Raw genomic sequence first — 139,783 nt, 5'->3', positions numbered from 1 at the left:
TATCGGGTCCTCAAAGCAGAAAACGAAAAGGATAATAAACAAATTAAAAGGAAAAAAGATGAATAAAATAGAAGAGAATAATTTTATGAAAGAGAAAATAAAGGAGAAAGAATAATAAACAAGTCAAATCATTCCCCTTTATTTTATTTTTCAAGGAAATAAAAAACACGTAAAATATTCGGAAACCGAGTGCTTTATTTTGATTACTTCTTCGTCCTAGTGAGAGAAAGGAAGAACAGCCATCTCTCTGTCTCTGCAAAACCCTCATTGCGTAGTCTGCAATCGACCTTCGAATGGCGAACAGTAATCTTCCCCGACGAATCATCAAGGTTCGCCCTTCAATCTTCTTGGCGATCCCTCTTTTAATTTACCTCCGACCGCTCTGTATGCGTCTACCGAAACGAAAATTTAGGAAGTTTGAATTGTTTTTTTTTTTTTTTTTTTTGTGTGTGGTAATTTCATCCAATATTTTTACTGTGATATGTGCCTCAAAAGATTCGATCTTTATCATTTTTTTCATAGAATTTCGTAGCAACCAAATGGGGATTTAGGGTTTTGTTGTTTTGATTTTTGGGTAATTTTTTAACAATTTTTGCTTTTGGGTTTCTGATCCAACAGGAAACTCAACGTCTCCTCAGTGAACCTGGTAAGTGATTCATTCTTTCCCACTAATTATTTGGAGCTGGAGTTTGAAATTGTGGTTAAAGTTATTTTCAATTGTCTTGTAAAGCAATTCAAATGTGAGCTTGATAGTTTTTTTTAGGCTTTAGATGTAATATAAATGTGCTAGTTTTGTTGGGGTTTTATTTCTAAAGGGTTATTTGCGGTTTCCTTACTATGTGATGCCGTGAAATGTGATTACAGCTCCGGGAATTAGTGCTTCACCGTCAGAAGACAATATGCGATATTTCAATGTGATGATCCTTGGCCCGACACAATCTCCTTATGAAGGTATATATAACAGGACTGACTTATTTGTGGAATGCATTATCCACGAAATCCATACCTGGTTGGTTATTATTGTTTGAAATCTTTTACTTGTTTGAGTAAATTTCAGAAAAATGCATCTACAGAAGGTTTATTGTTTGAATTTTTTTTATATGCACATAAATTTATAAGTTTGAGCTCTACCTTAGGATTACAAGCGTGATGGAACTCTGATTGGGGGAATGATGACTATTTATTGTTTGGATGATTGTGTTGTTTTATGTGAAAGTGAGGTGGAACAAATTAAGGACCTTGTTGTATGTCAGAGTATTTTTGAGGAATGACTAGGAGGTTGGATCGTTTTGTTGAGCCACATAGTGGTTAGTGATCGCTGAAGGTTTTCTATCTTTGAGATTATCGTTACTCTTGTGTACGGAAAAGAGTCCATTTTCTAATGTAACAAGTGGGGTTCCCTGGGATTACATTGTGCTGAGGGGGCATAATCAATCTCCCTTACAGTTTCTTTAGGAAGTGTATATATATATAAAGTAAACAATCATCAAATGCATGCAGCTAGGCCCAGCTAGACAATGTCATGGAGCGACTAGTGATTTTTGCAATATTCCCAAGGACTAAGTACAGAAAAACAGGAATGCTTTGGATTTAGTTGCAATGGATGGCTAGGAGGAGATCATGCTACTAAGAAAGGCAGGCTAATTGAGGAGATGATGTAGTAATCATCCCTATAATTGGGGAGAGTTATATCTCACCTTGGCAAATTTGTATGTCGCTCATACTGTGGGAAAGTGTAGTCCATTTATGTACCGCCTGTCTATCTAATATGTGTTTGTTGGCCTGTTAGAGGGTTATAACATTGACGTCAAACAACTGTGTGTCAAGTACAATAAACCAAGCTAGATTATTGAAGATAGCCTTTCTAGCCAGTCACCACTCCGCTATTTTAAATATTAGCCAACCATCAATTTCAGTGTATACCACTGGAGAAAATTTCTCTTTACATTTGTGCCAAGTGACAGTATACTTTGATTTGTTTCAGCTTGAGAGAAATGATAGCCTTATTTATTCTTATATGCTGTTATATTTGCCACTTGGTTACTACAGTTTATACTCTTAGTCAGAAACATAACTATCAAATGTCAGTTTTAGGAATGTAATATGGGTTAACATGGCTCCTTTTTCTTGTTATTCCTATGGTTTCTTTTCCGTCACTTACCAACATAATTGGTAGATTTAACATCATATATTTTGTTTCTTTTCAGGAGGAGTTTTCAAGTTGGAACTGTTTTTGCCTGAAGAATATCCAATGGCTGCTCCAAAGGTACTTTGATTTGAAGTCATTTTTCAGTATTACAATCTCAAACAGCTAAAAGATTGAGGGACAGCATGAAATAAAACATTTCAATTGACAGAAGCACTTTTAATTCTTGCTTCGGATATCTGGAGTTATACCCTTATTTGATAAAATGGGTTTTATCTTCACAGTTTTTGTTCCTTGGTTGTGATGGATTTCATCATAGTTTTGTTTCATTCGTATGATTCTCTCATTGTGCAATCTGATGACACTTTATGAGGTTCCGTGCTTTTCTGTTATGTGCGGTTTTTGCCTACAGTAGCTGTATGTGTTTTGAGAACTTTTCTGAAACAGGGTAGTCTTTTAAAGCCAGGTATTCTATTTACTGATGACAAATTGTTGTTTGGTATGTGTATATATAATGCATTTGGGGTGGATCTTTAGGATCTCAGAGGCAATTCTTAATGTTGCAAAAGATAAAGAAGTTAAATAGCTGAAGTCATTTGGCTTTTATGAATAAATATTATTTTTCATTTGACGCTTTTTTGACAACTGTGAATCTTATTGTTAATGATTTATGGACTGGAATACTTTCAAATTTTATTGAATATATTGCGAGTATTGATGATGATAGAACATTAGTTAATAGTTTTGCATGGATGGTGTTTTAGATTAATAAAAAAAACATATTCTAAGAATAATTTGCATATTTTCATCTTTACTGGCAAATGTTGTCAATTGTGGCATGCTCACATAGGTGAAATTTGGTAGTGTGCGGTTGAATAGTTTGCTGGCCTTTCCCAACATGGTACCTGAAATTGTTAGACTTCCTAAGGCAACTCGTTGTCGTTGTTTATTGATTTTGCATATGTGTAAGGATGTGGATTCGGTCTTGCAGTGTAAGGCTCCAGTTTTTCTTCCTTAAGCATGCCCCTAGACGTCCGAACATTCTTTATTTTATGTTGATCAAGTAATCATTTTGTTTTTCCGTTGTATCAGGTTCGATTTCTCACCAAAATTTATCATCCTAACATTGACAAGGTAGGCTGTGCATATGGTTTTTCCCCCATTCCTCTCACTTTCAAAGGTTCCCCAAATAATTTCATGCCTTTTATGCACGGTTTTCTTAATCCAGCTGGGAAGGATATGCCTAGATATTTTGAAAGATAAGTGGAGTCCTGCTCTCCAGATTCGAACTGTACTTTTGAGGTATTATGCTTTGATATTGTCTTTGTCGTAAATCTATACCTGTTCCGTGATCAAAACAAAACCATACATCAGTTTTCAAAAAAACAAAACCATACATCAGTTTTCAAAAAAACAAAACCATACATCTGTGTGTATCACAGGGTAAAATATCACAATAACTTTTAGTGAAAGTTCATGCTCCTGTAATGTATGGTTAATTCTTTTCTTTTTCTTTTTCTTTTTTTTGTTTTTTTTTTGTTTTTTTTGGAGTCCATATCCTTTTTAAGTTAAAATTGAAACTGAATTATCGACAACATTGCTATCATTTTTTCCCTAGTATTCAGGCACTTTTAAGTGCCCCAAACCCCGATGATCCACTCTCAGAGAACATCGCAAAGCATTGGAAATCAAATGAGGCCGAAGCTGTTGAAACAGGTGTGTTGATCGCTCGCTTGTCTTACTACTGGTTTCCCCCAGCTTACCTATTATTTGAATGTCAATCAACAACGTTGAAGCTAATGCATTCTTCCTTGATCCGTGCAGCCAAGGAATGGACCCGTTTATATGCAAGCGGTGTGTAATGGCATGGTAAAGGTTCATCGTTCCTTAAAATAACATTACTGCAATGTACGCTGTTCACTGTCATTTTAAAATGGAAATTTGGATGAATTGATGTTTGGAATATTGGAAGTTTAATGTTCGCAAGCTACCGTTTGCTTCCTGATAATTGTTCCATTTCTTAAGGAAGCTTGTCTGTGAACCTGTATGATCAAGGATTATCACCGGTCTCAAACGACGACTGTGGGGTTTTTTTGAGACACTCAAGGTATGGATTTCTGTTTATCAATATTGTGAATATTTCTTTCAAATTTTCTCTCTCGTTTTCCTATGTTTGAAGTACTATTCCCTATCGGGTATGTCTGCAATTTATCGTTGTCTTTTCGGTTGCTTGGACGAGATTGGATTGGATAACTCATAAAACCTCATTGCACGTTTGATAAAATTTCACTTCTAAACCATAACGAGTAATTAGACGTGAAGGAAATTTGTCGGTCACGCGTAATCCATCTTCTAAAGTAATGTTTGTTTTCGTCATGTCTTTCTTTAACCTACTACATTTAGCAATCCAATTTAGGCGAATTCAAAGCACCAAGAGCCCGCGGATTCTAACCCTTAGAAGGAGATGAAGTTTACCATCTTTTGTATCCTTTGCCTCTCTCGTCTCATGATGTGTTATGCCAATCAAATTGGTGATTCAAATCAAATGATCGACTTTAGACATGATTCGTATTGGGCCTGGATGAAACGGACTTGATGGGCTTAAGCCAAGTGTACGTTTTGTGTTATTTGAGTTTGGGCCTCCAACATACCAAAAGGAGAAAACGAAAACAAAATTGAAAATTGTACCAAAAACCAATAAGACTAGGCGTGTACTATCCATGCACTATTTTTACTTCTTACCCATTCCTAGTAATTCTAGATCGTCGAATCGAATGAGTTGAAGAAGATTAAATGGTAAAATTTAAAATGGAGTGTGAGGGAAGTGAAAATGGGTGGATGGGTGGATAGCACCACCCCAAAACTAAGGGTTGTCCCTTGAAAATCTATCTCGTTAATATATTTGTATTTAACCGCGGTCGTTCATCATTCGTCATAAAGATTTTAATATATGCGCTCTTTTAGCAAAGTCAAAACTATTGTCACTAGATCGAGAAATTTTGTGAAAAAGGCGAGAAAGATAAAAGGGTGGCATTACAATAAATGAAACTATACAAACGAACGAAGAATGTAAGATAGATCGTACTTGGGTGTAAATGGTCAGATCGACTCTTTTATTTACTGGACGAACTCACATAGCAATCAAAACTTGAAAACATCCACAAAACGACATGGTTTTCAACCCGCAATTTTCTTGTGATTTTCCGTATTGAGTTCCACTGCGGCTGCTCATTTTACGGCCCTAATTTGTAGGGTAGGGACACGTCACAACCGTACCTCACACACAAAAGGCCAGACCGTGCACGTACCATCATCGATGCATCGTTCATTTCACTGTTTCACTTTGGATCCTTCTCCGGTCCCCTCCACTGTTCAGCCCCACGCGTGCGCCCATCTTCTCAACTTTGTTCTGGTTTTTGTTTTTCTTGTTTTGTTTCCAGCGATGTCGTTAGCACTTTAATAATAGAATACCATGTTTTTTCTTATATGACAACGTGATATTTTACTGTGTAGATATTGTAATTCCAATCGAGGATTCTCTTTATTATTTTTTAGCATCCATTTTTGAAAAAAATTTAGTCGATTTGGAGACTTTGTAGTCATCTATACGTAACAAATAGGTTCAAATTTGGGTTTAGTTTGGTATTACTTTGTTTCCACTAGAAACTGCTTCATCTTAACGTTAAGTAATAAAAAAATGTATAGTAAAACTAAAATATCTTCTTATTGCCTCTAGGCAAGAATTTTTAAAAGCTACTTCATAAAAAACGGAGTTGAGCCTTTAATGAATATTTTCAATTCATGTAATATCTTCATTGCAACTTAGTACTCCAATCTAGTGATATTTATTTTCAGTTATAAGTAAAAGTCCTAGGTTTATTTTTGTCAAAAGTGAATTCGAACCAAATTATTATGACTAGTCCATTGTGAGGTTTAGTCATCTCGCTCATTCCTTAGTTTAGATAACATTGATTGCATTTAAGAAATACCTTCACTAATTTTTTAGAAACAAAATTATTTATCTTTTTACACATGTTTTATCCATTAATTGGAGAACAAAGCGACCGTCATCACCCACCACCACCGCCATTGCCACCATCAATGTTGCTACCAACATTGCCACCGCCACTACATCCACCCTTACCACCATTGTAGTTCTACACCCCCAACCACCACACTCTACTATTGGCACTACCACCATTCCGCTATTATTCCCGCTACAATCACCACCACCACTACCTCACCACCATTACCTCCGCCACCATTGTCATCGCCACCATCCCACTACCATGTTGATTTTTATCATTATATGCAAACACCATGTCAATTGTACATTAAAATTTACCAAATGCTTTTACAATACTTTTCATACTCACAACACTTTTAAAAATACAATTTATCAAATGCTCATTTGTTTAATATAATAGCTGAAGCGTTTAGATTATGACATTTGTATAGTAAAATAATGTCATGTCTTATTAGAAAAAGAAGTAACTTCTCACACGTAAAGAGCTAAGTAATTCTAAGAATATTATCTTCACTCCCTTTATACATTCTCAATTTGTATCTGAGAAATGTTAATAGATTCTCTTAAAAGTGGAATTCTCACTTAACTTTCTGCCATCTCATTTTTTGACAGAATATTTTATGACGTTGACTCGGGATTGCTGTTAAACTGTGAGATGACAGAGTACAAGATGATCTTTTCGGAATGTGGATACACAAAAACATCCTTTGATTCTTCGTCTTTTTGTGAATTAGATTTCATTTTATTTACAAAAAAAAAATAATAATAGTAATAAATTTATGAGCACGTGAGCAAAGTGATTGGCCGGCCGTTTTGAGCGCTGGTGACGCACCGACCGGGGAGTTTGATAGTTGTGACGCACCACCGAACTGTCTCATCTACTCACTTGTCTTGTGTTATTAAACTCTTATAATTTACAACAATCATACGATATCACTGTACCAATACTGTCCCTACCACAGAAAATGGATCTTCGGATCTCTTCATCCTAATTCATCAAATCAGGAAATTTGTGCCGTTGAAAATTAATCTAACAGTTACAAACAAGAGCCCATTTTAAAAGTTATAATAACTTCAGCCGTTGGATCAATTTTCAACGGTACTAATTCCCTGATTTGATGGATTAGGAGGAAGAGATCCCGCCTACCACATTTGCCCCCTCTCACATTTCTTTTTTCTTTTTAATTTCTTCCAAAGTTTGAAATAATACTTTTTTTGTTTTAATTCTTAAGCTTTTTAATCAAAATAATCTATGAGGTTGGTGTAACTAATCACTTAATCTTAGTTAATTCTTAACTATAAAAATTGATAAAAATGGTACTAAGTTAGTCAATCGAAATTATTTTGATCATTCTGTGAAAATTTGTCAATATCCCTATTAAGTGGAAGAGTTGGTTTGACAAGATATACTTAAAAGGTGGTTACGTGGTTGGTAACATGACAATTTAACGAGAATATTGGCAAATTTTTCACAAAATGATCAAAATGATTTTCAGTGGACAAACTCAAGGATCACTTTTCTCGATTTTTATTGCAAAGTAAGGAGTTATACCAACCTTAAGGATCTTTTAATCAAAAACCTTTAAAATGCATCGCTTTCAAAACTAATTTTATCTATAATTTTTTAATTCAATGATTTTTGTTCATCTGACTTGAATTTAGAATTCTTTTGTCAACATAATTTAGGCCGAGTTCCACTAATCATCTTGCGTAACGCTTTTGTTAAAATACAGATACTTGTGCAATGTTTGATAAATGGTTGCACAAGTTTTTTCTATCCCTCACAAATCTACTTTTTCTATTTTCGTCTACCGGTTAAAAGCAATTTTAGTTATTAAAAACGCGTTTAGCATTGGCATAAGCATTCCCAAACATATCCTAAACAATTCGCTCTACAACACATTCATATTTCATATGTTTCCCTTCACCCAGAGACCTATCATGTTCCATTATTGTAATGTAACTTAATGGTCGGAAATATAACCATATTTCATTATAGTAATGTAATTTGATGGTCGAAACTGTACGTCTTTTTAAGTCATTTTAAAGACTAGCTCTTTAAAAAGAATGAATGAAATCGTCTATTATTCATTTTGAAACTGTTACAATAACTAATGAGATGAAAAGTTTCAAATTCAGAACGTATGAATAGAAACTTAATATCATATCCACTATGATATATGATCATATACTCTACTATACACTTATTTACAAGAAGGATCATCAAAAGCTGCCCTATGAACGTAGGGATGGTCCCTAATCAGAAAGGAAAAGGTTGTGTATAAAAGAAGAAATAAATTCAATTCATTGCGATTTGAGACGGCACGCAAAGACAGTCCCTAATCACAATCAGTGCCTTCCCAAACATAACAATCAATCAAAGATTGTTAGAAAGTAAAGTTGAGAAGGCAATAGGCCTACTTAGTGCGGTGGTCGCCGTCAGCGCCAGCCGCCCAACCGCCCTCGGACACACATTTGATATTAGCACCCACCACCTACCTTTTGGAATTTATAATCAGCCTGATAAGTTTAGTTGTGTATTGAGTAATTAATATGTTGCCTCTTTGGGAGGATGACTTACATATACAATGGTCCATCCTCACGTCACATTTTAGTTCAATAAACAAACTCGTTGTCATTGTAGTGTTCAGTTCTAACAATACAATAATACAATGTTGTTTACTTTTTCTTCATCTAACATTGCATTACTAAACCGGAATGTCACCTAACACTAAACAACTTGCAAATGTTCCTTAGATAAAGATAGCAGCGTCAATCCTCCACCGCAAACCTCTGCTACTCGCCCATCACGCGTATCTCTTGAGCAACGCACTTTGGTAATTGGTGGTTATTAAAGTGCATTTAGCACTATTTGATAGGATTACCATAAGGCTTTTTATGCAGGTGGCTTACTCACCCCCATTTTCCGTTCATCCAGTTTATTCGTGGGTTCTTTATCTTAGTGATAGTGGCCGATTGGCAATGGTGGCGCAACTGGCGTGGTGGAGTATGCATTCTTCCCGATCTAGGATTTTTGTTGTTATGAGCTTACTTTATTTTTTTTACTTTTCGGTGTATTTGCTTTTAGACTATACTTGTATTTGAACTATCTTTGAGCTTTTTATTTCTTGTATTAGTTTTTAATTAATGAAAGTTATCTTCGACAGAAAAAAAAAAATGATAAAGATAGCAGCAGCTGCCGACTTAAATACTCACATCCATGTCATGCAAAGCACTGTAGCACACCCCAAATATTATGTCATAATGCAAACAAATTGATATGATAATCAAATGATTAGCAACTAAGCAACCAATTAGTGGTTGGCTAAAAAGGAGGGACAAACAACAGAATCCAATAATGACAGAGCATATCTGTGTAGGCCAATTTGTTTGGCTAAACCATTGTAGTTTAAACTATTATTTTATCATAAAAAATTAATCAAAGGTCTTGCTGAATGAGAAAGAAGCATACATTTGGAGGTGTGGCGGTGAGTGTTACTAATTCACGTTTTATATTATAAGCAAATTGTAACATTAAAAAATTAATGCGCGTCGTATCAAAACTCAAGGGCATAAGATTTTGAATTAAGTCACAAATGAATCAGCTATAATAATTTAATATCAAACTTATCATTCGCGAAAATCAAATATAAAACCTTCAATTTACAAGTGAAAATATAAAAATATCACTTGACAACAGCGCTTGATGCCAATAAATATTATAATAACTTAAAACATAAACGAGAATGTTAACATCGCATGATAAAATGCAAACCGTAGCTAAAAGTTACCGTTAAGGATGGCATTTAGTCACTTTTGTGTTGCGAAAATTTCTCCACTAAAGGAGGGGAATCTGGTTGAAGAAGAAAAGGGCATTGAATTGAATAGTTTCAACGACCAAGTCCATCTAATTCTTAACAAGAAGTTAAGAACACCAACGTTCATGAAACCCCACACTTTATCCTTTCTGCAGCCAAGTCAACAATTCCCTTTAGGGAAAATCCCCCATAAACTAATCCTACAAAATCAGTTTCCTCCAACACTCAAAACATGGTTACCTAAGAACTGGTTTAGAATTGATGCGCTTTGAAAAAAAACTGCTTTTAAGAATAAGCTCATTTTTGCTGTTTCACGTTTTTAGCTTATTTTCACCCAAAACTGTAAAAATAAGCTATTTTTAAGTGTTTACCAAATATTTTTTTAAGCTTAGCTTTTTTTTATTCCTATTTTTTATAAAAACATCTCAGTACTAAAAACTTAGCCCACCTAAATTTGTACCGTACTCCAGAGTATTTTTATATCTGGAGGGTTTAGCCGTTAAATCTTTATTTAAAATACAATAATCAAAATTTAATGATTAAAAAATTTAGAATATTATATAATCCGAAACACCAATCTCACCTGAGAAGGTGCCAGGCAGTCGAGACTAGCATTAACGCTAATATGTTGATTAATACTCCCTAGAATTATTGAATTTTGTTAATTAAACTACCATGTGTCATACATCCCTAGATTGTTGAGAAACAAATGAGATAAGAGCCAGTTTGGGACTGCCTCTGAAAAAACTAAAATCGTTTTTCTACAGCTATAAGCACTTTTGACTAGGTCATAGAGGCACGTTTTGAAGAAGAGATTTTTTAGTATGGCCGATATATATAATGGTACACCACGTGTTACTATAGAAATGGTGGGATATGTATGCTAAAAAGTTAATAATTTAAAAAATAAAATTTCTCACCACTCCTATTAAAACACGTGATGTACTATTTGTATTCCCGTCACAACTAAAAATTTCTCCGTTTTGGAGAAGCACTTCCAAATGCTTCCGTCAAACACTCGGATTTTTCATAAGTTCAATGTTCTTCTATAACGAGCACTTCTAGCAGAAACGCTTGCGAGCAGAACACATACATTGACTTAACAACATGATTGGATTATTTTAGATGCAGATTCTAGGTGAGAGAGAAGATGATACAGAATAGAAACAATGTAGAGTGAGAAACAAGGAAAATATAAAATTTTTATTGTTGAATAATTGGTTTGAGAAAGAAACGACAATAATAACATATCCATCCTTCATTCACAAACTCAGTAAGCACCCACCACACATCCCAATCTCCCTCCTGATTTCCATTCTTTTTTTTGTATATATCATCACATATACATGTACAGATGATCCCCTTCTACACCCAGCAACCCTCATCTCTCTCTCTCTCTCTCTCTCTCTCTCTCTCTCTCTCTCTCTCCCCCTACCTATCTACTTCTCTCACTCTCTTTCGCTTGCTCGTTCGCTCTCTCTCTCTCTCTCTCTCTCTCTCTCTCTCTCAAATATAACTACAGGCAAATTAAACAATAGTACACAGTTTCATTTTTGTTTTCTTGGAAGTGGGGATCCAGGAACCAGGCCGGCCTACATCAGAATGAGAAATGAAAAGAGATTGAAGATACTGCAAAAGAAAATGGGAGGGAAAGAGGGGCATAGGAGAAAGGAGGAACAAAGTGGAGCCAGAGAGCAATGGGGAATGAATGAATAAATGAAAACTGAACAAGGAACACTAAGCTACCTCTCTGGGATCCACTGACACAGGCTGCTAATGACATTATTGGTGATTCCGATTATGTCACAGGTATCTGGTACCTTATATGGTGGGAGGCGGAATGGACTGGGAGTTCCTAACAAACTGGGGTGCGGGGTAGCAACAGGAAAAACTCAAAAATCTGGCTGAGGCAGAATTACAGTACAGTCATGAGTTCTAAAAGCTATAATGCCTGACCGAGTGTTCCAACATATCGCGACTGGGGCGCACCATTTCCTTCACTCGGCTACCATTTTTGTAAATCTTGAATGTTGGTAAAATCCTCACATTTTCGGTGTTCGCAACTGCTACGTTTTCTTCAATGTCAACCTATGATCCATGACCGTAATAAGTATAAAAACATTTATTCCCTTAATGTACTTTAGTAGCAATCACAGGAGCATGTAAACTTCAGTCAAACTAGTATATGATAAACATCAATCATCAATTTTACCTTGAGGAAATTTATGGACGGGTAGCGACCACAAAGCGTGTCCAGAAAAGGTGATATTTGCTTGCATTGCAAATCAGAGGCTGCTTTGAAATGGACCACAGAGACACCTGTAAATGCGATTTTTAGGCACTTGTGCACTGATGCAGGTGTACAAATTAAAAGGTGACATAAGTATAGATGGGAAGGCCTACCTGGTAAAGATATCGCAGCTCTGAACTGCTCAAGACCTAGTATTTCTTCCACTTCACGGCCAAACTTTATATTAGAAACTTCTTCCCCACGGGATTTTTTTAATGCAACTTGAGCATGAAACAATGATTCAGCAACTTCATTGTCGTCAGGAAGCAACCTCCTCAAGACCTCATAATCTTTTACAGCCTCTACCCATATTTCTAGCTGTAATACACAAAAATATAACAGACTAAATTGCATTTTTTTTAAAAGAAAATTATATGAACGGAAAAAAAAAAATGAACAGGTTTAGACATGCATTTACCTTGCTGTTTGAGGCAGCCCTTCGGAGAAGGGCTTTTGTATAATTGGGTATAATACTTAGGGCTTGGTTGCAGTCTTCAAGGGAACGCTCCCACATCCCAAGTTTAAACCAACAGGCAGCTCTATTGCAATAGAGAACAGAGTTTGAAGGATCGAGCCTCAGACCTTCTCCGTATGCTGCGCAAGCTTCTGTGAACCTTTCAGCATTGAAGAGATCATTGCCCCGGGCACGAGCTCTCATAACCAAGCGCACATTACTCAGCAGCACTGCAGCTTCAATGTTTCGGGGATCAATCTGTGCTGCTTTCTCAGCAGCAGTAACTGCATTCTCAAACCTGCAACACATCCATCATCTATTCTCACTCTCCACAAAACCCTTAACCATCTTATTTCAGATGAAGCCTAAAATCTTTAAACTCACCTTCCAAATGCCAATTCAATTTGGGCCAAGACAAAGTTAGTGTAAGCTTCAGAAAGCATCCCAAAGAACTTAGATTGTGAAAGGTTGGAATGAGTGTCTAATCTAGGTGTAGTCAATATGACTGATTCAGCATCATCAATTTGGTGGAGCTTCAAAAGTGCTTCCGCTCTACACATAGAGAGCTGTAAATTCAATTTGAACAAGTTCAGCATTTTGCTTATCTTTTCACTAAATCAAATAATACAATCCACATATACAGAACTTACAGAAACTCAGGAATCGACATTTACCTGAGGAGAAGAGTCAGCTCCAGAAGCAATGGTAGATTCGCATTCCCTCAATACACTTTTCCAATCTCCTACACGACGGGAATCTGTACATTTTTTTAGATACTTCTCTACTGCCTGCAATTTCTGTAACTCAGCTGGATCTGGCTGCAGCCCTGGAAAAGAAAGGTGCCTCCTGGAATTCTCGACCTGCCCTAACCTGCGATGGATAGGATTCTGTCAAGTAAATTTCCTGCTACATTAAGCTGGAGAGAAATATTAAAATTCAATCCACCTACAACTCCATAAAACAGCTAAAAGACTGGATCCTAAGAATGTAAAACAAAATGAGCCCAGAAAGTTTGAAACTACACCGAAAACCTCTAAGAAGCTTCCGATAAGCTTAGATGTCGAGTAATTAGCAAACTGCAATACAACTATTCACGCTTATCCAATTCAATCAATTACTAGGTTGAATCGCGGATATTGTATGCACACATTAACTCTTGTGAAAATCAACATACAACAAGGGCAAACCACAGCAGATCCAAACAACAAGCAAATAGAGCCATTCTCAACAATGTTGACCAACTATTTAACAAGATTAACACTAACCCAATTCACTAATCACATCAGTTTCAGAGAAAATAACTGAGCTTTACTGCTTTACATCCCAACAACTCACCTAAGAAACAAAGACCCCAAACGCTGGTGAGCTCTGCCATAATTGGGATCCAACCTCACGGCCTCCTCGCATTCCCTCACCGCCTCCGTCAGACGTCCTAAACCCGTCAATGCCGCCGCCCGGTTGCTCCGGTAGGCAGCATTGGCCGGAGACAATGCAATTGCCCGATCGTACAAGCTCAAAGCCTCTGCAAAATGGCCTCTTCTGTACTTCTCATTCCCAGCTCTCTTCAACTCCTCGGGATCCACACTCACCATTGTTCGCTTCAACAAGTCTCCGCCACCGCCGCTACCCCTCGAACTCACGGCGCTCGCCCTCGAACTCAGGGAACTCGCCGCTTCAGTGCCACCGCCTTTAGCAGCCTGACCGCCCCGCATTATGCTCCCATGACCGTAATTCCCCGTACCCGAACCCAAAACGTCGGTTCTGGGGCTCCGGTTAGGAACCATACCCGTTTTTAAGATTTTCCCAGATGGGCATATGTTCCCAGTGGGCAAAACACTGGGCGGCGGAGAGCTCACGGAGCTCTGACCCGAGTATATATGCGGGTGGGTGGAACACGAATCGGATCTTGTATTACCCGGTTTGAAACTGCGAGCGTTTCCGGCGGATCGGACGCTTTCGGCGGCGGTGGGACTGCTCTCGCTAGAGCCGGATAGCTCGCCGGAGTGGTTGTTAGGGGCTGAATCGGCCCTTCTGGCAACTTGGTTGGGCCCATTTCGGCCGGAAACCGATCCTGAGGAGCTGGAGCTACTACTTGTAGCAGTGGCGATGCCGCCGCTCTGGCGAGTCCGAAGAGGCGAAACGGGCGAACCCAGATCGAGTTCCCGGAAATCGGGCTTGTTGGCTTCGCAACTCAGCGAGTCACGGAATCGATCGTTGAGCGAGTCGAGGCCGAGCTGCTCCGACATGGGCTTCCCGGAATGCGACATTTCCGAAAACAAAAGTAAAGTTCGTATCTTTTTTCCGACTTCCTCTCTCTCAATCAGTAAATTTCGGTTCTTTCTCTCTGGGTCGTCGTCTTCCTCAGCAATGTGTGGGTGTGAAGCTGCTCCGAGAAGAAGAACAATGACTGCTAGCAGAAACAGACGCAGTAAACCCCACAAGCAGCAGAAGGAGAATAAGAGGTTCTGATGAAGACATTAAGGGGTAGAGAGAGACAGGCGAAGGGAAAGAGAAGCCGGGATGGGGATCTCGTGATATAAAAGAAGGAAGCAACGAATGAATGTGAAGTCCGTCCTCTGCGAGAGAGAGAGAGAGAGAGAGAGAGAGGTGAGAACTTTTTTATTGATTGTTTTTTCTCTCTTTCACCTGCTGCTTCACGAGACAAGTTTTGAGGCTTCTCTCCACTTCTCTTGTTTGTATTTTAACCCTAATTTTCCTCCTCCTTTTCTTCTCAATCTATAAATCTAAAATCTCCTCTCTTTTTTCTTTTAGCAAATATACAGTAAGAGAAAGAAGTGAGTTTAATCTTAAAATAAACTAATAATAATATGATTCAAATTTAATTTTGCGAGAAAATCGAACATAAAACTTCCCATTTACAAACAAAAAAGAATATTACTAATGATTTTTATGACACACATATACTGTTGTTCTAACGTCTTATATGAATAATAAAAAAATATTTAACTTTTTATTTAAATAAAATTATCATATTAATACCGAAACATTACAGTATTACAACGTACCATACAAACTCGTGGTTTATTTGTTTTTTTTTTTCTTTGGAAAAAGTAAAGTCGTGGCGTACTCTCTCTCCAGGGGATGTGAGGAACAAACACAAAGACTGGTGACACCTGAGCATGTTGGGGCTCACTCTTTTTCATTACCTTTACTTTCTTTTCCCTTTTGTGAATAAATTGATTGACTTCGCATCGGTTAAGGATTATTGTGTGCCATTTATAATCATCTGTAATTGCTTTAAGGCATTAGAATTGAAAGGTGACACCTTATACATAAATGCAATTTCCTTTGGATGGTTTACATAAACGAGTTTTATCCAATTATCTAGCTTTCAATCTACATATATTTTCTATTTTCTGTCTAACATTGAAACGGTGTAATAAACGAAACGAATATAGTAAGTGCAGAAAAAGGTGCACAAGAGGCTTGGACTAACTTCTATACATTACATCTACTATGTTGTTAAACTCAAGTTGGAAACAATATCAATTTTGTACCAATTAATAGTGGCAAGTCGCTGGTTTACCTCTACTAGATTTTGTCACGCATCAAAGCACGTTGATCGACATGTAGTGGACTGTTCATTTGTCTCTCTAAAATCTTAATGTGATATCAATCTATTTGAGCAGGCTAATTGTTTTATCTAACGGCCAACTCACTCAAATAGTTGGAAGAATGTTTGATGTTGGGTAGGTCAAAAGCCTAAACGTATTGAGCTAGCAAGTGATTAAGTGCAAGTTGAAAACATATAGTGTTAAGAACCAATTGGTTGTAGGTGGGGGTTAGTTATGGATTATAATTACATATACAAAACATGGTCAATCTTGATGTAATACCACAAAAGAAACAAGAAAATAAATAGAAACAAAACGGAAAACCAAACAAAAGAGAAGGCTCAATGGTCCCGTAACCACGTTGGAGCTCAACCCTTTGTCACTACTATTGACAATGACCACCAATGAAAGCAATGCAATGGTGTCCTACTTTACACCTAATTACAATTTACTTTTCACTTCCATAATCTCTCTCTAAAGAACCATTTATATGGAACAGATTTGTTACTGTCGTATTTAATAATATAATGTTATTTATAATTTTCTCTTTACATAGCATTGTATACTTAGAACGAGATATCATGTAACAAAATCCAATCCATGTATGTTGTTAACCATCATGGAGTGCCCTAGTGGTTGATGATAAATTATAGGTTCGTACTTCACACGCATATGTTGGATTCAATTTATGATGTTGGTAATTACCCGATGATAGCTAAAAAAAGATTAATATGCTTTTATAAATATTTTTAATCATTAAAATAATAGACTGTCGTGACAATTCACTTCTTTTTATAATAAAATAAAAAATCCATGCACGTCGTTCCTTCTCTGAGTCAACATATATGTCTTACATTCCTGCACTTTGCAGACTTTTTACTTTCTTACGCAAGCCAGAAGGCCAATCAATACATAGATTTAATGACTGATACCAAATTAAAAAAAAAAAATGATTCTCAACCCTTTTATTCTCTTTTTTTTTTCATCTTTTTTTCTCATATATTACTTTTTATCATATTATTTTTATAAAAAAATCAATATAAGATGTTGATGTAGTTTAACTATGATCGTTTAAATATGAGGGTATAGAATGGTAGAGAGATTAAGAGAGTAAAGAATCCTTCTTCATTTTCAAAATACCCCTCCTCCACTGTCCTTTATTTTACATTTTTACCCTTTAATGTTGGGCCGCCACCTGGCTCCCCCTTATTTTCCCCTCGGGAAGAGATCCCATCCAGACCTCTTCTACCAAATCTTAAGAATCCAAAAATCTAGACTTTTAAAATTTGATAGTTAAAACTAAAAAATCTTTTAAAAATTATAATAATTATAATCGTTAAATCAAATTTAAAAAATTCAAATCTCTGAATTTCTAGAACTTTGTGAGAGATCCGGATGGGATCTCTTCCCTTCCTCTTCGATGAGCCCGAGAGAAAAACACAGTTAAAAGTGAAAAAACGTCTGCCCAAAAAAATAGGGGATAACGGCGAATCAAGGGTATTATGGAGAATAACCGATGATTTAGGGGTTTTTAAGTAATTATGTGAGGGTCTCGACAGAAGTTAGCTGGCCATGTGCTGGAGAGAGTGGCGTGCCAGCTGGCCCATTCAGGGAAAACCTTGAGCCAAACAGTGACGTCCAGCTAAGCAACCAAACGGCGGGAGATGACGTCGTTTAGTGTGATACGGGCAGGGGGCGATGTCGTTTTGGTAAGGGGAGCAGTCGGATGGTGACAGCAGAGGAGCAGGCCAGCATCCGGAGTGACTCTGCAGAGAAGGCGGAGAATGATGACCGGGCGATCTATTTCATGCCAGGTAGGCAGCAGGCTATATGATAACATGACATGGATGCATTTTGTGTTCATCCCAAATCCAAAGATTTTTTTTATTTTTGTTTTTATATTTTTGATGGATATTGTAAATTTATAATCACTTAGATTGTAGTGTTAATTAATTAGTTTAATTCACGTCTGCAATATGTAATCTGTATATTTGCATGGACTTAATAATATTTATTTACTAATTAATTCAAAAAGATTTAAACTGTCAATAAAGGATAAGGGCTCTTAATCCATGACAATCACATTACATTTGTATTTTCGATTAAAAAAATATTGTTGCTGCCTTTTTCGACTATTAATGCTAATTTGGACTTATTAACTTCTCCTTTTTTTATTATAAATTTTGTTCTCCATTATCAAATTTAAACTATTTTTTATTTTCATAATTATAATAAATATTAAAAAATAATAATGATAACTAAAAATAGAAATGAACATTTGCTGTCAATCTCCATCATGTCATATAAGAATTGATATTTCGGTTGAAAAATATTAATGATGTCTTTATTTACTGTTATTGCTCATGAAGATTTTTGAACTCAAGTTTTAGAAATACTCTTATAATCTAAAAAGCCCGCAAATTATAATAATACTGCCATACTGAAAAATCCCACCAAATCTGAATCTACTGCTTGCCTGGGAGAGCCAAAATTATGGCACCACAAGGCACAAGCTCTGCTAAATTGTAGAATAAGAAATCATAAGAGTATTTTTGCATGTAATTTGTAAAACGTCTTAAAACAAACAAAGAAGTGACACACCCCGATCGTAATCAAGGTGTGACGGCCAGCACAGCACGTCTTGATTATGGTCGGGGTGTGTCAAAAGTGTTGAGAAGATTCGTTTAAAGTTTGACTCTTTATGGACGATCTTTTAATTCATAATTTAATATTAATTTTTGTGCAAACGACATATGCCAAAAGTATGAAGTAGCAGAGAATTTATAAAGTGTCATTTTTGAAAAAGTCTACTTACTATTATCAAACATAAAATACATTTTGTTTTGCGACTTTATCAAACCTATGTGAATTATATATAAACAAAATTGAAGACAACGAGGAAAATTTGTTAAAATATATAAATATGGTGTTTGACAATCCAAAACATATGTTCCAACTCCACAGTCATTTTCAAATGCAATTGTCATATGCTTGTTAACAATATATAGTTCTTTTCACACTCAAACTTCTAAATTTGACCAAACTACGTGTTCATTTTCAAACATTTTAAGTTTTGTAGATCGTAGTTAGAAAAATACGTGTGTAAAAAACTTTACTTTCAAATTTTTAGTAAGCAATTTTGTAATGTATACCTTCGCACGTGTAAAGCCAGGTAGGAAGTCTACACAAATGAGAAATCATTGCCTAAACGTTTTCGAGATGTCCCTAATAACCAACGAATGATAAGTGACTTTGAGTGCCGAATTAAAGGGGCTTATTAGACACATATGTATACCTTTGTCATGATTCATGGTTGAAGACTTGCCGAACTCCATTTTGTAATGTTGCACTCTTTGCTTTATTCCCAAGAAAACAAAACATACTATATCTATGTAGTGCAACATACCAAGATAACATGAAAACTTCCACCTAAAACAAGGAAATGTTGTGCTTTCTCCTTTTATAATTGAAGATTTTGATTGGTTTCCCGAAATGGAATGACAAAACTAAGAAATGGAATTGATAAAAGTAACAACGTAATTTTAAGGTCGAAAAGTAATAGAAAAATCAATCAAATCAGAAATCCTTTAATTGTTTAATTAAGTTGTCAAAGTTTAATTATTTAACTTAACATTAAGGGTGGGAAATTTTGCCATAAATTGATTTACCGACCGAACTATACCGGTTGGCTCATAATGTTATGATATAGTTTTGACATTTTTTTCATAATAGGTTGGCATTTTACTGAACCGACAATTAATGGCATGGCTTTGGTAATTGATTTTGTATGCTGGCGGTATGCCATACCTACTGTAACATCCCACATCGTCCAGGGGAGTGGATCTTGTAAGCCTTATATGTACATTCTCATCTCTACCTAGCACGAGGCCTTTTGGGAGCTCATTGGCTTCAGATTCCATCGGAACTCCGAAGTTAAGCGAGTTCGCGCGAGAGCAATCCCAAGATGGGTGACCTACTGGAAGTTCACGTGTAAGTTCCTAGAAACAAAATTGTGAGGGCATGGTAGGGGCCCAAAATGGACAATATCATGCTGCGGTGGAGTCGAGCCGGGGATGCGGTGGGGGCCCGAGTGGGGATATGACAATTTGGTATCAGAGCCAACCCTGGTCGGAAGTGTGTTGAGGAAGACATCGGGCCCCTAAGAAGGGTGGATTGTAACATCCCACATCGCCCAAGGGAATGGATCCTATAAGCCTTATATGTATATTCTCATCTCTACCTAAAATGAGGCCATTTGGGAGCTCACTGGCATCAGATTCCATCAGAACTCCAAAGTTAAGCGAGTTCACGCGAGAGCAATCCCAAGACGGGTGACCTACTGGGAAGTTCACGTGTGAATTCCTAGAAACAAAACCGTGAGGGCATGGTAAGGGCCCAAAGCAGACAATATCGTGCTATGGTGGAGTCGAGCCTGGGATGTGGTGGGGGCTCGGGCCGGGATGTGACACCTACCAATATATTTATATATTCTTTTTCTTTTTCTTTTTCTATTTAGATATTTTAGGTATTTTTTTACATGTTTGACTCCTCAGTTTTAGGGTTTAGAAAATAAATGACTCCTTAGTTTTAGGGTTTAAAAAATATATGTATATGTATATGATTCATGCCATAATAAATATAGAAAATATTGTTAACAAAATTGATAGCATGATGATTACTGATACTATATATACACGTACATATACATGATTTTGAATGTATATGCGTTGCTTATGTTTAGGATGATGGAGTCTAGCCAATCAACCGCTAGTCCACAACATGGATTAACCCAAAATGAACCACACAATGCAACCGAACAAGCACCATAATCTGAAAATCAAATTGAACCCTTGGAACTGGAAGATAGTGAGGAAGAAGTGGAAACCACCGGTTGTGCCATTTACCAACCGAACAAGCCAATAATTTTGGCTGAACCAACTTTTGGCAACCGCAAGAAGACAGTTGGCTAGCGGTAACTGATTTTTGGTAATTATGTATATGTGGTTGGCAGGTGGCACAAGGAATTTGGTATGGTTTGCCAGCCGAACCCAGCCTTACTTAACATGGTTATGCTACATTACTAAACGGTTTCAGATTTGGAAATTGAATATAATATATATATATATATATATATATATATATATCTCTGTGTGTGTGTGTGTGTGTGGGGCTAGAAAAGACCATCTTTGATTATACTCTTTAGATTAAATCTTGTGTTTGACTCGATTTTATATTTTGATTACTATGTGTATCTTGTTAACAATCTTGATTAAAATTTTCTAATTTCATTTTAATTCACATACTAGATGAAAATGACCAAATAATTAACAAATTAAATTGCCCGATTAAAAAGGGTATGTACTGTCTTCTTTGATGTTAACTTTCCTTTCTTTTTTTGATCATTGTGGAGGAAGAATTTGAACTTAAACTATCTTCGAACAATTGAAAAAAATATGTATTATTAGACTAAGGACTAGTTAATTGATGTTATCTGTGGAGTCAAAAATAATTCAAAAAATTATAAGGTGACACGTGAACTTTTGGGTGAAAATGACAAAATTACCTTCGAGGCACATCGAGATTCCAACGCGCATGCAATGGACAATAACGGCTCAATCAAGGAAGAGTCAATAGTGATCATTGATCAATATGATATTTATTCAAATTTCTCTCATCACTCCTCATCAAATTCTTATTCAAAAGGTAACTCCCAAAACTTCCTATTTAATTTAGGAATAATTGTCTATGGTAATTGCAAGATATTATTTCACATAATATATTGCAATTATTCACCCAATTACACCATAAATGGCCGATCACTATTCTCCAAATAGGGCCGGTCACTCCCCTATAAATAGCTCTATTATCTCACTAAAAAGTTAAGTCATTTGATACCCACAAACTCCTTAACACTTTCTTTTCATAATTTTAACTTTGGCATTGGAAATTCTTTTGTCGAAGTGCCCTCATTCATTGTGGGCACGTGAGGCTTTTGGCCTTAATCTTTAGTGTTATTATTTTGCAGGTGCATTTTCATCCAAAGAGAAGATGACAGAAATTTGCATCCCCAAATTGGTGCTTTCATTGAGAGTTTAATTCACACACTCGAAGAAGACTCTCGCATTAGAAGTTTCTCATTTCTCATTTATTCGTAAATTTTTCGTACGCTCTTATTCGTAGAATTTTTTAATTCTTTGAATAAATGTAAGAGAAAAATACAATGGCGGGAAATTCAGAAACCACAACGAACAAAACTTCCTACGTTCAAGGATTTAAACCAAGTCATGGAGATTGAGGCGTAGCCCTAGCATAACAATCCACGAGGCTCAATGCAGCTGCAAGAGAAACAACTTTGCCACCACGAAGCACCACCACCATGCAGCCATGGGGACCACTATGCAGTGAGGTGTGGGCCAGCTCCATGGCAGCAAGCCCACGGTGAGCAAGGAGCAGTAAGGCAGAAAGCCCAAGCCCAGGCCTATGCCACTTTGCAACAGTAGGCCTAGGTGCTAGAGACAACTTAATCCGCTACCGTAGCAGCGCAGGCCCAAGCCATGCACACCTTCACTCAACACATGACCCAAGTCATCCAAGCCCAAGCAACTGTGGTAGATGGAGCAACCCAACACTCGCAGGCCCAAGGCTAGCGCAAGTTTAGCGCGCTCCAAAGCTGAGACCAAGCCCAGTGCCCACATGCACCACACTTGGGGTAGCCCACTCGTATGGCTTACCTAGCATGCCAAACCGATCCAAGACCGGTTCAACAGTCCCAACTTCAGATTTCTGGACCGACGATTGAACTGCAGGTATTTTCACCCTATTTCTCCATATATTTGACATATCCCAACTCAAATCTCGCGCTCGGAGTCCATTACACTTCCACTTGTCAATGAGACGTATACCATCCAAGCTCTTCCAACCCAAATGACAAACAACACTTGTTTCGACAAGTCATAGAGTTGACAAGTACCCTCATGCAGTAGACAACCTTGGTGAATCAGCTTTTTTAGCGCACCGAGATGCAGCATGCCTAGACGACATGTCTCGAAACAGGACAAGGGTAGAAGACAAACCCCTCCAGCATTGTCCCGATAAGCAGCCCCTCGACTAGCCACGAACTAAGTGTTCTGGCAGTGTACACTCCCGACTAGGCACCTAAGATAGCGTATACTCTTGTCTTAGCACACGGATGAGTGTGCACTATCGGTTAAGCCTAGGACGAGCATATATTCATGATTGGGGCCATATTCCGATAATTAACATGAGCAACCTTCCAGGCAAAATGTTCATTCGCGGCTAGGCCCGCAAGGAACATCATTCACCTCACATCAAAGTAGGTAGCACGATGGACGGAGAAAAGCAATCACTCGATTTGGCTCAAGTTCAACCGGAAACTTACGAATTAAAGTGGGAATCTAATTCCAAATTAAAGTGGGAATCTGCATCAACGTTGGAGATCTCTAACCTATTGCCCTTTTCTGCGAGCATCCCAGCAAGTGTGGGGGCATTTGTGGAGCCAAAAATAATCCAAAAAAAAAATTATGGAGGTGATATTTGGGTTAAAATGATAAAATTACCCTCGAGGCACATCGGGATTCCCATGCACATGCAACGGACAATAACAACTCAATCAAGGAAGAGTCAAAGGTGATCAATATGATATTAATTCAAATCCCTCTCATTATTCCTCATCAAATTCTTGTTCAAAATATAACTCCCAAAACTTCCTATTTAATTTAGGATTAATTGTCATGTTAATTATAAGATATTATTTCACATAATATCTTGCAATTATTCACCCAATTACACTATATATGGCCGACCACTATTCTCCAAATAAGGTCGATCACTCCCCTATAAATAGCCCTATTATCCCACTAAAAAGTTAAGTCATTTGCTACCCACAAACTCTTAAACACGTTCTTTTCAGAATTCTAACTTTGGCATTGAAGATTCTTCGGCCAAAACCCTCCCCATTCATCGTGGGTGCGTGAGGCTTTTAGTTTTAGTCTTAGTTGTTATTATTTTGCATCTGCATTATCTTATGATCCCTCTACCGTCTTTATGCGATGAAACGAAAAAAGTATCCCAAAACTGCAAGATAATCGATAGATGTTATCTTACGACTACTCCATTGTATTCAGCTGATGAAGCTTTTCTATTCATCTGGTAAGACTAGTATAGTACATAATATTACCATGTGTGAACTCCATTTTTGTCCCGATGAATGAAATCATTGCATTACCATATAAAAAAATAAAAAATAAAATGTAAAGACCAACATTTTTTCGTGGCATTTAAGATGGTTCCCTGTCAATGTACTTACACCGACAAGTAGTTTTCGCTCAATTCAATGAGAAACTTTTGAGTGTACTAGGAACTTTTGAGCGTACTTACACTAAATACGATTAACATAATTGGTTGAAACTTCTATTTTTAAATTTTTAACCAATTATTTTATAAGATTTAATATATTAAATTGTATTCCTATCATATTAAAAAAATCTCTCTAATTCCACCTGATCTTTGCGGCCTCCGTGTCAATTACACTTTTGTGAAAAAATGGTTGATTTCCTCCAATTCCAATGCCAGTATAACTTTTGGATATTTTAACTCTCAAAATGTGGATTTTATAAGGGCGAAAAAATAAAGCACTGATTCTGTCAAAATGACGACTTTATATGAATTTTTTATTATCTTATATTTTTGATATAATATTTTATAGCATTGATATGAAAATTAACATTAAACTGCAAAAGGGTAGAGAGTCTATCTTTTAATGTTTCTCATAAAGTACGACATTTAGAATTTCTATAGCATACTAATTTTTGTTTGTTTGAATAATATAGAATAAAAAGGAGTTTACTTATAAAACTAATATAAGTTCACTTATTTTCCCAACAAAGTACAGAAAGCATTATATCTTGTAGGGAAGGTTCAACATATATGGGGAAGGTTCAATATATAATGTACAATGCCCAAAGATGCATCCTCATAGGGCATTGTATATCCATATTTATATGTTTATTAGGATCCCCTTTGTGCTTCTCCCAATTCAAATAATCACATGGTCCATAAAATCAAGTTGGCAAGTAAAGCATCTTCTATTTGTAGTTGGCAAGTAAGTATCTTCTATTTGTAGGTAGCATAGCCTTTAGATTATGAAGTTTATCCTACAGTTTACAAGGGTAACTTAAAATAATAAAGATGAATTCAAGACTCATTTCTTTCTCACTCTCTCAAAACTTATATTAAACAAAAACGTGTTAAGGTAGCAGTGTTTTAAATCATTCATAGAACATTTTGGAAAAAATTAAACTTTAGATGCCACATTTGCATCTATGTTTCATGTATTTCTCTCTTTTCATTATTCTGGTATAACATATGACAACGTGTGATAAATTTCAGATACCATTACGTCTGTCTCTCACACACACAATTGGGGTTGAGCCCACCATGATAATGGAGGACTTTGAGCTCTTTTTATGGGCATGAGTGCTCATGGTTTTGGTGTTTGATGTCTCCTTGTTTGTGTCCAAAACAGTAATGGATTTAAACAAACGTCTTCCTCCATATCCCCCTCAGTACATATAAACGTTTGTATTATATAAACCGGCCAGCTAAACTAATTGGCTTGACCATGTTCCTGCATTTAGTGTGTTCATATGGGGTCTTAGTTAGTTGGCCTCTTGCCACATTTTGATGACAATTCGAACCAACTCTATCCCTACCAGCAGGCCGATAAGAAAGACCGTCACTTATGTAGGGATGGCAATGAGGTACGTACGTAGGGTAGGGCTCGATTCCTCTCTGTTTCCTCCTTCCGCTCATGTTTACAAACTTCGATCCCTGCCTTTGTCGTTCTCATTTTACTTAATGCGAAGATTCTCTGTCTTTCACTCCTCTCATTGATCTTTTATTTAGAAAAAAAATTACCTTCACAGAAGCTATTATAAACATTTTTGACACTATATATGTAACATAATATGTATTCGCTTTGAACTTCACTTATTCTTGAAAATTAAAATATTATCATGCTACTCACACAATAATAAACCTTAGAGAATGTTTTTCTTTTTTTCACAAATGTCAACGTTAATGAATTAAATTGTTAAATGTTAGGATATCACGTTTGAATTCATCTCGCCTACACTGCTTGAAAACATACGCAGTAAAATAATTGCACAAGTGCATAATAGCAAGCGCACTTTTCACCAAACTTTGATTCGTAATACAAAACAACAAAGATATATAGGTAAATCGCATCATTTTACCATGGCCCGGTTTGAGTGACGGTCAAAACCGTGCACCATGATCATGCATGCATGCATGCTCTTTTTCAAACTTACTGTTTACAAGCCCTCTCTTCTTGGACAATTTGCCTCTCTTTTTACTGACCAGAACAATTTAGTCGACCGTTGGGTTACAATTAAATCCTTATACCTGCAATCAGTAATCACTGTGAATATTCCCATTAGTCTTTCATTAATTATCTTAACTCCTTAGCATTTCTCTATTATTAATAATTAGTACCACTTGACGGTACAAATTTGGATGTGGTTTTAATGATTCGTGAATTTTAGTCGTTAGATTTTAAATCCACAACTATTTCAATCCATTATTTTCATATTCATTCATTCATTTTTGTATTATTAAATGCTACGTAATATTAAGTACCTAAAATCCTCCAATGTTTTAGTGTCATTTTAAATTGGTCTCAATTTTTTTTTCAAACATTCCAAACAAGTACTTAACCTATTGAAAATGTCACATCCTTAAGCCCCAGTCTATTTTTCAAACATTGATTATATTTAAAACCCACTAACTGGGTATATCATTATCAACAATTTCAAACATTGATTATATAAAATATGGAACCCAATGATCAAATGAGTATTGAATTGAACCGAAAATGAACTCAAATTGAAATTACATCAACAAGGCAATCAAATTGAAATTACATCAAGAAGGCAATATCCTAACATAAAAAGGGATATGAATTCTAATAAGGTTTCAAGGAGTTTGTTTATGCTCATGTGATTTCCTCTTTCGCTGATTCTCGGCTCGTAAAACTTCTAATTCTTCTTTGTGGGCGGTGAAGATGGTGGTGACCGCATCGTGGTAGTCCACACGATTATAGCAACATGCATGACCTTCTTCTCGATGTTGGTGGCTTGAGTTGTAGGGTGAAGTTGATGGTTTTGCATTGGGTTTGGAGGTGATGGCCTAATGGGGGTAGTGGTGATTGTTAGTTGGTGAATGCTATGCTTTCATAACCTTTAATTGATTTTGGGTACAAAGTAAGTCCTAGTTAATTTAATATATTTTTAATTGGAGCTTAACGTTGACATTTTCATAGTAAGATACTAAAAGGTTGAGAGTTTTTAGGTATTTAATTTTTATATGTGCGTATTATATATATGTATATATATGCGCATATATCTGCATCTCAGTCCGCTAAATTGGTAAGATCTGGGATGCCCATTTTGAGCAAAAGAAAGAGGAAAAAAGACACCTCTTTGACTTAATCAACTTATTATGATTATCAGTTTTGAGTGATTTAATTAAAGAAAATTGAGGGCACATTTAATTTTGTCTTTAACTGTTAAACTGGATGATGTGCATTCTCAAATATGACTTTATATATACGTGGTCATGGCTCATGAGTGGGTTGATCAAATTGAATGATTAATTAGACTAGTCTTTCAAAACTTGTTTGTTATGGTATTGACAATTAATGCTCAAAGTTTTGGGAAAGATTGACTACTTTCACCACTAGAGCCAGATATACTTATAAGCATCGATTTTTATCTCAATATTTTGAGCTGATGTAGCAGATAACATGACAATCGTTCATTTGTGTTTAATGAGCGACTTATAAACGAACCCAAATACAAAAAAGAAAGAAGGAAACAATAGCACATTAGTTGAAATCTTAAAATACGATGATTATCATACTCTAGTTAATATGTGCTCTGAATTGTTGAATTCCAAACCAAAGAGTTGCCTTGCCTTGCAAACTTGCAAAGTGAAGTTGCCCTCATTCGAAACATTGAACCAAACCGGCCGTTTGACTTAAGTTCCATAACGATTAATTAAATCACCCATATAACTAAGGTCATGCGAACACTTAATTTTGTGCAGAATATGCAAGTTGATCAAAGTTAGACCTTGATTTATAAGGCAGAAGAATCGGAAAAACGAGATAGACTGATATGGAACAGATTTACCGTGAAGTAGAGTTCCGATCTAATAATATATTTTTAATGTATAATTTTCCTCACATTGCAATACACTAAATCCACGGTGAGAGTGAACTCGTTCTATGTAATTAGTTGCTGTCCTAAAAGACAGGTGAATTTTTTTAATAAACAATGTTATTCATTAATAAAATTTCAACTTTACATAAAAAACATGGACAAGATACAAATCTCCATATGTCTACAAAAATAGTAACCTAAAAGGAGCTAAAATAAAACGGACAAAATTTGCACAAATAACTAAAACATCCATAACACCAAAATGTATCATAATCGATATCCGAATCCACATATCACAGAACAACCAAAACCCTAAATTATAGAATTGACAACGACAAAGAATTAAATTACCGGCCATGATCACATGCTAAATGTTAGTCCCACTTAGTCATATGCACACGATGGGAACTATACAAGTAACACTACTTGAGCAAGTGTCCTACAAGACTACAGCTATGAGATGGGCCTGCTAAGCATTTTCCCAAGCAAATATAACTTGTTCTTGTGACAATAACAAGAGGAGAAGGGGACAATGGCACCATATGACACGGAACGTAAAACTCACAAATGAAAAGGTCTTCTTATATGATGTCATGGTCATCAACTTGTGAGTAATAAAATCAGAGTGTTGTTATTGTCATTCAGTATCTTAGATTTGTGCTTACTTTTAAATGAAAGTTTTAGTTACAAGTTTGCCTATTTATAAAATGACCGATAAAGATCTTAAAAGATATATAATAATAGGTTGGACGCGAAAGAAATGGACAATATGTAAGCTGAATTCATAAAAAAAATAAGAAAATAAAAGATGAGGATGGAAGGAATTCGGAACAAAAAAGTGTGTATGCCCTTTCTAATTAAAGGGTAAGAAGCTAGCAACTGATGATGTATTGATGATGGTTATTAGAGTGCATAATCACATAGCATCATAGCATTTAGACAATCATCATTTATTGGTAGACTATAGTCAAAGGAGCTTTGTTGTTGGGGAAATAGCATTTCAATTTTTTAGGAATAATAGTGGGCGGGGAAATAGCGTATTAGAGGTTATTTTAGGAATAATAGTGGTGGAGACACGCGTATTAGAGGTTATTTTAAGAATAATAGTGGGTAAGGAAATAATATCTCAATATTTTTTTAATTTTTTATGATTGGTGGGTTTATAATGTGGTGAAAAATGGTACAATAGAGTGAGTCTAGCAGCTTTTTAAACTATTAAAGCATCACTTAACAGTTAATTAGTTTCGCCGTAATTTGAAAGTGAACCCGATTCAACTCAGATTGCATCCACCTTTAGGTCGACAAGAAATATACCTTAGCATGATTAAGGAATTCAATAAGCTACAATGATCTAGCTAATGCAACAGCTAAATATCTTATTGGGATATTAGGTTGTCCGTGTTCTAATAGAATATTGTTTAGTTCTTTACATGTATGATGTATCCAATAATTTGTATTTAATTATAACTTATAATTGACATATATACTTAAGTAACTCACCAAATTACAAGTTATATACATGTGTTAAACTGTTTATATAAACATAAGATTAATCATTAGGTCCATTACCTACATGAGAACAAGTATGTTCCTACATACCAAACCACAAATTCAAAGCTTTTGATTATTCTAAACCCAAAGGATTTATTTATTTATTTATTTATTTATTGAGTTAAAAGTACGATATTCATTAATAAAGGAAAAAAAAATGTAAGATAGAATGCTAACAATTAACTTCGATAAAAATCTTGTTCGGGATTTCAAACTGAACGAGGAGAAAAAAAGCACCCCGCACCATGCAACTTATAGTGTATTGCTATCCTAAAAAAGAATCAAACCAATTTACTTAATTATCTAAACCAGTTGCCCACGGATTAGGACTTTTTACTTTTCATGAGAAATTTGTGTATGTATTACCTGTATACAATGTATGTTTACATGTAAATTAGTGTTCAACTTCCATGATTCTGACAGCCATGTGAGAACTATGCAGACTTTGAAATTTGAATGCCTTGGACTTCGCAGCCTCTGCGTAATAGTGTACGGATTTTAAGGATTAAGTTGCAGACCCTATAATCATGGGGGTCAGAAACTAGCCATGTTCGTCGCATGAGAAAGAGAGAGAGAGAGATTTGGTTTTTAATGTTAAACAAGGCCAAGAGGGGAAAGTGGTGGTGAAATTTCCTTGATACTGGTCATTAAGTGCTGTTATCTTCTGCTCTTCTGCTGGGAGGAATACTTAAGCTGAATGAGTTCACCGTTGTCCGCGTATCAGTCAAATGATATAGGAAAGTGATTTTCACACATGATTTTGAACTTCTCACATAACTCTTTCTTTCTAATCATGGCACTAAACTAATGAAACTGACGGGCAAAATTAAACATAAGTCTAAGAAGTTAAAAAGAACATGCATTTATCATTCCTCAAAATAAACTAGTAGTATGAATTTTTATTAACATGACCTTGCATTAATAAAATGAAATGCTATATGCCAATGAACTGGTTTCATGCGTGTTACTCTCCTACAAAAAGTATGGTCTGGCCAGTCAAATTTGTTTTTCTTTCACTAGATTTTGCAATGACTTCCTTTTAGGTTTTAAGTTTTGTGTTTTTGTTCTAAATTGTAGCACTGCATTGTCCAGCCCTAGAAAGTGTCTAACTTCGTGTCAAAGTTTTTAAGTAACAAAATCTATGGAACTGGTTGGACTTTACTCGATTTAAAGGAGGAGCTCTGTCCTGAGTGTTAATATGGAAACTGGCAGTGCTGCAGATTACAGAGCCTAAAAGGATGTCAGTTATTCACATATATGCAGAAGAAACCCCAAAGAAAATATGGGAGGATATATATATATAGAAGGATGATGAGGCCCAGGGTACTTTGACTGTTTGACATGGAGCTGCATGATCAGGTGACAGCCACGTGATCGTCGAAGAGGAAAGCAAGAACTTTTGCGGGGAAGTTGAATTCTGGAGATCTGGACTTCTGCCTCCCTTTGTTTTTTTTTTTTTTTTTTTTTTTTTCCCTGAAGGCTAGAAGAAGCCATTTTTCCATTATTCCATATCTCATCATCTCCTATCTACTTATCTGTTTCTGCCTCTGCTCCTTGTGGAGCAAAAAATAATCACAAAGCGACACATGAATATTTGGATAAAGGAGGACAAAAATACCCTTGAGGCATACTGGGATTCCTACGCGCGAGCAGCGGACAATTATCCCTCAACCAAGTTAAAAGTGCCCAAAGAAGGTAACAAATTCAAAATTATTTCATCTTTCCTCATTCCATATTCTCTACAAAGCAATCATTCCATAACCTTCAAAACATTCCATAAAAATTATGTTAATTGGTTAATTAATGGATTTATTTCCTAGTTAATCCATTAATCACCAATTAAATCATCCATTATACTAATTAATCACCCATTACACAAATTATCACCCATTACACACCAAAAATACCCCAAAGGGTCGGCCACCTTTTCTCCAAAGGGGACCGGCCATGCTCTATATATTGAACCCTATTTTTCTCTAAAAAGCTAGTTTCACACTCTTGCAAAACTCCCAAAAACTCTCCAAACACTTTTCTCTCTAAATTCTAACTTTGGCATCGGAGGTTCTTCGGCCAAAACCCCCCATTCATACGCATGAGGCTCTTGGCCTTGACCTAAGGTGTTAATTGTTTTGTAGGTGCAATTTTGTCCAAGATCAAGAAGGCGGAAATTTGCATCCACACTCCTCTTATCTATCTTTCTTGAAATTAGGCTTTCTCAGTTCGCAATCTTGAATGGTATCATAGGATTTTCTAGTATACTTTGAGATATTCTATATTTCAAAATTTTTAACCCTTAGAACCTTAGTTAACTATACAATCATCGAGATTTAGCGGTTAAAAATCTTGAAATATCCATTACAAGCTATGCAACAATGCTGACTAATGTAAACATCCAGAACTTGATTTATGTGTATGATCAGATCAGTACTACTTCCTTCTTTTCAATACAATCCAATCCACTTAAAAGTATCACGGAGGAATCTTAGATAATGGAATTATGGTTTCTATCTGTTGGGATTAATGAAATGGGCAGGAATTTATATTGGACGTAAGTTTGTTTAATTAGGAGAGAGTCGGACAATATACACTAACTAAATATGAGTAAGGTACGGCCTATTGTCGATTTAGTATTCCCCCTGTTCTTTTTCAACATAAAGTATGATGTCTTAGGCCTCATTGGTGTAGAGAATTTGATTGGAATGGATAGCCATGACGAAAACTTCTCCATTCTAATCTTGTCGTCCTCATTTTCACCTTATGCATCCTTGTTTGAGGAGATCAAGAATGGATAACTTTTCTTCTTCACCATAATCGTTTCACCTTATACCGTCTTCATTTTCACCTTGTGCATCCTTGTTTGAGGGGATTAGAATGGATAACTTTTCTTCTTCAATATCCTCGTTTTCACCTTATGCACTTCTCTATACCAAATGAGGCCTTAGGGTTGAAATATTGGAATGGGTAACTCATAATATTTTAGGTGTGGTGAAGTAAAAACTGAAAATACAATGAAAGATTTTTATTTCGCAAGAATTAAAAGCGATAAGTTATAAGGATCATATTATTTTTTGAATGAGAATGATAAGTTTCATATAAACTCGGACAAAATCTCATCGTTCAACATACTTTTAATATATTAAGTTATGCAATACAATACTAGACACTAAACGAGCCTAAGTATCTAATAATTTGCAATCGTTACGCAAACTATTGCAGTATTTCCTTGGGCAATTAATCTTTGCAAAATTGGCAGCAGTAACAGATAGTATAGTACTCGATGCCAACTAGGTTTTGCCATTGATGAAGGGTGCAGGAAAAATTAGAATTATAAGCTTGCTTAGATCGTGTGATCCTCCTCAGATGTAAACAGTACAGATTCGATATGTTTTAACTACGGAAAATTGCAGACACAATAATCATTAGTGTCAGACATATTAGAGAGATTACTTTGTTTCACAAGAGTTGAAACATCTCTCTCTCTCTCTCGGCTTTTGCGTCCCCGTATAATTTTCACTTCACCAGCAAGCTGCTTCAAACACTTTGGACCCACGTTTTGTTTTTTGTTCCAATTATTCTCCAACCATTCACCAATGTCATGTTTCAGGTTCCGCCATCCATAGTTTGAATTCCCCTTCTCTGTTGATTATAAAAACTATTGCGCTATGTTGATTGTTCTTTGGAGCTTGTATTTGTTTTCAACTTTGATCATTTAATGTCATGTGTAACGTGATTGGTACTGAGGATGCCGTATATATACATTTCATATATAAAAAAAGATATCAAATCCAACTTTCAATCAAATCCAACTTTCAATCACAAACACAAATGAATTTGTAACTATTTGTGTTCTAACTTCTTGGTAGATGCCATAACAAAGTTGCACTTTTCTGATCGTTCTCGAATTTGAGTTCGTTCGCTTTTTTGATGATTTATTCGTTTTAAACACTAATTAGAGAATGTGACAATCATCAATAATTTGAACAAAAAATTTCATACAAAAAAATAAAACAAGCTGGCACATGATCACGATGGCTTTGATTGGATTAGATTGGATAGTGATGTGTTTGGAGGGTACATAAAAACTGCCTAAATAATTAGCAAAAGGATCAGCAAGCCACATGCCTTAAAAATTTGTATATTGTTGGTCTCTCTCACCTTGGATTCCTTCTCCTTCCTTCCTATTCCTAATGTTCTGGGGAAAAGGGCTGATGGGTTTCCCCCATGGCTTAGTTGTTAATTTGTCCTCAACCTCATATTGTCCAGTCATTGTATTCATTCATCACAACAATATATAGGTAGGCTTTTAAGACGCATATTTGGTCACACGTTTCTGTAAGGCACATTTCGTAATGTATTTCAATGATTCAATTGCTAATCTTTTACGTCTTCCCTCAAATATCATGTCTACCAAAGGTCATTCAAATCGGAAGCCATATGATTATTGAATTAAATTTAGTATTTCTTTGTAAAACTGTATTCATCTATTTTCTTCAGTACAAATAGAGGTCTTAATAGTTTTAGATTTGTCGCCACTTAGTACTACGATTTATTGTTATTCCTCTTCACTTGTAAATGAGGGGTATTAGGTTCGATTCTTGCTAAAGGCAAGTTTAAATCACATTATTACTAGCCCATTGTAAGACTCCCTCATTAATGTAGATAATATCGTTTGTTAAAAAAAGAAATACATTTTAGATTTGTGTAATTTTTTGTTAGGATGATCTATCATTGATAAATTGAAATATAGATATACAATATTGTATACAATCAGAGAGACAACACACACAATATTGTTACGAGCACATGGTCGTAAACAACTAGAGAAAAAAGAAGCATAATGGATTACAACTGGAGAGACAATCCACACGATATTGTATACAATCGAGACACCAAAGAATATATACCTCCATTAAAACAAGAAAAATATAATAATAATTATGCAGCTTAGAGAGGAAATAGTAGGTGGAACAAGCAAAGCATGTCAGAACAGAGCTACATATGGGAAGCTTAGATGCATGCATTATGAACGTGATGAGATGGATGAGGCAAGGCACGTGAGACACGAGTGGTCTGGTCACTGAGGGAAGTGAGGAGGATGAGGCAAGGCACGTGATGCCCATTTGATTATATATACATATGTGTACATATATTACATATGATATGTTAATATGGGAGGACTGGAGTTTGGAGAAACAATAATATTGGTGACCTTTTGTGTTCGGAATTCTGAGGAACACCGAACGTCTCTCTAATATATTATCAATAGTGATATTCACGCACTCATTTTTACTTCACACAAATCATTGTTAATTCTTTAATATTGATCTTTTTTGTATATTCGATGCAACGGCTGAAATTAAAAAAGTGCATCAGAAGTAAAAATAAATATGTAGACAACGCAACCTTATATTACAAAAGCAGCTTACTAATTAAAGGTCAAATTGTAGCCTCTTTCTTTCTTTGTTTTCTTGCAGATGGAAATATTTGAGCTTCTTCACACTCGACACACACATGATGCGTGGAAATATGGGTTAAGATTCGGGGACTTATGTTTTTGGCACATATTTTTTGTGGGAGTCACTTCGTAATGTATTTCAACGATTGAACTGCCTATCTTTCATGTCTTGCCTAAAAAATCATGTCTATAAAAAATCACTCAAATATGAAACCATATGACCATTGAATTTAGTGTTTCTTTGCATACTTGTATTCGTTCATGCTTTTCACTACAAATGAATGTATTAATTGTTTTGAATTTGTCTAATTTTTACAATGATGATTTATGAATGATGTACTTAAATATAAATGATTCGTCAGTTGAAATATATTACAAAGTGTGCCCTATAAAATAATTGTCAAAATATGTATAAAAGCATGAGTCCCCAAATCCAACTATATATAAATGTTATTAATCACGTGAGCTGGAAGGGCTTATATCATAACCTCCTATAATAATCATTGGTTGTGGCCCCAGACATTTTCAGTTCCCAAATTCATTGGGTTGTATTTCTTGTAGCCCAACCCAAGTGCATACCCATGGCCCATATATTACTATAATAACCCAATCGAGAACTAAAATTTGCTGAATAACATCATAACACAAGCTCAATGGGGCCAATAATAATTGTGTGCTCAAATCATGAGTCATTAGATTCTTGATCTTCTTTTTAGTCAGATTGAATAAATTAAAGGGTGTTTTTTTTTTCTTTTCTTTTTTTTAATTTTATATATAAACTAAAATGGTCTATGAGATTGGCATAATTCCTCATTTTGGTCCCTACCAATGAAAATCGATAGAAGTAGTTCTTGAGTTTGTCCACCCTGAATCATTTTGGTCATTCTGTGAAAATTTGTCAATATCCTCATTAAATTATCACATGAACAAGACTATTGACATACCAACCTCTCCACTTATCAAGGATACTGACAGATTTTTCACTGAATGACTAAAATGATTTACGGTGAACAAACTCAAAGATCACTTCTATCGATTTTCAATGTCAGCGACTAAAATGAAGAGTTATACCAATCTCAAAAACTATTTTGTCTAAAAATCCTAAATCAAAAGAGAATTAAGGAACGAAATACAAGAAATGCATAAAGCAAAAACGTGACTCCAGAAATCATTTCTAGATTCTTCACATTTATACAATCATATGTTGTTGCCTTCAATTGACTTAACCACTCAAAGCATCAATGATATGATTTAACAATCACCAACAATGCCAATAATAACAATAATATCAAAAGCTGGTTGTTCAACTCCACTACTCAAGTTTTATATTCAATAATTCAACTTGGATTTCATGCTCAATTATTTAGGGTTACAAATTATTCGTCTAATCATTAATTCCACTAGCTTTTAACAACCCCTAATAATAAACTCATCAAATGTAATTTTTGGGTTTATGTATTGTAAGGACCAAACAAACTGGACTATATCTAGTTTTAAAATGGTAAAACAAGTTAAAACAAGTGAGATCATGTTTAGTGTGGGACCATGAGAGTGGAGACCAATACCAACCCAACATATTATATATGCATGTATGAATGTATGTATGTATGTATGTAGCAATGGACAAATTCAAGAACCAAAGCTCGAACACATGTTTGAACAATTAAAATTGGAAACTATGAGAAGAAACACCCCTATCCCAATGGACAAATTCAAGAACCAAAGCTCGATCTCTAAGGAGGTCGAAAATGAGCGTTGATGTGAGGGAGTTGGAAAAGGGTGGTTGTTTGGGAAGGATGGATTGTGAAAGATTGTGTGTGGGGGTTTTTTTGTGGGTTGTCGATTTTTTTACAGTTAGTTGGGGTGATGTTGGTTCACGTTTTCAACTCCTTAATTGTATGGGCACATGCCTATTTGTGATTGGACACTTGTTCATTTCAGCAGAACTTGCTGCTTTTTTTTCAGCAGCCAAGTATTATTCTTTGACAAACACACAAACATATATATATTTATATGTATATATCATAATATGGTGCATAGCTGATGGGAAGCACTGATGATGAAGTGGCAGATCAATAGCAGAACATGGGCAGCCATACCATAAAAATTTGACACATTTGGGAGGGAGGGAGGGAGAGAGTAACAAATCAGATTCAGATGGAGTTCGAGGATAGGAAGTGAGGCCAAAACTGGTATGTTCATTTGGCCACCATGTATAATTCCAATTGTTGTTTTCAGTAAGCCAAGTGCCTTGTACTTGCAAAGACAACAATGCAAATTACATACCCAAAACCTTACCCAAAACAAAATCAATGACTTCAAATAAGTTTTCTCAAATTAAGAATTGATTTTGTTCGCTTCAAGGCTTCGCAGTTCAGATTGGTTTGGTTTAGAACTCGAAACTAGCAACATAATCGAACAAAGCATCCATTGGGTGATCAGTTTGATTTGGTTTGGTTTGGTCTGGTCTGGTCATTTCCGTTCCTAGAAAATTCAAGCAAACATTACTCTTTGCATACACTAAAGGGTGATTCAAACCCTAAATTGAGCATGAGTTGAAAAAACTTCCTTTTAAGTTTGAAGATTAACAAATCTTGGGAGATATGAAGTCAAATTTGAATGGTTGGATCCAAAAAAGATACCAAACAGACTGTTGTAAAGAATATGAACATAGGTCAATATTAGGCCCAAAATATCCTCAAACTGTGGATCTTAGAAAGTGTTTCGTTACTCTATGATATAAACAGAAAAAGATTCAGTTACTGGAGACAAACCGAGAACAGAACTTGGCAGAAAGGCTCGAGGGTGGGAGCTAGAGAACCGAAAGTTTAGCAAATGAAGGTGTTTACATCGTCCTTGATGGTGAACGAGGCTTTAAAGAGATCTTGATGGCAAATGAGTTTTGACTATGACGATGAAAGGGGGAGAGCTTGAGGTGTGTAGCTTACAACGACTTGAGTTTTATCCAAGTGAAAACTTGAGGGTATGACATGAGGTCTAATGCTTGAGGATATGACATGATGATGTTGTTGGAAATGTGCCCTAAAACCAATCATATGATGATACTTTACGGACATTTCAAACTAATGTAGTTTAAATGTAAAGGGCAAAGATTATTGTTTGAGCCGTCTCATATAAATGTTATATGTTTAAACGATAAGTCCAAGGAATATGTGATTGGAAGAATGCGATCTAAAGAAGTTAGATTCATGAGACCATTCTTTCGTTGACACATCCTAAACGTTCCTGATCATAGGATTGTCAATTGGGCATTGACAGTCCGTTAAGATCAGTACGTGCTATGTCTTCTCTCAGGGAGAGTGACTAGTCTCGAGTCATTGGTGTGTGTGACATCAAGACAAGTACGTAGGTGCTCAATAGAGAATGAGTTCACTGAACACGATCAACGAAGAGTTCTCATATTCATGTCACATGAGAACTCATGGTTGGGATAATGCAAATTAGTCTTTTGACCTGAGGCATCACAGTTGTCTTGTGGTTAGGTCCTTAATCTTTGATTATGTCAAAGTCACTCCATCAGGAGGGTGTCCATGGCATCGTTGGGGTTAAGCCACTTAGCCATGGAGGCAAGTGAATGCGCAACAAGGGATCTCTAACCTTCAAACTGTTTGAGGGAGAATACTCTATGATATGATTAAGAATCTTTGGCCAAAGTATGAATGAGATTTAGGAATGTGTTCCAAATCACATTCAAGGTAATCATATAAGCACAAGACTCACATTGAATAGTAGACATGAATAAACTATCAAACCAAACAATGTGGTCAAGAGTATTGTATTAGAGAAAGACCGTATTGCATTTGTAATCCTAAAACTGAATAGGTTCTCCACCTCTTCTGATTAGCTTGGGTAACCATGACATGCTGCTAGGCGTCAACCATGGTTTGTGGAAGCCCTAAAAGTGTATTATCACTAACGGGAGAATTGAAAGTAAGTTTCAATTCACAATCGATTAGAAAGAGTTTTAATCGCCCACTGCCTCGCTAAAAGGAACCTAATGGATCGTTCACCGAGTAAGGTAGAGTTTGAAGAAACAACGGAGATGAGTAAGAATAATTAAATGGTTTAATTATTTATCTAAGGCTAGGATTAATTAATATGTTAATTAATCAAACGAATAAGTTCGTTAAAGACCTCGGGTTAGTTTTGGGCCGCAAGGCCCAATGGGATTTGAATGTCAAGCCCATTAACTCAAGTTGTATGACAACTTGAATAAACAAAGGGCTTGAAAGCCCAATAAACCCTATAGGCTTGCCATGTTAGAAGAATAGGACTTTTGGTCCATTAGGTCACTTATTTGAAGGGACTATATAAAGGACTTTATAGCCTAAAATTTAAAAATGGTAATTTTTGGGGAAAGGATGAGAACACAAGCTCTCCTTTCTCTCTAAAATTTAGGCCACCTTGGAGGGATCATCTAGCAATCAAACTCCTCCAAGGTCACTCATTTCTTCTTCATTATGCCTTGGTGATGAATCATTAGAGGTTCTCAATTTTGGGAACTTGGAGAAACCTTTTCATCCATCCAAATCCATGGATCTAAGATGCAAGGAATGAAGGCCCTCTCTTTGGGTGATTAGCCTTTGCTTATGCAAAGAGGAATCTACAAAGGTATTGATTTCTCAACTCACTTTGTTTTGAGTTGAGTCTTGGTTCACCTATCTACTAGGCTTTGAATTTCATGGGTAAATGTTTTGTTTTAAGTGCATACAAGCATGATTCCGCCTTTAATTGTTAATTGCATGCTATTGATGTTGCTTAAATGAACATGTTTTTCACAAATCTTCCTTCAGATGTAAGATTTCAAATGGAGGGAAAGTGAAAATTGGAAGAATCCTTGTATCTGGATGAAGGTTCCTATGAGGTCTCAAAGGATAAGAGTGGAAAGATTGAAGCTGATGTTGTGGCAGCAGCTGGAAAGGAGTTTTCTTGGGAAAAAAATGGCAAATGTGAGTTATAGAAGGCGAAGAATTTCCCTTGTTCCCCAGTGGATGAAAGCAAGCACCATAGACGATGCCTTAAAAGGACACAAAATGTTTATTTCTTATACTATGTTTATGGAATGGAAAAATTCAGTCCAAGTTTCCAGCTTGTCATGTTTGGGTATATTGGAATCCACAGAGATGCCTTCAAAGGAAAGAAAAATGGGGCTGTTTTCAGATTTGAGGTAACCCTATGGACAGACATTGCAGAGAGCAGTAGGGAGGGAATGACACATGATGAAAAAGCACCCACTAAACACCCCAAGTTTTCAAGATATCTGAATGTGTACGTTGTTAAAACTAGTAAAGAAAGGATGAAGAACAGTGTTCTACTTCCAGTCACCTTCATTCTCGACCTAGGTTCCAACTGCAATGCTCACTGATGTTTAAAATATCTGAAGTTAAAATTCTAAAGAATGATATAAAATTAGAATAGTTGACAAATGATTACAACCCTGATAACTATGACCCCGTACGGGGTCATCCTAAATCCTGTAACTGTGACCCCATACGGGCCATGCCCTTTTTCTACACCCTCTTCTCATCATATCCCTCTTTGGGACCCTTCAAAAAATGTGTATATTTCTGTGTTCTTACTACACATGGGAAAAAACAAAAGAATGATATCATCAGGTAACGGAAGGATGTGCATACCCAAAAATAACTCCTCAGTTGATCCACTTTGTGAGAAAACGATGCAAGGCTGCTAATCATCAGATTCCACTGTTGGAGTTTTTGAGCAGCTATCCTGCTGGTGGAGTTCTAGCAATTTGGTTTCTGGGTTGCACAGCCCTGCATTAACAATAACACTATAAAACAATGTACACTTATGTGTATATAAATGTAAAATGTCCAATCCACTTATTCCTTTTTCAAGTAATTGCTAAACACTTACTTTCAGTTTTCATCCTCTCATTGATGCTCCAATGAAGGGCAAAATGGTCAACTGATTGATTAAAGCTTAATGGGACTCTAAACTATTTTGAATTGATATAACATTTGTGGTTTATTCAAAATAACTCCTAGTTTTTTTAAAAGAATTTTCCCTTTCAAAACAGTATTATCATTTCCTATGGTTATTTACTTTTTCATTTCATTCCCAAGTTAAATCATGTGGTTCTGAAGGCTAAGAGACAGCGGGATGTGAAACACAACTCTCTGCATAAGATGAAACATTTTATGTCTGAACACCGATCTCGAATGCAATTTTAGCACATGGCATTTGATTAGCAGAGATTACTATGATAGTCTCTAAAATTTATCAACGGAGAAGAAACACCAACCAGAGCACTTCGGAATATCCCACACTGCAATAGATGATGATGTACACCGCGGTGAGCACAATGCTTTATTGTTCTCTTGGTTGACATTCATTGCAAGCATCCATGCACCAATTGTGACATCCTCATTGCTAAACATTCGAAAACTGTGATTACACAGAAGATGATACAAAATTAGCTTTGTTGCAAGGTAGGATTAGCAGAGATGTAAAGATCTATTGACAATTGAATAATTTATTTTCTTGATATTTGAATTTAATGGGAAAACAACAAACCAAATAGCCTAAGATGAGTTAAGACAATCATGTATCTGGATACAATAATCAGAAGCCTACACAGCATGGATGCTTCATGCTAAATGATGCGAGAAATCCCAACTATAATACTTCATCCGTAGGGGCATTGGAGGTGGTATCACAAGCATAAAACCACCTGATATTCAAGCTGCCTTTATAAGTCTCTCTTTAATGATAATTGGAGTTGGACTAGGTTTATTAACCCCTGGACACTGACCTAGAAATGCTTTCTGAAGAATGCTAACAATAAGAGTTACCATGACCATATAAACTTCACCCCGTCTTTATTTTAGTTGAACTAGGCATTCATTAAATACTTGTTAGCTTTTATGGCCAGAACTTTCTCCCAAAGGCACAAAAAGCCAATAAAACTCAACACTCGCCACTTTTTCACATATATACATCCGGACAAACAAATACAGCCAAGGTCCTACCGTCCCGCAAACCTATCAATCTCCTAGACAATTAAACAACTAATAATAGAAACTAAGATATGTTCAACCACCCAGGACTTCGCTCAAGTGATAATAGAGTGGTCAGATCTAAGAGGCACTCATTGTTCAGGAAAGTAAAAGAGTATGACACAATTGCAAGTGTATAGACCTGTACCATATACTAGTGTCTCCTAAATATCGTAGAACAACTTAACTGGCCTCTCCATATGTGACCGAATAACATTACCAACACCCACCAATTGAACCAAAGAGGAATCATTCAAGAACTCTTAAAGATAAAACAATAGAAGGAGAACTGAAAGCAGACACCCCTTCACCCTCCCAGCACTGTGTACATGGTTATAAGTTAAACTCCTTCCAATAGATAAACTTGGCAACTTAAACAACTTATGGGAAGTTGGCATTAAAGCCGGACATGTTCAGCCACCTTGGACTTGTCTCAAGGGACAATGGAGTGGTCATGCCTAGGGCTTAATTTTTCCTAAGGGTAAAAGAAGATTACTGACACCAACTAACTAGATCAAAGAGAAAAGTGAAGTTGAAACTTTTTCAATCATTCAAGATCTCTGATTAAGAACACACCATCAGCTTCCCAACATATATACATGGTAAGAGAGACTGAAAGTACAATATAACAAAAAATAACTTCCCGGTGCATACATCTAAGGGTACATATCAACTAAATTAGTAAAGTTTGGTTGATGCGTTAAAACTTGCCTATTGTTTCTAAGAGCAACCAAACTTGCAACAACATCTGCAGAAAGAGCATATATTGGACCATAGGCATGGAGAAAGTACTCGCTTCCAAGCAAATAGGAAAGTGGCTCATACCTGCAATAATTTCATCGATCAGATCATTTTACTGCAGCAAGAAAAGATAACTGAATGATTCTGGTTATCAGTGAACCATTTAACTTGGATGCAAGATAACTGGACACTGTACTTTCAGTAATCACACCCCCCAAATGATTCCAAAAGTCTTAAATCAAGTAGTTGCACGGCATAAATATAAAAAGGAAGTTTAATGATATCACCAGAGAAAAGACAACCAGATCATGAAAGAAACAGCACTAACCACTTAAGATTCGGGTCAGTGAAGACTGGGCCCTTTTTCATGCACCCAAGGTAAGTCTGAGAGTGAGAACGCTCTTTTGCCAAAAGCAGTGAAAGGCGATCTGGTAATATCAATGCAAAGTGATCACATTACTCCAAAAAATCTCAGAATCAAATAACATATTAGACACACTAAATATGATATGGATATTCTGTACAAATCTACGAACCTGGCCTTAAGTATATGTCGTCATCAGCTTTAACATAGAAGTCAGCATCATAAAGTGCATAGGCAGCTTTGAAGAAAGCCAACCTGCAATAGAAACAAACAACATTTTTATTTTCATAATACTTCAGTAATAAACTAGAGGCACGAAAGACGACTATCATTATTCCAGAACTAACGTTTTGTAGGGGAGCTTGCTGTACTCCTCTTCAATATCCAATAGCACGAAATCATCATATTTGGCCACCTCTTTAGAGAGTTCTGCCATCTTTGCTTTATCCTTGGTTTTACCAATCACAAACCTGAAAGCCAAACCAGTGGCTTCTTCCAAGCTGCAACCCCACTTTCCCAATCAATACCAAATAACACAATCACAATTACCAAGCTTTCGACTTTTTCAAGCCACTCTAGCATATAACGTCATCTAAATCAAAGTTCAAAATCAATAATCATTCTCCTAGGACCGCAACAAACAATATATGCTATTAAAATCGGGAAATTGACCAAAATGATCGTGTTTTGCTAATCCAAATCATTGAACTATCAAGATCGAATCTTGTCCACATATATCGATCAAATATTAACGACATTATCGATTAGATACTAAAAAGTGATCATTTCAGCAATTGGGATTTGTAAACTGATCATTTCAGCCAATTTTCCATTAAAATCATGTGAAATATGAATCCAATTGTTGGTATGTATGAAAACAGATTTTAAAAAAATCGATACCGTTGAAGCCCCTGTGTATTGGACGGCATCCAAGTCTTCCTCAAGGACTGTCTACGACCAGTGGATCGAAACCCGGTCTGTATCCCCACAAAGCCCATGACTTTATGCCTCTTGTTCTCGTCATTTCCATCTCCAACACCAGAAACGAGACCGTTTTGAGTGCTGCTGCCGCCGCCGCCGCCGCCACTTTTCTCCCAAACCACCTTCACCGATCTGGCGTTGCCGGTCAGGCACCTGTACTGACTAGGGTGGAGAACCGAGACGATTCCGAAGATGAACCCGGAGAGTCCGAAGACCAGGGAGAAGGCGACGATCAGAACTGTTGTTCTGAGAGTGGAGGGAGGTTGGCGTGCGTGGAAGAACTTGGGGGATGAAGGCATCGTTTTGCAGTTCAGGGAAGGAGAGGAGAAACCCTAGAAGAAAATCTAGGGTTCGTGGGAGTGATCTGTAAGAGAAGGAATCCACAATCGGAGAGAGCTAGAGAGAGATAGAGAGAGAGAAGGTTTCCGTTATTGGTCGTTACCGTTTCCGGTCTGAAGTCCGGACTCCGGAGCGTAATGATTTCGGTTTTTAAATCTTCCGATTGCTTGAAAAATTAATAAATACATTTCCGGTTTGGTTGGATACAAACGTTTTCTCATGGACTTTTTTTGGTGAATTAGGTTTTTTATTTCAAATTAGGAGCCATTTTGATACCATTTCGTTGTTAATTTCAATTTTAAACCTTTTTTTATCAAAACTATTTCGTTGTTAGTTTAAATTTTAAATTTTTTGAACTGAAAACTCATATTTTGTTTGGTAACCGTTTTCAGTTTTTTAATGAGGTAATAATCAAATAATTCTCAAACAGCTCCTTAGTAAACTAGTTAGGCACGTTTTTATGTCAGTTAACCTTTTTATCAATGATATTATGTGTTAAACCAAAACATTCATTTTTATTATTAAAATGTGACATTTTTATCAAAAAAATTAAATGAAATGTACCTTAAGTGAAAAATTGGTTCAACTGCTCAAATTTTACATTTTATTAATTTATTTATTATTATAATTTATAATTCAATATTTTATAAAAATTAAAAAAAAAGGGTTTTGTTAGTATTAAAGCTGAGACTTAAAGTCTCTTAATTTTTTTTTCCATTTATGACAAATAATCACCAAGTAATATTTAGTCCAGTGATATTCTTTAGTATGAAAAGTGGTTTTTTTTTTCCCCTACCAAAAAAGAGTTTTTCTTAAGAGAATATGTGTCAGCATATGAGATTTATGTAAAACGCTATATCTTTACATGGTCAATGATACATTGACATGTGCAAATTTCTTCAACACGGTATTATAGCATTAACACGAAACATTGAGATGATGTTGTATCCATACCATGTAAGCTGCACTCATACGTTTAAGATTGGAAAATTTTCGCGTTAATCAATTTTATTTAACTTGATCCCATTTAACGATATGTTTAAGATGTAAACTTCAAACTATAGATTAATAGTCTCAGATTGGTTAAAACCGATGTTGTTCTGTATCGTAAACAACGAACCATGTCAATAAACGAGATCAAAGTTATAAAAATAAAAAAATTGAGTAAGAACATTGGTTTTCTCAGCGGTCCAACATTTCATTTGAGCACCAGACACATTTTAACTTAAACGATTTTATATTTTATTTCAAAATCGCATTTTTTTTAATTTTTTGCGATTATTCGTCCAAAGGAAGCTGCTGCTGTATTTCATCATACATTTTCAAGGATTCAACATTAGCCACGGTTTCCGGCCCGTCGCTATTTTCTAATCTTAGTTCTGCTACTTCTTCCACAGACAGCTTTGAAAATTCGCCCTGCAAAGTGCTTCCTTCGGCTTCACCTACTTCTGCTTGCGCATTCTTGCTTCCCTTAACTCCGACTTCCGCTTCCTTGGTATCAAGTTCGGATTCCCAGCCTTCTTCGATCTGACAACCGGTTCCCTCGAATGGATGGATACCATCGTTGAATTCAGCTTCAGCGCCGACTTCTAACTCCGCATCAGCAGCAACTCTGTTGGTTTCCATTTCTGTTTGTTTTAACATCAGCGTCGTTAGCAGAAGGCGATATATCAGGTTGCCGTACATGCCTGAGAAGGGTAAAGAATAACTTACTGGAACGCCTATGTGCTTTTTGATTTTCGTACAAGGGTTTTTTGAGCAGCATTGTTCCAGGAAAGACCATCAAGTTGATCTTGTCCAAACCACGCTTTTCATCGCCTTCTACAGGTACAAAGCCAAAACCCTGTGTCCATGTCTCAACCAAATCGGGAATGGCAGCTACGACAAGCTTTTCAACCTTAAAAGATAGTAGCATCTACAACCACATGGAGAAAAGAAACATATTAATAACATAAACCAGATTAATATCTGCTGGACCGGTGATTTCTAAAATCGGAGGACATACCTATACAGAGATCGGTCCTACTTTTATTTCTAAGAAATGAAGAATCTTACAAAAATTGTTTGAAGTATATATTAGTAATATTGTCGAGTTTACTTAATCCTGATTTAGAAGTTCCATAAATAGGTATAAATCCTGATTTATTGTGTATCTTTAGTACAGTAAATGAAAGCCAATTATTTCAAGGAAAATACCATAAACTACATATTTTACATCTATACCTCTTCAATTGCAGCGAGGAGGCGTCGGCACATTCCCTGGCGACGGAATTCACTGCAAGTTGCAATAAGCGGCATCTCTGCAACTGTTGTTCCATGCACCCTGCAACAAACAAGAGAGCAAATATGTCAGAAGTTCAAAACTAATAACAAGGAAGCAGTACGAAACTCAAAAAACTTGGGTTTGTAAAGAGTTGAGAATCCATATTAAAATCGGTTGTGTGCCACTGCCTAGTTAAAGACAGGAGAGCTGAGAAGAATGGTGGAAGAAAGTGTGGTTGCGCACAAAATTCATAGATGAATCAAAATGATGGCGATACATGCAAAGATATTGCAATGCCAAGTGTTGAAAACCTCTGAAGCACCAGGTCCTGGCAACGCAACCTAATTAATGCTCTCCACATAAGAGGAAAAAAAAACATAGGTGGAAAACTATTCAATACACATAATCGTATGATGTGGGCCAACCAATATCTTACGTACAATCCTATGATGTGCGCCAACAAATATCTTACATTCGAACAGTTTTATTGCTAGAAACGCATCCAAATAAATCTCCTGTTTTCTTTCCTTGTTGGGATGTGGAGTTGGATTGGAAGAGTATCTCTTTGCTTGATGGTTGTACCCACTCACATGACGTACACCATACATAAAACTCATACACCGTACATAAAACTCAAACAACCCCTAGAGTTCAGCCAAATGATACCACATGGTGTGCAACATCAATTTTTCTAAGAGCTTATTGAAGGGAAATGTTTTAGTACTACCTGATGGATGCTACAGATACCAACGCATCATCTTTCTCCAAGACTGCAGTGTAAAAGCCTTGAAAATTCAAACGTGCAAACTCTGACCTGAAAGTCAAAAATAGCAATACGTAATTCAAAAATACAAATGATATCTGAGAAGCAACTTTCACTTAAACCAAATTACAGTATATTGCAAGAGGAAGTAATATTTCAGATACAACTTTTCCAAAGGCACACTTTAAGAGCCCTACTTATCAAGTCGGAAAATAATCACGATTCTGTACTAAAGAGATGATCTCACCCCCAGTTGTACAAGACATGGGGTATCATGTCTATGCCTGTTCTAGGATCAACCATTGACAAAAAGCATTCCTCCATTATTGTAAGAGAAACAGCTAGTTTTGTATTGCATTCTGCCTTCAGTGCAAATCGTTGAGCAGAATGATCCTTTTGGTCATCATGAATGCATCTAAGCAGTGTCCATGAAAAGCCATCAGCAAAATGATTAATGCAGCCAACACGAGATTGAAGACCAGAATATGCCTACACACAACCGTTAAAATATAAGTATTTGAATTACTGAAAACCCGTAAGAATAGCAAATGAAGACTAATAAATTCAAGACGCTCTCTTCTGGGGTGAAACAGCAAGCAAAATTTTATCACACTGCTCTTTCATAGCACTTATAACAACTTGGAAGAAACAAATCAGACAAATCACAAGGAACAAAGAAACAACTACAAGACTCATCAGTGGTTCCCTATAGCTAAATAAGGCTCATCACTAATGCGCAAAAAGTTGTAGGACAACGATTCAGGAAAGGAAAACCACTATATTTCATTTACATAAAAAGAAATCAAGTGTTCAAAGGAAGTCCTTACTTTACCCAAAGACAAAACTTAGAGCCAGGAAAACTCATTAATTTATTTTTATGTAAACCCGACAAATCCTCCTTGATTGAATTTTTTAGAAGATTCATAGGATAATACAAAATTACCTCCTGACAGCTTCTGTTACAGAAAAAAGTATCTGGTATCGCTCCGTATGTCCATTTTTCTTTCAGGCATGCATCATGATCTGTTTATAAAAGAATTATAAGGTAAGCTAGACAGTGGAAAGCACAAAAAAGAACATAAATAAAAGGGTAAGTTCAACTTAATCATAAGATGGCCACTAACAAGTTAATAACTGGGAGGAGATTAATTAGAACAGAGATAATAAATAATAAAATGAAGAGAAAAATCAATTCCTTGTAGTCTAACGGGAAAAAATGGATTGACCTTCGTTACACAGACTATATCATATGAAAACGCATAACCAAATCACTTTTTATGGCAATTTATTATCCACTTTCATATATAATACTTATGTTTTTAATCAACTCCAACAAGCTTCTAATGCTCTCTAGAAAAGTAAAACAGTATGGCAATTGAGTATTTAGTATATAAATTAAAATCCACTGACAAGAAAATATGGAAAAAATCTAGGTCACACTATTATAAAATCATCCACTCCCTGTCATAATCACTTTTCGGCGTTGAATATCCATTGCAGGAAATTGTGGAAAACTAACTTCTATAGATATAAGAAGGCTAATTTTCCTTTTACTTCCTAATAAATATAAGAACACCAATATACCAGCTTTGCAATCGAAGAGAATATTAGGTACCATGTTATATTGACACGTACAAACCACACCAAACAACTTCAACTTATCTACATGTACTGAAAACAGTTTAGTTACAAGAAAGATAATCTAGAAATTAGAAAATTACATTTGTGCTCACACTGTGAACACTTAAATCCATCAGGACTTGGAGCCCCTTTGTCATTAACGAAATCACCACATATCCAACAGGTGCAATTTGAGCAATACCAACTGCCTTCAGGGAGCTCCTGAAGTTCAAAAGCAAAAACAGATCATTAGTTTAGAATAAGAGAAAACAACCAAAAATTCCAGGCGCAAATTAAAAGAAAAATCCTTCTAAGAATGAACAATAATAAGTTTTTAAATTAGTAACCTAATTGTATGAAATCATGGAAATATATATATTTTCTTAATGAAATGTCAACATTGAACAGAAGCATAATTATTTACGTTAAAACATTTAGAGATGCTGAAACAATAGAACCAATCATGCAAAAGTTATAAAAGCATAGCATGGAAATGTGTAGAATCTGTAGATAGATAAAATAAGGAGGAAATTTCAGGAAAGAGAACCAACACAAATACACAAGACTAGCCAAAACAAACCTGCAGAGACAAACAAGCCTGATGAAATGTAGATGGGCAATTATCACAGCATATCAACTCGCCACCATCACCACAAATTCCACACGAATCATCATTTTGATCATTTTCATCGTCTCGCACGACTTGGCTGCTCTTTTTCCTGGTCTTGTATTCAGCTGACCAAGCTTGAAGCTGGCATAAGGTGAAGGATTGACCAGATTCCATGAAAAGATTCAAACATGGACGATTCTGTTTGAACCCACCATGACTCTTGAACTCAGAAACTGAAACTACTTTACTGCAACACTTGCAAAAAATGCCGTCCCTGGTAACCAGACCATCTATAAGGACACCACCATCCTTGGGATTTCGATACTGAATCACATCATCTAGAGATATGACACCAGCATCAATTAACCAAGACAAAACTGTTTTCACTCCTACAGAATGCCACTTTCCATCCTTAAAGTGCTTCCCCCCACTGCCCAGGCTTCTTGGAAGCAACTTGCAACTACTCTTTTGGATTTTAGTTTTGCCTTTCTTATGAGCTCTTGATTTGTAGGCTTTCTTTCTAGACAAATACTGAGCATGAGTTGTCCTAAAATCTTTGTTTTTGATAATGGCTGAAACCAACAAGTCATCATCTTCAATTTGGCAATTAAATGATTTCCTTTTTCCAGTCTGAAAATCATAGCATTCACGAGAAATCTTCATCAACTTTGAACTTTTCCTCCCAATCTGTTGCGGGCAAGAGTCGGGAGGTAAGGGCATCTTGCGACTTCCTTTGCATCTTTTATTGCCTGTAAATTCATCCTGGGCCTCTTTCAACTTTGACTGGGTACCATTAGCATCAATACACAGTGAATCAGCACCACTTGAAGTAAAATCTAAAAGGTTTCTTCGGTATAACGTGCTTGGTTCAATTTCAGATATCTTCTTAGACTTCCTACGCGTTTTTCTTTTCAGAACATCAACTATGCAGTTTCCTTGGTTATCTAGTGATCCCTTCTGAGCACTTTCCAGCTTATCATCAACCTTGCCTTCCTTGGATTCATCTTTTTCCTCAGAATAATCCACTGATGTGTCTACCATAATTTCCTTAGGTGTTTCTAAATCAAGTCCAGAACTCTGTTTATTAGAGCTAGGGGAATTTGCATTGCTATCTTGGTGAGGGGATACAGCTTCAGAACCCCCATGCACATTGTTACAGTTTCTGGAAGTTTCATCTTGATGAGTAGCTGAATGAATGCAGGTGCCACCAGACCCACAAACTGGTAAGGAATCCGGACATGTCATTCTCCCAGAGAACCCATTTTCAACTCTATTACCAGCATTCACCAAGCAATGACTATCTGCATTAGCTGAATAAATAGATAGTCCCATACGAAATTTCACTTCCTCATTACCAGATTTCCCACAGGCATTGTAATCTCCCTCAGAAACTGCCAAACCCTTCCTCGCCAATGTGGAATCACGGTGGGGAGCTGACACATCTTCCTTAGTAAAATGATCTTCTATGTTATCGGCACAATTCAAGGCCAAAGCAGAATCAGTCTTATGGTTTGAATCAACTATACTTTGAGTTGCGTTAACTATCTCTCCCTTTCTTAGACTACCAATCTTTCTCGCAATAAACACGACAACCACAAAAGGATCTAAAAGCCTCCAGCAGTAAGCCAACACAGTAGTAGGTTGTGGATGATGCATCTCCTTCTCAATACTTACTATAGCACCAGACAGATCTGACCAGAACTGACTGATATTGGCCCACTCCTTCGTATCATCTTCCTGCAGCATACTGTACCCATCTGCTAACAAAAGTTCTCCACATAACCGCCAAGCTTTGGGGAGTTCACGAATTAACCTTCCCTTAGGTGTTATATAAACAGTCTCCATATAATTTCTACTAGCTCTTTTTTGCCTCTCAATATGCCATCCAGCAGCTTCAAGCAAGCGAGCAACATGATATTGGAGAAGCGGACGAGGATCCTTACCATTCTTTGTCTTCAAGGCCACGTTGGATACATCCAAAACAGGAGATTCAAATCCCTTGGGCTTTCCCTCGGCAGGTAGAGTAGTTCTGGACTTATCCATAACAGTGGCTAATGGACTTGCAGCCAGAAGCCTGGCCGAGAAGTTCTCATGTGAAACAGGTGAAGCAATAGCTTTACTTAGGCAGACTTCCTTTCTATCATCCCCACTTGAGTTTGGCAATCTGCACTTTGAAACATCTGGGTCACCTGTTACACCTGGTTTGTTAAGTTCTGCATGTTGCTTAAACAGATAGCAACTAGACGTGACTCCCTGGCTAGAAGATTCAACCAAACGAAATGTCACTGTTTCAGAGACAGAGTTTGAAGCTGGACCAGACATGACCTTTCCTAAACCAGGTTTAGTATTAGGAAGCTCATCAGCTGAAAACTTCATTCTCTTAACAGCCGCATCATCACCATTCCTATCTAACATAGCAGACCTGTCCAAGGAGAACCCTGGTCCGGAGGTTTCTCTAATTTCTTTGGTTGCATTATAAAACTCCTCTAAACAGGTACTTTTAGGGGATGAATGACTTGTTACAACTGAGTTTTCACTGTTTGGAGACAGTGCTGCATCAGTGTTCTTACTTGACTCACATTCAAAGTTAATCATTCCAGTAACAAGACATCTGTTACTAGTGCGACCAATGTCTTGACCAAAGAAAACCTCTGTGAATATACAGTGCTCAGTTTTCGATCCTTCAAACCCATCATCATGCAAATCGTCAATTTCTTTGCTGAGAAACATCTCTGCCAACTCACTGCAGTTCCACTTTACCAGTCTTCCTTATGTTCCCCTATTTGCAAGACATATAACCATCAGCACGAAAGGTGATATCTACCAGCTGTATATTTTTCTGTTTAAGAGTTACTGAAAAATCTGGAATCTTCCGTTGACAAAAATCACTATAAATGATGAAGTGCAGGTAAAGTCATTTGGTAATTGCCACCCTCAAAGCCATGGAAATGCTCCGCTTTCGGCTCTTAACATTAATTGACAGCAAACTCGTTCAGTCTCTTCCCTTCTTTGCTGAATATAAATACATATATCCAGCACCACAAAAGGTGGGCAATACTACATTGCCATCATTCACATATCACTGCATATAAAACAAAATAGTGTTCCACGTCAAAGCTGATGTTTTAGCTCAAACCATCCAACTATTGTTGACAAACCTGCAACAACAAGGAAAAAAGCATAAACAAACTTATAGGATGCAGATCCTATAAGGGTTTAGGGTATGACAGAACTGAATATAAACAAACTTATAGGATGCAGATCCCATATACTTAACATCCAAAATCACTATAAAAACTGCAAAATATATCTACTAGCATTAAACGGGTATGACAGAACTGAATATAAACTTCAGTTCTTTGATTAACTCTAAAGCTTCTAAAAGACAAAACCATCAAACTCCCTTCCCCCAAAAGGAAAATCACAACATAACTCTTACACTGCAGATACCAACAAGTTCTGTCAATATTCAATTGCAAGCCAAATCCATCCCTCTAAGATTCGATTCCCTAACAGACAAACAGATCCAAGTCTAACACAGTAATCTAACTAGAATTTTTAAACCCAATAATTTTTTTAGAAATAAGTATTATTATATATTCTCTGATAATTCATACACATAATCTATTGTTTTTAAAAAGTTTGTACATATACTACAAATATTCAAGTCTCAATGTAGTTTGAGTTTGTGGACATTTTTTCAGATTTCAACTTCATTCCAAAATATATGGATAATCAAATTCATATTCAGATTTGGCCTAATTCACACCAATTTGACTACTAACATAACTATAAATGTTAGAACTCCTCCAGGAACTAGGTAAAATGCAACATGAGCATCAAAAGCATCTCAAAAGAAAAGACAACAAGAAAAACCGACTCTCCTAAACACGTAATTCTTGTTTGCATTATGGCAAGATAACGTGTCAAACTGTCAGGCAAGATATCCTAATTCTCTCTCTCTCTCTCTCTCTCTCTTTTTCTACACATACACGCACACAGTTTCTATATCATAACTGCTGGACTCAATATGGATGGTTGAGGGGCACAGTAGGTGACATCTCAAATATCCATATATGAACTCATGGGTCAAGAAATATGACCTAAGGCCCTTATGAAACAAATTTGGTCGATTTGGGTTTGTGTAGAGTTCCCATAATTAGAAAATAAGTGACAACATAGAACTCCTCTGTGTTTTCTTCTAACCAGAGTAATTGCCTATAACTAAATGCGAAATGCTTTTAATTATTATTGTCAACCAAATAATTTCTCACTGTGTTTTACTATTCTTAACTTCACATGAACAACATTGGAATCACATCAAACTAATTAATTACTATAATAACAAATACGAAGAACTTTTACAACATATTCTGTCCGAATCTCATCCGAGACTCATGTTCTCATACGTACACATGAAAGACAGCTAGTCTTTCAAATATTTAGTCTCACATAATCTGAGAGTTGTTTAATATATATAAAAAAAAATTATTATTAGTTTACTAATTAAACAGCAAGTCAACACACTTTTTTATTAATAAAGAGACGATATATTAAAAGAGGAAAAAAGCAGAAAAAGTCAAACAACATACAGGGGGCAAAGAAAAACCCCCAAACAGAAACAAAATGAGAAAAAGACATCTCCACAGAGATGAAGAACAACCTAACACAAACTAAAAGGAAGCCGCTTTCCAATCTACCCAAATTCAGGAAAAGAAATTCCCGTAAACCCAGGAGAAACCGAGGCCCAGAAGGCTGACAAAAACCTAATTCTATCCCAAAGCTCAGCAAAACCAGCTCCTGCAGAATCTCCTCCATCCAAATCACCCAAAACACGGCGAATCATGCAACTCCACGTGACCATCACTTTGTTAACCTTCCAAACCAAAATGTGAGCTTCATTATGTGTATTAAAGAATAACATCATAAGATTCGACGTAACCTAGGAGTGCTGGCTGTCAACTACCTGACGCCCTCCCCCTCCTCCTTTATCCGGGCTTGGGACCGGCAATGTAAGATAAACTTACATAGGCGGAGTTGTATTAAAGAATGACATGCTTAAATAAAATAAACTTGACAACAAACTAGGATATTACTGGACTTGCATAAAGTCTGAAAATGTCTAAAATGCTTACTTGTAACTCAACTCACTATACGTATTAAAGAATGATATGCAGTTATTTTCAGAGCGATAAGATTTGGTAGTTACAGGGTAGATGGTTCTGGCGTATAAGCCATATAGGGAGCTCGTTTATATGTAGGCAGATAGTTTTGTATATAACCAGCTCCCTTTGCGTAAAAACTTGAAAACATAATTGTCTATTTTCTATCAAGCAATTGTCCTGTTTTAAATGCATGTTGATGAGGAACCAGTTCCTAAAACAAACATCAAATTCAAGATTTTGGTAGTGCACGGTGCTATGATTGATAAATCAACATAATTGCCTACCAACCTTCCTCTCCAGAACAAAATCATAAATACAATGAATGTTTTGCTTTTTATAGATAAAAATAAGACGGTATAAGTTACTAACCTGCTGTTGCCATGCATTTCACACCAAACTAAAGCTGAGTTCGAGGAAAATAAATATAGAAGATTTGTTCCCTTTGTTGTACCATATATTGGGCCTTGGTATTTGGGCCTCATGGCCTAGCCCATGATGTATGTAGGGGTGAAGGAAACCCTTATTCTATAAAAGGGATCCATCACCCTCACTTTAAGAGAAGCAAACCCTAGCCTCTATAGTCTCCATGTACATTGTAACCTTCATTGAGATAGTGAAACCGAATCGACACCAGTGTGGATGTAGCCCCAACTTGGGGCGACCCATGATATATCTTTGTGTTCTTGTGCGTTTTTTGTGATTTATGGTCGGATTTACATTGATCCAAGATCAACCCGATTTTGTGCATCAACACCCTTAACAGTCCATGTTCTAAACCATTTTTTCATAACAAGGCTGTTGATTGTCCAATATGAACGTAGTCAGGAAATAAACACATACAACGACACAAAACAGTCTAATGCCTCAATCAAGAACTTGAACCCCATAAAGGCACACAGATGGTTCAATTCCCCCAGAAAGAATGCAACCTCTTCTAAACTTTTGCATACCGTAATTTAGCTTGGTTTTCATTATTAACACCCTCTATATGCACTTGCAATAAGAGAGTAGAACTATTTAGCTGGGATCGAAAATTAGTAATCATAATAAATCCCATGAGAAATTCGCCAGGGGTAGAAAATCCCCTATGGCACATTGGAAAGAGAGAGAGACAGAGAGACAGATAGACGAAGAGAAAGAGATTTCCTAGACAACCATAGGATATATACACACACACACACCATCCATGCATTGAATCCTACGGCATGAAAACCGCATACACACCAACGAAAACGAAAACCATCAACAGATTTAAACCCAATACCAGAAATGAATGAAACATCAAAAGCAAAATCCTTAAAAATCCCATGATTATGCAGATCAAACCCCATCTGATAAATCCTGATAAAATCACATTTCCTGGTAGAAGAAACCACAATTCACTCCCCCAGAAACACCATTGAACAAATTCACACAACAAGAACAAACCAGATAAACAAACAAAGCAACAAAAATCCAGAAAGGCAGCTCACCAATGCAATGCATTTCCTGATCAATATGCAGAGAAGACAGATGCACAAAATTGGTGTTAGGGTCTGAACAATTGGTGAAAAACTCGAAAGGGTTTTTCCAATTAGTGATAAATCAGCTGAAAAACAAGCCAATAACCAATTAGGGGAGAAACAATGAAATTTAAACAAACTCACCTTTCGATGCATTTCCCAAACGACATGCAAAGAAGATCAGAGCAGGAAATTGGAAATAGGGTTTTGAAATTGGAGGAGAAAGAGGCAGTGGGTTAGAGTGAGAGGAGATAAGAAGAGAGATAGAGGAGAGAGAGGAAAAAGTGGTCTGCTTTTTATCAGTTACAGTCTAGCAGTAACAACAGAGCAAAAATCTCCAGCAGAAATAACCCGGAAAGTGCTCCTTGTACACCAGATGGCATGTACTCTCCCCTCTCTCCTCTCTTCTCTCTCTCTCTCCGCCACTATGCTTTGTCTCTTTGCATTTCTTGAACCCATAAACCCCCAATATTGGGGTTTATAATATTTTGTCACCCCGATTACTCGGATTGCTTTTATCAGCATTTTTGGTGATAAAAAAAGATTTGTACTTTCGGTGGCGCCGGTATTTTAGACTCTCGTGATGCTGTGGTTTTTGACATTTAAAGATTGTGTTTGTGTGCTCGATCTGCTCGGATGAGTGTTTAGACAGTACATCTTGTTATTTGTTAGCATTTATGGCTTCCGGCAGCTCATTTGGGTTCAGTGCTACTTTTATTTGTAATGAGAAAGACCGTTATGATGAGTTCTCTTTTAAATGCAACGGTAAATTTATGATATGGGCAATCATTTGTAAATTACATAATTAGGTAAGTTTGATGTGAGTAATTAGGGACCACCAAAACTTTCAGCTTTCAAAAAGTATCTTTTCTACCGATGTAAATGACGGTTGTAGTGCTCCAAACTTTCCTAATCTATTTGCTTAAGGAGAAAACATTGTCTTTGTGGGACTGGGATCCCTCTGGATGCGTTCCAAACAGATCCTCCAACTCCTCCTAAGCTGAAGAGAGAGAGCAAGATGAAGAAGATAGAAAGAGAAGGGAGGGAGAGATGGAGAAAATAGAGAGAGGAGTGTAAGAGAGATGGAGAAGAAAGTAAGAGGAGAGTGAGAAGAGGAAGAAGATGAAGAGGCAAGGTGAACACTAGAAAAGAAATTAATTCCTGACCCTTTGATTTTTGGTTGAAAAATAGAATGAAAGAGATGCGGAAGATTTAGATTGAAACGATTCGAAGATAATCTTATTATGTCTTAGTATATCTTACTAGATATCTAGATTTGGAAAAAGAAATGTGAGTTTATGACTCTTCACGTACTCTTTTATAACTTCCTACTTCCAGTTAGTCTAAAGTGATTTTAATAAAAACCGTGGAACAAACCCAATATTGGATTTTGCATGGACTAGCTCAGTGTATAGGCCCTGTTTGGCAGATCGAATAGGATTAGTTATACGGACTCGGGTGTTTAGCGTTCACTCGTACTAAATAAGCGCCGGATTAATTTAACCGGTCGGATAGGATAACACGATATACACCCACTTAATAAAACCAACCAAAACGCCTGGATTATTTAGTCGGGGAAGAAGAATATGGGAGAGAAAGGGAGGGAGTTTGGGGGGTGTGGCGGAGAGAGCTGGGGAACAATTATTTGGGATTCTTCTGCAGTCAGGGAAGAAGAAGGGAGAGAGAGGGAGGGTGTTTGGGGGGTGCGGAGAGATCTGGGAACAAAAAAATGATTTCACTTTTTAAATTTTTTTTTTTTTTAAGTTTGATTCCTCCTATCTAGTATAATACCAAACACAATATAAATAATACGGTCACTAGTCCGATACTGCACTAAACACCCGACTAATTTAGTTAGTACTATCCGGTGGCTATTTATCCTATCCGACAAAAATAGTCAGTACAGTCCGAGCTGCCAAACGAGGCAGTGTTTTAATTATCATAATAATTGAAATTTTCAAATAAAAAATTAAAATAAATGCTTCCAAAAATCAATTTCATTATATTATTTTGTCACCCATTTAATGACAAAAATTATCCTAATCCCAATTTTAGGGAAATATTTTTTATCACCGACGCGATGGTAATGCTTACTACTTTATTTGTTATACTTGGATGAGTTTAAATTTCAAGATATATGTAATAGATAAACAGAAAACTCAAAATTTAAACTCATCCAACGATAATAAGTAGAGTGATGAGCATTATCATCATTTGAGGATGGTGAGTAAAAATACACTCAAATTTTAGTTAGTTCCTGTATCCTTATATTTTTTTTTGTTGACACGTGTCCAACCCCATGACTCGCTAATAATGTCTTGTAATTTCATAACAAGAGTTCGACTCTCGTATTTCTCATGCTCATGCAGCGAACGGGTGTTTTCATTTTTTTTGTTTTGTTTTCTTTGATTGGGCTTTTTGGGATCATGAAGACAAAATTACAAATTGGGAGATAAACACTCATAAGAGATAATATTGGACTTCTACAGTCGGCCCAAAGAAAAGCCGACAAGGCAAAAAGACTTGGAATTCCTCCATATCCAATATCTGCACACATACAGGTCCCCCGAAGCCAATCTTCTAGAAACAACGCAGAACCCTCGGGAAGGCCAGATGGCACTCCTGTGCCACGTAACCCCTCCTCCCTCATTTCTCTTGCCCTCCAAGCTCAGACCTGCCATCCCTCTTCTCAGAAAGCGCTTCTTCTCCTTCTCCGTCTCTGCAGCCATGGCTTCCGATTCTCCTGCTAAGAAGGTAATCACCGCCACTAATCAGCCATTAATCACCTCACTAATCAGCTACCCCTCTCTCTCTTTATGATTTCGGTGTTTTTTTTGTGGGTGAGATTTTGACTGTGAAAAATGGGAGCAGGTTTTGGTTCCGATTGCCAATGGCACGGAGCCGATGGAGGCGGTGATCACCGTTGATGTTCTGCGGCGGGCTGGAGCCGATGTTACTGTGGCTTCTGTGGAGAAGCAGCTCCGTGTGGATGCTTGCCACGGCGTTAAGATCATCGCTGATGCTTTGATTTCGGACTGCAGCCAAAGCGTCTTCGATCTCATTACTCTACCTGTACATGCACTCTCTCTCTCCCTCTTGTTGTATGCATATATATATATATATATATATGCATATATATATATATATGTATATATATATATATGTGTGTGTGTGTATGTACGTATATTACTGTGTGCATATGAAGACTTTGAAATGTGGCTGCAATTCTTTCCTTTTGAAAGAGCTGATCAAAATGGAAATGTAAATGGGGAAGTTGTGCGAATATTATTATTACTTCCCCACCAACAAGAAAACAAAAGAATATTGTGGAACTACTTAAATTTTTAATAAATTTGAAAAAAATCCCAAAAACTATAAGTTTAATACAAAAAGCCCCTAACCTGTCCACTCTCCATGTACTAATTGATTATTAGTTGTTAAATTCCTTGGTGCCCTTCTCTCATTAGTCATTACAAAGGAAGTTGGCTTTTCTTCTAATTATTGAATTTGAAGTGTTTTTCTCTAAAGTGTAATGTTATCAAGGGATTACAGGTGAAAAGCCCTTAATTTTTTAGCCTTGTGATGCCCGGTAAATTGAATGTTTGTTTCCGGATACCTTGTGACGGACCTGTTTAAGCAGCCGTCTTTAGCTTTTTTTAGTGTAGAGTTTTGGTTGCTCATGTCCAAGTTAAGATGGGGTTATGCATAACATTATATATGTTACTTAATTGCACGATTTTAGTTTCCAAGCAATGTCCAAATGCGCCCGAACAGTTGATATAATCCATAATATGTTAGGGTGGGCGGACTATGGATTTTTATCTGTTATTGCTTCTGTCATTCTCCTACCAGCTTCTTCCGTCCTACTTCATTGTTTTCTCAATGCATTGTGCTACTTTTTAGGTCCGGTGGAATTTGATTATATCTGTTTTTATGCTGTAGGGAGGCATGCCAGGTGCTACTAATCTTAAGAATAGTGAGGTCCTGGAAAGTTTGGTGAAGCAGCAGGCCACAAATGGGAAGCTCTACTCTGCTATATGTGCTTCACCTGCAGTGGCACTTGCCTCATGGGGTGTGCTGAAGGGACTGAAGGTACGATCTTTGAGCATCTCCAATATTTCATTACTTATTATTATACATATTAAAATTGTAATTAGTGTTTTTTATTTTATTTTTTGAAATGACTAAATCTGGACTTGTGGGCTCTATTGTCTTTTAACAGGCAACTTGTTATCCATCTTTTATGGAGCAATTAGCATCTGGTGCAACCGCTGTTGAGTCAAGAGTGCAGCTGGATGACAAAGTTGTGACAAGTCGTGGACCTGGTACTACCATGGAGTTTGCTGTTGCACTGGTCGAGCAATTATATGGGAAAGAAAAAGCTGATGAAGTTTCTGGGCCACTGGTATATGCTTTCTCAATGTACTACTTATTGATTGGTTGTATTATTCTCCTATCCCCTCCCCCAATCTAAGGGGAAAAAAATGAATGCATAGAAGATGTGGAGTTAGTACAATGGAGACGAATAAGGGAAAGAATGAGAACGACAAATTCATTGGAATTTACCATAAGCAAGCAGTTTGTGAAAAATTGGATAAACTGATAGCTTTGATTAAATGGAGAAAAAATTCTAGAGGATGAAACTTATATTTTGTAAACATATTTGACAAAAAGAAAAATAGAACTATCTGCACACGGTTCATAAATAAGAAAACTTAGGATAGAGAATTCAGACACATGATATGGTTAGTATTGAGCTGAAGAGGTGACTATATAGTTATACTAGTGGGGTTGAAGTGCCTGTCTAGTATGGACCCTTTTTAGCTTAGCTTCTTAGTTCAGAAAGCCTTTGTGTTGGGCTTTGGCTTAGGTTACTTAATTATAAATTAAGCTTGATTCTTTAACATGCATGCTCGATCTGCCTGTACACAACTTGGATTTTATTAAAGGCCTACCGCGTAATTGATTGGGTGGAGGTGGTGATTCCTGCCTTGCGGTGTCATTCTGCTAATTCTTGTCAAGTGATTTTGAAGCCATTCATTGTTTGGTTAAATGAAAACAAAAATGATCTGTTGTGATCTGGCTTCAACTGCTAGGCCGCTACCCTTGATTCAAAGCCCAAGTGGCTGGAGGCTAAGCTTCTGCAGTTTAGAATGTTGTTTTGTTTCTGATGGGTATGCAACTGCATTTTGTACGCAGGTGATGCGTTCCAACCATGGTGATGAATATATCATAACTGAGTTAAACCCAGTTGAGTGGACTCCCCATGATACCCCAAAGGTAAATTTTTTTTATTGTACAGTATATCTTTTATTGTGTATCGGATGCTGTTACTTTAATTTGTTGTTCTTTTGTTGGTTCACTCTTCAAAGATGCATGAAATTTGAGAACAACATTGTGTGTGGATTTCTTTGTCTGCTTGCTTTGGACTGCTTTTGAATAATTTTAGGCTTTTATCTCAAGTTGCATTTCAGACGAGGTAGGAAAGGGTAAAATCCAAGTTCAAATCTTGTTGTAAGCAACCTGAAAAAGAGAAGCCATATTAGAGTGCTTTACTTGATAGTGACTTACATATGGAAATATCTCTAGGATTCTTTCGAGTTTCCATAAGTGTTACGCAAATTAGCAACTAAAGGTTGTGATATCAGAGTAAGATTTTTTTATACTTGGTTTAAGGTGCTATATAATGTGCATTTTAACCTCTTTTGTCTTTGTTATCCTTTAGATTCTTGTACCTATTGCGAATGGCACAGAGGAAATGGAAGCTGTTATGATTGTCGATATTCTACGACGAGCCAAAGCGGATGTTGTAGTGGCCTCTGTAGAGGATAAACTAGAAATTCTTGCTTCCCGCAAAGTTAAACTGGAGGCGGATATCTCCCTTGATGAAGCTGCCAAACTTTCATATGACCTAATTGTCTTACCTGTAAGTCGGGTTCTAGCTTGCTACTGTTTAACCATTACTCTACCTATTCATTAGTCCAACAACATTCTGATGTTTTTTTCAGGGTGGACTTGGTGGTGCCCAAGCATTTGCAAAATCGGAAAAGCTCATGAAATTGTTAAAAAAGCAGAGGGAATCCCAGAGACCTTATGGAGCAATATGTGCCTCCCCAGCTCTAGTTTTGGAACCCCATGGCCTACTCAAGGTATCCTTTATAAGGTGTTTAGAGAACTTCCTTTTTTTGCTTAAAAATGGCCACTCAACTAACTCTGGTGCCACCATTAACGTTGAACAACCTGAAAATTCTGACTGCACCTCGTATAATTCAATGGTGTACTAACTCGATCTATTCATGATCAATTCACCGAAACGATCTGCTTCTTGCATTGTTGCAAACTCATTAAAAGAACTTATGTCCATTCAAATTGGACATTTGTCCATCTCGGCATACATAATTAAGTTTCTATATGTGCTGCCCCTTTAGCGTTTGCTATTGTTAATTTTTTTTTTAATTATCCATGTATGAACTTTGTTTGACTTTGATCCAGGGTAAAAAGGCCACAGCATTCCCCGCAATGTGCGACAAGCTGTCGGATAAAAGTGAAATCGAGAACAGGGTAGTGGTTGATGGCAACCTCATCACCAGCAGAGGACCAGGAACTTCAATGGAGTTTGCTCTTGGAATTGTTGAGAAGTTTCTCGGTCGCGAGAAAGCGATAGAGCTTGCAAAAGTGATGCTTTTCGTTTATCCTTAGAGCTTATGTTCGTGTATAATGTGCGCGCCCATATATTCGGTCCACGACTACCAAAAGCAGAAAGCTGGCTTCGTATTTGAGTATGAATCCTTCGTGCTTAACTGAGTTCGTATATAAATAAATGTGTAGAGGACTGAAATATTATAGTTCTTTGGATAAGTTTTTGAGTTTCACCGTGTGCTGAAGAGTTTGTGTTACAACTAAAAGAGAGTTTCATGTATAATTTTGTGGTATCTCGTTTGTTTAGGTTGACAAGCTCATGGACCCTACATATTTGCGTTTGATAATCATTTTGTTTTTATGTTCTTTTTCGTACACCTTCACTCTTCTACATTTCTACGTCGCACATTTCTCTTCTTATTTTTCTCTATCGTTTGTACAGAATTGAAAACTGAAAACGACATGATTATTAGATCGCCTCTTTGTTTCAAAGCACATGCGTGAACACTCTAGAGAACTGAATTTTTTGTGTGGAAATTGTGGAAACTAAATTACAAATGCTCATTTCCAACCTCCTAAGGACAGGATTAAACAATCCGCAAACATTTATGTTTGACGTGTTGGGTTGAATTATCGAAGTTTCTGTCAACTGTCATCTTCCCAACAAAGGATAACGAAACAAATAAATAAACCCATACCAAATAAGAAGGACCCGATGTGTTTGACAACTTGACAAGTATGCATCATGGGATCTGTAATACTTTAATGTATTTATCTGATCCAAACCGTCTATCTTTAAGGTCTTCTCTCGAAGATCCTGTTCCAAAAAATCAACCAAACTTGAGACTATATGATTGCTTAGATTAAAAGTTTAGTTCTTCGTAGAACTGTATTCGTCTATTTTCTTAACTAAAAATGAATGCTTTAATGATTTTGGGTTTGTCTAACTTTTCTCAAGAAAGATTTATGAATGATATTAAAAGATAAACGGTTCCGGTTGTTAAAATGCTAGCTCCACAAAAATATGTGAAAAAAAATTGTATTATAAAACACGAATCCGCCCCCAATATAAAATATAATGTGATTTACAAATTTGACATGTTTTGTTAAGATATCTTCAATCATACTTCTTCCACATTTAATCACTCAAATAGTTTAACTATCAAATGTCTAAATTATCTAGGCAAAGAATATTACCCAAATAATTTTGATAAATGTAGAAAAGGACGTCATGATGTTGCTCACGGTAGGCTACCATTGGTCGCAGTTGCGAAGTCACGAGGAAATGGCAAATTTTGAAAGGGCAAAAGGTCGTTGTTGGTCGTTGACTGGTTCAAAAAAAAAAAAAACAAATTTTCGATGCCAATCACCCTTCGGTTTCGATTAAATCCTCGTAGTAATCGAATTTTTAAAAAGTTTAATAATCCATTAAATTAAATATTTTTTTTGTCAATTCAGTGCATACGTAGTTTACAAGTTGGCACATATAAAGGTCTCAAGCTCATATTGTCATCAATTTAATAAATTATCGTACAGTTAGTTAGGCTGAAGACTAAAATTACTGCACTTAAAATATATCTTTTAATGCCTTATGAGATATTTAAAACTTTGTGACTCATTTTATAAATCACTCCAAATTTGAAGAGCGTAAATTGTAGTTAACCTATTTTTTGAAGGTAAACTCCAAAGACATACGTTCTTCATTTTATTACTCATTTGAACAAAGATCTAAACGAACAATCACAATTTATCCAATATCCACACACAAGTAAGAGATAGAATTATGTGCTAAATATTTTTATATTCATATGTACAAAATTACTTATATTGCCTATATATATTTAACGAGTCAGAATCAGGGGATATAATTGTCAAAAGAAAATTATAGTAATGGTCTCTCAACTTTAACGAAAAGCTCCTGATACTGTTTACTTTAACGAAAAACCATATTTTTACACTAAAAAATCAATTATAGTACTATTTAATTTACCCTTTATTTTATCCTTATTATTAAAACTCAAAATTTTCAAATAATTTTTATTAGTTTTTCTATTAAATAAGGGGAAGTACCCAATTTCATTAAAAATAGTGAGCACATTTGCTGTACACATGTTCCGCAAGATGAAGGCCTGGTTTGGTACTGAGGTGATTCTGAAAAAAGTTGATATAAAAAAAAACTAGGAGTTGTTTTTGTATTTGGTAAACATTGAGCTTCAACTTTTTTTCATAGTTTTGGATGAAAAAAAGCCAAAAACAAGAAGCTGCAAAACCCAGTTTTGAAAAATCGGCTTTTTTCACATATGTTTTACATAAAAGTTTACCAAACACTATAATACTGTTTTTTTTTTTCAAAAGCATTTTTACAAAAAAGTTTACCAAACACTCTGCTTCTTTATTTCACAGCTGCTTATTCTCACAGCACAGCAAAATCAGTTTTTTTTTAAAGCACAACAATACCAAACCAATTTGAAGCTCCTGAAGCCATCAGAGAAGATGGAGATTTCACTTGAGCCTTTTGGTTTTGAGCTCTCACTGTTTCTCCGGAAGAAACTGATCCAATTTGCTCCGATAGGATTGGTCAACATGGTGGGAATTTGAGGAATATGAGATTGTGCATGGAGGAAGTTTCAATTGGGGATGAGTTTTGCGATCAATCGATTTCAACCCCTGGAAAATAATATGTTTCATAATTTGCCTTTACAATCAGTCTCGCGTATTGACTGAATTTAACAGAATTATTGACGGTGTTAACGAAAATGACTATAGTTATATATTTTAACAAGTTAAAGGATTAATGATCACGAAATAAAATTGAAGAACGTTGAATTAAAATTTAAGGACCATTAATACAAGTTCCTTAATTGTGAATTATATTTGGTTACTGCTCTATTAGTTTTGAAATGGGAACGTTACAGGGTGTGCGAGTGTGAAGAGGTAATGGGTGATCAGTGGTTCCACCTATTATAATTATTTATTTATTTTTTGACTCAATAAAGTCAAACGTTGTTGTCCCACTTAGGAATTAAAATTTTTTATTTATTAGGATTAAAACGACGACGTTTTGGTTTGAATTTAAAATAAAAAATTATAATCCTTCGCCCACGTCTGCCGTGCAACACAAACCAGAGCAGCAAACCGGATTCCATCGCTTTTGATGGGACTAGACGAGCGGAATCACTGGTCCTGAGCTTGATTTCCAATTGTTTTTTGGTTTCTTCTCAGTCTACCATTATTCAAAGCACTTACATGGGTTTTTGTCAAATTTTCTTCTGACTTTTATCACCATTGCCTTTTTCTTAAGGATATCAATTTTATCGACTTATTTGACTTACATGAATCTTTAAATGGTTTACAAATCAAATACAAATTTAGAAATAATTTTCAAATGATGATAAAAATAATGATTTAGATACCCGCATTGGGAAGGATCTTTTTCCTAACAATAGTAAATAGATTATTTGTCACATCTCGACCTGGACGGGATCACTTTCCGGACTCGACTTCATCGTAGCATGATATTGGCCACTTTGGACCCCCAGCACACCCTCACGGTTTTGTTTCTGAGAACTTACACGAGAACTTTCCAGTGAGTCACCCATCATGGGATTGCTCTCGCGCGCTACTCGCTTAACTTCGGAGTTCCGATAGAACCCGAAGCCAGTGAGCTCTCAAAAGGCCTCATGCTAGATAGAAATAAGAATAAACATATAAGGATCACTCCACTGAACGATGTGGGATGTCACATTATTGGAATTACAGTTTACAACTTTACTCGTATTCATATACATTTGTTTTGTACGTTAAAGATTTTAAATTTAAATGTTACAGATGACAAATATTAATATTTAATTATGTTAGTCATTGTATTTGTACGACTTAAATTCAATATTGTTGAATAAAATAATCTAATTAGGAAAATAATGCGGTGAAGAGTCGAACAAGATTTTATTTTTTAAATACAACTGGGTTATTATATTTAAAAAGTTGGGAACTATTTTAAGCCTTCTTTTGAACAAATGATATTATTTCAGAGCAGAAAATAAGTTAAGCGTGGTTTACAAAATAAATCCAAAATTAAGACAAAGAATTTCCATAACCCTACACAATTTCCACCAAGTCGATATTTTGTGTTCAGAGTTCAAACTGTTGGATAGAGAAAGAGAGATTCTTAATTTAAAATCAGAACCGCTAGTTTTAAAATAAATGGTACGAATCTCCAATCCCGTACTCCATCAGGATAGGATCTCAATTCTTCCAAACCGTGCAGGCTTGCACAGCTTGCAAGATTGGAGGTCAATGCCAGCAGAAAGGAGAGAATAGTCAATTCGAAAATTCCATAGACGTTATTTTTCATTTCTCGGAAGTTCCAAAGATATAAACATCACGAAACCCAGTTTTACTTTTATTTTGTTTCATCTCTCTCTCTCTCTCTCTCTCTCTCTCTCTCTATTTCTGTTGCAGTCACCGCAATTGAGGTTCTTTATGAAAACCTTATACTTTATCTGGGTTTTACGTGTTCTTTTCTGTTTGGTAGCTGAGAAAATGTGAAAAAAGCCAAGACTTTTTAACCTTTTGACTTACCCATTGGAAAGAAGAAGAAAAGAGATAGACTTTTGGATCTGTTTGTGGCCTCAGCTGGGTTCTTAAACCCAAAAGAATGGTGGGTTTCTCTTTACAGTTGCTATGCTTCTAAAAAATATGGAAAGATCATATTTTGATCAATCCAAAAACTTATATTATGCTGGTTTTAGTTTTTGTTCTGCAGACGGATACTTCAAGGTTGAAATATAAGCAAACCCCAAGTGCAATTGGATTGAACATTTATAAGGTAATTAATGTTGAAGCAAATTCTTCTCTTCTTTTTCTTCTTCTTCATCTGCAATTTCAATTTTGGTGGCTCTTAGATTGACTTTTTTATTTGCAAGTTGGTCGAAACAATAGATGTCTTCTGTTTTGTTTGTATTATAATTGAATGCATTGAGAATTAGAAGGATGGTTGACTACAAAATCACATTTGATTGCCTGCCAAAAGCTTCCTTTCCAATCATGAAAGATGAAACCATGTTTCTAATTCTACTCTCTGCTAGTTGCTAAGCTGCCCTGTGCTGAATTGTAGTATTTGATTAACGAATTCAGTTTTTCGGCTTAAAATGTTGTGGGATGCTGGAAGTTTCGTGTTAATTCTGCGTTTGGTCGTTATGGAGGCAGACATGAAAACCGGTATATTTCCTTGAATTACTTTGGTAGTTGGTCTAAGTGTTGATAGTAGATTGACTGAGGGACTCTACTAGAGAACTGAACTTCTGATTGATCTTATAGGGCGTAAGAGTCTACGGCGTTACTGGGTGCATTCCCAGACCTTACTGTGTTGGGGTATCTCTCTAGTGTTTCCCCTTAACGTTTGGCAGTTCAGATGCGTAGGATTTTTTTTGTTGTCTTTTGATACCTTGAGTAAGGAGCCCTCAATGTTCAAAAGAAAACAGGTTTAGGCTATGGTTAAAACTTATCATGGGGTACCGAGGATGTGCAAACTTCCTCTTACCGTTCATGTTTTTAAGAGATTTCATTTTTCGAAAATTCCCTTTTTGATTCTTCCGATGTATAGGTTGTAACAAACTATAAGCAGCAACTCAAATTTCAAGTCAAAACTTTGCTACTGAAGTTACAGAGATTTCTAGAAGAGGCAGTTTCAGTAAACACGTGCTATTGCATATGCAAGCATCTTTAATCATAATTTAGGCAACGATTTACAATGCTGCGGGTATTCATCTTTTCCAGTTGCTAGATAGTACATGTAGATTAAAGAGGCCATGTTGATTTGCAATTCGAGTTCATAAGCTTTAGTTTTTCTGAGAGTCGCATCTTGTCTAAGCGAATAATGACTAATGCATTGCTGAGTACTCATCTGTCTTCCTCCTAAATCCAACAGATCATGCAGGTGTAGTTACATCACAAAAAGTTTATTTTTACTTGTGTACGTTGACAGGGCAAGGATTTTGATTGATTGGTGATATTGGCCAACATAAAAAGCTGGTGATGTCTTGTTTCTCTTTCTTGTTTAGAAAGAAGGAAGCTTCCCGTGTTAACCGGCCTGTTGGAATTGTTAACCGGCCTGTTGAAATCGACGAAGGTACACTGTGGACGTGTTTATCCTGTCATTCCTTTTATAGAGAGTATGCACATACTTTCAGTGTCAATATTAGTTACTTAGGCACAATGCCATCTGTCAAATTAGCTGCTCAGTGCAATTGTGAAATGGATGGAGGACTTTTCTAGGTCATACATGGATCTTCCAAATGGGAGGAGCATTTTCTATGTTAAGCGCTTTCATTTTATTAGCGTTACTGATTTCTGAATCCGTTGAAGTTTGTGACTACTCAAAGCCGAAATTACCAAGTTCCCTCCATTCAGATAATTGTTCCCTTTCAATTATTCTTTTTATGGATGACCGGGCTTCTTTTCAGAATCTGTACAACCCGGCCTTTTCACTGAGTCAAATGGTCATGCTAAATCAACTAGTTATGTTTTACTTGATTTTGCTTTTTATTACGCACTCAATATTTTTTTGGATGAAATCTTCTTTTGTTTACTTTGTTCAACTTGCATGCTGTTGAACTAAACGCTGTTAGTAAGTTTTAGCTTTAACTTGAATTTGGGCGGTTTACCATTCTATCTTCAGCTACCTAGACGCTTCTAATAGATTCTTATGGGTACAGTGGTTTCAGGCGTTTTGAATGTGAAGCAGTACGGTTATAGGGAACTGCAAATTGCCACTGAGAACTTCAGTGAAGAAAATAAAATTGGTCAGGGAGGCTTTGGCTCCGTGTACAAGGTACTTGCGCCTAAAGTTATTTTGCTTATGAGTATTGAGGAATACTCGGTCTTGAGCACTTAATTGAGCTAAAGACTTTTTCGTTGACTTTTAACTCTACGGGCTAAGAAATTATTGCAAAATGTGTTTGATCAGGGCACACTCAAGGATGGGACTTTGGTGGCTATAAAAGAATTGTCAGCAGAGTCTAGTCAAGGATTGCGGGAATTTTTAACAGAAATCGAGGTGATTGCAACCGTTGAACATGATAACTTAGTTAAGCTATATGGTTGCTGTGCAGAAGGAGATCACAGAATATTGGTTTATGGCTATCTTGAGAATAATAGCCTAGCACAAACACTTCTTGGTAAGCAATGTTACTTGTTCCTTGTTCCTTATTTGAATGAATGATTTGTACGGGTAAGGACTTCATCCTTCTGTACTTTATAGGTAGAGGCTACAGCGGTATCCAATTTACATGGCTTACAAGGTGTAAAATTTGCATTGGTGTTGCGAGGGGGCTCGCTTATCTCCACGAGGAGGTTAGCCCTCATATTATTCACAGAGACATTAAAGCAAGCAATATTCTCCTTGATAAAGACCTCTCACCAAAAATTTCAGATTTTGGTCTTGCAAAGTTTATCGCCCCCAACTTGACTCATGTTAGCACTCGTGTTGCTGGAACAACGTAAGTTTGCCATTTCCAGTGCTATTCTCTTTCTAGCAGTGTATCCGAGAATGTAACAAATTGAAGTCCTGCCCATAAGTTTCCACCAAACTTCTCGCTCTACTTTATATTTTTTCACATTTATCAAAATACTTGTGATTATATTGACATGTTTTGTTCCCTTTTCTCTCTCTCTCTCTCTCTCTCTCTGTACTTTTTATTTTATTTCACATTTATCAAGTTACTTGTGATCATATTGACACGTTTGGTTCCCTGTTTGATTCCTGCAGAGGTTACTTGGCGCCTGAGTATGCCATACGAGGTCAAGTGACAAGAAAAGCAGACATCTACAGTTTTGGTGTTTTACTGTTGGAAATTGTTTGTGGGAGGTCTAACACTAACAGACAGTTATCACCCAAAGATCAATATCTTCTTGCACGGGTATGGACATTTCCATGATATTGTATTTATGACTAAATTGAAGCCTTTTGACTGGTATATAGCTTTTACACGTGGGTAATAATCCTCGAAAAAAGAATAGTATACGAAAGCCTCTAGGCATTTAATCTGTAGTTAACGTTCACTAGCCTTGAAAGAAAAGCTTGCCAATTTCTTGGCCTGCAGCAATGGTGCGATTGATTACACTACTGCACATGGAAAATTCCTTGAATTTGTGAGGGTATCAATATTAGTACTAGAACATGGTTTTCAGACTAACAGAATATGTTAAAACTCATGGGACGTGTTTTGTGTTCATGACTGTGCCAGAGTCTCTTGATGACTCCATCGAGCTTCTTTAGGTGCCTAGTTTAGAGAAAACCCATCACGTATTTTACGATTAGTCTCTTTATTTTCATTTCCTTGGTTAGTCTTTGATCCACAATCTCTTAAAAGTAACTCGGTACCTCATCATCTCTTGTCAGAACATGTGTAGTGATTAACAAGTTCACAATTACTACTAGAATCTTGAGCAGACTTATCACATCCAAGTTCCTGTTGCAGGCATGGGAACACCATGAGAGGGGGCAGCTGGTGGAATTAGTAGACGCATCTTTGAATGGAAATTTCGACGTTGAGGAGGCTTGCAGATTCCTAAAGGTTGGCCTTCTCTGCACTCAAGACATGCCTAAGCTCCGACCATCCATGTCTACCGTTGTTCAAATGCTGACAGGTGCATTAGATGTGAATGAGGGGAAGATATCCAAACCAGGGCTGTTTTCTGAATTTATGGGGCATACAGAAGGTGGGAGAGATAAGGCCAACAAAAGAGGTCCATCTCACACGATATCCACCTCAGGGAAGTTTATCAATTCATCATCTTCATCAGAAGCTGCCGCCACTTCATTTGCTACTATGACCTTCAATTCTATATATGACCGAAGCAATTAGGGCAGTCAGGATCCATCCATTTTTTCGAAATTTTCTCTGGTTTGGTCAGGCTGTAGGCAATTTAATTCTTCTAGGTTATATAGGGAAACAAGGAGTAATATATATTTTTACGTGGATACGAATGTCTTCCTAAGAACTAGCCAAATCATTTTTCAGGTGTAAATGTTTCTTGTCAATCGAACTTTCATTTTTTTCGGGTCTGTAAAGAAGGCTTGACTACATACAATTCTTCCATGCTTTACTTCGAGTCCAAGTATTGTGTGGCAGTGCTCCGTTCTCGTCTTCAGACAGTTTCTTTCGAATTGTTGTAGATATGGATCGAAATGCATTCAAGAAATAAAAACTAGTCATCAAATTTAAACATGTCATCTTTTAACTGGACTATTCTCCCACATTGCCCTGGCATGTGGCGGAAAACATACCCGCGAAACTCTTCTTCGTCTCATGAGCATCTGTTTATGCATCACTTTTCTGCTGCTAAGTTAAAAGATTTAATTAGACGCGACAGATGAAGACATTTTCTTCTTCAAACTTATGCTGATTTGCTACAAGCCTTCCCACAGGGTAATGTATTACTGATAGACATTGAAACGGGATCAAAAGTAGAACTTCCGGTTGGACTCGAAGTCTCGAAGTGAACCAGTAGGTTTCGAAGGCATGCGAAAATCCGAAACTTCAATATAAGATGTGATGTTAATATTTCATAAAAGCTGAACATTTTCGTACGAAGATGATACAATAGTTTGAATGTTTGATCATCCTAAAAAAATTTGAACGAGAAATTGCATAAGTGATTGTATATCTTTTGTGCAGATATATAGGTAAATATATATATATATATATATATATATCTCTAGCTAGCTAGTTTCTATTTCTGCAGCATCTGCACCACAGAATGAGAAAACAAAGCACTCTATAACCAATTATGAATACCAGCATCACACCCAAATTGCTCCATTTCTGTGCTTCTTTTAAACCCTGCTGTCTCAAGAACTCGTCCCCGAAAAGATTGCATCCTTCATTGCCAATCTGTTGAATGCATCTCCTTCCCTGCTCTCCTCCATACTCATTTATCATAAAGCAATCGAACGGGTACTTGAAAAGACTCAAGTAGTGCATGAATATCCAGTAGCTTGGGAGCCTGTCCTTTGAAATGAAGTATCCGGAAAAGAGAAAGAAAGATCCCATGAGCCCGGAAATCAGGGAACTGCCCATGATGAAGTTGGGCACAAGAGCACTGAAGCAGGCCACAACAGAATTGGACATGAGAAGAACCATCCAGACCACCAGAGAGAAGTAGAGGAATGCATCAATGTCCCTCCTCAATCCGACTAGCCAGTAAACCGGTGCGGTGAACAGAAAACAAACCATCAAAAGGAAAGGGAGAAAAATGAGGGTGTTTGCTATGACATAGGAGGAAACTCGATAGGCTCCCTTGGAAGTCTCACTCATTAGTATTCTTCGCTCTTGTAAGAAAATCGGTAGGCCTTCTGTGCTGGAAGACAGCAAGAATGTGAGGCTGAAGGCGAAAAATCCAGTTTGTGTTTGCAAGGCAAAGCTCCCTTTTTCCGTTCCAACATTAAAGAAAATGCTTCCGAGTACGAATCCAGCTACCAAGGCTTGTATAACTCTAGTGACAAACAATTGCTTGGTTCTAAATATGTTGCTACAAAATCTTTGCCCTAGTATTACAACTTCCCGGGGACGCGAATTTGGGTAGACTGGAAGCTTCTTTGCAAAGATACCAGAGCATACAAACCTTCGTTCTAGAGGCCGGAAACATTGGTTGCGCAAGGTTTCTGAAGTTTGTGCACCCTCCAAGCTCTCGATAACATCAATGGCGAATTCGAGCAAGTTAACATGGTTGGGGATGCGATGGCCAGCTAAATTGAGCGTTTCTTGTAGAAGACACAATGATCCATTGTGGATCACAGTTCCACTTGAAAGCAGAACAACGCGATCGAACATCTCTAGGATTCGGAAACCTGGTTGGTGAATTGTCAGGACAATAGTTTTACCCTGATTGAAAACCATTGTTCTGAGCAATGAGACTACATGGAAAGCTGAGGCAGAATCCAACCCTGAAGTTGGTTCATCAATCAAAACCACAGCTGGATTATGAACTAAATCAACTCCAATCGAAACCCTGCGCCTTTCACCACCCGAAATCCCATTGTTTGATCCCCAGCCGACTCTTGAACCCGCGACATGTACCAGCCCGAGCTCCTTCATCAGCTTCCTCACTTTATCTGCAGCACTTTTCCTCCCACCGGGAAGCCTCAGCAGAGCACTGTACATGAGGGTTTCTTCAACTGTAAGTAACGGAAATAGGGCATCGTCCTGTGCGACATAGCCCGACATTCTGCGAAAACTTTTCGTGTCCATAGGCTGACCATTCACCAGCACCTCACCACACACTTTCTTTGGGGATATCTTTCCAGCAAGAATCTCTAGCAGTGTGGTTTTTCCAGCTCCACTAGGGCCAGCAATTGCAGTGATCCCTGCAGGCCTTGCTTCACAATTCACATCCTTCAGAATGAATTTCGGAACTCTCCTCGAGCTCTCCCTGCAACACACGAATTTCATCTCATCGAATCGGGTTGATAATTTGTAGCACAAATTTCTGGTTTCAAGTCTGTATGGCGTTCTCAGGCTGCCGGAAACCGGCATTTTCACAGGCAACTCCATGTTGTGGGGGGAAGAGTGGAAGTGAGAGAGAGAATGTGATATTTGTGGGGTAGTGTAGATGAAATGGAGGAGATGAGCTAACGCACCAAACTGTTTGTTTGCTGTACAAGTTAGGGTAGAGGAGAAGCCAAAGCTTTGATACTTTTGCTTTCCTTCTGTTTTCTTGTTGGCAAACATAAATTCTGGAGTAACTTTTCGATACACTCAAAATACACTCACGTGACATTATTATTTCACTCAAGTCAAACTCATAGATTTGTTTTTTTATTAATATACTTCAAAAATTAGACATATCAACTATATCGTTCATTTTTATTATAACATGTAAAATGATACACCACGTGACTTGTGTTTCAGATATGCGTATAAAATTCTCTTAACTTCTGATGGGTGGTTTGGAGAAAACCCAAAGGAAGAAAGTGCGTGACTCCTTTTGGGAAGTTTGTTCAGGTGAGCAGAATATTGACTGCAGGGTTGATGCTGGTTGCTTCACTATCTTCCACACACTAACTGCATCACCATATCATGCCAGTTTGGTGGGAATTTTTCTATATTTGGCCAATTAGTCAATTACAACAAATTGAGTGGCCAAACTTTGAAATAAAAAAGGTCATCCTCTTGGATAAACGTGCAGCCAAGCCCATCTTGGTTCGATGGGCCTTGCCAAGTAAGAAAGGGAAGGCTTGCAGGTTTTGTCCTAGTTTCTCTTGCAACGTAAATTGAACTCTAATAACTTGTTTATAAGTGCTTTTAAAATGATTAAAAATTATTTTTGTGAAATTGATTTTGAGTTTCAAAAGATTAGATATGTGCTTCTAGCATGAAGCACTTAAAATGTTTTCTCATGATCCACTTGGATTTTTACTAAAGATTGGTTCAAAAATAATTTTATCAAAAACATTTTCAATCATTTTACAATTTCATCAAAATCGATTCTAGTTATTTTAAGAGTATTGCCAAACAAACGAAAAGTGAAATGTAAACTTACTTCTTTGACCTTCCGTCGTCACTTTGGAGAATGAAACGTAAACTTACTTCTTTGACCTTCCCTCATCACTTTGGCTAATCTAGAGAGCTCCGTATCAATCAAATTTTACTTGTTCTTTTCTTTGTGTTCTTTAATTTCGTTAGGCATTTTGGGATGATCTGGGCTTTTGCCAAAGTAAGAAAGATGTTTTGCTCGTGGGTATTGTTATTTTTCTTTCAAATAGTGGGAACCTCCTCCTAAGAATTGGGTAAAGCTTAATATTAACGGGCGTCGCAAGAGGATGATCAGTTTCATTGGTAATTCAGAGTGTTTTTATTGGGCTACAAATTGTACGAAGTAATGAAATTAAGAAGATTATTGTAGAATCGGATTCTGCACTTATAGTGGACTTGAATTTAAATGCACAAATGGATAATCATCTTCTGAAAAGTTTAGTATTGCCGTGCTCTTATGCAATAAAGTTGGTCTCTTGAAATTTGACATATTTATTATGAAATATTTCATTTGTTCCTGATGGTTTGACTCATTTAGGTTTATCATGCAATTTAAATCTGATCTTTTTTTAGCAAATTCCTCATTCTTATGTAATTTTTTTTATTGGGAAAATTAATGAAAATGACTTGAAAACTGTGAGTTTTAACGAAAATTAGTAAAGTGAATAGTTCCATGATTCATTTTTTGTTAAAATGAACAGTATTGGAACTTTTCGTTAAAAGTTTCGTTTTTTTTTTTGGACTTGATGCCCCGCTGTCAAACAAGAAGAAAAAGTTGAAATGACTCAAATGACCATGAGAAGATAATTGGAATGCCATTTTGATATAGTGATAAACAGAAAATCGAGGGGTATTTAAGAAACTTAGCATCACTCAATCGGTGCGATAAATTCTCCGGAAAAACCCTGATACCCCCTTATCTCCCACTCTCACTCTAGGGTTTATCAGAGCCCCAAACCCTCGTCGCGATCGACCATGGCGACCCATTTCTTCTACCGCTCGCTTCCCAAGACCCAAGCCATGGCATCATTTCTCTCCCGCTCCCTCTCCACCGCCACCTCCGCCGCTTCCCTATCCACCGCCGCCCAATCTCGTTCTTCTTCGCTCTCTCTCCTCCACCGCCTCCGCCCCCTCGCCGGAGTCATGGCCTCCGCCGGCAGGCTCTCTCCTGCGGTCGTCCGGTGCTTGTCCACCAGATCGACCACGTCGTCGCTCAGAGACCCAAACCCTAACTGGTCGAACCGGCCTCCCAAGGAGACGATCCTCCTCGATGGGTGTGACTTCGAGCACTGGTTGGTTGTCATGGAGCCCCCTCAGGGTGACATCACTAGGGATGAGATCATCAATAGCTACATCAAAACCCTAGCTACCGTCGTCGGAAGGTAACACCTCCATTGTTTTCTGTCTAAATTAACCATTTTTTTTTTAAATTTTTATGTGTTTGGATTATGAGAAATTGAATTGGAAATGAAGTTTAAGAAATTATATGGCTGTTCTAGTGTATTTGTTTCTTTAATACAGTTTCAGTTGATATCTGTATTTATTTTTACGAAGGTGTAGCTTTTTAATTTTTTTCCTTTTCGATTACGGTAATGTTTTGGGATAATTTGATTCGTATTGCATCAGGAAACTTTTGTTTGAGAAAATACAAGAGGTTATTTCTCTGTTGTGGGGAGGGTTGTATGCACATGCTACATTCTGGCATTATATGGTTGTATGAAACTAGTTCTGTTTTGTGTTACGCACCTGCCCGATTATCGTGTTTAACATTATATGTTATGTTGTGTGCTGTAAAAGATAATGGCTTATTGTTGTATGCAAGTATTGGGATCACTACGGCTGTCGTAAGATGCGAAATCATTTTGTAATTGCAATCGGACTATTATCTTAGTGTTCTTGTAAATAGTATGGTTTTAATCACATCTGTTATAGCATTTCTGGATCCCTTTTTTTTTACAGACCTAAGTTTTTGGTAGATTCATGGCTTTCACATTTCAAAAAGCAAGTAGGATTGTATTGTATTCCTATTGTTTGTGTTCTCTGTGATTTATGTTTTGTAATGACAATTCATATAACCAAGTTTACGTTGCTTGTATGTCGGCGGCTGAACTGCAGTGAGGAAGAAGCAAGAATGAAGATCTACTCAGTTTCAACTAGGTGCTATTATGCATTTGGGGCACTTGTATCTGAAGAGGTGTCACTCAAAATCAAAGGTGATTCTGCTTCTCTGTTGGGATTTTATTATTTCCTTGTGCTTTTGTCTGGGTTCTCATATATGTATTTTTCTAAAATTCTTGCAGAGTTGCCTGGAGTCCGTTGGGTACTTCCTGATTCTTACTTGGATGTTAAGAACAAAGATTACGGAGGTACTGATATGCTTGTTTCTTCAAGTTGCATTTCCATGAAAAACAAATTATTTATAGCAATTGATTATTTTAAGTTGTAAATCCCATTCTGGAATATCACTGGCAGTCTGAAATTTGGATTTTTGATCTATTTCTTTCTTTTTTTTTCTGACAAAGGATAGTTTGAGGCTTTAGAATGTTACTGATGAAAGCTATCCTATAAGGCAGTTAATGCTGTAGCAGTGCTAGTGCTATGTGGAACCCGGGAAATACAAAAACCCCTGTTGAAGGCTTTCTGCAACCCTAGTCAATATTGTGTACAGAGTTTTTCATCTATAACATCACCTTTAGTGCTGATGAACTAACCAGTTTCTTGTGTTGATTGCATCTGAAAAAAATTGATCAATGTTAAATTTTCATTTCATAATTTCTGTACTCCAAGAATTGTGGTTTGGTCACCGAGTGTGATAGTAATATTAAACTGCATTGTGTACCTGTTTCTATATTGTATTCAACTGAGTTAACCAGAAAATTTCTTTTATAAATGATTTGTTTGCCTTCTTGTTTGTTTTGGCAGGTGAACCTTTTATTAATGGCCAAGCCGTGCCATATGATCCCAAGTACCATGAGGAATGGATAAGAAACAATAGTCGAGCAAATGAGAGAAATAGGCGTAATGACAGACCTCGTAACTTTGACAGATCAAGGAACTTTGAAAGGAGGAGGGAAAATACCGGTCCATCTCCTATGCCTAATCAAGCTGGGCCAAATTCAGGACCTGGACCTACCAACATGGGTCCTCCACCCCCCAACAGGGGTCCTCCACCCTCCAATATGGGTCCAGGCCTGATGCCTCCCAACATGGGTCCTCCGCCCCCCAACAGGGCTCCAATGCCGCCTCACAACATGGGTCCACCAAACAACTACAATAATCCCCCGCCAAGCAGCAACTGGAACTCTGGGCCTCCCAACAACTATAATCAGGCACCTCCCAACAACTACAATCAGGCACCTCCCAACAACTACAATCAGGCGCCTCCCAACAACTACAATCAGATGCCTCCCAATAACCCGGGAGGGGTGCCACCAAACAACATGGGTCTGCCATCTAATGCAGGATGGAATGGTGCTGGACAATACCAGAATAACTACACGCCAGACAGGGACGGTGGAGCGAATCCTGGTCCAAACCGTTACTAAGCTTGAGGCTAGCTATATGGTATGATGAGTCTTGTAGGCATGATGTAGATAAACAAGGAGGTTGCTCGAGATGGGCCGTAGGTTGGCATATTGGTGTGGTCTTGAATGATATTTTGTTTGGCAATATTGCTGTGGTCGGAACCTGGTTGCCATTCGTCTGAATTTTATTACATTTTTGAGGTCATATCTTATGCGATTAGTCGTGTCTTTACTTTGGTACATGGTATGAGTTAGCAAACATAATGGCAGAAAGCAGACTGTTTGGTGATCCTGTTTAGATGGTACATGTTAATTTGCAGTCTACTGTGATGATTGCCTGTGTTGCTTCTGTGATGATGTTATTTAGCAAACCCATCTTTTCATCCTATTCATGCGCGCAGCTAACATGGCATAGAGACCATTTTGTACGTTGGCTATGAACTCTAATTATGCTATCTCCATGTCGTCTTTACGATCAAAGAACCCTAACGCAGCGGAAATATAGAGGTTGGTGCTCATTGACCTCTTCTCGGTTCTTAACATGCGCATCAATACGACACTTGTTTGGAGGTGGAGCACCGCAAAGTTTTGGAATCCCCTCAAATGCGGAAGCGTTGAAGTTTGGAACTGAGTGCTTGTTGGGTTGGTCCTACGAGACTATTGCACGAGACAACAAAGCTTTTCAAGAAATTAAGGCTTGCGAGAGACTCAGTGCAAAAGAAGTAGAGGAAGACTTGGAAAGAGTAATAAAAGATATAGAGTAGTTGAAGCGAGCGGAAGATTTGGCGTAAAATTGAGTATAGTGACGTTCTAAGATTCATACAGCAGACTCAATAGGATATGGCTTGGTTGTTGAAGGCTTGCGAGAGACGATGGATTTTCGAGAAAAATGATTTTTGGAGAGATCCAAACCCTTTAAGTTCTTAAGGTTAGATATTTGGTCAGGAATGTTGCCAGAGTAGTTGTTGTCGTCTAGATACAACTCTTTGGCAAAGCCATAGTTGGCCGATCTCAGTAGGTATATTATCGGTAATGTTGTTGGTAGAGAGATCTATCAACGGAGGAAAGTAAGACAATCTATGGGGTAAGCTATCGGGATTTATCACGGCGACCGTGTAAAGAGGCAATTCGAGATCATAACGGTCTGTTTGAGCTGCAATAGGTTCAGGTACCAACACCGGTACTCTACAAAGTTCTTTTGGAAATTCACTTGAAATAAGGTTTATTGACAAGCTTATATGAGAAAGTCTTGGTAGATCAATCCCTAACCGGCTAGGAATTGTCCCTGTGGTTTTGTTACGGTACCTCCCAAAGATTCTTTAGATTTGCTAACCATACAGGTATTCGACCAGTGAGCTCACAACGCGCCAAGTTTAAAAATCGAAACCAACCATGTCATCATGAGATGGCATTCCTTCACTATTAAAGGACTATGAAAGGAGGGGCGTTCGAAGACTTTTGCAACGCATCAATATCTTCATTGCCCCCGTGACGGTTTTCAATCGGTTGTTGCTAAGAGAGAGGAAGGACGCAGAGTTTACCAATGAACTTGCGCTTACATAGGTCAAGTTTAGTAAGTTGAACAAGTTTGGAGAAATTAAGGTTGGTAATGTCTCCTTCCAAGTTATTTTGGTGCAATTCATCAAAGATTAGGGGGGCAACCAACCTTGTTGGTCGTTGAAATCGAGGGTTGTGATTTTTGACCTGGAGAGCCTCCCCAGATGGAGAGGGAGCACGCCGCTCAATTGATTAAAGGAGAGGTCAAGGATTGCGAGGTTGGCAATTCTATCACTAATGTAATGCCTCCATATAGTGAATTTAGAGGTAATGCAAGTTCTTCGAGTTTGGTAGCATTATAGATATCTTCTGGAAGTAGCCCTAAGAGATTATCTTGACCATCTGAAAAATCTGCAGCTCGTACCACCTCCCAAAATCGCGTAAAATGTTGCCACTGAATTGTTTTGAGGAAAAATCCAACACCCTAATCAAGGGGTTAGATTGGAGACAAATAGAGGAAGGGAGGTACCTTGAAACTTGTCAAATTCCCACGAAGACGGAATTGCACCATGGAAGTGATTGCTTCACAAATCGAGCGTGTTGAGGTGACCCGAACTTCAACAAAGATAATAAGCTTCTTTAGGCCTCAAGCACATGAAGAGTTCTTTTAAAATATTCAAGTGAATCTCTGGAAAGCATTGAAGTGATTGTCTGGAAAATGTTGTTGAAAGATCTTTCAGTGATCTTAAAGCGCTTTTAGTTATTTTAAAAGCATTGTTAAACACGCATAACCAAACCTTGGATCCAAACTAAGAATAGAGAAGCAGTGAATGTGTTCATCTAGCCGCGTATTGGTGCACAAATCGGACACCGGACCCCAATCTTAAAAAAGCCTCAAAACGTTCTAAGTTATTTTCCTGCTGAAATGATTTTTCTTGGAAGATTGGATGTTACTCTGTTTTTCTTCTCTTTTTTTTTTCCACCACTGAGATATATCTGACCTATCATCCTCGCAATAGTCATTAAGATGGTGAATATTTTTGCTCATCATCCTCAAGTGATGATGATGCTCATCCAATGATAATAAGTAGGGTGATGACTTGCAGGTGGTGAGATGCCGTATTTATGCTGCAATACTCGTTGATAGTAATTAAGATTGCCCTGGGGATGAGCAAGTGGTTCCATGGCCCTCGACCATTGCTACCACCGAGCACCACCACTACAACCACCCCACCACACCACCACTATAACCCAGTTCAACTGCAGAAAGAAATCTACGACCTATAGGTCTCGTTTGACAGATAATTGACTTGGATATGACTATTCACTATATTAAAGATACTTTAAAGAAGAAACGAATGACAAATTCGTTATCGTGTCCAAGTTGAAAACAGACTACGGTTCTACTTCTATCGTTGATTTTGCATCCACAACACAACCATGCAGATCAATAAATTTGTGCCCAAAACGTAAAAGAAAAACCAAATCTGAAAATTACAATCCATCGACTACACCCGCGAGCTTTTGATCAATGTTAAAACTAAAAGAGAAAAATCATGCGACATCCTATAAGTTGTGAGATATCTGCAGCTTAACACCATAATGCAACCTGCATGGATATTGGCAAGGCAAGCCGGATACTGGCAGGGCAAGAGGGACATTGGCAAGGCAAGCTGGATATTTCATGCTTGAGAAAGCTGAGGGCCGGATAAAAAGTTTCTGGTAAGGACAGTTCACCGAACACACATTTTTCTCATGAAAAGATTGCATTGCAGCTTGAAGAACTCTTCGTTGTAATATTGGAAATTTGGCATAAAGCTTGTAAAGAAATGAGGGGACTCTTGCACTAGTTGGAAAAATGTGTACAAGAATCCGAATATTTTCTCTTCCTACAAGCCATCAGAAAATGAACATTAATCTACAATAAAACAAGCAAATTGTATCCGTTTAAAAGCGATTACAAAAGAAAAAAGGTTGGCCTCATACGCTATTCAATCTGCCGCTAGAAATGCAGAAATTTAAGAATACTACCCTGGTTTCTCGTCCACTGCACGAATAGAGGATGAGGCTACCATAGCTAGTTCCAATTTTTTGTTTTTGGCAGCTCTGATCTGGTCTGCGAACGAAACACCTTTTCGAATTTTCTCTCTCTTTACAAGCTCTAGGTCCAGTTTCTCCAAAGATGAGATATGTGACATGGTTATATCCCGTTGAGCAGCAACTTGACCATCTATTAAAGTCTTTCTGTCAAGCTATTAAGAATAAAGAGTAGAATACAGTAAGACACGAACAAACAACATCGAAAACAGTATAAAACATTACAGAAAAGGAATAAATACGCTGATCAAGCAAGGTCCCCTAAAAGTTTAAATCCAAGAAATCAAGACTGAGGGTGAACAGTGAACTACATAATTTCTGCTAACGAGCAATTACCTTCATTAATCTCTTGTTACGTTTCAGCCCTTGAGGAACTGTCAACTCTTCATCATCTTCATTAATTACTCCATCTTTCCTCACGGGATCAAGCCTTGCCACCGTTTTTGCTTTAGCTTGTTCTGCTTTTTTTGCTCTTTTGTTTGCCATCTCTTTTGCCTTTGCTTTTTTCTTTTCTGCAGCATGCTGAAGCTGTTGGAGATGTAATTCTAGTTTTATTTTCTCATAGCTATCCCAGTGGAGCTCTTTCTGTCCACTCCCACCTTTCTTAGCTTCCTCTGCTATGCTTTGTACCCATGAAAGAAAAATCTTCTCCCTTAACTGTTTCCACTTCAAACGCTGTCCCCAAACACGTCTGAGTGAAGAACGCATCTTTGCCTTGGACTCAGCACTACATAAAAGTCAAATTTTTGTCAAATTATGTACCACATTAGGATGTGCTTTGGGGACTCAGCCACCCACGGAGCAAGACATAGAGGTTAAATAAGGGGTCTACAATAGCAAATGGATCTTTCAGCGGTTGTACGCTGCATGCAACCTACAACTATTGACTTCTATACCGTATACGAAACAAAAGTGATCATGTTTACTTGGCTAGCAGTCCTAAAAGAACTTCGAACTAAGCTCTCTCTCTCTCACTCTCTCTCTCCACCCAAATGCAAAAGTAAGAAAATACTTGCAAGGACATAGAGAACGTTATCTACGAATGATTATTAACTTGTCTAGCTACTCAAAGGAGCATTTGAGATAGAAATAAACATAAATTTTAGGGTGCATGTCGTCCTTTACATTATATCGTTGTAATTCTTATAACATTTCACAAACATTAATCAAAATGAAATCCAGTGGCCCATAAAGGCCTAATAACTATTTGAGCGAGGATCAAAAGTTAGAAGGCATTTAAAGTTCATGGTGTCTCCAGAAAAATTTACAGCACTAAGTTCCTAACTTCCTTCCATATGGTCATCAATCACAGCATTTGTCTAGCTCCCCATCTCTGTGAATAGATATCTTTTAAAGTGTAACAGCCACACTTGACATTGAGCAGTAAGCTAAAAATAACTCTCCACTCATTCAAAAGCCTAAACCTCCTTTTGGTTTGATATTATAACGACAGCACATGGAATTATGAAGTTCGTATGTTTCGTATGAGTATATGTGACAAAGACTTGAGTACCTATGAGGACGGGGATGCTCAGACATCTTCTTTCTAACCTGCAAATAGTGAGTGTCAACGAAATAGCAATTTTCGAAAGAAAAATAGTTGATTGAATTAAAAAAATTCTTTTATCTGTGCATAAGTTGTGCAGTACTTCTAACTAAAAAGGGAAATCCACAAACAAGAATACCAAACCTTCTAACATTTTTAGGAATAACACTGTATTGTGCCATTTAAATAATGTGAACCCTTATATGCTAGTTCAAAAGCACAAATATTTGAAGAAAAATATCATAAAACTTAATGAATCTTACATGACTTCACCTTGGGGTCCTTTAATGCTTCTATTGTTCTCTGCTTGATTCGCTCACAAGTCTCTACATTATATGAAAGATCACAACTTCAGATTCAACCAAACGTATGAAAGTTTAAAATCCAACAAAAAGTTTACGCTCGGTTTCTACTTTCTATTTACCTGAACTATGTTTCCTGCCTTTATTCCATGGTATCCTCCCTTTGTTGGCCTGTCCTATTTTTTTCCGTCTCTGTCTCTCCTTTTCTTCCTTGCTAAGAGAGTCGCTGCTGTCATTAACTGATGGAACCTCCTTGCTTAAACTTTGTTTCTCATGTGTATTTATGTCGAGTAAAGAATGACAGATGTCCATAATATCACAATTTTCAGCCCTGTCAGCACTGCTGTGCGCGGCTCCCAGACAATGAAGTCTAGGGAAGGAACTTACAAGAACAACCGAGGGAGAACGATTCCTCAAAACAGGCAAATAATAGTTCCAATTTTCTGGGTTCTGTGCAAAGTGAGTGGCTTCCCCCACATAACCAAACAGTGGAACACACTTGAGAGTCGAGTATGGCGGAGCAGCCAATCTCCTGACAGAAACTCAAACACATCAATCTGGAGCTGATTTCATTTTATAAAACTAATCAACCATAAATCAATGAACGTATACGTAACTGTATACAAAACACCGTCAAGAATTTCCCATACAGGCAAGAGAGAATTGACTTCCTCATCAATTCTCTTAACGAACTGAGCTACAAGCAACATTGGGAAACGGAGGAATCAAACTCCGTACCCAGGTGCAAGGTGAATGCTCTTAACGAACTGAACTACAATCCATCTTAACCGGTCAGTATCAAATATGCAATGCCACCACTAAAATCACTATAAAAACTCATTTCTGTTGCACATTAATCACATTTGTATAAATCCCAATTAAATATCACCTACCAAATCCACACTGAGGCCACGACAGACACAAATTTTGGTTAAAAAAAACTTCCACTCAGTGCTTTCACTTTCCACTAACACAAGAACAATAACAAAACAAGATTGAAGCGTTCACATTTTTTGCTTTTCCTCAAATTTCAATGAAATGCTCAAACTTTATGGAGATAATTCAACAAGTAGACATTTTGGTAAGGAGATAAACACGTTATAGAAGAAACCCATTTCAGGAAATGGGTAAATTTTCCAGGAGGGAGAGAGAGAGAGAGAGAGAGAGAGAGAGAGAAGAAGGAACTTACAGGTGGAAGACCGGCATTTCAAGGTGGAAAGATAAGGCGGAGGGTGGAGGAACACCAGAGAGACCCGCTTCGAAACAAAACGCGGATTTGAGAGCGATAGCGGATTGGTGCCCACCCTTTCGGCTGGAAATATATTGGGCCTCGGCCCATCAAATGAAAAGGTCAAAAGCGTTAGCAATGATGTCCTACATCCCACAATCCTATTTTTTAACATCGTTTGATTTTGTCCGATGATCTTTTAATTTGAGTTCGACATCCTAATTTTTTTTTTGTTTTTTTAGTATTTGGTTTGAGTCAAGCAGTAACATTAGTAAATTATATGTTTGATTAGTTATTAACGAAATTCGAACTCACGCCGTCATGTAAGAGCATATTTTTTCACTACTCTGGTAAATAGCCACTTGCAATATTTTCTCAATGATTAATTTCATCACAATTATTTTTTTGTTGAATCCATTACATGCACTAAATATTATTAATTTTAAGGTGAATATACGTCAACAAAATGTTGCAAAAGAAAATTTGCATTGACTTGGAACATTGACAATCGAGTAATGAGAACAATTAAGAGGAAGTGAAACTTAACACATCTTTAGAAAATTCAGAAATTTGTATGGTACAAAATGGACGAAAATAATCATTAACGTAACGATATAATTATTGACATGAATTGAAAGTTTAGAGAACCCTCTAAATATTCTAGAATAATTCCGCTTTAACATGAACCAATTAAATAAAGGCTTATTTTTAGTTACACTCCTTGAAACTCAATTTGATCCTCCTTTGTTCTCTTGAAACTCAAAAGTCGTCACTTCTATTCTTGAAAATTCAAATTTGCTCCACATTGCCTTGTTTATGTTATTTTCGTTCAAATACGTTTAATGAGGATTAAAAAATACATTTTTAGAATAATTTTTTTAGCTACGCTTTTTGAAACTCAATTTAGATCCTAATTTATCCATTGAAACTCAATATTCGCTCCACTTTAATTTGTTCCTATGTATTTCGTTAAATAGCTCTCCACCCCTATCTCTAATCATTTTCCATGCATCCATCCCTTCTCCCTCCATCTCCAGCCACTTTGTCATTAATTCCATTGATTTCGTTATTTCTTGTGTTCTTAATCAGAAAAGTAGCATAAAAAATCCATGAGTTTTTTTTTTTTTTTTTTTAATAATAATTCTCTGACATAGAGTAGAGGTGCCAAACGGGTCTTGGCAGATGAGGAATTTGAATTTCGTTTATGGAAAGAGGGAGATTAGGAGAGACAAAAGAACAGGAAGAGCCGATGGCGGGGCATCGTCAAAATCGGAAATAAAAGCCTAAACTTAATGGTTATTTAACGGAATACACAGAGATAAGATAAATTGAAGCGGATATTGAGTTTTAAGAAGTAAAATGTAAAATTTTGAGTTTTAAAAAGTAAAATAAGATCAAAATCGAATTTTAAAGAACGTAGTAAAAAATAGGGAATTATTATTGCTACTCCAAAAATCATATTCAACACCTCAAACTTTCTATATTTAAAAAGAAAAATACACTGATAAAAAATGTAAAATAAAAATTTTAAAGTACAAATAACATTTCCCTAAAAATAAGCTCGAAATAAACAATTAGATGTCAGCCAAAGCCCATTTAACTAGAATATTTACTCCTAAAAGGCCCAACGTATTCAGTATATAAACACATCCAATGGAATCACAGTCAGAAACTCCCAACTCTCTCTCTCTCCACCTTGTGTTTCTCTTCCCAAGGGTTAGGGTTTATCCTCGCTCTTCTGCCAATGGACTCAACCAAGAAGCGAAAGCTGGACGAGAACGGCGTCGTTCTGGACACGGATCCCGCCTCCGCCCCCAAGCTCTCCCCCGAAGACGCGCGCAGGCTCATCGAGCGATTCACCCCCGATCAACTCCTCGACATTCTCCAAGACGCCCTCTCCCGCCACGTCGACGTTCTCGACGCCGTCCGCTCCATTGCCGATCCCGACGCCTCCCAGCGCAAGCTCTTCATCCGCGGCCTCGGCTGGGACACCACCACCGAGGGCCTCCGATCCCTCTTCTCCGCCTACGGCGAGCTGGAGGAGGCTATCGTTATCCTTGACAAAACCACCGGAAAATCAAAGGGTTATGGGTTCGTTACGTTCCGCCACGTTGACAGTGCTCTCATGGCCCTGAAAGAACCGAGCAAGAAGATCGACGGCCGCATGACCGTCACGCAGCTCGCCTCCGCGGGGAATTCGAACTCCAACACCGCCTCCAACAACGTCGCTGACGTATCGTTGCGGAAGATTTATGTGGCCAATGTTCCCTATGACATGCCGTCGGATAAGCTCTTGGCGCATTTTGCCCTGTACGGAGAGATAGAGGAGGGCCCGCTAGGGTTTGATAAGCAGACTGGGAAGTGCAAAGGGTATGCGCTGTTTGTGTATAAGACTCCGGAGGGGGCTCAGGCGGCGCTTGTTGATCCGGCGAAGAACATCGAGGGTAGGCAGTTGCTTTGTAAATTGGCGATTGATGGGAAAAAGAGCAAGTCGGACGGGCCGGCCCAGGGTCAAGGACCTGGGAGTGGTTCCAATGCGCACGGAGATGGGATGGGGATGGCACCGCCGTCTTCGATTCCTGGGCAGTACGGCATCCCAGGTGGAATTGGTTCTTATGGTGGGTATAACAGTGGGCTTCAGGGCCAGCCTCCATTGGGTCACCATCCATTGGGTGGGCCTGGGTTGTCTGGTATTGGAAACCAGGTGAATTCGGGTTTGGGTGGTGGTGGTGGATATGGAGGGTTGGGTGGGCCTTATGGTAACTATGGCGGGCCTGGGGGTTATGGTTTAGGTGGTGCCGGTGGGTTGGGTGGTGGACTTGGTGGTGCTGGGTCGGGCGGTGGTGGTGGTCCAGTTGGTGGTGTGGGTAACGGGTCGTCTTTATATGGATTGCCTCCGAGTTCAGGTGGGTTACCGTCTGGTAGGTATCCGGAGGGTGGGCATTACGGCCTGTCGGCCTATCAGAATCAGCACCACCAGCAAGCTGGAACGTCACCCCTACCAAGGGTTCCTCAAGGTGGCATGTACCCAAATGTGCCACCTTATTTCTGAGGTATTTTCATTGCTTGTATCTTTTGCTATTATGTTTCTAGTTTGGTGGTATTGATTGAATTTATTGGTGCTTTGTTAAATTACTTGTGTATGGTTGCTTCTTGTTGTTTTGGTTGTTTCTTCACAAAATTTGTGCCTTTGACTAATTGTATTGTTTATTTTTTTTGCTTTTGTTTATGTGTGAATAGGATACCTCGCGTCTCTGTTCGTGCTTCTGCGTGAATCAATTTGCTTTTGTTGATTGAGAGGCGATCAAGTTTTTCTGTATTAGATTAGACGAATATGTTTTCCTTTGCTGTAGTATTTCTCTTGTTTTTCTATTTTATATGAAATGTTTTAATGGTACTTTTTGTGTTGCATCCAAAGCTTTAATTTTAGCAGAAATATTAGATGTGGATATTGCATTATAATTTATGATGTTCGGGCATATTTAGTCAAGAACTTAAACGGTTGAGTTTCCAAATGAATTTTACTGTTTTTTGTTACTTGAAATTTGAATTTTGTGTCAAGTGTTACTTTTTAGTCCTTAATTCTGGAGGAATATGGATGTTAGAATCTTTTATCTTTACAGGATGCTTCTCCATTCAATTAGTGAAACCTTTTTAGTTTGGTAGTGCGGATGGAGTTGTATGCATTTTTTTTTCCCTTTGATCAATGTGGGTGGAAACTTGATACTTGAGGAGGAATTCAAAGATCTCTTTTGTGACTTTTCTTATATTTTGTTTTATTTGTGTATAGTTTTTGTTGGGAATTGATGGGATTGATTGAGCAACTTATCAAAATAAATTTGAGCGATAGAGAGGAACACTAACGACATTAGTAGAAATGGGTATGTAATGTGTACCATTCCAATGTGTAACATATTCTGTGTTTACTAAGAGAGAGGGAATAAAAAAATTAGTCGGTCCTACGGTAAAATCAGTTATCCCATACCTGAACAACCAGATATCACATGGGGGTAGTTTATCCCATACCTAAACAACCATATTCATTCCTATTCTTCACTAACCCAATTCCAATCTAGTAAACTTGCCATGGGTGGGATAGTGAACAGGGCTGATTTTATTTGCTCATAGTCAGATTTTAGTGTGTGGGTTTCATCCAGTGTTTTAATACGCAAAATAGTATAGGGCTTTCTCTCTCTTGCAAGGCGAGGTGTAAGCTTTTGAGAGATGAATATTATTACTAAAAATATTTAAATATACATATGATACAGAATTTTGTATTTGTACATGTAGAATATAAATGTAGTATCAAATACTTGAGCTAAATCGTTGTTTTCTTTGAACAACTGTTTATTTGTTAGTGGCGGTTAATGGTTCCCATAGTCATATTTTTAGAACACTGGCTGCTTTTCATTCTTTGAGTTTCTTGGATGGTGTATTCATTTTAAATAAAAAATTAAAAGGACTATGTGAATGGTACAAAGCATTCATATCATTGTAGTTGTTATATTTGAAAGGGTGATATAATTTTTGGCATTAGAAATTGTGGTTAATAATGTGGGGGTAGAGATTTTGTGAGACAATTGATTTGGAGGGTTAATGAAGTAGTGGGATCGTGCAAGTGATTGCTTTTTCTTATAAAAACAAAAAATCATGCATGTGATTACCTCGTCATTCATACATTTATTTGAGAAAGATTTTATGCTTACTTGGTTGGTGCAAAGTTTTGCTCAAGTTACCAATGAAACCGTCAAAACATTTCCACATTCCAGTAATCTATTGATGTAAGTCAACTATTTATTGTTAGTTTTATTTATATGGATTTATGCTCAATTAAGTATAGCGTGCTGTAAGATGATGAATTCATCTTCTAAACTTTGATACTGCTTTACTATTTTTTTGGTCAATTTTGGATTATCTTATCATTTTATTGTTCTCTTGTAGTTCGACTATTTTCAAATATTTTGGTAAGTTAGCAAGGATGTCTTGTTTTGATATTTATTTTAAAGTTGTGTGAAATACATTTTGCGTGGTCATTGATTTGATCTGTTTGCGTGTTTATTGATTTGACGTGTTTGTGTTCTTTATGGTTCAATTGAAAGATGGATTGAGTTATTGGTTGATGTTTGAATCAGGTGTATGACCGCTTGTTGGCGCAGATGCTTTATATGGTTCTGGTGATTGCGTGATTGCAGACTATGTGCTGTGGTTTGATGATTGTATTAGCTGTGATTTTATCGCCTCTTCATCACTTCATCTGCACCTTTAAGATGTAGGTCATTTTTGAGTTATGGTAGCCAAAGTGACTAAATTAGACTAGTTTTCTGTATTCTGTCAGGAACTGATGTGATCTGTAGGTTTTTTGGCCATAAAGTATAGTTTGTTTTTTTATAATAACTGATTTACGTTTCTTTTACTTTGAGAATGTATGTATGGCGGTTGTTGCTCTTACTTTAGTTGATAATTGATATGACTTTGTTTGTATGGAGCTCTTCAAGATGGTGGCTTGCTGCTATGATATGCGTCTTGCAAATGTACGTAGGACTTACGTTTGCTGTAAAATTCTGTTGGTGACGTTGTCTCAAGCTTTCTTTTTGCTGAAAAAGATTGTTTTGTTTTCACTGGTTTTTAACACTCTCTTCAACAATTTTGGTTTCCCTGTGGATAAGCTGTATTGGCCATATTGTCTCTTTTGACTGTGATTTGTTCATCCATGAGTTTCTTTATTCTGTTGAATATTATGGGTTTTTTCCTGGTGTACCTGTTATGTATTCAGATTGCTTTTTTTTTTTCTTTTCTTCCTCATCCCCATCTTCAGTAAATATATGGGAGTTTGATATTCATCGAAGTCAAATTTTATAATTTTGCATTGTAGGCATTTATTGATGTTCAGTATGTATGTAGTCATTCTTTTTTGTAGAGGCACTCAGTTAAGCTTTTGGTGGTTTATTGAGGAGCCCTATTTTCTTGTTGACCGTAGAAAATGTTGATGTAAAAACGGTGTTTCTAGTACATAATTCATGCCTCTACGATTTAGCTGTTTTTTTGTTGGATTGTATGGAAGTGATTGGAGATTGACTGAATTTCAGTTTTGACGGATGGTTGATTCTGTTTTAGTCATTATGGTGCTCTATTTGAAAGGAGGCTTTTGCGAGGTGTGTGTAGTTCGATGGACAGGAAGACTTCATTTTATATGGGGATAGAATAGTGCCTTATCTTTGCGATTCATGGCGTCTCTGCTTTTAAGTTATGGTTCTTTCATTTAAAAACCCCATGGTATCGCTCTTTACCATATAATATGATGTAGCTGTTTGGGTTGTGAAAGTGGTTCTTTGCTTTCTTAGTAGACATTTATGCTGAATTTCAATTTATGTGACAGTAAACTCTAGTGGCGTAATTTCAACATCGTATCTTGTTCCATCCATCCAACCCAGTACTTTTATGTTACGTTTCTTTTTCCCGTTTTTAGATGGTTTGGTGTTATTTGATTGACAAACTACTGTCTTTTTTTCTGGTCTGAAAAATTGTTGTTTTTTAACACCCGCGTTTGAGAAATTTGTAATTCAGGCAACTTCCTCTGTTTGACTTATTGGTTTTGTTTCATTTACTGTGGTTGTTCTATCGTCTTCCCCATTTCCTTGTACATTGTGTTTAGTTTTGCGCAACATGATTTTGAGTTGTCTTACTGTCTTCTCGCCCCATTCTTTTCGTTGCGAGTGTTTTCTGTTTGTTGGGCGGGGAGTGGAATTTGGGGGCCAGATGTAAGGGGAATATTTTGATGCTCAAGCTTGGTGAGATGAATCGTGTTGTGGTGGTTGTGGCGGCAAGTGGAATCTTGGTGGCAGAGGCCGACAAGTGGAGATGTAGAGGAATATTTTGATGCCAAATATCGGTGAGATGAATTGTGTCGTGGTGGGTGAGGCGGATAAGGATGTCAGATAGTGGTAGCCGAAGGCTTATGATTGATGTTTGCCACGGGATGCAGAGATATTCCGTCCGCGGTGGTAGCATGTGCATGATCGTGAAAGTTGTATAAAGTCTACGTTCTTTTATGTTAAAGTGAGAGTGGAGAGCAATTGGGCATCAATTTTCAGCTTTATTCTTTGATACGTTTGTTTCCTGATATCGACCGTGTTATCAGTCGGCGACTCGAAAAATGTAGAAATGTGAAGATGCATTAGTCAATCCTCCTGCATAAAGTTGGCATATAATTTATCAAGTGTGTCGGAACACAGGCGCAAATGCCATATGTAATTATACAAGCGAAATGATTCTTGAACTTTTTTTTGTTTCTTCTAATGAGGTATGGTTACTATCTCGTGTTTTGAGCATGTGGAAAAATCTATGATCCGAGAAAGATGGCTGCCCGAAAGATGCCTTTACAAATTCAAATTTATTTGTGCTCTTTTAACTTATTGGTGTAAAAAATTTAAGGTGGTGTTATCCACATGCTTATTTTTCATCTCACACATCTTTTTTAATTTTTAACTGTCGGATGAAAGGAATTGATCAGTGGACAAAATTTAACAAGGGAGGGAGGGGGAGAGAGAGAGAGAGAGAGAGAAGAGGAAAAGTGTTAATAGCACTACTCAAAATTTAGTCCAAGTAATTTTCTTTCAAGCGAACATAGGGTTGTAATACGTTGGTGTAAGAAACGTAGTGTGACTTTCGAATTTTGTTCGAGTTGAAGGAATTAGATGGATCAGTTCCCTTCATCTCCACAAGATGGTACGATTGCTCTACCGTCGATTTGAACAAAATTTGAAAGTTGTAGTCGAGAAAACTCGGCCTCCGTTCATTGTAGGGGTCGAAAATGTAAATTCATCGTCAAGGAAGGATAATGCAGACCAAGGAATTGTCGGATGATGCTTTAGGCCAACAAGTGTACCCAATGTCTAACTAAACTAGCCACGTCTACATACATTGCAACTTTTCAAACAAGTGATGATTAAATTGACGGAAGACAGACGACAGGGGGAGAATGTAACGCAGCTTGCGACAGCTTTACTCGAAGGTCGCCATTGGTGTCTACATTGCATTAATGGAGAAAATGGATGCTAACTTCCAAGAATCCGTTCAACTTTATCTCTTCTAATTCCGTCTTTTTTTTTTTAATGCATTGAAATTTTTATATTAGAGCGAAAATGAGTTTGGTTAAACCATATAATAGGCAATCTAATTTGGTATCGAATTTATCATCCGTAAGATTCGGATATAAAACATCTTATTTTTAAGGAAAAAAATATTACTAGATTGTAGTACTGAGTGATTAATTTGAACAAAATGATGAAGTTGGTTTTTGTTTCTTTCTTCAACGTACGTTGGGTTTTGTGATTTTCTCCACAATTAGTCTGTCAGACGATTTTTTTTTTTACATTGTTGATTGAGAACAAAAATATGCAGAAGAGAAAAAGCAAAAAGAATGCATACGCTGAAAATTTCACATGCTTACGATTTGTCAAGATACTGTAAATTAAATTACTATTTGAAATTAACTTGGCTCTTCAAATGATGAGGAGTACTTAAAATACTTCGTGATCGATTTACAAAGTAAAGTGTTTTTAATCGGAATCGTTAATATTATAAGTCACTTGATGTGAAAAAAAAAAAACACATCTCTGGAAAAAATCAATTAAATACGAAATTGTTTAGTTATCTAACTATACAAAAATAAATGGACAAATTTGGTACAAGAATTACAAGCTGTTTATATATTTGCTACAATTAATCGATTAAACGACTTTAATTTCAATTAATTTTTTGCATATATAATTTTTATAAAGCTAGTTTTAATATGAACTATACGGAGTATAAGCATAAAGTTCAGAAAAGATGAGGTAAATGATAGGAAGAAAAGCGAGGTTAGAAATATTAATAAAACTAAAAAAATATTAATTAATATATTAATAAAAGACACAAGCATTATCCCAAAGAAAAGGAAGAAAGGGAAAAAGCAAAAAAAATATTTGGCTGGTCAGTCAATTGCACCAGAAAAAGCCAAGGGAGGAAAAGAGAGGAGGAGAGCCGGCCGACCTTTTGCTACATGTTATTACTAATTCCAATCAAGGAGACTGGTGGCTTTCATGTTATTCCATTTTTTTGGAAACCGAAAAGATTTACATACATATTTAAACATTCTTTAATTATTTTTATGCTGTATACCAACGGAAGAGGATTCTCTCCTGAGCTTAGGATGTAGATTCTTTTGACCAACTCATCCGGACTATTTAAATTTAATTCAACAGTTGTAATTATTATAACTTTTAAAAAGTCTTCTGATTGGAGTCGTTGGATTAAATTTAAACGGTCCGAATGAATTGATCAGGAGGATCTTTATTCTGAACTCAAGAGAAGATCTTCTTTCAATACTAACATACAAACTGAACTCTGACTGTGTAAAATGCGAGTCTGAAATTCTTAATCAACCACCTTGTGGTAGTTAAATATTTGGAATTTCAGTTGGACTCATATTGTACTTTAATATTTTATTATTTTATTTATGTGATTAAGATAAACAAAACATAAACGCTCTTTAAACCCTCCCCCTTCTTCTCCCTAAACCTCTCTCCTCTCTCTCTCTCTCTCTCTCTCTCTCTGCGTCTAGATTCCAACTGAGCTTACCGGCGCCGCCAGCTGCCGGTAATTCATCTCTTCCTGTTTTCTCTCTGCCTTGTTCATTTAAATTTCGTTGCTTTTCCACTCAATTCGCACTCTTTAATTTATTTTTGCTGGTTTCTCTTCTTCTTTTTGTACCCCAAAAAAAAAAAAAAAAAATCCCTCTTTTCCGAATTGGAACGATTATATATGCATGTAGGTATGTTTATGTCCATTTTTTTTTAAATTTTTTGTGTAAAATTATATATGTTTATGCTTTTTTGTATTCAGGGAGCTGCTGTGTTCTTGTTTTTGTTTGCCAGACTTGTGAATTATGGAGAATGATTTAATTTCAGTGTGAATTTTGGGTTTTGAAATTGAATTTGACGATGGTGATTGATGATTGAGTTTGATCAAGTTTAAATTAATAGCTTAATCGCGATCACTGTTCGAAAAGCCCTGTTTATGTTCTTGGGCGAGATGATGGAAGGCTCATACATATATGAAGTTATTTAAAATAAATCATGTTAAACCCTAAATTCTGTTGGTTTTAGTTCTCTCATGAGTTTAAAGATTAGAACCCCGGTTAAAAATGTGCTTGATCGCGGTCGGTATTGGTGTTGCTCGAGCCTTGCATAAGAGCAGCTAAGGTAGTGTGAACGAAAGAAGCACTGGTAAGGCGGTGTAGACGTTAAATATAAATGCTGCTCAATGCTTATTGGTTTTTAAGAGCTAAAGAACAGGCAAAAGTCTTGAATTTGAGGAATATCGATGTAGGTTAGTATATAGGGATTAGGGAATGCATGAGAGTATTCAAAGCCTGTACATGTATATGAAATTATGAACAAGTATGTTTTATACATTGTATATGCAAACTAGTGATGCTTATATAAATATACAGTCATCAATCGTTGCGGCAATGGTTATCTTGGATTTTTTTTCTTCTGTTCTTTGTGTTTTCAGACCAGTAACCTCTCAACTCCCTTGTGTAGTTCGTGTAGACCTTGGTTTCTTACTTCTGTACATCCAATATTACTTTTTTTTTTCCTAAATTACAGAAGCATTTTGGTTTATAGATTGATCTTTATGCACTTTCTTCATTCACTGTCAAATTTAGATCAGTTTCTTGTTTCGTTTCTATTTTCTGTTCCGTATACAGTTTGGTTTCTGAATTTATCATGTGGCAGTTGCATCTCCTCTAGTTTTGTATTCGATTTTACACTGTTTTCTTTGTCACTTGAAAAATTTGTAATCTGTGACTTAACGTGATCTTATGATGCTCATTGTAGTTCATATGGTAAGATATGCTACTCTATATTTGACTAACGTAAACCATTAAAATACAGTTCAGTGTTCGTGATGGATTTTACGAAACTCAAAAGTATAAATTGGGTTGGAAACATTTACCAGAAATTTGAAACAATCTGCCAGGAGGTGGATGGTATAGTGAATCAGGTAATAAGGGAAGAAAAAGCCCAAATGAAAACTATTTCGTTTGCCTCTTGTCTTTGATTAGTTTTGTTGCTGCTAACTGCTAAGCAGTAACTCCAGTTGTCAATTCCTCTCGCAATACTAAATTATATTTCTTTCACAGGACACAATTAAATATGTTGAAAATCAGGTGCAGACAGTGGGTAAAAGTGTGAAGAAAATTTCTAATGCCGTCCAAGATTTACTTCCTCCGGTTAAACATGATGCTAACGGTGTGGCGGAGACACAGAAGTCTGCCATTAGTGCTAAGTCAAGGAAAAAGGTAACGCAAAATTCTTTGGATGTAACTTCAAAGCAATCACCTACAGAGCCCAATGTAAAGGATCCTGTGAGAGACCAGCTGAGTCCGGTCTCTACGGAATATGACCTTACAGACCAACCTAGTCTTCCAACGATGAATACTCTTGAAGTGGCCGAGTCAGATTTATCTGTGGGAAAGATCGACAAAGTTTTGGCAACTGAGAAGTCTTTAGTTGCAATTGAAAAGCAATCTCCTACAGAGCCCAATGTAATGAATCCAGTGACAAACCAGCCCAGTCTTGTCTCTAGTAAATATCACCCTGCCGATCAACCGAGTTCTCCAACTTTAATAGATACTGTCAAGGTGCCAGAGTCTGACTCATCTGTGGGGAAGGTTGATGAAGTTTTGACCAGTGAAGGTTCTGTAGATGTGACGGAAAATCAATTGCCTACAAAGCTAAATGCAATGGATCCTGTAACAAACCAGCTGAGTGTTGTCTCTGGTAAATATTACCTTCCAGATCAACCTAGTTCTCCAATTTCAGTGGACAGTCTTAAGGTGTCAGAGTCCAACTTATCTGTGGGAAACATTGATGGCGATTTGGATATTGAAAATTCTTTAGATTCACCTGAAAAGCAATCACCTATGGAGCCCAATTTAATGGATCATGTGACCAAACAGCTGAGTCTTGTTGGCAGTAAATATTACCTTGCAGATCAACCTAGTTCTTCTGCAGTGGATACTCTCAAAGTGTTAGAGTCCGAGTTATCTGTGGAAAATATTGATGAAGTTTTGGCAAATGAAAATTCTTTAGATGCAACTGAAAATCTAAAACGTACAGGCCCCAATGTAATCGATCCATGCCAGCCGAGTCTTGTCTCCAGTAAAGATAACCTTGCAGGTCAACTTAGTTCTCCTGCTTCCATGTATACTCTTGAGGTAGTGGAGTCTGACTTGTCTGTTCCAGAGATTGATGACGTTTTTACCAATGAAGACTCAGCTGCAAACAATGAAGAAACTGCCGTAAAAGTGTCTGCACCTATATTAGAGGAGTTAACTTCTCCTTTTGTGGCAGAACACTCTACAGCGTCCCCACACGGGGTATTTTCTCATAGCAATCATGAAAATAGATGTGCTGATTTGCCTGAGGTTGCACCTGTAACCCCTGCATATGGATTGGAGTTTGAGTCTGAGCAAAAGTCGACTGTTTGTAATAAGTCTTCAGATGAAACTGAGTATGTATCTGGTGCTTCAAGTACTACTTCTGAAATTGCCTCTTCAGTTGTATCTGGGGAAAACGCTATAGAGAATATGGAACTTGCATCCTTCAGCAGCTCCAATGCAAAGGAATCACTTTGGCTCGCTGGGTATCCATCTGAAAACTTATCCCTGGAAGCTGTTGAGGTGGCTGGGTTTGTATCTAATGATTCTAATGGGCTCCCATCATCTGCTTCACCTTCAACCGTGTCTGGTGAGAATAAGGACCTCGGTATGGGACTTTCTTCTTTCAGCAGTGTCATATCACCCGAATCAGTAGGTTAGTATTTTTGGTTGGCTTGCTATAGATGTACTCTTGCTTTCTTTATAAAACCAGTATTGATTAACTTCTGTATTACAGCAGAAGGCACTTCCAGAACGGCAGAGATCATGCCTCTGACAGTACCATCTAGAAAGCAGCATGTTCAAATCTGCGACTCTGTTCAGTATGGTGCTCTTAGGTTGTCTTTAGATATTGGTATGTCGCAGAATGTGCATTTGATACTTCTTTTTATTTTCTTTCTGGTCGTTCACGTTTAAAACTCCTCGGCTCATAGTATATTGCCTTCCTGGAGATATCAAAAGTGAGAATGCTGACATACATTCATATGAAGTTTTGTTTGTAGTAAAAGCGATGGTGTTGAGACTTATGATTAATGTTGGAATCATGCGGAGCCTTAACGCTATCTATTAGCTTTTTAACTGATCTAGATTGGATGCTTTTATGATTTGTTTATGATGTCACCTTTTCTCTAATGTTGTTAATTGTTTTACAGGATGTTCAGATGAATCAAGCAGCGATTCTTCTCACTTTCCTATGGAAACTATTGATTTGCATGATAAGGTAATGCTGGAGGAGAGGAATGTCGGTTTCCACAATAAGGTGAAGCTGGAGGAGAGCTGTGTCATCATAGACGATAGCGTCCTGCATGCTGTCTCTAGCCGAGCAAGAAAACAAAGATCATACAAGGTACGTTCCTTTACTCCAATCCTCCATTTCTGTTTCTGTAATGTTAAGTTTAGGTAACAAATGTGAAAGCTGAAGATTATTCCAAATCGCATCAATTTTCTGAATGCATGTTATACGGTTTTCCAAAATTTCTGTTGAATTGAATTAGAAGATAAAGAAGACTGCATCCGTCATTTCAGACTGGCGTTTAACATAATATAATTCTCCGTTCGTTCTCATATTTAAAAGGCATATTTACAGTGAGCTTTTAACACGGATTTAGATTGCAGTCACCCATTTCTTGAGAATCAATGACTTATCCCCCAAAAGAATTATTTAAAGAAAAGAGCCCGAAATGTTTCTTGAAAATATGAAACTCTGTTAGAACATTATGTGCCCGATTAGCAACACGAACCTAACTGATCAGGTTTCTTTTTTCTTTCTTAAATACAGAAAAGAATCCAGGATGCTTTTACACCAAACAAGAGGTTGGCAAAGGAGTACGAACAGCTAGCAATTTGGTTCGGAGACAGTGATATAGATTCCAGCCATAGCCAAGGAGCACTCTCGAACATGAAAAAGTCGGAATTTGATGATGCCTGTGATTTTGAATGGGAGCTCCTGTAAGTAAACCAACTCATCCCTGTAAATAATTGGATCGGTTAAAGGGCTGCTTGCCTTAGCAGGTAAATATGGTGGAAAGTTACATACCAAACCGAATGTATATAATTGAAGATGATGCCTCTACATAAAATAAATTAGTTAAGCATCACGGTATTGAGTTCTAGCTGGTCAGTATTGTTTCCGGATATTATCTTCACCGGTTTTTTGCTGGTTGAAGAGGATGAACAAATGGATTATAAATATTGTGTCTACCGTCACCAAATTCAAATCGTTTGTAGTTTGTTGGTTGAAGAAGATCAACAGAATACAAATAGCAGGTGTCACATCTTTTCCTTGCAAAATGCTGCACAACTAATCCTCAATATTAACCTACGAGTGTACCTTTCATGCATTTTATCGAAGGCTCGATTGTTAATTTCGTGTTAAAAAATATTTTGATGGCGCTTCAACAGATGTGCATACAAAATTTCATTCCATGTATCAGGAACCCCAGGTAGGCACCAGTGAAAGCAATTGACAAATTTTTAGGATCCGATCTCTGTTCCTTTGCCAAGAGCTGTCACCGGCGTTCCCTATAAACCATTACGGATAGAACTCTGAATCATGAGCGCTATACAGTACATGTGTTATAATACGTAGCACTCTCTCCTCCTCCAATACCGCTTGTATAACAAAGAAAAAAATGATTTGTAATTTTCCTTCCTTTTACGCTTTCGAAAATGTTCTTAAGTGACATTATATTCTTGTACATATGGAGATCCATATCTGTGGTTGATACTGGATTCTAACCAGTCTGCCCAAGTTTGTAAGGCCAGTTTGTATGTAGTGACATTATATAGATTGAACCATGCAGTTCAGGGGTTCAAACTGCCCTCTTTGTACAGAGCTCCAACAAACATCAGCCCTTTGCCGCCTGAAATCTGCATTAGCTTCAACGCATCAAACCTGATTTTTCAAAGCCAAAACCACTCACTAAGAAAATAAAAAGACATGAAATGCCTTAACACACGTGTTTAGTGTGACCGTCACACTGTCACGTAATATTACTAATTCATTTATATGGTTATAACATTAATAAATAGATATACCTATAACAACATGTGTGAATTAATTACACCAGATGACAATGTAATAGTCTCGATTGTACGGCGTGCGCTAAAAACTTAGAATGCACATACATGCAAATTATAGGGCTTTTACCTTGGGAGACTACAGTCATTTGGTTGCCACCTCCAATTCTTATACTAAGAATCCGGCCTCCCTTTCCTCTGGCAAGTAGCTTGCTTTACCAAGTAGGGACAGCTCTCTTCTGTGTAGTGAGGATGTGACAAATTATCCCACATCCACTTCCCTTCAAACACATTGCAGCTCTCTTCAATCCGGTCTTCCGGTGAGACAACAACCGCCGACCGGTCTCGATTTTTGGCCTCTTGGCCTACCATACATCTGAAAGACAAAGCTGCCATTGCTCTTTAACGTGTCGAGGACTAGCCGTGCAGTTCCTAGCGAGGCCAATGCAACCGGGAAGAGGCACTGGATTCTCCGCTCGAGGGAGGGCTGCTGCCTTGTCATTTGGGGAAGGAGACGAAGATGGTGGGCGTGGGAAGTGAGTGTTTGATTGTTAAAAGACATTTTGCTGGTGAAGTATTTGTAAATGGTACCTTGAGCTTCAAGTCTTTTAGGTCAAGTAACAACATGCAACCGCCAGTTCGTAGGATCAAATTTTAAGTATTTCACCCCCTCCCCACATGAAATTTTGACTCTGTCACTGCTTTAAATAAAGACGTTTAAGCACACTCTAATTTCAAATTGTAATTTGTCTACATGAAAGTATAACTCTTTACACGTAAACAAAAATCTTATACTTGCAAGTGATGGATTTGCCCTGATGATATGAATTTCCTCTTCAACCTCTTCCTCGATGTTTCGGATTTATTCTCTCTTTCTCGGTATACATCAGTGTAAAATATCACTTGTATTAAAAAAATAAAAATCTCATACTTAATGAACAAGTTTTTGTTTTTTTTAGTACACTTGATGAACAGTTTAACTTTGATAATAAAAAATAAATTAAAAAAAAAACTGGAAATGTCCAATAAACCCCAACACCCTCACTTTATCCATCCCCAGCTCTGTTCACAAGGAGCTTGAGACCCAAAACCCTCTCTAAACCCAAACGACCAAACACAAAAATAATCCAATCCCAATCCAATCCTATCTCTTCCTCCCTAACCCAAAAAATGATAATCAGCAGCAGTTGCGTCCGTACATTTTACCCGCGTCTTCCGTCCTCTTCGAAGAAGCGCGTCTTCCGGACGGCCGAGCTGCTGACCTTCACTCTCCGCCGCCGGCGTCTGACCACCGCCTGCTCTGTTTCGGCCACCAAGAATAAAGAGAAGGAGAAGGTGATAGTGGTATCTGGGCCCACCGGTTCCGGGAAGAGCCGCCTCGCTTTGGAGCTCGCTAAGCGGCTCAATGGCGAGATTATCAGCGCCGACTCCGTCCAGGTTTGAGCAAAAATTCAATACCCAGTTGTTGGTTTTTGGTGTTCTCTGTTTGGATGCTGGGAAAATGTAGCTTCTTTCGAACTAAGCAGCAAAGTGGTTAATTGGGTTTTCTAAAGATACTAACTTGCAAGTTATTTAGGTTATTCGGTATTTAGTGATAAACCATTTTGTTTGGTTGATAAGAAAATGCAGGAAAAGAACAGAAAGAAATTTAAGGAACCGAAACAACAATACACATCTATATAAAAATATGGACTAAAGTAACAATAAGCATTGAAACGGGAGATAACTCAAAATATCGAATCTTCTTTCTGTGTGACATTGCCTCAATTGAATCGACTTATGTTGATGATTATAACTGTTAACAGGTAGTGCAGCTAGTGCTTTATTGCTGAAAGTGATTTTGTTTGTTATAACTTTTGTGCCGCAGGTATATCGAGGTCTTGATATTGGATCTGCCAAGCCTTCACTAAGTGATAGACAGGTGCTTGCCTGATTGAGAAACTTGTACATTTAGTGCAGGCATGATTCTGCTTACGAAATTGAATTTATGAAAATCTTGAATTCGAAGGTATCTTGGTTTCAGATGCACCATATTGCTAATGGTTTAGTGTAATAAGAAAAATTAATTAGGTTATGTCCTACTTAACTGTCTAATATTTGTAACTGTGGTGCTATTTCGTGCTTATATTTTACGTTTTATTATTTGTAATATGATAGTTGTGGATTCCGTTATCTGATTTGAATTTTGATCCTTTCAAACTATAGAAATACATACCATCATTTCCAAGAAATCACGTAATGTCCACAGTACATGTTATATCTCTCAGCATTTCAGGAATTGGATTATAGATTTAGTTATCTTATCTTTAATGAAGAATTTCATAGATATATAGAAGCCTTTCGGTCCTTATGAATTTTTTTCATGCTAGCAAAACGAAGTAGTTTGCTAGAACAGTGAGTTTCTTTCTAATCCAAAATATAACAGAAAGAAATAAAAAAAAGAACTAGTATAACAATATAATTACTAAGTACGTAAATTTAACTTGATATCAAATTTACTGTGAGTGATTGATTGGACAACCTCTCCCTTTGTTTGCTATTTGCAACTGGTCTGTTATTAGTAACTCCAACTTGACAAACAAATTTGGTTTATTTGGGGGATACATTTGATCACATTAATTAACTTTGTGTTTTCTTTCATTTGATGCAGGAGGTGCCGCATCATCTTGTTGATATATTGCACCCATCTGAAGGTGTGTTGCCTACTGATTTTGGAGGCTGTAGGCTATAGGGCAGATAGAACTGTATCGTAGCATATATTATGTTTTTTAATCTAGGATTTGGAGGCTAAAATGAAAAGTTGGGTCTTGTGGGATGCTTGGATGATGTCGAGTTTTCTCTTGCTAGGTTTGGAACTTTGGGTATTTCTGTTCTGCCAATTCAATACATGTTTTATTCTTCAGACTATTCTGTTGGACGGTTTTTTGAGGATGCCAGGCAAGCTACAAGAAGTATTCTTGATAATGGCCGGGTTCCCATAGTTACTGGTGGTACTGGATTGTACTTGCGATGGTATGTGCCAGCATCTTCTTGCGTAAATATGTGTATCTGTATATATATGTGTTTTCCCTTTTTATCTTTGTTTTTCTTATCATTTTAATGTTAGGAAGTTTTTGGCATGTTTAAGGTTAGAATGTCGAGTACACATTAACATAACTGCCCTGCGTTGTGAACTAATATATTTTGCAATGGCATCTGCATGTTGATTGATGATGTTGGCAACATTTAAATTGGTTGCTTGAAGCCGAATAAGAAAAACAAAATCTCTGTAATTAAGAGTAATAAGCTTAATTATTTTTCTCTCTTCTTTGTGGTTGTGCTGATAGCATTAGTTTTTTGATGTACATTTAAGGCTCATATACGGAAAACCAGATGTTCCCAAAGCCTCTTTAGAGATTGCATCAGAAGTGTATTCCGAGTTAGAGGTCCTACAGAAAAATAATGACTGGGATGCAGCTGTGGAGTTAGTGGTCAAAGCAGGTGACCCAAAGGCTCAACTTTTGGCTGCCAATGACTGGTATCGCTTAAGACGCAGCCTTGAGATTATTAAGGTTGGTTTTTGTTATCTGTTTCTAATATTATGCATTCCTTTGACACAGACACGCATCAATATATTGTTCATATCTTTGCCTCAATATTTGCTCTTAAGCTGAGTTGTTTTGCATTTAGAAGCTTATGCCCCTCCACTTTACTGATGTTATATGCATATAACAAATGCATGTCCTGCAATGACAGTGTACCGGATCACCTCCATCTGCATTTCAAGTACCGTATGATTCTTTCCGGAAACAGTGTGATTCTAGTGTAGTTGACGCAAATGACATTAGTCCTTCTACTGATGTAGTGGAGGAAGTAAAATCAAAGGAACTGGACTATGATTTTATTTGCTTTTTCCTCTCAAGCAAGAGAGTTGATCTTTATAAGTCAATCGACTACCGATGTGAAGATATGCTGTCAGGTAAATGATATTTAGCACATCAGTACAAATTGATCATTCGTCTTTGAGTTTTCAAAATCAGGCAATTCATTTGTTTTACACAACTTGATCAGTTAGGATTACAATTTCAATGTGGACGAAGTACTTCTTTTTTCTCTCTTTTACTTTTAATATTTTTTACAATTTCTGCAGGAAGCGATGGTATCTTGTCTGAAGCTAATTGGCTTCTTGATTCGGGCCTTCTTCCAAATTCAAATTCAGCAACCAGAGCAATTGGTTACAGACAAGTATGATTCTGCTATTGTTAAATTGTTCTTTAATTATTTAAGCAATGGTTGTCTGATTTTGTTTCATTAAAATCGCATGGCACTTTTTTTCCGTCATGTTATTATTATGTGTGATAGTAGTAACAGCAAGAAATGTTTGATTTTAGGCTATGGAGTATCTCTTGATGTGTAGGCAGCAAGGAGGAACTTCTGCAAGAGAGTTCTACAACTTTTTATCTGAATTTCAGAAAGCATCTAGGTAATGCAATTTTTCTTCAAATTTATGTATCAAAGAGATTCAAAAGGCATAACTGCCTGCATAATATTCTTTTCCAAACTCAGAGACATTTTCAGTGTACATTGTAACAAATCGTGTTGGCGGGATATATTGAAACTAAATTTCAGTTAGTAAATACTTTCAGAGAGAGGAGTGGTAAAATGGGAATTACGTAATAAAAGGTTAGATGGTACAAGGGGGAAAATCACCGGCACAACTATCCTCAGTACTGGTATTCATTGCTTGATCTTTTCTTTATATCTCAGTAGGAAGTTTCGGATTAGATTCTAATTTTGTGTTATGATTATTGAATTATTTTACGGTCTATTCATTTCCAAAATGAACTTCCAACTTTCCGTGCGTGTTTGTGTGGAAAACCTGGTGGTACATTGAGAGCTTAACACTCCTTGTGGCTTTGTAGAGTTTACAAGATTCTCACACATTACATTCAGTCACAGAATTTTTTAAAATTCTTGTGCAGAAATTTTGCAAAACGGCAGTTAACGTGGTTTCGCAACGAGCATATCTATCACTGGCTTGATGCTTCCCAACCCTGGGTATGTCTTCCAATCTTGTTTTCAGTATTTTTCAGAAAGAGAAAGATGTAGCTTTCCGCCCTCCCAGGTCTTATTCGTATATTATTTTTCGCGTACTATGTCAATTAAAGATTTGGCTTTGTGCAAGGCTTTTTATTTACCCGAACCCAATGAATTAGTGAATGCTTAATTTTATAAGTGTGATGCTTAACCTTGTGCTTATTAGCATAACGGATAATTCCTGCAGGAAACGGTGCTTGACTTCATTTATGATGCATACCATGAAAACAGTGAAATTTTGGTTGTGCCTGAATCACTGAGAATGAAGAAAGAGCTAACAAGCCATCGAGAAGTTGCCGAACTAAAGGCTTATCGACCTAAAAATAGGTATGATTTACGAACAATGAAGTCTTGCCGTTAAGTGAATGGTTGACACAGAGAACTAAATACTAAATAGTTTTGTTTATGCATGAAGGCATTTTATCAGACGCGAAGATTGTTCAGACATTCTAGACTGGATAAGAGAAACACAATGCTCCAACAGCAAATCGGAACTTGATCATTCACTTCATTGAGGCTTGATGTTTGCCAAACCAACCAATGTTACATGCTCATCCGCCATTCCACCGGAGTGGTGTTCAGTTTGTGTATATGTGATCAGAAATCTCACCAAACAACGCCGGAAAGGTGGCTTAACTTAAAACTGGTTGTTTGTGCCAAGAAGGCGTTCACCGATGAATCACTGCAGCTGCCCGAAGACTATCGGAAATCATATTGTGAGAATTCATACTTCAAGTGAAGTTATTTGAGTTTATGGATTGTAATTTCGTTTACCAACCGTTCAAATGAAGTGATTGTTAATGAGATTATTCGTTTGCACACAGCTTCATGGAACTTTGGCAACCACCTAAAATTCTTCTCCCCTCTCTGCAAAGTCGAGAACCCCCGATAACCGGATGTATACAGTTCGGAGTGACAGATGCAGTGGGGGCGTGGTGGGGGGACAGATGCAGAGGTGGGGAGAGGGAAAGGGGTGGGGGGGGGGGGGTGGGCGGTCACACAGGGTCTTAAATTTGAAGTAGCTCCCAAAATTTTTGCCATCTAGTGTTATTTAGGTGGACAGTCGCATAAGGTCCCAAATTTAAAGAAGTCCCCAAAATTTTTGCCATCTAGTGTTATTTAATAATGTTATATATTTAGAAAATTGCTTTTGTTAGTACTTTAAAATATCATTATGCATTCCTTATAAAAGTAAATTTTTTTCCTTTCTAAATATAAAAAGGTAATGCTAGGGAGACTAAATTTGTAAATTAAATGATGAGTCACTAATATGAAATGATTACGTTTATCAATGCTTAAATAATAATCTAATTATCGACTTACATGTCATTTAATTTACAAAATTTTGTTTACAAATTTAGTATCCTTAGCATCACCCAATATAAAAATTTCTAGTACAATGAGATATTCTGATTGTCAATAATAATAACATCCTAAAAAACGATAGTTTTACAGTTTTATTATATAATAAGGTTATGTATTCAAGTGAATTTTAAAGTTAGAGTTTTGAAGTATTTTTTTTCATGTTCGGTTGTTTAAGATTGAATTGTTTTTGAATATCTAGTGAAGATTATATTGTCACCCATCATGGGATTGTTTTAATCCTCTTTTCGCTTAACTTCAGAGTTCCTATGGAACCCGAAGCTAGTGAGCTCCCAAAAGGCCTTGTGTTAGGTAGAGATGAGAATATACATATAAGAATCACTCCCCTGGACGATGTGAGATGTCACATACTAAATTTAAAATTTAAAAATTAAAATAAGTAAAAAAATCACGTGAAACTGTGAATATTTTCCAACCAAAGTAAAATTGAAAAATGAAAATACTGTCATAAAAATGTTATTTTATTTTGCGGATCAAAAGGCATATAAACAAAAAAAAAAAAAAGGGAATATTAATAGAATATGCTACAAACTTTTGCTTTTCATGCCTGAAAAATGCATTTACCTTCTGAAAAGCCCTTAAAAATTAAATAAAAAGTAATATTCAATAACACGCTTCCCTATGAGCCAACCATAAATATATACAGTACGCATCTCTCACTCTGTAGATTAGTTGTTGTTTCAGTGTTAGCAATTTAAAGCAGCGAGCTTTCGACACTCCCGAAGCCAAAAAAAGAAAGAAAAAGAAAAAATGAGGCCTTCAATCTCCATCGCCAGATCCGTACACCGAGTCGCTCGCCGCAGCTACTCCTCTGCCTCCGTCCCCGAGCGGAAGGTCGCCGTCCTCGGCGCCGCCGGCGGCATCGGCCAGCCCCTGGCCCTCCTCATGAAGCTCAACCCTCTCGTCTCCCACCTCTCCCTCTACGATATCGCCGGAACCCCCGGCGTCGCCGCTGACGTCAGCCACATCAACACCAGATCTGAGGTACTCTCCGAACCCTCTCTAATGCTTTTTCTTCGTCGATCGGATTGCCTCCCATTCGGTCTTAAGTTTTGAACTTTTTTTTTATATTAATTTTGGGATTTGATTGATTGCGATGATTAGGTCAAGGGTTATGCCGGCGAAGAGCAGCTCGCACAAGCCTTGGAGGGAGCCGACGTCGTAATTATCCCCGCCGGTGTGCCCCGAAAGCCCGGGATGACCCGAGACGATCTCTTTAACATTAATGCCGGTATCGTCAAGGGTCTCACTACCGCCATCGCTAAGTACTGCCCCAATGTGAGTATCCATTTCGTGCTCTTCATTTCTATGAATTTTATTTCCCAAATCTTGAATTTTTGATCGAATTGGGTTGTTGGGTGATTGTTTTGGGTAGGCACTGATCAACATGATTAGCAACCCAGTCAACTCTACAGTCCCGATTGCGGCCGAGGTGTTGAAGAAGGCCGGGAAGTACGACGAGAAGAGGTTGTTTGGTGTCACCACTCTTGATGTGGTCAGGGCCAAGACTTTCTATGCTGGAAAGGCCAATGCTAATGTTGCTGGTATATACATTATTGACCCGCCTTCTAAAAGCTCCTTCCTTTAAGCTATGTTTGTGTTATTTTTGTGCTTCTGTTCCGGATTTTAGCAAAAGATTGATGTTCTCAAATCCCAACTTAGCTAGATGTAATTAAAGCATATATATTGTACTATTTGAGGGGTTTTAGGAGCTGATTTTTTTTGTAAGATTGTGTTTTCTTCAGTACCAAATAAAGAACATGGGTTTGTGTTTGCAGAGGTTAATGTACCAGTTGTTGGTGGCCATGCTGGCATCACCATTCTGCCGCTATTTTCTCAGGTATCACTCAAATTGTTTAATCCCTTCGGTTTGATTGTATGAGATTAATGTATTGTTCTTTGTGTGGTATTTGCTTTGGTTGGTCTTGACTCAGAGTTGGCTATTTTGTACTGTTTTGTCTTGTAATGTTTTAGGCTACCCCGACAGCCAATTTGCCTCATGATGTTATCAAGGCTTTGACAAAGAGAACACAAGATGGAGGAACGGAAGTTGTGGAAGCAAAGGCTGGAAAGGGATCTGCAACACTGTCAATGGCGTAAGTGTTAGGATAAAACCATTGCGTGCACACTTTGTTTGCACAGATGCTTCGACTTTATATATCATCATTATATGTGCCTATTTTCAAATTGAAATTTATATTTCATGTAATGTACAAAGTTAAATGTGAAAATGTATGTGGCGAATGTTTCGTAATACCCTCTTATCTGTGTTAAAACATTGTGGATCCATAGCTATTCCAAGGTGTTACATGCTTCTTCCATAATGTTTTTTCCCTTTTCTTATTCCTCAATTGATTTCTTTGTTTCAATTTTCTATTTTCATCGGGAAACAAAGAAGAAATTTATGTATTTTGCTGGACTAACTTACCGTTTATCTTGCAGTTATGCTGGTGCTATTTTCGCTGATGCTTGTCTGAAGGGACTTAATGGAGTGCCCGATGTTGTGGAATGTTCGTTTGTGCAATCCAGCATAACTGAACTTCCTTTCTTTGCTTCTAAGGTTAGTGAGATCAACAAATTAGGGATTCATATACTCACCTTTGATTTTTTTTTTTTTTTTTTGAAACATTTAGTTTGTAACTTTCTTTTTTCCTCGAGCTATTTTTTGTTTTCTAATATACTGGTAATTGTCTATACGGATGAGTGCTATTCAGCTTGAGTATTGCAGCCTGCTACTTAACGTCTCCAAATGTGATTATGTTTGTAGTCATACCTACTAGTCTGTGCCTTGATTGTGATTCCTAGTGTCTACCACCGAGAAACAGTTTTGTATACATCTTTTTGCTGGACGGTGCACTTCCCGTTTTGGCTATTGATGGCTGTTCTGATTTCACTATATGGTGGTTGAAATATATTAGTTAATAGTGGCCTTCGATGTGTCTCAACCATTGCGGTTGCATACTTGTTTGCATGTTAAATGAGTTAGAAGCTCGAACTGTAACACGTGCTATTGGAGGGTAGCACTCAATAGATATAGCATATGTTGGTCGTTGCATTGTATATCTCAGTAATGGGTTCATCCATATGCTTGCCATTTGTAATCTTGCGTCTCTTGTTTGTCTAGTTGGCTGAAATTGTTGATGATGCTATATTTTTCTTTACCTTTCTTGTCATAAGCAATTAAGCATCCTCTGCATTGATTTTTCAGGTGAGGCTTGGAAAGAATGGAGTCGAGGAAGTTTTGGGGTTGGGTAATCTCTCGGACTTTGAACAGGAAGGACTGCAAAGCTTGATCCCTGAGCTCAAATCATCCATCGAGAAGGGTATCAAGTTTGCCAACCAGAGTTAGTGTAATGTAGTATTAATGCCTTGGGGAATGGGGGTTATCCACCCGTCCCGATGGTAACCCATCCAAATTTTGCATTTGTCCAAGTAGTGATGTATTTTTAGTGCTGCCAGCGGCACAGGCACGGGCACCGGCATTGCTTTTTTCATTGGAGTAAGCAGCTCTAATAGACAAAGGTTTCTATAAATAATTCCCAATGACATGTTATGGGAGGGGTTATGTTGTTTGAACTTTGAATCATCGTAATGTTGTTTGAACATTTCTTATTCCCACGTTGTGATCAGTGATCACCACGTTGCAAGTCCCTATTGGACGAGTGGTTTGCTTTTTGAACGTGCCAAGTGTTGCATGGGGATATGAATTGGTTGCAAGAGAGAATCTCTTCTCGATAACCTCCTTTCTGGAACTGATTGTTCGTGGTGACCTGGAGGATTAAAAATTGTGTGGTGAAGCTTTCGTAGTATTCAGTTTTGGGTGCAAATGGACAAAGCTATGTGCTATAGAACAAGGATCCCACTTGGACTCGCCATTTGCTCATTTCAACGTCGATTCCAATCAGGCCGGCGTGACCTCCACACTACAAAACACAACTTCACCTAAATGTAAACATCTTGTTTCTAATTCATCACGTGGTAAGTGTCTATTGAACGAGTAATTCACTTTACAAACACCTGACAGGCGTTTATTGAACAAGTGACACCGCCCAACTATATTTTGATCTCAAGAGAGAATCTGTCCATGCGCACAAGGTTAAATGTTAGAAGTTTTAGAAACAAAACTAAACATTGTTTTTCTTTGATGTTTTCGATCATTCAAAAACTCATCAGTTTCGTTGGCGCACAAGCTTTCACAATTGTAGCTCAAAATCGACAAAAATTTTACCTTGCTCCGCCACTAGAAAATGAAAATTGGTTCTTGGACAACGGAATACATAACTAGAGCAACCCCAAAACCAGAGAAACCAGAAGGGTGTGCACTACGATGCCGAAAACTAGTGCAGGAAGGTTCTGGGGTGGAAGACAAGTCAGAAGCCCAACCATAAAAACAACTTCTAACATATCACTTTTTAAGAGGAAATGATAAGCAAGTAGCTTGCTGTTTGCACTTGTAAATATTTTTTATACAAACTTTTTCCTGCCCTCAGAATAGTTCCTTCTACTAATTTCATATTCTTCCATATGCGACAACTACTAATTAATTAAGGGATGTGCTATCCACACACCTTTTTTTTACTTCATACACACCTTAATTTGCGCCCGTCGGATCGACTAAATTAAAGAAGATCAAAAGACCAAAATTAATAAAGGGTGTGTGAGAAGTAAAAAGAGGTGTGTGAATAGCACACCCCTTAATTAACTTTCCTACGCCAATATACACCTCTGACGAACTCTGATCAGGAGCAGCAATTAAGATGATGACCCTCTTTGGACGCTTTGATCTACACCAACTATATCCCGGGCCGAACAAAAACTTCTCAAAAGATCTGAGATGTCAAGAAATAGGAGAAAACTTGTGTGAGACGTCTTCGTCATAAATGAAGCAAAATAAGTAGCGAATGACTGAATATCTCATGCATGTACGGAATCACTTAACCTGAGTTTTAGAAAACTGCTGCAAACTCAGTATGCTTGTGAACCGGGATTTAACATCATCCAAATTTATTGATAACACAACAGATAAGGAGAATGCAAATGTCTCTCTGTCCACTAAAATCGAATATCTTAAATGTATACATGCATTTAAAGATGTAACTAGCACGCAAGCTATCTACGTTTAGTGCGAGACAAGCTTCCGAGGGATTCATGTAATAAAAACTCAGAATCCTGGTATATGCACATGCACTAACATTTAGAGGTTGTGGCCATCTTTTAAAATGAATATTATAGAGGACTCGTAAGTCTTGCTCTCAAACCAGCAAGAGTTTTCTTGACACGAGTGCAGACGTGCACTCACAAACACTGCATTCACACATGCATGTCCATGGATAAGCAAAAGCAGTGTAAATAAAAAAATGACCACGATATCTGTTCATTGTTTACAAAGGAAGGCAAGTAAGATTTAAAACCCCATCAGACATTCACAGTTCGAAAAATTTCATGGTATTTGGAGAAAATTCATGAATCCAGTGGACAGCCACTGCAAAACAAAAATTCAAGGCGACAGCCTCACTGGTGCTAGAGTGATGAAAGTTTTCTCAAACAGGAAATGGTATGAAACACAGAACAAAGATATTCAACATATTATGTAAAATTTGAAGAAACAAACAGTTTCCTACAGGTCTAAGTCTGACCGAAAGTTAGAGTAAACTGCTGTCAGCATTTATTTATTGACAAATAGCCATTTGGGCGGGGAGAATAAAAACAACCATAATTGTTGAAATGACAACTGGCATAATACAAAGTTACCATTCTATTTTCTTCTTTAGGGTTGCCAAGATTAAAGAAACTCGATTATAAACAATCATGGAACCCCAAAGATTGAATATTACAATTGCCTTGTTATTATCTATGTATGATTCAAAATTAATTCAGTAGTCGACAAGCTGGCTCTGAATAAAAATAACAATAAATTGTTAGCCAAGAGAAAGATAATGCCACCTACCTCAAGTAAATCAATTCAAGTCCTAGGTCAATGATTTGAATCTGATTCAACACCGCAGGAACTTTCATTGTCAGAATCTGCATAGAAAATAGCAAAATAAATAAACTCATAACAACATCAAACAGAACTAGGACGTTACATAAATAGTAACGGAAAAACATCGATAATTACCACTTGAAGAGGATTCAGATTCACTGCTAGAACCACTTGATCTGCTCACATTATCACCTTGCTCTTCTCTTTGAACTGGGGAAAATGCATTACTGTTGTTTTCCACTTCTACAAATGAAACATTAAGTGTTAAACAAGTAGAACGTCATAGGATTCAAGAGTGACCTTAACCAAAGTGCCACTGATGCTTAAGAGTTAAAATTTATTACCTGCGTTGGCTTCTTTTGCCGCCATTGTAGTGGCTGGTGCTACAGTCTGCAAAGATGATAAGTTGATCATGTATTAGGCAGAAAAACTTAAGAGTGAGAAGCAGGGCAGGGAACAAATTTATTGTCTTACCATCTCCTGGATGGTATCACAGGGCTCTGCTATTGATTGAGGACCAAGCTCCACGTTTCTGTTAACTTTGCTCAAACTTTTTTTGTAATTAGTCACAAACCTATCAAGTTCCCAAAGAGTTTCAGGATCAACACTACCAATGTCCACCTCAATCTCATCCTCTTGCTGAAAAGGCCCTGGGTTCCTTTTCCTAATAATCTTCACAACGTTATCTAGTTTCTCAGAAGGCAAAGTCATGAGGTCTGCACTGAGCCTCTGCTTCTCCTCATAAGTCATATCCCTTTTGTCGGGGTCCCTGGCTTTTGGTTTCTTTGGAACTGATACCCTACCGGGATGACCAGAACTCACAGGTTTCAACTTGCGGTCAACAGGCTTTGTCATAGATTCTGCTCTATCCAGAGTCCTCATATTCGATGCCAAAGGAGGGGGAGGAGCGGGAGCTTCATCTTTTCTTGAAACAGGTGTTGTGAAATTTGAATTATTACCCAATTCATTTCTCAGATTGAGATTATACTCAGCCTCTACATCCGTCCATTTCACTTCAAACAACTTCAACAATTGGTCCGCCATAAGATGAACATCCTGCTCTTTCGGGTTATACAACATTGCATTGTTAAATGTAAGTCTCACATCCTCTGCAAATTCTGCTGGCGTCTTATACCAATTCTCGTTCAGCCTCGTCCTCACCGTGCCCAAATCCATCGGTTTCTTAACAATTGTATTGTAATCATGAAGACCAAGCATCTTCACATCCACAGGCTTATTAAACACCCAGCCAAACTTATGCTTCATCAACTTTTCAAGCAAAGCACTACAATTCTTAAACATTTTGCTCCGATTCTTACCTGACCTGAACCAGGGCTCTCCCCCACCCCCATCTCTCCCCCCTTGAGTGGGTTTCAACTTCTTGCTACTCTCTGAAGGAGGTAACTTTTCCTTCCCAATCAGAAACTCCGAACCTTGGTTTGTCTTGGGCCTCTTCTTCACATTCTCCTTCTCCACAAACTGACCACCCCCATTCTTATTCTCCGCAACCGAAACACTCATTGTAGGTTTAACATTATCTACTGCATGATTAGCCAAAAGTGATTGACCATACCTTTCACCAAGCTCAAACTCCTTAGCTTCAAGATTCTTCATCAAGCACCTAACTTGCTCGAGCTCGCCCGTCAGCTTCTCCTTGATCTCTCTCCTATCGTCCTTGGACTGAGAACCCAACCGAATCCGAACCATGTTCCCGAACTTGGCGTACCCACGTGGACCGTCGACCGGTTCGGCAAAGCCCGGCAGCAGGCCATTGTGGCTCGTCGAATCGTTGGATGCCAGCGCGCCGCGGAGTTGCGTCAGGTCCTGAGGCGGCGGCGATGAGTGGTGGAGGACATGGTTGGGATTCTTGGACTTGTTCTGGGTCGTTCTGGAATAGGCCTTGTTGCTCGCTTCGTCACCCACCAATGGTCCTGAAACCATAATAATAGGAAATGCTCTCAAAAGCCCTAAATTTGATTTCTTCAAGATTGGTCTGCACTAGTGGGAATTGAATAAAAGCTAGGGTTTTGGGGAAGAAAACCCTAAAAGTTAATACATGAAAAACCCTAAGTTTCCAAATTTTTTGCTGAAAAACCCTGAATTTCTAAATTTGATGAAAAACCCAGAAATAGAAATCGATTTGTGCTGGGAATTTGGGACAAAGATTCCTACTTTTAGGGTTTCCTATTAGGGTTTGGTGAAATTGGGGATCATACGCAGGGGAGGTAATCGTACGTTCGTGGAACTAGACAGTGGCTCTCTGCAGCAGTACTGATGCTAGTGCGTTCCCAATGTGTGTCGTATTGTTCGTAATTGTTGTCGTTTTGATGTTATTATTTGTTCTTACTTAACAAGTTAAACTAATAGTAGTAGCGGATTATTAATTAGTCATCACCAAAACGTGCACTAAAAATATGAGTTGAAAAAATGGCTAATCAGGATGTATAATCTGCGGACGAGGCTTTACCGCAGTGATGAAAAATATTTAGGCTTATGCATCTTGGTAGGGATTTAATCTCTACTGACTTCTTTTTTTGTTAATAACCAAATTCTAACATACTAACCTTATCGCTTAACTAAAAATGAAGAATGTACAACCTCAGTTAACAAGTTAGCTTACTCATGATTAGCCTTTTCGGGTTGATGGTCAGAAGCTGCAATAATCTTGACGGGGGGACTCGGAGGTGTCACGAACATAATTCCAAATGTTGCGTTCAACAAGAAAGACGCATTTGGCTCTCCCAAAAAGGATAATTCGTCTTAGAAATTTTGAAAAAGTGGGCAACACTAGGGTTGAAAGGGAAGAGGAAGAAGTGGAAGCCATAAGGAGAGACTTAAGTAAAATTGGAGAACATTCGGGTGAGACACGAGAAGAAAGAAACTTAAAATAAACTTATGGCAGGTAGAAATATTGAATTGAATTGGTTGATTTCATTCGTAAGGTAAACAGCTTTATATATACATCACAAGTTTTGGGATGTAAGAATTAGGATTTTTTTAGGAGAATATGAAATCTAATTTATGTATAATTACAATACTTGTGGAACAAAAAAAATCATAGAGTTTTATCGTTACAAAATATTTATCTTTTAAAATACCAGCTAAGGGATATTTTAATTCATTTTAATACGCTACATTGAGGGTAGCTAAGGGATAATGAAGCAACAAAAAGAAGTTATGTGCTTTAACTCAGTCATTGTTTTCATCATGTCTCCTTTGGTCTACTCATTGGTTTTTTTGGGTTAAGCTTAACACAGATGGTTTGTCTAAAGGAAATCTCAGTCTTGCAGCTTGTGGAGGAGCTTTCAGCAATTGCCATGGTTGTTTTCTTGGAGATTTCTGTCAAGGGATTGGCCATTGCAACTTTTTTTTTTTTTTTTTTTTTTTTTGCAGAGTTATCAGCAATTATTATTGATGTAGAGTTTGCATATTAGTGGGGTTGACATTTGTCTTTGGTTAGAAAGTGACAATTCTAGAGTTATTTATGCTCTTCAATTGTCTGATTTTGATCCTTCTATTAGGAAAATATTTCTCATTAACTCAATGAATAACTTTACACTGTAGGTATTTATACAAGTCCATCACAACTAGCAAAGAAAGGATAACAAATAGAACAAACTAAAGATTTCTTATTCTCTAAGTATTGTCTCTTTTAGGTGTAATTACATTTTTATCCTTAATATCCCCCTTCAAACAAAACTGGGGAATTCTCGGTTGAAGTTTATCACAGAGAAACAGGAATCTGGGCTTTGACAGAGACTTGGTGCAAATATCAGCAATCTGATCCTGTGTACCCACAAAATGCACAGAAACTTGATTTGCCAGAAGCTGTTCACGAATGTAATGGTAATCTATCTCTACATGCTTTGTTCGAGCATGGAAGATGGGATTTTTTGCTAAGGAAATGGCAGATACATTATCACACCATAACTGGGGGGAATTTGGTAGAGGATAAGCAATGTCAGCAAGGAGTTTGCATAGCCATGTGAGTTTTGCAGCAGTATTAGCAAGAGACCGATACTCGGCTTCAGTTGAGGATCGAGCAACAGTAGGTTGCTTCTTGGCACTCCAACTAATAAGGGAATTGCCAAAGTAAATGCAATAACCTCCTGTAGATCTTCTGTCTAAAGAGCACCCTACCCAATCTGCATCAGAAAAAGCTTGAATAGATGGAACTTGAGAACACTTGGAGAACTATAATCCCAGGTCAAGAGAGCCCTTGAGATATCGGTGAATGCGTTTTACTGCTTGCATATGGGAGATCCTTGGATTGTGCATAAACTGACAAACCAAATTAACAGCAAAACTGAGATCAGGTCGAGTCTAGGTTAAGTACTGAAGAGCTCTAACTAGAGAATGATATTCATAAGCATTTGCAAGCAGAGGAGAAGTGTGATCAAGCTTAGTGGTACTGAGAGGAGTGGTGCAGAGCTTGGCACCTTCCATGCGTGCTTTGGTCAGGAGATTCAAGATATACTTAGTTTGATTGATAAAGATAACTGAAGATGATCTTTTGACTTCAATTCCAAGGAAATAATGAAGAGCACCAAGATCCTTGATGGGAAAAAGAGCACTGAGGTGGGTGATGACTTGTTGACAAGCTGCAGATGATGGTCTAGTCACTAAGATATCATCCACATAGACTAGGATGAATACCAAAGTGGGAGAGCGCTTTACAAACAGAGAGTGATCACTTTGAGAGCCTTGGAACCCAAGAGAAGACAAAGCTTAATGAAGTTTATCATACCAGGCTCGAGGGGTCTGTTTTAAGCCATATAGAAATCGGTGAAGATGACAAACATGATGTGGTTTAGCTGGATCTTCAAAGCTAGGTGGCTGTTGCATGAACACAGATTCAGTAAGAGTGCCATGGAGAAAGGCATTGCTGACATCTAATTGATTGAGAAACCAATCATATTGGGCAGCACGGGTGAGAAGGAGGCGAATAGTCACAGGTTTAGCCACTGGACTAAAGGTTTCAGTGTAGTCTAATACCTCTTACTGGTGAAATCCTTTAGCAACTAAACGGGCTTTATACTGATCAATAGATCCATTGGGTTTTCGTTTGATCCGAAAAACCCACTTACAACCGACAAGGTTAGGAGAAGAAGAAGAAGGTACAGGAGACCAAGTACCAGTGTTGATAAGGGCATTAAACTCCTCTTGCATTGCTGTGCGCCAATGGGAATATTTGGAAGCTTGGGAGTAGGTTGTAGGAATATAGTCAACTGCAAGATGTGGATGAATGGGGTGCTTAATTGCAGTGAGGGCTTTGGGTTTAAAAATTCCGGACTTGGATCGTGTTTGCATAGGGTGAATATTGGTAGGTGGTGTAAACTGTGAGGAATTGGAATTTAAAGGATTTGCAGAAGTGGATGATGAAACATGATTTGAAAATGTGGATATGGATGGGGAGAGTGGTGCAGGATTCAATGAAAGAGATTGAGATGTTGATAATGGTGGTGAAGAGACAGTGTGTGGAGGGAAAAGAGGAAAGATGAGCGATGATGGAATGAGAGATTGGTATAAGGAAGAGAGAACATGGGTAGTTGAAGAGGAAGGCAAGGAATGAAATGGAAAACTTGATTCATCAAAAATAACATGTCGTGAAATATATAGTCTGTGAGTGGAAGGATGTAGACAGAGATAGCCCTTATGATTTAAGCTATACCCCAAGAAGACACAGGGCTTGCTTTTAGGATCGAGTTTGGAAGATGTGTATGGCTTCAGCCAAGGGAAACAACTGCAACTAAAGACCTTGAGAAACTTATAGTCCGGGGCTTTCTTGAAGAGAGACTGCCAAAGAGAATATCGGGAGATAGTAGGTAACCTGTTAATGAGATAGATAGATGTGGCGAAAGCCTCAACCCAATAAGCATGAGGCACTTTAGATGCTGCCAAGAGAGTCTGAGCAGTCTCAACTATGTGCCGGTGCTTACGTTCGGCACACCCATTTTGCTCAAGAATGTGGGGACAGGTAAGTTGATGTTGGATACCATGGCTAGACAAGAACTGAGAGACAGCAATGCTAACAAATTCTCCACCAGAATCTGACCGTAAAGCAATAACCTTTGTACACAAAGAGTTTTCAACAAGTAATTTCCATTGCTTAAAAATGGGAAGTACATCAGATTTACACTTCAAAGGATAGAACCAGTAATAACGGGTATAGTCATCTAGGAAAATGACATAGTATCGAAAACCTTGATGAGAAACAGTGGGTGAGGGTCCCCAAACATCCGTATGGATAAGTTCTAAAGGCTTGCTAGTAGTACAAATAGTGCTTGAAAATGGAAGTCTAGAACATTTCCCTAGTGCACAATCTGAGCAAAAGGTTTTATTGAAACTATCAACAACAGAAATACAGGACTGAGAGGCCAACTTATTTACGATCTTCACAGAAGGGTGGCCCAATCTTTGATGCCAAAGATGTCTTGGAGCTTTGACAGATGCAGTTAAAGCTTGATGAGAAGTAGCAGGTAATGAGGACGTGGAGAGTGGATAGAATCCATGTTGAACTGGACCCTTAAAAAGCATCCTCCCCGAAGAAAGATCTTTCACAGTGAAGTGAAAGGGATAAAGATGCATAGAGCAGGAGTTGTCAAGTAGAGATTGATTCGCAGAGAGAAGATTATGCTTTAAGGCAGGGACATCTAAAACATGCTTCAACATAAAAGAATTAGTAGAAGTATGTAAAGATGATGAGCCAGAGTGGAGAATAGGCAAACGTTTGCCATCTCCAATATACACTTGCTCAGGACCAGTATATGCTTCTGGATTCTAAAGATTGGCATACGAATTCGTCATGTGCGAACTAGCACCAGAGTCGACAATCCAGGTAGGATTATGATTGAAAGTACTGGCAACCATTGCAGAATGAGAAACTTTGCCATTGTAGTTTTGATCCATGCGATGAGGACAGTCACAGGCTTCATGATTTGGTTGGCGAAAAATCTGACAGAATAGCTTTCGAGTTGAAGAGTAATTGGTACAAGCTCCACGATTGAATCGTTGATTAGTATTCTGAGAGTAGTTATTCCTGCCATTGTTGAATCTATAATTGCCACGAGATTGAAAGTTACCCCGATTGGGACGTCCTTGATTGGTGAAAGGAAGAACATGCTGAGCAGCAAAAGCTTGGGGAGTAGAAGTTGCAGGCAAGGGAAGAATACCAGCAGAGGAATGATACGCCTGAAATGGTGCAGGGGAAACAGGTTTCTTCTGATTGTTGAGTTGAATTTCCTTACTGAGAAGTAAGCCATGCAATTCATCAATAGTTGTGGAACCAATGCGGAACTGAATAACATCCACAAACGAGTCATATTCGGGAGGTAAGCCATGAAGTGTGACGGAGATAAGTTCTGAATCTTCCACAGAAGCACCAGTACTTGCAAGTGCATCTGCATTTCTTCAATTTGCTGGAGATATTGAGCAGCAGTCATATCACCTTTAACAAGGCTGCGAAGACGAGAACGAAGCTCGTGAATGTGTGACTGAGATGCAGTGGCGAGTCGCGATTCCATTTTCGCCCAAAGTTCTTGAGCAGAAGTCACGCCAACTATGTAGGGGATTAAAGATTAAGAGAGAGTGGAATTAATCCAGATAAGAATGTTCTGATCATTCTCAAACCAAGTAACATAGGTTGGATTGAGAGTTGCAATGCGATTTCTAGAGGAATCAAGAAGATATTTGGGTGGCGCTACCATAGATCCATCAATGAGACCAGTAAGATTGTAACGACGGAAGATAGGAGCAAACAAGGCACTCCAGGTGAGGTAATTTGTAGTTGTAAGCTTGATTGGAACCATGGATCCAATGTTTTGGATCATGATGGAAGAAGAAATTGCATAATTAAGGTTGAGAATTGCATATGGAATCGGATGAACAGGAGAATTCGATTCTGAAGATTAAGATGCAGTAGTCACCATAGCTGGAGATTGAGGAAGAGATCACGATTAAGAGCAAGAATCTCAATCAAGAAGCACGATCAAGATCAAGAACGAGATTAATCGATCGAAGAAGATGAAGCGATGCAGAGAGAATCGGGAAAAAGGGATAAAAAATTGGGGGTCGTGAGACTTAAGGCAAGTGATACCATATTAGGAAAATATTTCTCATTAACTCAATGAATAACTTTACACTGTAGGTATTTAAACAAGTCCATCACAGCTAGCAAAGAAAGGATAACAAATAGAACAAACTAAAGATTTCTTAATCTCTAAGTATTGTCTCTTTTAGGTGTAATTACATTTTTATCCTTAATACCTCCTTGGCCTTTTCGTACACAATGATTTATTTGTTTGGATCACATTTGGAAAATAACTTTCTACGCATCTCACATATATTGCGAAGGAAATCTTGTTGCGGATAATTTTGCTAACATGAGCTTGTCTTCTCCATCTTTAATATGGCATGATTCTCCTCCGAAGGTGGCTCGTACTATTGTATTTTCAGACTATGTTGGCTTGCCTTTATACCACTTCTCAAATTAATGTGTATGTCGTCATCTAGATTTGTCTCACTTTCTTTTTTTTTCTCTTTTATGGTGTTGTTTGACTTGTTTTGCAAGGCCACCCCACCCTGGGGCGGGGGTCCTCTTTTCTTTGTATTATTATTGTTTTTGTTTTTAGAAGAGTAAGTTTATGCCCCCTTTTTTTTTATGTATTCTTTTTTGTTGTCTTTGTTTTTTGACAGGTAATGTTTATGTCCTTTTTGACTAGGTGTAACTTATTTTTTTGTTATCAATAAAATTTTCCTCATACCGTCGAGGTTTCTCAAAAAAAAAAAAAAAAAAGAATTGTTTTCATCATGTCACTTTGTCGCAGTCATGTATATCCTCAAATTTCAATTGAAAGAACAAAAAATTCGGTAAGTAAAATATTGGGAAACTTGATTAAAATCTAATTTTGTTAACCACTATTAGGAATAATCCACTTATTGAAATATATTCAATGATTGGGATTCTACATCAGCTTATTGATACTTAAATTACCCATAAAGTAACTAATAAATTAATCAATGTAATTAAGTCCTAAAATTTTAGTTTTGTACTTTTAAATTAGATAACATATGTTTTTCTAGACTACCTGTTATGTAGATTGATTTTCTATTTGATAAATTACCTTGTAGATAGGATTGTATTCTCTAGTTTGTAATATACAAAATTGTTTAGGATCATTTTCAAAGTTAAATATTTGGTCGATTTGAGATATTTGAATGTTCAAATTTTGAATTAGGAGAAAGTTATTCATGCATGAAATTAGGGATTTTAATTAAAATCCTTTATGTACATCAAGGGGCAAAATGGACACAAACAAATATGAAAAACATAACAACCTATCTTTTTGGACTTGAACCTAAATGCCCCTAAAATATATGGGAGTAGAAATCACTCCCCTTTCTTCTTGCTGCATTTTTTTTTATCAGTATTCAAACAAAATCTAAGGGACAACTGGCGGCCAATTACTTGCCAACTTGAAACTTGTAAGTGAAATGCAACTTAGGATAATAGTCAGGTAGAGTTTTTCCTTTATTTATAAGTGAAAGGTTTTAGATTCGAATATTTTATAACTGAGAGGTCTTAGATTCAAATTTTGTAGATAATGAGTTCAAAACTAATATATTACTCTCCACCTCTAAGTGTAAATATATATCTTTGTATAAGAAAAAATGGTTTGGTTGAAAGCACGTAACTGGTGCTTCTTGCACGAAGCACTTCAAGTGCTTTTGAAATTCAAAAATATTTTATCTAAAAACACTTTTAATCATTTTAAAAACCCTTTCAAACGGCCAAAAAACTTAGAGAGTGAGACAAGATCTCAGCAGCAAGGATCATGTGCTGCAGTTACTATATACAAATGGAACTCGTTCGTGGACGGCATCAAAGGCTGAAACTTTGTATTAAATCCCATATTATCAAAAAGTCTTCGTACAACTTGCAATACCTACTTAATATAATATTAATCAATAATTAAACCATATTCTTAAATATCTTGATCAAAAAAAAAAAAAAAAAAAAAAAAAAAAAAAAACAAACAAACCAAACGATCTTTGAGAGATTCGTAGCAATGGGATTGAAGCACCAAACTCCCAAAACCTCTTCCTCCAAATTCTTCTCCTTCAGATATTCAACAATTTTCACATTAATCCTACTTTTTACATCCTTCTTCCTCTACCTTGCATCCCTTCGGAATGTTCAAGAACCGTTTTTTCGGGCCGATTTTCCCCAGTTCAATGGTGATAAGTTCCCATGGAACAAGCTTTGTTTTGGACCAACATCTGAAAAGCTCAAGCTTGCCGTCTTCTCCAAGACGTGGCCAGTTGGCGCTGCCCCAGGCGGCATGGAGCGCCATGCTTCAACTTTGTACCATGAGCTTGCTGCCCGGGGCCATGAAATCCATGTCTTTACCGTGCCTTCTGATAGGAGGGCACGGTGGGACATACATGAAGGTAACCTTCATGTGTATTTTGCTGCCAACGATCATGGCTCTGTCAATGTATCTTTAGCATTTAAAATTTTCAATAAAGCCAGGGCAAATACAGAGTTTGATTATGTGCACACCGAGAGCGTTTCGCTGCCGCATTGGCATGCGAAAACAGTGACGAATGTGGCTGTCACTTGGCATGGGATATGGTACGAACGTATGCACTCCAAGTTGCTGCAAGAACTTCTTTCGAATCTGAAAGGGGGGTAGCTGGCAGAGCTTCAAGAAGCAATGCCGAGGCTCGTGGAGGAAATTCGATTCTTTAGAAGCTACACGCAACACATCTGCATAAGCACTAGTGCCGGTGAGGTTCTAGTGAACATCTATCAACTCCCCCAAAGAAATGTACATGTCATACTAAACGGGGTTGACGAAACAGAATTTACCCCAGACCAAAAAGCGGGTGCAAAGTTTCGCGAAAGACATGGAGTGCCTTCCACTGCAAGTGTTGTGATGGGAGTTGCAGGGCGTTTGGTGAGGGACAAAGGGCATCCGCTTCTCTATGAGGCCTTTTCTTCGATTGTGAGGCGCCATCCCAATGTTTATTTACTTGTAGCAGGAGCAGGTCCTTGGGGAAGAAGGTACGCCGAATTAGGCCCAAATGTGAAGGCTTTAAGAGGCATTGGAGCCGTTGGAGCTGTCTCAGTTTTACAGTGCAGTTGATGTGTTTGTGAATCCGACATTGAGGCCTCAAGGGCTTGATCTTACATTGATCGAAGCAATGCATACTGGGAAGCCAGTTTTGACACCGAATTATCGAAGCATTGTTGGGACAGTGGTTGTGGATGAACAATTCGGATACGCATTTTCGCCCAATGTCAGGTCTCTCATAGAGACATTGGAGTTGGCGATTAGAGACGGATCTAGTGTGCTAAAGAGGAAGGGCCTGGCTTGCAAGAAATATGTGGTTTCGATGTTCACTGCAACGAAAATGGCATCAGCGTACGAACGCTTCTTTCTCTGCATGAAGAACGAAAGGTATTGCCAGTACCCTCTTCCCACAGATTGTTAGAAGTTCATCGGAGTCCAATAGTCGAAGAAAAATTTTGGTGTATGAATACTTGCACCCTTTTGAATCTTATATTTACTTACATATATGATGTATTTGTCCAGAAAATAATCTTTTGCGTTAGTTTTCTTGAATTTCGTATGCCACGCTGTTTGATCTATTCGTTAGGCTCTTACTTGTCTCGTTACCCCCATGAACATACACACACATTGCCGAACCATGTAAATTGTCTCCATTGTTTACTTTATTGGTGTACTCCAATCTGATATCACTAAACGGTCCTAACATCCTTGACTGATTTATTCCTTTTATAAAAAATGTTAGAGATACTACATTTTGTATATCACGTCTAAACCATAGCTCTAATAAAGGTGGGACCCAGTGGCGGATGCATTGAGGGGCAAGGGGGTCAGCTGATCCCCGAACTTCGGTGAATGTCTATGGATACCTTAGGTGCTAACCATCTAAACTTCGGTAAATGTCCATGGATACTTTGGATGTTGCACTATTGAAGATTAGAGTTGGCCTCATACATGCCTTCCAACTGTTTGATAAACTGTTTGAAAGAAAAGTGAATGAAATGATGATGTCAGTGAATAACAAAGCATCATCATTCTTGGACAAACATATTAATGGGATGCAATGATTGAACATTGTTAGTGTGTTCAAGACAAGTGTGTTTCTTTGTTAAGCATTCATATGGGAGCAGCCTTGGAACATGTTAGTTACCCTCGCAAATGAGGCATTAATAGGTGTGCATTATGCCTTTCTAAATGACTTTAGGCCTACCAAAACTCGATGAAATGACGATATGCATGCTATTTCTGGTTAAAAAAAATTTGCGTGCGTACTGACGTCCCCCCAAATATTATTTCCTAGATCCGCCACTGGTGGGACCCACTTGTATTTTGGACCCTACTTTGATTAGGGAGATGATTTACATGTGGTATACAAAATGTGGTCTCCCTACCTTTATTAGGGGGATGATTTAATTCTAAACCAACTGAAACAAGCTAAAAACCTAAGGGGGTGTTTGTTTTCCTTCACTAAAGTTCACTAGACTGGACCAGTCCCGTGTTTGTTCCCCATAGGTCTTAGAGTTAATGAGATTAGCTCTCACTCGTCTCGACTAAAACAAGGCCTAGCCAGTCTTAGCTAAGCCCCCCAAAAATCATGGGATTGCTAATCCCGTCTCCAAACTTGCGTAAGACGATCGCATGCAGCAAGTCTTGTGAACTGCAAATTTGCAAGAATGCTTTTGGGCAACTCCGTTTGCCAACCCATGTCCAGATTTGAAACCCAACACCACCCACTGCCTAAATCTCAACACCAAAATTGAAAAACATATATGCAAAACGATAACAACAACAATCCCAATAGCAAAATTCTTCCTTATTCCCGAAAATTCCCAGAAAATTTCCAAAATTTTTTCCTTTTCCCCAGAAAATTTCGAAAAGAATAGATAGAGAAGGGGAGAGAGTAGCTTTGGAACAAAGAGAAATGGAGAGACAAAGAGGGAGGGGAGAGTAGCACGGAGACGATTTGCAAGAAAAATGATTTGAAGGATGTGTTGCAGGAAAAAAGATGGAGAAAAGAAGTGATGGGGGACGAAACTAAAGAGGAAGAAAAGGGAAGAACTCTCCAGAGCGAGAGGTGGAGTGTCTACTTCAGAAATAAAAAAGAAAAAGCTTGATTTAGCAATAAAATATTATTAGATGTGTATTATATAATATAATATTATAGTTTATTAATTATCTTGTTTTTTAGTCTAACACTGCACCAAACGCATCACTAAATCAATCCAACTTAGTCTAGTCTAAGTTAGTCTAACTTAGTCCTTGAAGTTAGTCCAGTCCGAGATAGTCTGATACAACAAATGCATCCTAATGCGATGCTATAGTCAAATGGAACCATGACCTGTAAAATAGCATGCGGTTAAATAGGGGTTAGAAGATGAAAAAGGTTATCGAGTAGTTTATGTTTTTTTTTTTTTTTTTTTTTTTGAAAACAAGCGATATTATCTATATTGAGGAGGAGAATGTGAGTTTAGCTTCACAATAAGCTAACAATAATATGATTTAAATTTGCATTTAGCGAAAATCAAATACGATTAGTTCGCAGGAGGTGGAGAAGGTGAGCTTGTCTATGCGCTGCCAATCTGAGATGACAAAGGTTTAACGAAATGCTTTTAGCTTTCTAACAGATACTAGTTAAATGGACGACACTTTAGTTTACTGAAAGATCATTAATCATTGTCGGATTCCAAATTAACAAATAATATTGCGATCCTTTAACCACGATGTTGTGTTCATACTGTTAGTGATTTCTGTTGGTACGTAGTAAAAAGGTTGCAGCGTGTGCAAAGCATTTTTTTAATCTTAATTCAATCAATAATCAAGACACTGAGACTAGGATGATGACGATTTAATCGAAATGTTAGTGTTGAAGGCCTATTGATCTACTTGCCTGGTAGCTCCAAGACCAACATTGTGAGGAAATATTGTTGCATTGAAGATATTGTTGTGGCCATGAACATCATCAATACCATAAATTAATGGAATTCAGACCCGGGTCGATAAAGAACCCTTTTGAAAATCGTTCACCATGTTAATCCAAGTTTCTGCAGAAGCCTTTCGATCGTGCTGGAGACCGCCCACCCCCGCTTAATATACTCCCTGTCCAAAAAAAAAGTTTATTCTTCCCTTAATTCCAACTTATCTCCATACAGATGCAGATGTGGCACATTCCATTCTTTCTACATTTACATGTATATATATTTTCTTCACATACAAGATAAAAAGAATAGTGATGCTTACCCATGAAGTACTTGTTCATGTTCATCACCTCAGCCGAAGCAACCTCATGTTCGATCTGCAAAATTTGGCCAATCTTTTTCCTCAAAGTCATCCGGCTCATTAGGGTCTTTATATTTAGTGTATTATACTTGTGCTGTAGCCATGCAGAAGCCCCGTAAAGATGGGAATTCTAGCCATTTTATGTTCCAAAAGTATTTACAGAGAAGAATACCTAATGCCCAATTAGAAAGCCATTTTGTAAGGAAGAAAGTATAAAGTGCCCAATTAGAAAGTCATTTTATATGGAAGATTGCATGAAATGCCCAATTACAAAGCCATTTTATATGTAATGCCCAATTGGAAAGGCATTTTATGTCCCTCACAGATGTAGAATTTCGTACTCACATTCTCACACGTCCCTTTAGATGTGGCGAATTTTCAAGCATAACAAGTGGACAACACAAACGGTGTGATGTGGGGCATGTGTGGCTGTTGGATTTCACACTTGGACCAACCTACTCTGATATCATAAAAAATTAAGATTTCACTATAAAATCAAGTCAAAATAAAAGAACTCAGTAATCCGGCGTAATTATTTGACCAAATGAATTTTGTTAGCCCTTTTGCAAAAGTAAACGCAGAAAGATTGTGGTCTTTCTAACATTTTCCTTGTTTCAATTGTCTTTAAATCTTTTTTTTTTTTGTTTTTTTTATTGGGAAACCTCGAAGGTACGAGGGAAATTTTATTGATAACGAAAAAAGAAGTTACACCTAGTCAGAGGAGGGGGGACATAAATCTTACCCCTCATAAAACATAAATAACAAAACAATACATGAAAAAGAGGGGGGGGCATAAACTGTACCATTCTAGAAATGAAAACAAGAGAGATACAAAGAAAAGGGTGGGGGGGGGGGGGGGGCGGCCTCTGAAACCAAACCTAAAGGTCTAAACCTGCAAAACAAGTTGAGCAACACCACAAAGTTAAGGGGGGAAAAAAAGAAAGTAAGACAAACATGGATGCCAAGATGCGCATTAATTTGAGAAGCGGTAACCAGGCAAGCCAACATAGTTCGAAAACAATGCAACACAAGCCGCTGACGGAGGAGAACATGCCAAGTTAAAGTTGGAGAAGACAAGCCCATGTTGGCAAAATTGTTTGCAACAAAATTTCCCTCCCGATATATGTGAGATGAGTAGAAAGTCATTTTCTGAATACGGTCCAAATAAATAGATCATTGTGTACGAAGAGGCCATGGAGGATCAAAATCAGACGATTGAAGAGTATAAATAACACTAGAGCTATCACTTTCCAACCAAAGACAATGCCAACTCAGTTGATATGCAAACTCTACACCAATAATAATTGTAGATAATTCTGTAAAAAAAGAGTTGCAATAACCAATCCATTGGCAGAAACCACCAAGAAAATGACCATGGAAATTCCTGAAAACTCCTCCACAAGCAGCAGGACTGGGATTTCCTTTAGATAAACCATCCGTATTAAGTTCAATCCAAGGAAATCAAGGAGGAGACCAAAGGACAGGAAGAATAGTAGGCACCTTGCGAGAGATAGGTCGGATCCCCATTGAAGAGATGATTCGAGTGTCAAAATCCTGAGAGTAACTAGGAATAACCTTTCCACCATGAACAATTGTAGAATTGATAGATACACAGAGACGATAAAAACTGAGTGATCGGCCATAAAAAATAAACTTATTTTGAGCCTTCCAAATAGTTGCAATAGTAGAAAGACCCGCAAAAATTCAGAGATGGTGCAATTGTTGGGAAAAGGGCTTACGCACATAGATATCCCAAAAAACATCCAAAGAATCTGAAAGAGGCAAAGAGGTACCAAGATGACATGCTAACCACCTCCAAAGGTGCCTAGATATCTGACAACCGTAGAAAAGATGAGCAGTAGATTCTTCAGAATTATGACATAAACAACAAATGGATGCCAAAGAAATACCATGTCGTTGAAGCGCACCCTCGGTAGCAAGTTTGTCATGAAAAAGCCGCCAAGCCAAAACAGATAGCAGTGGCGGAATAAAATTTCGCCAAATAACCTTAGCCCAAGCACAGTCACTACGTTTCCTTCGAATAAGTTGATAACCAGAAGAAAATGAAAACTTCCCGGTAGGTGAGGGCTCCCAAAAATCAATTTAGCACCCTCGATATTTAAGGGCAAAGGTAGACGTAAAATTTGTTGCACCCAGAAGAGAATAAATTTATAAAATAATCTGGGAAAGACCAACTTTGTACTTCAATAACATCTGAAACCCGAGGAAGAACCTTAGGTGAAATGATCGAAAATAAAAAAGGGTTAATAATAGATTCATCCAACCATTTGTCAAACCAAAAGGAAACGGACCTCCCATCACCACTTTGATTTTAATTCATAAATCGCAACTAGAATACTAATTTTTCGGTTTCTGGTTATTACTTGATTAATATCTCCGATAGAGAGTGCAACCTAGGCTAGGTACATAATGTTATTTTCAGCATGCTGCTTAGGCAGATTATATTTGCATCAGATCTTGCAAATCAACCCATTGGGTTTTAAGAATTCAATTGGTTAATTTGCCAGCTCTAATTTTTAACGAAAACAAGGAATTGAAAAACCATTTCCAGTTAATGTCTTACACACTGTTGAATGTCATATTTCAGGATGTTTGAAGTACTCATCAGGCTCTTACTTTCGTACTGATGGTTAATAATAAAACACTTACAAACTGGTAAAGAATATGAAGAGTAGTATCCCTCGAGATATAACAAAATATTTTACAGTGTATATGCAGGAAGTTCACTAATATCACGAATGCCTTTCATGATAAAATCCCACACTTATCAAGTGGTAAGTTTAAGAATAATATCGGTAATTTTAGCGGTGGGTCGTGTTGCAGTCAAAGAGTTTATCAGGTTGGGTTTCTAGTAAAGCAGAAACTTAAGAAAGAAGTGATCGCATTACTTAGTTATAACAATACAACATTTTCCTAGCTGATAAACAGAATTCATTAAGTAAATAGTTAAAAATCAAAATCAAAATCAAAACAAAACAAAAAGACAATTGGAGGCTTGGAGTGAGATCAGATCACCGGCAGCAAGGTCGTGGCACAGCGAATTCAGATTTTCGAAACAAGAATAGTACTAGGGATGATCATATCTTTGAATGCTCAAACGAACAAGGAGTTTTGCCAGAACTTAGCAAAACAAATCCCAAAACTTTGCATCCTAAGCCGTAAGAACACAACCATGCATGTCATCTGCTACATAATTTAGCGACTAAACTTCGAGAAAAGTTTCGGCAACTCAAGTGTTATTTCTGGCAATAAAAAATCCTAAGTTGCTAATGATGTTGGGGATCTGGTCCTCCGGGTGCAGTTCTGTTCACGTCAACAAGAAACCTTCTCCGATAAAACTCATTTTTGGGTACATGAAACACAAGTTTACGAAAAAAGAGATGGCTATCAGTTTTATTTGGAAGAGTTGAGAAAACGAGAGAAAGACGCGCCTCTGAGCTCACTACAAGCATCGAAAAAATGACCAAGAATGGTAGCAACAAGCAGCTTGCCCTTAGAACACTAGGCATGCTGATCAGTGAAAGGTTTAAAATTGTATGACAACTACTATTAAAGCACAGAAAGGTAAGTAGCTTTGAGCATAACAAGTTTCCCCTTATAAATAGATATAGATTGAAGCACAGAGAAAAAGTAGGAGAATTTTTCTTAGAGTTGTTTGATTAGATTATTTAAAGCTCTCATGTATAATTGAATACTGCAAGAAATGGCTGTCTTGTCTGATATAAAGTTTTATAAATCCCACAGATTAGTCTTTCTCCTCTCACTGATTGTCAGCACTTCGTTTTTTCGTCACATCTACTCTTTCCCTTATCTCTTAGGTCATCATAAGAATGACCCTACAAAAATCACAAAGACATAACCCCTTCGGCTTTTCGCACGTCCGGATAGCCAAAAGCAAGTGGATCTTGCTGACACTGCATGTTAAGGATTATCGTTTGAGGAGGCGACGCGCCGATGCCCTTTCCCTGGCCTACGTAGTCTATGGCTTTTTTTTTTTTCCATCTAGAAAAAGGGAGACAACTGGTGACAAGTCACGGTTATCCATCATTTCTGAGCCCAGAGAAACTATGAGAAATTCCACCCTACCCGTGGTTACGTATTAACTATGCCAAGGTTGCCTCGCATATTGCTTATATTAGTGTACATATAGATTCTTAGGTCTTGCTTATGTATGTTATTTAGAGTTTTACACACATATCCAATGTGTCATGTGAACCTATATTCTATAATCCAATTGCATTAATATTTTTGTTCCTAGATGAATCTTTTCCTCTCTAATTGCTGTGTCTTTTTAATGAAGTTCTTTTTAACAAAAGTAAACAAACTAAAGATACAAAGAGCCAACTTCGTTTATAAAAAATAAAAACTAAACGTTCTTCAAATAGTTGTAGAACTATTAGGGGAATGGCAAACAAAATATAAAAGGATGACACAAGAAGGCAGAAAGGTCACATCATTTTAGGAGTTGAGATAATCACATTTTGTCTAGAAAGATGGATAATATAGCTTAGTTACCAACTTTGATATGATAGTCAAGGGACTCATGCATTCACCTAATTAAGTTCCCGTCCAATTTGGATATGGGTATTGGATAAGTACTAGAGCACCATGCATGAATAATACATTGAAACATCAATGGTTTCTTGTTTAATGCATGTTCTCCAATATTTTAGTGGATAGGATGTTGGGTTTTTATCTATGTGTCATGGATTCAAAATTTCTCCATCTTCTAAATTATAGTAATAATTTATATCCTCCCCATCCCTTAATAATAATAATCTTTTTAAATATAAGTTAATATTATTCCATCCATCTCATTCCATTTTTATGGAGATAGTCAAGGAGCTTATCTATTCATGTTTTAAGTTTTAAATTTAGTTACCCATTAAATGATTCCCATCAATGTCAATCTCTATTTCGGTTTTTCATCCTTGAAATGATTTTTACCAAGTTTTAGGCAATTTTGAAATATATATATATATATCATATAATATATTTATATATAATCTAAACTATCATGGACACACTTTCTTGGTTAGCTGACATAGTCTATACTTGCCAATCTACATATAAATTTATCATGTGACCATGTTTTTTTTATTACTAGCAATATTACTAATTTAAACTATACTAAGGGAAAAGAGATGGTTTGAACACCATACAAAGTGAGTTGATGGGAAGACTCTATCAACCAAGCCAATCCACCACTTATTAAGATTAAAAAAAGTCTGATTCATGTTGCACTTATAATTAGATGTGTAAGCCTAACTGTGTGCCATGTCGTCAAACTAACAAAAAAAAAATTAATGAAATTGGATGGTAGGATATTTGGATGTGAGCCCAATGGCTTGTTGTCACATCCCAGCCCGGGGTCCACCAGATCCCAGGCCCACTCCACCACCGTAGCACAATATTGTTCGCTTTGGGCCCCGACCACGCTCTTACGGTTTTGTTTCTGGGAACTCATACGAGAACTTCCCAGTGGGTCACCCATCATGGGAGTGCTCTCGGGCGCTACTCGCTTAACTTCGGAGTTCCCATGGAACCCGAAGCCAGTGAGTTCCCAAAAAGCCTCGTGCAAGGTAGAGATGAGAATATACATATAAGGCTTACATAATCCATTCCCCTGGGCGATGTGGGATGTTACAATCCACCCCCCTTAGGGGCTCGACGTCCTCGTCGGCACACATCCGGCCAGGGATTGGCTCTGATACCAAATTGTCACATCCCGACCTGGGGTCCACCACATCCCTGACCTACTTCACCACTGTAGCATGATATTGTCCACTTTGGGTCACGACCACGCCCTCGCAGTTTTTTTTCTGGGAACTCACACGAGAACTTCCCAGTGGGTCACCCATTATAGGAGTGCTCTTGCGCGCTACTCGCTTAACTTTGGAGTTCCCAAGGAACCCGAAGCCAGTGAGTTCCCAAAAGGCCTTGTGCAAGGTAGAGATAAGAATATACATATAAGGCTTACATGATCCACTCCCTTGGGCGATGTGGGATGTCACATCCCGGCCCGGGGTCCACCACATCCCGGGCCCACTCCACCACCGTAGCACGATATTGTCCGCTTTGGGGCCTGACCATGCCCTCATGGTTTTGTTTCTGGGAACTTACACGAGAACTTCCCAGTGGGTCATCCATCATGGGAGTGCTTTCGTGCGCTACTTGTTTAACTTTGGAGTTCCCATGGAACCCGAAACCAGTGAGTTCCCAAAAGGCCTCGTGCAAGGTAGAGATGAGAATATACATATAAGGCTTACATGATCCACTCTCCTGGGCGATGTGGAATGTTACAATCCACCCCCCTTAGGGACCCGACGTCCTCGTCGACACACATCCAGCCAGAGATTGGCTTTGATACCAAATTGTCACATCCCGGCTCGGGGCCCCCACCATATCCCGGGCTCGACTCCATCGTAGCACGATATTGTCCGCTTTGGGCCCCTACCACACCCTCACGGTTTTGTTTCTAGGAACTTACATGAGAACTTCCCAGTGGGTCACCCATCATGGGCATGCTCTCCCGTGCTACTCGCTTAACTTTGGAGTTCCGATGGAACCTGAAGCAGTGAGCTCCTGAAAGGCCTCGTGCTATGTAGAGATGGGAATATACATATAAGGCTTACATGATCCACTTTCCTGAGCGATGTGGGATGTTACACTTGTCACTTCATCAAATGAACAAGAAAAATTAACAGAATTGGATAGTATCGATAGCATTGATGTGCAATAGTAAGTTCAAGGATTACATTAATCCGCTTCAACTTCAGAACCAAAATAATGATTTACATAAATTTCAGAGATGATTTGTGATTAAAAACCCACAGAATAGGTATATAATCACCTTGCTATGTTGACAAGGCACTCGTGTTAATTACTTGTCACGATTGATGGTAGCTTAATTAATTAATCACTTTTCAAGATTGATTAATTGATGAGTCCAATAATGACCCCCTTTTGTAAACAATAGATTAATCCTATCCGTAGCACTAGCCGCACGACTAATTAAATTCTGAATGGTCTAGGGGCTTGCTTATGATTGATGGATGAACTATATATCTATATAATAGTTGGTTATATATAGGTACATCATCCGTACAATTTCATATAACAGCCATTTCATATTAATTTTCCTCCTTCTTTTTTTAACTTTTATCTACCCTATGAATGGATATTCATGTTAGGATTAGATTCCACAAGTTTCAATATTTTAATTTGGAGAAAGAATTCATTAAGTGGCTAAAGCTAAAAGTTTGTGCATCTCATGCAAATAAGAAATGACTCAACTTAGTGTTGATGGATACAAGTTTCAGGTACCAAATTTAGTGGTCACAAAACGTTTGAAAGTAGGAATCACTATTCGGTCAACATCCATTCTGTCGACAGAAGTAACGAGACTTGTTGAATCATAATATGAAACAAAATCAAGGGTAGAAAACCTCTCTATTCAAGTCACCTTGCAAGAAGGGAAATGCTAGAAAGATTAAATTTATAGATAAAATTTTAGAAACTAAAGAATATGGAAATTGATGATTGGTTTATTACTTAAGCGTTAATAAACGTACTCATTTTTATTGGTGACACATCATTTAGTTTACAAATTTTGTCTCCAAATTTAGTGTCCCTGATATTACCTTTGCAAGAATATTTCCCAATGACACGTTAGGAGGCAGATTCTCTAACCTCCCACTTCCCGTGCCCTCCCGTGCCCTCTTGTTTGTGTGGTCACAGTTAAACCACGTCAACATTTTATATTACTATTCATTTTTGTCTTATTATCTTTATAAAAAAACAATATAAAATATTGACGTGGCTTAACCGTGACCACACAAAACAGGAGGGCATAGAAAGTGGGAGGGCAGAGAATCTGCCTCCGACTCGTTAATGATGCTCGCCGTCAGGTCCACCCGGGCTGACTCGCTTAGACTCCGGTAATCGACTTCCAGCAGCTGCAGCTTGTCTTGCAATGCTAGCCTTCAAGACCTGTTTGGCATCCTTCATCAATGCCCGCTCTGTGGTAATCTTGTTTAATAATGGAAGAGGTGGAGAACGAGACTCAGAGTTGGAAAATGTAAGCAACACCAGGAAAAGGCAGGAGGAGAATTTGAGGCTAGCACTAGCAACCATTGTGGAGGCAATGTGTCTTCAAAATTGCTCAATCTGTAGAGAGTTGAGATCCTATGAGCCGGGAATGATTGAACATATAGATTTCTTTATATATAGGCCTCCAATATTACCTTCACATTATAATAATGTGTTCAAGGACTGATAAATGAGACAAAACCTAGTCCATGCATTCCACTAGCTACCAAGGAAAAGCAAAATCATTCACAGTTTTGCTTGCTGGCATCCATTGCACGCCTGAAATTTTGTTCGATGTGCTAATTGTCTCCATTATGTCTTTAATAATCTAAACAAATGTGATTAGATGTGGAGGATTAGTATAACAACAATCACTCCTTATCCCATTAGGTCGGGTTAGCTGTATGAATCCTGGAACGCCACCGTACACGATTTTGCGCTAAGTCTACAAATTGATTTTCTAGTATGCTTTATGTAATTAGGTTATAAAAATTATTTTCTAGAGATATGTTCTTGACACTCTAAATAATTACTTTTAACTCGGTTTGTGTACAAGTATGAGGATTCACTGGAAAGAATGTAAGATGAATTTTTAGAATAAATAACAATCCATCTTTTTATCATGTCTTAATTTTCTCATCTATTTATTCTCGGTTTCATTCACTTGTATAAATATAAGGCTTAGTTTTCGATGAATTGGCTGAATTGTATTACAATGTTCATGATTTAACATGAAGCAAATCATCATCAATCCGATTCATAGATCAACAACTATCAATCACATCCATTTTCAGTTGAATACATATGGGTTGCTAGGTGTAAACCATGTCCTGGAGTTTTTGTTAGGTTTTACATGATTCTCCATGTTGTTTTCTACGAAAGCTTGGGGTATCATACTTCTCAAAAAATAAAAATCAAAGTTGTTAAATTTGGATAGGATACCCTACAAATGAAGTTTCAAGGTGCATTGCTAAGGAATTTGAAGTTGCACTCTAAAATTAAATGACAATAAGACAGCAACTCAACTTCTTATAAGTTTATGCATGATTTTTTAGTTTCTCGATGTGATTTATTTTGCTTAGCACGTCATCTCACGTGTAAGGTTTTTGAAGACTAACATGTTGACAATGGAAGCACGTGAACTGTTAAGCTGAATGAATGCTCTGATACCAAGAGAGAGTGAACTAATTATTTATAAGGAAAATGTTATTGACTCTCTAAAAATCTCATTGTGTACTCATCACAATCGTATTTTTCTTTTAAATATTATTTGGACCCGCTTTTGCATTATCAACTTTTGTGTTCTAGACCCGTGAATGATTGTTAAGTCTTAAGATAATTTCAATTATTGTTAACAGATAATATCTGTGAGAGTTTATTGAAATTATATTGACATTTTCTTACGAAAGATAATTGTGATGTTGACTGGCAGTAAGCAGTATAGTTCAAATTGATTTTGGAGTCGGCATATGGCGGCGATATGACGATATGATTAGCAACACAGTGTTGGAGTCCGCATATGGCGGCGATATGATTAGCAACACAAAGTGATATGTAGGCTGCAAACCAAAGAATATGCTGAGTGATAGGCTTTGTCCTATCTTGAAAAAATTCCTAGGTAGGTGGCTAAAGGATATGGCACACAAAGTGATGGATCACATTCAAGTCACTTTAGCTGAGGTCGAGTCATCAGGATGTTGTTCTCCAAGTTAAAAATTGAATTAGATACTACACAAGTATCAGGCCATGCCAAGCAAATATATAACTATGTAAGTGTTTTGCAACGTAGAGAGGACCTTCAACTCCACACAAATCAACGTTCTACGCGAAATTTTTGCCGTAGCGAAACTTTCTCATACCTTGAGAAAGACTAACTGATCCACTAACATGTCAGCACATATTCAGTTTAGTTAAACATCACTAGGTTGACAAACCGGCACCAAATTCAGTTTGGTAAACATTAGTGGACTCATATAATCAGCTCGGTCTAGGAGTTTCTTTAATTTGGTTAAACATCACTTACTCCTCGTTTGACTGACTATCTACACCATGTCTTAGTCGGCGAAGAGTCTTTAATTCTTCTGCCGAAGTAGGTCACTTCATTAGCTCTCTTGGCGAAGTGAGGTGTTCTACGATCAGTTATTCAAAAGTATTCTTCAGAGTTCAACATTTTGACAGCTGAACAACTTTATCCTTAAAGACGCTCATTTCCTTTGAATATATTTGCCCCTACAGCTTGATACCGATTTGATGCACCTATATTCTCACAAATATAGTTGAGACGGCCGAACCTGGTGCAGAAGATTGAACTTCATAACAAAAGGTATAACCTTGTCTTTAGGTTTTAGAACTCAAGGCTGAGATTGAGACGGCCGAACCTGGTGCAGAAGATTGAACTTCATAACAAAAGGTATAACCTTGTCTTTAGGTTTTAGAACTCAAGGCTGAGAGTGTTCCTTCCTCGGCCGAAGTCACTTGGCGTAGAAGTCGGCAGCGCGTTTCATCATCACACTATCACATCCATCTTATTCGCCCGACTGAGCTTGGTAGCAAATTGGCATGCCTGCATCAGCAATCATTCACAGAAGAACGTAGTTAGCTCGTAAATTACTTCGACCTAGTCCATGTAATTTTTAGGGTCCACAAATATAAAAAGTTTGGAATGCACAATAAGAATTTTGGAGTGGTAAGTACAATTTCTATTTATAACCCTATTTATAAACTTATTTAACTTCACAATGTGAGATTCATGCTCTTAACACGTTACAATTGATATAAAAATAACCAAAATTTGTACTCCATATAGAATTATAGTCATCCTTTAAAGTTTATGATAATTATAACCAAAAGTTAATATAAAAATACTAATATACCGTTACTGACTAATAGCCATCTCTAACACCCTCACAGCTAAACCTTCACCATAAACAACCCTTTTGGACACAAGATTGGCAATTGCCTGGTCATAAAACAGATTGTTCTATTTTGAACTCAAACTTTTATTCAAAGTTTCAAAAATTTCCTAACAATCTATTGTTCCAAATTCGTACCCTCTAATATCACATATATGGCTCTTCCCAGAAGCAATATGGGAGTCAGCAGTGGACTTGAATACGGGAGGAACAAGATTAGTACCTGGGTCGCTATAATGTCAGAAAGAAAATCTTCACCGCCGAAGAGGGCAACCATCACCGGAATATTGCTGAAAGAGGCTGAGGACGATGAAGAAGCCTAAGACGGCATCGATGAAGAGCTGTTCTTTCCCCAGCAAACAACATCTTGCTTGCCACTTTCATATCAACTTTAGGTTTTAACTATCATAAAT

At 37.4% G+C, this 139,783-nt stretch overlaps 15 protein-coding genes and 2 pseudogenes across 30 annotated transcripts; 9 read left to right on the top strand and 8 right to left on the bottom strand.

Annotated features, from left to right (window-relative positions):
• The first annotated feature begins 172 nt into the window (after positions 1 to 172).
• LOC103932247 (ubiquitin-conjugating enzyme E2 35) lies at positions 173 to 4,274 on the top strand. Of its 3 annotated transcripts, none has more exons than XM_048587000.1 (9): positions 173 to 329; positions 619 to 646; positions 865 to 951; positions 2,208 to 2,266; positions 3,239 to 3,280; positions 3,375 to 3,448; positions 3,765 to 3,862; positions 3,971 to 4,015; positions 4,176 to 4,274. In XM_048587000.1, exons 1-8 carry the CDS (start codon positions 294 to 296, stop codon positions 4,006 to 4,008), a joined length of 462 nt encoding a protein of 153 aa, XP_048442957.1. In that variant the 5' UTR covers positions 173 to 293; the 3' UTR covers positions 4,009 to 4,015; positions 4,176 to 4,274. The 3 variants fall into 3 exon arrangements, with proteins under 3 accessions (XP_048442957.1, XP_048442958.1, XP_009340078.1); XM_048587001.1 differs by having other exon boundaries at positions 4,172 to 4,274; XM_009341803.3 differs by having other exon boundaries at positions 174 to 329; positions 3,971 to 4,274.
• Positions 4,275 to 11,827: 7,553 nt separating this feature from the next.
• Positions 11,828 to 15,002, bottom strand: LOC103932253 (TPR repeat-containing thioredoxin TTL1). The gene is made up of 7 exons (XM_009341807.3): positions 14,071 to 15,002; positions 13,410 to 13,605; positions 13,120 to 13,301; positions 12,700 to 13,033; positions 12,395 to 12,599; positions 12,204 to 12,310; positions 11,828 to 12,079 (listed from the first exon to the last, which is right to left on the bottom strand). Exons 1-7 carry the CDS (start codon positions 15,000 to 15,002, stop codon positions 11,927 to 11,929), a joined length of 2,109 nt encoding a protein of 702 aa, XP_009340082.2. The 3' UTR covers positions 11,828 to 11,926.
• A 25,962-nt stretch (positions 15,003 to 40,964) lies between these two features.
• LOC103932261 (probable beta-1,3-galactosyltransferase 14) lies at positions 40,965 to 45,273 on the bottom strand. Of its 2 annotated transcripts, XM_009341818.3 has the most exons (7): positions 44,622 to 45,269; positions 44,069 to 44,221; positions 43,894 to 43,976; positions 43,686 to 43,785; positions 43,328 to 43,441; positions 41,863 to 42,005; positions 40,965 to 41,371 (listed from the first exon to the last, which is right to left on the bottom strand). In XM_009341818.3, the coding sequence occupies exons 1-7, from the start codon at positions 44,999 to 45,001 to the stop codon at positions 41,286 to 41,288; spliced, it is 1,059 nt and encodes a 352-aa protein (XP_009340093.1). In that variant the 5' UTR covers positions 45,002 to 45,269; the 3' UTR covers positions 40,965 to 41,285. The 2 variants fall into 2 exon arrangements, with proteins under 2 accessions (XP_009340093.1, XP_009340101.1); XM_009341826.3 differs by lacking the exon at positions 44,069 to 44,221 and having other exon boundaries at positions 44,622 to 45,273.
• Positions 45,274 to 46,259: 986 nt separating this feature from the next.
• Positions 46,260 to 57,611, bottom strand: LOC103932278 (increased DNA methylation 1-like). Of its 4 annotated transcripts, XM_009341847.3 has the most exons (10): positions 57,109 to 57,611; positions 56,935 to 56,950; positions 50,268 to 53,455; positions 49,789 to 49,909; positions 49,011 to 49,090; positions 48,315 to 48,556; positions 48,032 to 48,118; positions 47,265 to 47,364; positions 46,755 to 46,956; positions 46,260 to 46,669 (listed from the first exon to the last, which is right to left on the bottom strand). In XM_009341847.3, the coding sequence occupies exons 3-10, from the start codon at positions 53,025 to 53,027 to the stop codon at positions 46,320 to 46,322; spliced, it is 3,942 nt and encodes a 1,313-aa protein (XP_009340122.1). In that variant the 5' UTR covers positions 53,028 to 53,455; positions 56,935 to 56,950; positions 57,109 to 57,611; the 3' UTR covers positions 46,260 to 46,319. The 4 variants fall into 4 exon arrangements, with proteins under 4 accessions (XP_009340122.1, XP_048442701.1, XP_009340115.1 ...); XM_048586744.1 differs by lacking the exon at positions 56,935 to 56,950 and having other exon boundaries at positions 50,268 to 55,173; XM_009341840.3 differs by lacking the exon at positions 56,935 to 56,950.
• A 1,923-nt stretch (positions 57,612 to 59,534) lies between these two features.
• On the top strand, positions 59,535 to 63,964 carry LOC103932293 (protein DJ-1 homolog B). The gene is made up of 8 exons (XM_009341858.3): positions 59,535 to 59,718; positions 59,836 to 60,036; positions 60,907 to 61,056; positions 61,187 to 61,369; positions 62,164 to 62,244; positions 62,690 to 62,890; positions 62,973 to 63,113; positions 63,457 to 63,964. Exons 1-8 carry the CDS (start codon positions 59,578 to 59,580, stop codon positions 63,661 to 63,663), a joined length of 1,305 nt encoding a protein of 434 aa, XP_009340133.2. The 5' UTR covers positions 59,535 to 59,577; the 3' UTR covers positions 63,664 to 63,964.
• A 3,791-nt stretch (positions 63,965 to 67,755) lies between these two features.
• Positions 67,756 to 72,756, top strand: LOC103932300 (cold-responsive protein kinase 1). 3 transcript variants are annotated; one of them, XM_048586953.1, is made up of 8 exons: positions 67,756 to 68,263; positions 68,355 to 68,431; positions 69,590 to 69,733; positions 70,329 to 70,435; positions 70,571 to 70,781; positions 70,865 to 71,102; positions 71,372 to 71,522; positions 72,084 to 72,756. In XM_048586953.1, exons 3-8 carry the CDS (start codon positions 69,640 to 69,642, stop codon positions 72,468 to 72,470), a joined length of 1,188 nt encoding a protein of 395 aa, XP_048442910.1. In that variant the 5' UTR covers positions 67,756 to 68,263; positions 68,355 to 68,431; positions 69,590 to 69,639; the 3' UTR covers positions 72,471 to 72,756. The 3 variants fall into 3 exon arrangements, with proteins under 3 accessions (XP_048442910.1, XP_048442909.1, XP_009340145.1); XM_048586952.1 differs by having other exon boundaries at positions 67,759 to 68,263; positions 68,369 to 68,431; positions 70,320 to 70,435; XM_009341870.2 differs by having other exon boundaries at positions 67,759 to 68,263; positions 70,320 to 70,435.
• Positions 72,757 to 73,144: 388 nt separating this feature from the next.
• On the bottom strand, positions 73,145 to 75,190 carry LOC103932334 (ABC transporter G family member 10-like). Its single transcript, XM_009341899.3, has one exon. The coding sequence runs from the start codon at positions 75,156 to 75,158 to the stop codon at positions 73,332 to 73,334; it is 1,827 nt and encodes a 608-aa protein (XP_009340174.2). The 5' UTR covers positions 75,159 to 75,190; the 3' UTR covers positions 73,145 to 73,331.
• Positions 75,191 to 77,045: 1,855 nt separating this feature from the next.
• On the top strand, positions 77,046 to 80,012 carry LOC103932345 (multiple organellar RNA editing factor 8, chloroplastic/mitochondrial). Its single transcript, XM_009341910.3, has 4 exons — positions 77,046 to 77,521; positions 78,255 to 78,352; positions 78,440 to 78,505; positions 79,062 to 80,012. The coding sequence occupies exons 1-4, from the start codon at positions 77,115 to 77,117 to the stop codon at positions 79,682 to 79,684; spliced, it is 1,194 nt and encodes a 397-aa protein (XP_009340185.1). The 5' UTR covers positions 77,046 to 77,114; the 3' UTR covers positions 79,685 to 80,012.
• A 2,591-nt stretch (positions 80,013 to 82,603) lies between these two features.
• LOC103932350 lies at positions 82,604 to 86,447 on the bottom strand. Of its 2 annotated transcripts, none has more exons than XM_009341924.3 (7): positions 86,295 to 86,447; positions 85,228 to 85,637; positions 85,077 to 85,129; positions 84,771 to 84,808; positions 83,594 to 83,984; positions 83,192 to 83,412; positions 82,604 to 83,049 (listed from the first exon to the last, which is right to left on the bottom strand). In XM_009341924.3, the coding sequence occupies exons 1-7, from the start codon at positions 86,309 to 86,311 to the stop codon at positions 83,007 to 83,009; spliced, it is 1,173 nt and encodes a 390-aa protein (XP_009340199.2). In that variant the 5' UTR covers positions 86,312 to 86,447; the 3' UTR covers positions 82,604 to 83,006. The 2 variants fall into 2 exon arrangements, with proteins under 2 accessions (XP_009340199.2, XP_048443009.1); XM_048587052.1 differs by lacking the exon at positions 86,295 to 86,447 and adding an exon at positions 85,723 to 86,275.
• A 1,543-nt stretch (positions 86,448 to 87,990) lies between these two features.
• LOC103932359 (UBP1-associated protein 2C) lies at positions 87,991 to 91,746 on the top strand. Of its 2 annotated transcripts, none has more exons than XM_018643738.2 (2): positions 87,991 to 89,386; positions 91,466 to 91,746. In XM_018643738.2, the coding sequence occupies exon 1, from the start codon at positions 88,078 to 88,080 to the stop codon at positions 89,383 to 89,385; it is 1,308 nt and encodes a 435-aa protein (XP_018499254.1). In that variant the 5' UTR covers positions 87,991 to 88,077; the 3' UTR covers position 89,386; positions 91,466 to 91,746. The 2 variants fall into 2 exon arrangements, with proteins under 2 accessions (XP_018499254.1, XP_009340221.1); XM_009341946.3 differs by lacking the exon at positions 91,466 to 91,746 and adding an exon at positions 89,574 to 89,877.
• Positions 91,747 to 95,814: 4,068 nt separating this feature from the next.
• LOC103932372 lies at positions 95,815 to 100,737 on the top strand. Of its 4 annotated transcripts, none has more exons than XM_009341966.3 (6): positions 95,815 to 95,969; positions 97,271 to 97,379; positions 97,519 to 99,193; positions 99,278 to 99,391; positions 99,690 to 99,883; positions 100,316 to 100,737. In XM_009341966.3, the coding sequence occupies exons 2-6, from the start codon at positions 97,284 to 97,286 to the stop codon at positions 100,487 to 100,489; spliced, it is 2,253 nt and encodes a 750-aa protein (XP_009340241.2). In that variant the 5' UTR covers positions 95,815 to 95,969; positions 97,271 to 97,283; the 3' UTR covers positions 100,490 to 100,737. The 4 variants fall into 4 exon arrangements, with proteins under 4 accessions (XP_009340241.2, XP_009340229.2, XP_048442716.1 ...); XM_009341954.3 differs by having other exon boundaries at positions 99,275 to 99,391; XM_048586759.1 differs by lacking the exon at positions 95,815 to 95,969 and adding an exon at positions 95,980 to 96,140 and having other exon boundaries at positions 99,275 to 99,391.
• Positions 100,738 to 100,869: 132 nt separating this feature from the next.
• LOC108866015 lies at positions 100,870 to 102,318 on the bottom strand (annotated as a pseudogene).
• A 283-nt stretch (positions 102,319 to 102,601) lies between these two features.
• LOC103932391 (tRNA dimethylallyltransferase 9) lies at positions 102,602 to 107,593 on the top strand. 2 transcript variants are annotated; one of them, XR_007259373.1, is made up of 12 exons: positions 102,602 to 102,993; positions 103,424 to 103,477; positions 104,207 to 104,249; positions 104,460 to 104,568; positions 104,909 to 105,107; positions 105,292 to 105,514; positions 105,686 to 105,780; positions 105,927 to 106,018; positions 106,518 to 106,593; positions 106,820 to 106,959; positions 107,048 to 107,348; positions 107,457 to 107,593. XR_007259373.1 is itself a non-coding variant. In XM_009341975.3 (11 exons), the coding sequence occupies exons 1-11, from the start codon at positions 102,727 to 102,729 to the stop codon at positions 107,145 to 107,147; spliced, it is 1,398 nt and encodes a 465-aa protein (XP_009340250.1). In that variant the 5' UTR covers positions 102,602 to 102,726; the 3' UTR covers positions 107,148 to 107,455. The 2 variants fall into 2 exon arrangements, 1 of the variants encoding a protein (XP_009340250.1); XM_009341975.3 differs by lacking the exon at positions 107,457 to 107,593 and having other exon boundaries at positions 107,048 to 107,455.
• Positions 107,594 to 108,731: 1,138 nt separating this feature from the next.
• On the top strand, positions 108,732 to 111,627 carry LOC103932398 (malate dehydrogenase, mitochondrial). The gene is made up of 7 exons (XM_009341987.3): positions 108,732 to 108,999; positions 109,120 to 109,293; positions 109,391 to 109,559; positions 109,794 to 109,855; positions 109,990 to 110,111; positions 110,458 to 110,575; positions 111,224 to 111,627. The coding sequence occupies exons 1-7, from the start codon at positions 108,766 to 108,768 to the stop codon at positions 111,362 to 111,364; spliced, it is 1,020 nt and encodes a 339-aa protein (XP_009340262.1). The 5' UTR covers positions 108,732 to 108,765; the 3' UTR covers positions 111,365 to 111,627.
• Positions 111,628 to 112,400: 773 nt separating this feature from the next.
• Positions 112,401 to 116,300, bottom strand: LOC103932406 (transcription factor GTE4). Of its 2 annotated transcripts, none has more exons than XM_009342012.3 (5): positions 114,473 to 116,300; positions 114,343 to 114,388; positions 114,134 to 114,238; positions 113,963 to 114,039; positions 112,401 to 112,844 (listed from the first exon to the last, which is right to left on the bottom strand). In XM_009342012.3, the coding sequence occupies exons 1-4, from the start codon at positions 115,937 to 115,939 to the stop codon at positions 113,990 to 113,992; spliced, it is 1,668 nt and encodes a 555-aa protein (XP_009340287.1). In that variant the 5' UTR covers positions 115,940 to 116,300; the 3' UTR covers positions 112,401 to 112,844; positions 113,963 to 113,989. The 2 variants fall into 2 exon arrangements, with proteins under 2 accessions (XP_009340287.1, XP_048442694.1); XM_048586737.1 differs by having other exon boundaries at positions 114,134 to 114,241; positions 114,473 to 116,299.
• Positions 116,301 to 123,698: 7,398 nt separating this feature from the next.
• On the top strand, positions 123,699 to 125,506 carry LOC103932423 (annotated as a pseudogene).
• A 5,725-nt stretch (positions 125,507 to 131,231) lies between these two features.
• Positions 131,232 to 132,047, bottom strand: LOC103932428 (CLAVATA3/ESR (CLE)-related protein 6). Its single transcript, XM_009342037.3, has one exon. It carries the CDS (start codon positions 131,874 to 131,876, stop codon positions 131,634 to 131,636), a length of 243 nt encoding a protein of 80 aa, XP_009340312.1. The 5' UTR covers positions 131,877 to 132,047; the 3' UTR covers positions 131,232 to 131,633.
• Positions 132,048 to 139,783: the final 7,736 nt, after the last annotated feature.

Source organism: the organism of the source record quoted next, unplaced genomic scaffold, assembly GCF_019419815.1.
Source record: "Pyrus x bretschneideri cultivar Hongxiangsu unplaced genomic scaffold, Pyrus_bretschneideri_v1 Contig25, whole genome shotgun sequence".
Taxonomy (NCBI): Eukaryota; Viridiplantae; Streptophyta; class Magnoliopsida; order Rosales; family Rosaceae; genus Pyrus; species Pyrus x bretschneideri.
Note: the sequence above shows the minus strand (reverse complement) of the source record. Positions and strands in the feature narration are given on the sequence as shown.

Coding starts and splice junctions, on each gene's coding strand:
- LOC103932247 (XM_048587000.1), top strand. CDS start 294: ATGGCGAACAGTAATCTTCCCCGACGAATCATCAAG. Junction 647..864: donor ACGTCTCCTCAGTGAACCTG/GTAAGTGATTCA, acceptor ATGTGATTACAG/CTCCGGGAATTAGTGCTTCA. Junction 3,281..3,374: donor ATCATCCTAACATTGACAAG/GTAGGCTGTGCA, acceptor TTCTTAATCCAG/CTGGGAAGGATATGCCTAGA.
- LOC103932253 (XM_009341807.3), bottom strand. CDS start 15,002: ATGTCGCATTCCGGGAAGCCCATGTCGGAGCAGCTCGGCCTCGACTCG. Junction 12,311..12,394: donor AGCTGCGATATCTTTACCAG/GTAGGCCTTCCC, acceptor TCGCATTTACAG/GTGTCTCTGTGGTCCATTTC. Junction 12,080..12,203: donor CGTCCATAAATTTCCTCAAG/GTAAAATTGATG, acceptor CATGGATCATAG/GTTGACATTGAAGAAAACGT.
- LOC103932261 (XM_009341818.3), bottom strand. CDS start 45,001: ATGCCTTCATCCCCCAAGTTCTTCCACGCACGCCAACCTCCCTCCACT. Junction 43,977..44,068: donor AGCAAGCTCCCCTACAAAAC/GTTAGTTCTGGA, acceptor TTTCTATTGCAG/GTTGGCTTTCTTCAAAGCTG. Junction 43,786..43,893: donor CGACATATACTTAAGGCCAG/GTTCGTAGATTT, acceptor TGATATTACCAG/ATCGCCTTTCACTGCTTTTG.
- LOC103932278 (XM_009341847.3), bottom strand. CDS start 53,027: ATGTTTCTCAGCAAAGAAATTGACGATTTGCATGATGATGGGTTTGAA. Junction 48,557..49,010: donor GTAACAGAAGCTGTCAGGAG/GTAATTTTGTAT, acceptor GGTTGTGTGTAG/GCATATTCTGGTCTTCAATC. Junction 46,670..46,754: donor AAAAGCACATAGGCGTTCCA/GTAAGTTATTCT, acceptor TAAAACAAACAG/AAATGGAAACCAACAGAGTT.
- LOC103932293 (XM_009341858.3), top strand. CDS start 59,578: ATGGCACTCCTGTGCCACGTAACCCCTCCTCCCTCATTTCTCTTGCCC. Junction 61,370..62,163: donor ATGAAGTTTCTGGGCCACTG/GTATATGCTTTC, acceptor TTTTGTACGCAG/GTGATGCGTTCCAACCATGG. Junction 62,245..62,689: donor CTCCCCATGATACCCCAAAG/GTAAATTTTTTT, acceptor GTTATCCTTTAG/ATTCTTGTACCTATTGCGAA.
- LOC103932300 (XM_048586952.1), top strand. CDS start 69,640: ATGTCTTGTTTCTCTTTCTTGTTTAGAAAGAAGGAAGCTTCCCGTGTT. Junction 70,782..70,864: donor CCTAGCACAAACACTTCTTG/GTAAGCAATGTT, acceptor TGTACTTTATAG/GTAGAGGCTACAGCGGTATC. Junction 71,103..71,371: donor ACTCGTGTTGCTGGAACAAC/GTAAGTTTGCCA, acceptor TGATTCCTGCAG/AGGTTACTTGGCGCCTGAGT.
- LOC103932334 (XM_009341899.3), bottom strand. CDS start 75,158: ATGGAGTTGCCTGTGAAAATGCCGGTTTCCGGCAGCCTGAGAACGCCA.
- LOC103932345 (XM_009341910.3), top strand. CDS start 77,115: ATGGCGACCCATTTCTTCTACCGCTCGCTTCCCAAGACCCAAGCCATG. Junction 78,353..78,439: donor GGTGTCACTCAAAATCAAAG/GTGATTCTGCTT, acceptor AAATTCTTGCAG/AGTTGCCTGGAGTCCGTTGG. Junction 78,506..79,061: donor TAAGAACAAAGATTACGGAG/GTACTGATATGC, acceptor TTGTTTTGGCAG/GTGAACCTTTTATTAATGGC.
- LOC103932350 (XM_048587052.1), bottom strand. CDS start 85,781: ATGAGGAAGTCAATTCTCTCTTGCCTGTATGGGAAATTCTTGACGGTG. Junction 85,638..85,722: donor TTGACGGTGTTTTGTATACA/GTTACGTATACG, acceptor AGTTTCTGTCAG/GAGATTGGCTGCTCCGCCAT. Junction 83,413..83,593: donor GTAACAAGAGATTAATGAAG/GTAATTGCTCGT, acceptor TATTCTTAATAG/CTTGACAGAAAGACTTTAAT.
- LOC103932359 (XM_018643738.2), top strand. CDS start 88,078: ATGGACTCAACCAAGAAGCGAAAGCTGGACGAGAACGGCGTCGTTCTG.
- LOC103932372 (XM_009341954.3), top strand. CDS start 97,284: ATGGATTTTACGAAACTCAAAAGTATAAATTGGGTTGGAAACATTTAC. Junction 97,380..97,518: donor TGGATGGTATAGTGAATCAG/GTAATAAGGGAA, acceptor TTTCTTTCACAG/GACACAATTAAATATGTTGA. Junction 99,194..99,274: donor CATATCACCCGAATCAGTAG/GTTAGTATTTTT, acceptor TCTGTATTACAG/CAGAAGGCACTTCCAGAACG.
- LOC103932391 (XM_009341975.3), top strand. CDS start 102,727: ATGATAATCAGCAGCAGTTGCGTCCGTACATTTTACCCGCGTCTTCCG. Junction 105,515..105,685: donor ATGTGAAGATATGCTGTCAG/GTAAATGATATT, acceptor CAATTTCTGCAG/GAAGCGATGGTATCTTGTCT. Junction 105,781..105,926: donor GAGCAATTGGTTACAGACAA/GTATGATTCTGC, acceptor GTTTGATTTTAG/GCTATGGAGTATCTCTTGAT.
- LOC103932398 (XM_009341987.3), top strand. CDS start 108,766: ATGAGGCCTTCAATCTCCATCGCCAGATCCGTACACCGAGTCGCTCGC. Junction 109,000..109,119: donor ACATCAACACCAGATCTGAG/GTACTCTCCGAA, acceptor TGCGATGATTAG/GTCAAGGGTTATGCCGGCGA. Junction 109,856..109,989: donor TTCTGCCGCTATTTTCTCAG/GTATCACTCAAA, acceptor GTAATGTTTTAG/GCTACCCCGACAGCCAATTT.
- LOC103932406 (XM_048586737.1), bottom strand. CDS start 115,939: ATGGTTTCAGGACCATTGGTGGGTGACGAAGCGAGCAACAAGGCCTAT. Junction 114,389..114,472: donor GTGATACCATCCAGGAGATG/GTAAGACAATAA, acceptor TCATCTTTGCAG/ACTGTAGCACCAGCCACTAC. Junction 114,242..114,342: donor GGCAAAAGAAGCCAACGCAG/GTAATAAATTTT, acceptor TTTCATTTGTAG/AAGTGGAAAACAACAGTAAT.
- LOC103932428 (XM_009342037.3), bottom strand. CDS start 131,876: ATGCCTAGTGTTCTAAGGGCAAGCTGCTTGTTGCTACCATTCTTGGTC.